This window comes from Mytilus edulis, chromosome 3 (assembly GCF_963676685.1).
Source record: "Mytilus edulis chromosome 3, xbMytEdul2.2, whole genome shotgun sequence".
NCBI classification, from domain to species: Eukaryota; Metazoa; Mollusca; class Bivalvia; order Mytilida; family Mytilidae; genus Mytilus; species Mytilus edulis.
This window is the reverse complement of record NC_092346.1, coordinates 52,267,068-52,374,521: the sequence shown is the minus strand read 5'-3', so window position 1 is coordinate 52,374,521 and position 107,454 is coordinate 52,267,068. Positions and strand designations below refer to the sequence as shown.

The 107,454-nt window shown below is 32.1% G+C and overlaps 7 protein-coding genes across 9 annotated transcripts; 5 read left to right on the top strand and 2 right to left on the bottom strand.

The window, feature by feature from the left end:
* Window positions 1–6,475: 6,475 nt before the first annotated feature.
* Window positions 6,476–16,504, bottom strand: LOC139516789 (nuclear protein AMMECR1-like). The gene is made up of 5 exons (XM_071307096.1): window positions 16,259–16,504; window positions 13,930–14,040; window positions 13,095–13,209; window positions 9,557–9,647; window positions 6,476–7,983 (listed from the first exon to the last, which is right to left on the bottom strand). The coding sequence occupies exons 1-5, from the start codon at window positions 16,468–16,470 to the stop codon at window positions 7,817–7,819; spliced, it is 696 nt and encodes a 231-aa protein (XP_071163197.1). The 5' UTR covers window positions 16,471–16,504; the 3' UTR covers window positions 6,476–7,816.
* Window positions 16,505–16,637: 133 nt separating this feature from the next.
* Window positions 16,638–26,784, top strand: LOC139516788 (WD repeat-containing protein 53-like). 2 transcript variants are annotated; one of them, XM_071307094.1, is made up of 2 exons: window positions 16,638–16,757; window positions 25,038–26,784. In XM_071307094.1, exon 2 carries the CDS (start codon window positions 25,039–25,041, stop codon window positions 26,080–26,082), a length of 1,044 nt encoding a protein of 347 aa, XP_071163195.1. In that variant the 5' UTR covers window positions 16,638–16,757; window position 25,038; the 3' UTR covers window positions 26,083–26,784. The 2 variants fall into 2 exon arrangements, with proteins under 2 accessions (XP_071163195.1, XP_071163196.1); XM_071307095.1 differs by lacking the exon at window positions 16,638–16,757 and adding an exon at window positions 19,581–19,604.
* A 2,004-nt stretch (window positions 26,785–28,788) lies between these two features.
* LOC139516787 (eukaryotic translation initiation factor 4E type 2-like) lies at window positions 28,789–42,819 on the bottom strand. Of its 2 annotated transcripts, none has more exons than XM_071307092.1 (7): window positions 42,670–42,819; window positions 40,105–40,198; window positions 39,573–39,695; window positions 35,770–35,874; window positions 35,027–35,179; window positions 32,728–32,864; window positions 28,789–30,146 (listed from the first exon to the last, which is right to left on the bottom strand). In XM_071307092.1, the coding sequence occupies exons 1-7, from the start codon at window positions 42,687–42,689 to the stop codon at window positions 30,104–30,106; spliced, it is 675 nt and encodes a 224-aa protein (XP_071163193.1). In that variant the 5' UTR covers window positions 42,690–42,819; the 3' UTR covers window positions 28,789–30,103. The 2 variants fall into 2 exon arrangements, with proteins under 2 accessions (XP_071163193.1, XP_071163194.1); XM_071307093.1 differs by lacking the exon at window positions 42,670–42,819 and adding an exon at window positions 42,472–42,601.
* Window positions 42,716–69,124, top strand: LOC139516786 (mediator of RNA polymerase II transcription subunit 4-like). Its single transcript, XM_071307091.1, has 6 exons — window positions 42,716–42,884; window positions 49,289–49,410; window positions 51,278–51,393; window positions 55,552–55,696; window positions 59,806–59,961; window positions 67,222–69,124. The coding sequence occupies exons 1-6, from the start codon at window positions 42,817–42,819 to the stop codon at window positions 67,392–67,394; spliced, it is 780 nt and encodes a 259-aa protein (XP_071163192.1). The 5' UTR covers window positions 42,716–42,816; the 3' UTR covers window positions 67,395–69,124.
* A 3,003-nt stretch (window positions 69,125–72,127) lies between these two features.
* LOC139514887 (ctenidin-3-like) lies at window positions 72,128–75,275 on the top strand. The gene is made up of 4 exons (XM_071304478.1): window positions 72,128–72,232; window positions 72,401–72,473; window positions 74,361–74,835; window positions 75,156–75,275. Exons 2-4 carry the CDS (start codon window positions 72,413–72,415, stop codon window positions 75,184–75,186), a joined length of 567 nt encoding a protein of 188 aa, XP_071160579.1. The 5' UTR covers window positions 72,128–72,232; window positions 72,401–72,412; the 3' UTR covers window positions 75,187–75,275.
* A 5,850-nt stretch (window positions 75,276–81,125) lies between these two features.
* On the top strand, window positions 81,126–84,666 carry LOC139514886 (uncharacterized). Its single transcript, XM_071304476.1, has 4 exons — window positions 81,126–81,274; window positions 81,421–81,523; window positions 82,502–82,698; window positions 84,542–84,666. The coding sequence occupies exons 2-4, from the start codon at window positions 81,421–81,423 to the stop codon at window positions 84,554–84,556; spliced, it is 315 nt and encodes a 104-aa protein (XP_071160577.1). The 5' UTR covers window positions 81,126–81,274; the 3' UTR covers window positions 84,557–84,666.
* A 7,546-nt stretch (window positions 84,667–92,212) lies between these two features.
* LOC139514885 (uncharacterized) lies at window positions 92,213–95,120 on the top strand. Its single transcript, XM_071304475.1, has 4 exons — window positions 92,213–92,319; window positions 92,542–92,614; window positions 94,032–94,436; window positions 94,909–95,120. Exons 2-4 carry the CDS (start codon window positions 92,554–92,556, stop codon window positions 94,917–94,919), a joined length of 477 nt encoding a protein of 158 aa, XP_071160576.1. The 5' UTR covers window positions 92,213–92,319; window positions 92,542–92,553; the 3' UTR covers window positions 94,920–95,120.
* Window positions 95,121–107,454: the final 12,334 nt, after the last annotated feature.

Below are 107,454 nucleotides of genomic sequence, written 5' to 3'. Positions count from 1 at the left end.
GGTGCTCCAACTATGGAGAAACTTGTATACATATAGAAGCACAATTAATAAGGAAAGACAACTGGAATTTCACATCGAAATAAATAAACTATGACCAATTTTTGTTACACATGTAACCAAGTATATATGTCGTTGGTATTCGTTTGTTGTTTTTATCTCAAATCAGGCTTCTTCTTCTTCTTCTTCTTTAGGTTTCTAGCGATCCTTCAATTATTGAAGATTATTCGCCGGGCGTCGACTATAAAATTTATAATTTACTTTTTAGCAGGAAAAAATCAAGAATAACAATATCAAGAAAAAACAAAATAACGTATGTACATTCAAAAAAATAGATTTTGATAAAACTATATACATTTGATAACAGAATAGTTAGGGATAGAATATGGGGATGAGAGCAGATTCTGTGATCATACTCTTAAATCCCTCTACTGTACTGCATGATACTATTTGTTGTGGCAGATAGTTCCAATTTATAATTGTTCGTGGATAAAAAGAATATTTATAACTGTCTTTAGATGTTTGTATTTGCCTAAATGAGTGCGGATTGCTATGTCTGGTTCTATTGTCTAGTGGTATCAAAAGGTTATGTGTAGGGACTGCAACAATTTCATGAATAATTTTGTAGAAGAAAACAAGTCTGTAACGTAAGCGCCTAATTTCGAGTGGGTACCAATTTAGGTCTGTCATCATTTCAGGCTGTTGTTTTTTCTTTTTCGATTTGTTTCGTGGTTTGCCATACTGGTGCTTTTATAGCTATCTACAAGATATAGGTGTCGCTTGTTGTTGTAGGCCGTTCTAACTGTTCAGGTTGGCTCTGGTGAATATATAGTTGGGTCTTTGGCAATCGTACTATACTTTTCTTTATTGTAACATAAAACAAATCTCAAGGTAAAAGAACATTTTGAAGATGAAAGGCTTTCGATGCATTTTGCAATCACATTTGCATTATTCAACCAGAATATGAATAAGAAGAAACCTTGGGTATACGTATGAGACAATACCACAGAACCAAGAGACAGCAAAATAAATAAGAAAGATACGAAAGGGACATTGAAAACTCATAAGCCGAAAATAAACTGACAGCGCCATGGTTGAAAAAAACCAACAGACAAACATTAGTAAACAAAACACAACATAGAAATTAAAAACTGAAAACAACAAGAACCCCACCAAAAACTGTGACTCATAAACGAACGAACGAACGAACGAATCAATCAATGAAAATTTTCATATCAAAGTGCACCTTAAATTGTAACGAACAACTATATTCAAATATACAAGGGACTTTACTGATTTTCAGCCAGCTATTCTAAATAGATTCATGATCTACTGTCATGATACATGTATGACACACATTATGTTTTCAATATTTAAAAAAAAAATGAGGACACCAACATACGAACAACATTATATTGCTGGATCTTTCCCCAAAATTCCAAATTCTATGCTTCCATTAATCAAAACCGGGCTTTGGAATTCGGGATGGTATTGATCAAATATGGATTTCACAAAAATGCAAAGATATATTATAGAAATTGCAGTTTTCCTCCTTTTGTACATTTAATTTCCCCTCAGTAGTCACAAGTATGGGTAAATGTTAACTGATACAGATAAAAAAAATAATAAAACTAGCCTACGTTTGATTCATAACAAGAGTGTACATGCTGAAATTTCCCCCTGCTTTACTAACCATGATTGATTTAATGTTTAAAGTATAAAAAAATAATGGTTTTACTACAAATATCACAAAACTCAACATTATCAATGATTGATGACAATAAGGTCAAGGTCAGATAAACCCTGGTAGACATACTGAGACATGTACACCTAACACTCATTCCATACATCAAATCAGGGACTTTCTATACTAACTATACGAGTATAGAAAGTCCCTGATCAAATATACACAAAGAAACAAACCAAACTGTGAAACTTATCTGTGACCTTAGAACCATGAAAATGAGACCAAGGTCAAACCCGATGCTCCGCAGTGCGCAGCTTTATACGACCGCATAGGTTGAACTTGAACAGTTGGGGCAAGTATGGACACAACATTCAAGCTGGATTCAGCTCTAAATTTGGATTGTGATTAAATAGTTGACACAGCATAGGTTTCGGACACAGAATGAATGTGGTCTAATGAACTTAAATTAATTTTTGTCTTTGAACAATTCACTATGCTGTTGAATATTAATCCTCTCAAAAAAATGTTTGAAGAAATTCTTTTTATTTATGAAATCTGAAATGAGAAAAATTGAGGAAAAAAAAACAATAAAAATATTCCTCTTGATACTATCTTTTCAATGTTAGAAGCTTCTGTTCAAGTTTGGTAAAAATTCAGGAAGTTTATGAATCTAATAAATGTTTTAAAAACCTTCACTACAAACTGTATGCAATGTTAACTGAAAAGCTAAGTCCATTTATCATGTTTATAAGTAAAATACAGCTATACAAGTACAAAATGTAAACAAAATTTTCTTCTAGATACCTGCTTTTGATCATAAACAAACTTCTGTCCAAGTTTGGTACAAATCCAAAATAGTATAAGAAAGTTATTAAAATATTAAAAACTTTAACCACAGAGTGAATGTGTTGTTTCCTGGCAGAAAATATAAGTCCATTTAAAAGTAAAATACAGAAAAAATGGATTTTTATTTTTACAAAATTTACTTCTGGATACTTTCTTATGATCATAAACAAGCTTCTGTTCAAGTTTGGTAAAAATCCAGGGTAGTTTAAGAAAGTTATTTAAATTTCCAAAACTTTAACCACAGAGTGAATATTTGTGGACGCCGCTGCCGCGGACGACGATGGAATGTAGGATTGCTATGTCTCGCTTTTTCAACTAAAGTGGAAGGCTCAACAAAAATCAGCAATTTTTCCATTTGTAAAGGGGCATAACTCTAGAATGGTAAAAATGACACCACCAAAATTCAAACTTGATCTGTGTTTTGTTGAAATAAACATTCTGGATAAGTTTCATAACATTTTGTTGAGGCACACTAAAGAAAGAGAACAGAAACTTAACATTCAGCAATATTTCCAGTTGTAAAGGGGGCATAACTCTTGAATGGTAAAAGTGATGTCACCAAAATTAAAACTCAAATTGTGTTTTGTGGTAATAAGCATTGTTGACAAGTTTCAAAACATCTGGTTGAAGCAAACTAAAGTTAGAGAAGGGAAACCAATTTTGGGATATAGACGGATGTGGTTATGTACAGAAGAACAAAGGTAAAACTTAATGCCCCCTCCGTTATGAGGGGGGCATAGATAATCAAATTCCATCCAATCAGTAAATAAAATAGCTACTAGGTTTGTTGATGAATTATAGTTTTTGCAAATAACACAAAAATATTGAAAATCTTTCAAGGGCAATAACTCTTCAATGGGTTCAATTGACAATCTTAAATTCAGGAAGATTTTTGTTATACATATTGTTGCAATATATATTTAGAGGTTTCTGCATAAAATGAAGAAAAATAGGTGAGAACCATCTTTCAAAAGCAATAAAACCTATAAGGGGTCAATTTATTAGTTTTGCCAACGTTAAATCCTTTGTAACAACTATTTTGTTGAACATTTTTGCTATTTAGTTTCATTTTCACTTCAAAATTCTTTCTCACAATTAAAGATTTTAAGACAATAACCAAAAAATTCACTTTACCTCTAGGTTCTACTTTTCAAACTTCAGCCATGATTTTTTATGAACCTCTGGATACATTTTTAAAAATAAATACCCATAAGGATGTAAAGTAATGTCAATAGCTTACATGAGTCTTTGGCTGAGTTGTCCAAGAAAATGTATAACAAATTTTTCTTTTCAATTTTTATTTTATTTTGACACTCATTCATATATAATCAGTCCTTCATACATCATAACCCTAAAATATCATTTAGAAGCTTAATTTGTGTGACCATTGCCACAATTCATACAATATACTGACAATATAAAAACTTATATACCATTCACAACTTTATAAAACATAAGAAAAACGAGAGAGATCTTTCAAGACCAACTCTTCAAACAGTATGAGAATGTCTAATTATTTATTAATCAGTAATATAAAACAAAAATCAACATTTGTTCATGATTTAAAATAATGTTTGCTCACTTGTACCAATGTTTCATGAATTTAAACACCTATCACAACCTGCTTTAGAAATTGTGGATGTGAGAGTAACATTAAAGATTCCTTTTTACATATCCCTATATCGTGTATTATTTATTTTCTGCTGACTGCTATAGGGTTTGGTAGATTTAAATACAAAGCATAGAGATACTTTTGTATAAATTGAATTTAAATTAATTTCACTATAAGTATAGATTTGTTGGTAGAATACTTGTGTTTATGATTTTTATGATGCAGTGTAAGCATAAGGTTGAGATATTTGTGATACACCTATAATCCATTTACATAATAAGTAGTTATGGCAAACAGAATAAAACATTTCTTTTAGAATTTAGAGATATAAAAATAACTGTATCCGAATCAAAATTAAAACATCAAAAAGTAATCAGAGTATTTAAAAGCTATTTACTATAAAAGTTTGCATGCTGGGACACCATAGCTTTCAATAAAATATGGCCATCTTTACGATTTTTTTTCTCATTAAATAAACATTAGGTAATTTTTTTCTAATTAAAAGTTTAAGATACATTTTTCACTGTCTTTAAAAATATCTTTTGTTTTAAACTCTGTTAATTTTTGTAGAAAAATAGAAATAAATGAAGTCCAGTTACATTTTGAAACTTCAAGGAATAATTTTGATTCATACAAAACATTTCATCTCTTTCAAAATTACATAATCAAAGTAATCATTTCTTCATTTTTAACCAAATAAAGAAGCGAACAAAAATAACTGAAATTTGAACTTATTTTTTAAAATAAAATTGTAAACCACCATATTAGTGAATGTGGTCTACCCAATTAAAACAGAGGATTGCTAGTGCAAATATAAAATAAGGTGTTCAGTTTAGGTTTTTTTAATATCTATGTTAAATCAATCACTGTCATTGTACCATAATCTTTAAATTCAGCAGTACAGCATGCTATAATTTATAATCTGAAATCCTGAGAAGTAGCATTTGTAAAATAAAAAGAATCAAAATAAGTCGGCATAAAATCATTCCATCTTGGAACACACTTAACAGACAGAATGTACCAACAACACATAAAATTGAAACACACTAAAACATGCACACATAAAATATGAATTAAGTATAAAATTCAAACATTTAACCAACTCTAGATATATACTAATGTTTAACAATATTTTGAATATATAAATGACAAATATATTGAAATATCCTAATATTATTTGTACAGCCAAGGACCTTTAGCTCTAATAACAATGATAACTCATGGAAATTACAAACATCACAATTTCAAACAACAATCTAACTAAGACAAAAAATGCAAAAGGACTTTTATAGCATTTAGTCCATGAAACTACATCAAAGGTAAAAAGAAAAATAAACAAGAATTTCTCTCTTTTTAAAAGTTACATAGTCTTGTAAAAGTTAATATGAATTCCTAACCCATAACTGGCGATTAAATATTCTCAGATTTTTTTTTATATTTTTGGTTTTCTAATAGAGCTCATTCTTACTTCTACATTGACAACTACATGACTGCCACACAACTGTTGTACTATTTTATCCATTGTGTGAGTGCCACATAGTCTTACCTCTTGCTTGACAGACCACTGATTCAGATCTAGATGAGTTAAAGAATTAGAATTTAATGGGCCCTCAGGTAAGTATCAAGAAATTTGGTTTAAAGAGGGTGCTGCCCCTCATTGACCTACAAGTACATGAAGGGATACCTTATGTGGCGAATTTGAAATTTTTTGAATGAAAAAATATAACTTTAAAAATTATTTTGCTGATTAAAAAGTGTGCATACAAACACAAAATAAACCCTTAGTATTAAAGATGTTATTGGTTTTCACTTGCAACTGATTGTCAAAGAAGAGCATCCTTGTCACTTTGGAAGTATAAATGAGCCAGGAAAATAAGATAAATTGGACATATTATACTTAAGGTTGGTGGTTTGAAAATATTATTGCTTGCATGTTTTTGTGGTAAAGTCTGTACACAATAAATGTTAAACATGTAAATAAGTGATCCCTGAGACTGCATTAATAAATGCAAAAATGTTGGTCAAAAATAAACAATTCTATTGGTTGAATTAAATTTGAGATATTAATTAAGTTATAAGACAAGATTTTGCTCTTTTGATTTCATAAATTAAATCTGATAGAAATTTGAATTTTCAAATATTTATTCAGTTGACTATTTGAAAGAAAAAATAATTGTTGATCAAATGATTAATTTTCTAATTAACTAATTAGACTTTGTAAAAAATAATTTCATGTGTAGACAGACTAGTTGAAAAACTATCTACTATGCGTTAATGCAATAACTTTTTCTACTATATTTGATGCTGGTTTTGTTTTGCAAACAAAACACAAGGTTTTGTTTTGCAAACAAAACACAATTCTGTCATTAGATCTTCATGATGGAAACATGTTTCATTTCGATAAAAATAATACCAAATTGACAATTGCATATCAATGCTGCTCAGTACAGGTATTATGAATTACAAGCCTACCATATATTTTATCATCTCAGTTAGGAATAAATGTTGTCTTTTTGGGTCAGCACATGACTTTCTTCATTGTTTATATAGTCATGAAGCAATACAATTATTTTCTAAAAGATCAAAATACAAGTAAGACAATTTCATTCTCCTGTAACAAAAAATTTATAGCCAAACAAATTCATTTTAAGAAATAGTTGATATAACAAGAGCATATACATATATGTAGAGCAAATGAGATTCTTTGCATGATAACTAACTTAAAACAGTACACAGTTTAAAAAGGCCTCTTAAGGATGATGACTTAGAGATACACTGCTAAAAGATGTTCTTTGTCAAATTGAAAGCAGACGTAATGCTCACAAAATGTCTGATTCTACTTTCAAAGACAAGAATGAGATCATTATGAGAATGAAACAGAAATGGTGTATGAAACTGTTTAACATATTTACCTACATGACTTGAATATTCCATGATCATTCAAACATGAAAAGTGTTACCAAACACTATACCCTGATATGCAGCTGATTGTGTTAATAGGTTTGTATTTTGATTGATAAGTATCTTTTAAGTTACATTCAAGACATGGTAAACAATGAAATCATACTTACATACCGTACATGTTAATTGTTTTTGCAGTGACAAAGCCTATGTGTGCTTATGAGATGAAAACCACAATCAATTTTTTTTATCAATCAGTAATATAAGTTTATCAAGAGTTTCTGTGGAAAAATCCTTACAAAATTTCTTAGAGCCACTTTTCTCATGTGAAAAAAAAAAAAAAAAATTTTGTGAAGTAAAAAATGTACAAGCTATATATTTCCTAAAAGGTTGGTTTCATATTTGACTAAAAACTATTTAAGATTAGAAAACAGATCTCAAATGTCATTGTTAATTTTTAAAATATTTTACATTTTGCTAAAAAGAGTATTACTGATCGTACATATGATGGGTGTATAATATTTTCAAGGATAAATCTACACATAAAACTTAAGCGTACTTGACAAACTTTTCAATAAATCAATGTATTATGTATGTCAATGGTTTTGTTTTCAGATGAACCAACATCACTTAACATATTTATTAACTGATGAGAAAGTCATAATCAGATTTGAAATCATGCATACAAGATCTGGTTCCCTGTATAATGGTTTCTTCAGTGGTCCTTGTGAGAATGAGTTGAGCTACTGGATCCCTGCTGTACAAAGCTATCATCATGCATGTCCATTTTGTCTGTGACCTAAATAGTCGTTATAACTTATTGTTATTTTCTCGCTTCGATAACGAGTCAATTTTATATTTCTACGGACTTCATTGTTAATTGGTCCCCTCAAACCTCCTTTGCGAAGAAGAGAGTCTATTGTTTGTACTGCATCCCAGCCTGGAAAGTCAACAAAATTGTGTTTTAAGTTTTAACCTAGAAAAGACTTATAACAATTAATAATGTTCAAATGTACATCAGAGCAAATACTTTTCGATTGTGAACACTTAATTTAATCACTTTTTTAAATTCTACAAAATAGTATCAAATAGATTTTTTTCAAATTTTCTTTCATTTTCTACCTTGGGCTCAGAGGTTGTTTATAGAATAATATTAGTAAATAACACTTTAAAAAAAAATCTTCACGTTTTTTTTTAAAACCTTCATCATTTATTTTATTTTTAAGGTCTTTCCTTTTACTAAAGGGAAAGACCTTACTGTATTTCTTCCGTTTATTATTATTCTTTTTGTTCCGCCAAACTTTGACAAAATTTCCCTCCGTAACCGTAAGACGTGTCGCTTTCATATTCACACTTTGTATCGGTGTCATGAATACCTATCCGGAACTCACCCTGTGAGTCGAAATATTTTGTCGGTTCGGAGTAATCCCTCCGAAACCCAAAAACCTTGTTATCGTTCCAACACCGTAACCGTAATAGGTAGAAAAAAAACGAAGGGTGAAATTTGTTCAGGACCAGACCCCGGTTCTTCGTTACCTTTGGATCGAAAAGATTCAACGACTCATTGGTAGGGTTATGCCCCTATGAAAATTAACCGGTGTCGGTTGGCCACCAAAACTCAGAAACTGTAAGTCGTAGACACCTAGGATCTTCACCAATCATCATCAATTCATGTATCTTTGAAAAATACCTCAAGGTCAAATTTGTATGTTGACCTTGACCTTTGACCTAACACCTTGTTATGGGATAATCTCAGAAACCATTATACTTACAGAAATTTTAAATGGTGGAAAATGTTTGGGTCGTTACAGCGCAACTTTGTTACATTTTGACCGCAGAGATTTGACCTTTTTTTAAGGGGCATAAAGCCTCTTTTACGTTTCTGAAAAGACAAAATCAGCTTTTACTATATAACCGTAGGTCCTAGACCCATGGGGTCTTCAGCAATGACATTGGGGACTAATGACCTTGACAAAGGTCAAAAGGTCAAAGGTCAAGGTCATGTCCAAGATAGCGAATTTAGTGTTTTTAACCTTATTTAAAGGATTTTCAGTGTGTTTTAAAGCTTTTCAATACATTCTACGTCTATTTGAACATGTATTTTACATTGCAAAAGGAAAGACCTCTCAATTGTTCAAGAACAATTGACAGTTTAATCTTTGTCTTTATTTCATTACTCCTCAACAAATACTAGATTTTCATTCCATTGACATGTTTAATGTATCCTGGTATAAAAGGATTAAACATACATGTAGAAGGAGGATATTTTTGTGGGGTTTAAATTTTTTCTTATTTTCAGGGATAGAACAAAATCGCCAAAATAAATTCCATCTAAAATAATTTAAAGGCTCACATGCAAAGTTATTGATATAAGTTTGAATCCGCCAAAATAAAAACCGCCAAAATAATTTGTATACCTTAGTCAATGAAAGTTTTAAAATTTTATACTGCGAAAAATAACCCGCTAAACAGTGATTAATTTTGATCTTGAATCTAATATAATCATTATTTACCTTGTTCTATAGCTACCTCAGGTAAATATGTAGCAGTTTTCTTGTGACCTTTTTCATTCAAAAATTCTATTCTGATCCCATGTTTACCAACCTAAAATATCAACAAACATTAATATTTAACAAAACATTTTAAAAATTGACAAACTTCAGAAAAAAAATTGGCTGATTTGTCACATGCATAAAGTTTTTGAATCAAAGTAATGACATACTGCTTAATCATGATCAGATGATCACAAGATCATCACACTGAAAAAATTAAGATAGATTTGCATTTTAACTTGTGCTTAACCTGAATAATTCAGTCCCTCCCTGCAATCTATCTCTCCTACTTGCGAGGGCCTGAATTCCTAACACGATAAAAACTCTTCACGAATCCTGGATATTGATTGGTGCCCTGTAGAAGAGGTGACCAATCAGCAATCAGCTCAATTTTATCAAGATAGGTAAATCCCGAGCTAATTCCTAATGGTTAATTGAAGATTTTTCATTGTCTATGCATTCAGGCAATAATGTAGTATTCATAGATCAGCGGAATATAACAACTGAATTATTTTGGTGAACTTATGTCTAGTGGGAAATATTCCTGCATATTATACACAACAAAACATTAAAAATACATGTAAATAAAAATGGTAGTTCTACAAAGCAGGTAGAAATTTTGTGTCTGTCACTGGAAAAAGAAGGCATGTTGGATAGGGGAAGAAATTTTGTGTTGGATCATGCCACCAACAGACCATTCTTAGAGCTTAGCACTAACCTAAATAAGGCATTCAAGTGCATTTAACATCTCCAATCCAGTTGAACAGGAATTAAGGAATCAAAACAGTTTTATGCAGTGACTAGAATAAAAGACAGGTAAACATCTATCAAAATATTGAGGTTAAGAATTGTGTATTAGTTGTGTAATGAAGTGTTTAATTATGTAAGAAAAAAGTTAGGCAATTGAGCAATTAAGATTCGCATTAGAGAGGAGGGGTTCCAATTAAAAAACAAGAATGTGTCCACAGTACACGGATGCCCCACTCGCACTATCATTTTCTATGTTTAGTGGACCGTGAAATTGGAATAAATTCTCTAATTTGGCATTAAAATTAGAATGATGTTATCAAAGGGAACATGTACACTAAGTTTCAAGTTGATTGGACTTCTACTTTATCAAAAACTACCTTGACCAAAAACTTTAACCTGAAATTTGCACTATCATTTTCTATGTTCAGTGAACCGTAAAATTGGGGTCAAAACTCTAATTTGGCATTTAAATTAGAAAGATCATATCATAGGGCACATGTATACTAAGTTTCAAGTTGATTGGACTTCAACTTCATCAAAAACTACCTTGACCAAAAACTTTAACCTGAAATTTGCACTATCATTTTCTATGTTCAGTGAACCGTAAAATTGGGATCAAAACTCTAATTTGACATTTAAATTAGAAAGATCATATCATAGGGCACATGTATACTAAGTTTCAAGTTGATTGGACTTCAACTTCATCAAAAACTATCTTGACCAAAAACTTTAACTTGAAGCGGGACAGACGGACGGACGCACAGACGGACGGACGAACGGAGGCACAGACCAGAAAACATAATGCCCCTCTACTATCGTAGGTGGGGCATAAAAACGTAATTCTCTAACTCACATTGACTAGAAGTGTATTGGGAACAATATTTCAATGTGTATAATTTCATTGGCTAGCATGATTGCTAGGATCTTGAGGCTGATGACTTTGGAAAGAATTGGAACAATAGTTCCAATGTTTAATAACAGCCAACACACAGTGACAGATGTCCTACTCCCCTCTCATAATGGACCATTGCAGTCAACTTCACAGTATTTTTATACTTCAGTTACCCTTGCTGATGTTTATAGTATGCGGTGGTTCTCTAATTACCTTCGCTTACCATTAACTATTTCCTTTTCCCCTTAAAAGTCCATAGCGTAGGTCTTTCATATTTTCAAAACGGACTTGTTTGGTAGTTTGCTTAGTTCTTAATATTTCTCAATTCAAGGCAAGACCTCATCTTCTTTCTTAATCTTACCATTCTCTCATCATACAATTATAAATTCATTCATTTTATACAATTTTATAATAACAATTGCCCAAGTTGTCTAAATAAATTGATTTTACTGAATGCCCTACAAAATGCCACCAGTGCTGGGATTCTTGAATGTTTCAAAACTTACCTACAGGCCTTGTGGTCATAAAACTTATGAGCATGCTTATCGTACCATACACCAACAAAGAAATCAACCAATCAAAATTATGGATTTGGTCTTTTGAGCAGAACTCTTGTACTCCATGTTTTTAATTTTTCTGTATAAATGTGTAAAGAAAAATCCTCTCTTTTTCCTTATATATTATCTGCATGAGCATCCAAAACTGGCAGAATAGTGAGTTTATTAATTGTGGATGCATAATAGTGAAATAAGGTAATTGGGTAAGTGGCATTGCTCTTGTAGTCTAAATAAGTTATTCTAACTTAGAGATATTTCATAGTAGTGTTTTTCAATTACTTAGCCTTAAATCAGAAACACTCTGAAAACTAGTGAAATTAAAGAGTTGTCACGAAATATTGTAAGAGGGGACAAATCCAATCTTATTTCAACAGTTTTTGTGCAAATTAAGAGCCATCTGAAGATTCAAGTGGTTCCAAATTCCTTGCCTTTTATTTTGAATATTGTCTTTGTAATTTCTAATGCCAAAAACATGTGTTAACACTGATTTCATTTTGAAATCATGGTGTGCCACTGCCAGTATAAAAGTACATTGCTTATTCAATATACCCTGATATTTAGTACATTTGTTATTCTCTATTATTGAATAATTGTGGAAATAATTAAGGCAAAGTGAGCTTAAAAAATTAATATTTAAAAAAATGCTCACTGCAAAAATTGATGAAACAATAATTACTTATTTTATATCTGGACAAAATTGATGCATTCTTTGTACAATTGAAATGTTTATGATGGCAGTTTTGTTTAATAAAAAATATGAGCTATGCATCAAATATGACAGTTAAAGGTTATTGAATAATGTTCACACCACAAGCTCTTGATTATAATGATGCTTGATCAATCAACAAGTAATAGCATGCACACTGCAGGTGTGTGTTTGTTTATTCCCTTAATATGCATTCATGTTATCTTATAAATGATTATTTTTGTATTCATGCAATGCATATGTGATTTAGCCTCTAGCAGAAATGTGTATAATCAACCAATATATAGCAATTTGTCTCGCATAACAAATGAGACATCATAAAAGCAAGGAAATGATTCAAGCAAGATATGTTTTCCCTGATGTTTTTTTCTTTCAGCAAAGCAAGTCAAATTTTGGTTGTTAAATTTAACTCACTCTCTTTTCTTTAACACTATCGATTTCTTATGTTATTTTAGTGAACTTGGCTTGCATACTTAACAAAATAAAGCAGCAATATCTGTAACAAGTTTCCATCCTATTCCATTTGAAATGATCCCACAGTGTTAATTCTCAATTCTACTGGAACATTGTACTCATATTGTATTAGATAATTACCTCCCAGTCTAAATAGTCCCTGGCTTCCTCAAAGTTTGTGAGTATTGATACAGAACAGTGCAATTTGTTGAACTCTTCTTTAGTAATGGGACTGAATCGACTGTCTTTCATTGCACTGGAATGCAAAAAAGTCAGACAATGTTGTAAAATACAATAAAAAAAATCATAAAAGATTCAGCAATTATTCAACAGAAATAATGCAATACAGAATTTAATGCATGAACTAGTTAACTGTGAATTTCCATTTTCTTTAACCTCAGTATTTTCTCTAACCTTATTCAATTGCTGCTTTTGTTTCAAGAGATATTCAGCCTATTCAATACATGACAATAATAAGAGGCAATTGCACGAGGCCATATTTTTTTTTTAATTACTCTTGATATTTATGTTCCAACTTAAAATTATCATATGGATATAAAGAACTGAAATATTGGTCACAGAAATAAAGAGCATTTCAACTACCTTTCACATTTAAGGTCATAAATATTTATTAAATTGTGTATTCTAATTTGGAGGTACCAGTATGTTTTTCTTGTCCTACTCTTAAAAAATTCTGTGATAATCACTGGACATGCTTGATTCAGACTAAATATTCTATTAAATTCAGTGGTCTTTCATGGAAGGTTAAAAGATAGAATGATAAATCTGCTGATGTACATGATGTAGAGTCATTGCAATTATATTTTAAATGTATACAGAAAATTCATTATAATTATAAACAAAGTTTACAATCAAAGTAACTTATAATAAACATGATAAATACATACATGTTGTGATTATTTTTGTGTGTGAGCTACTTGAATAAGTCAATTCATTGTCAAATTTTGAACAGTACCTTGTAACTGCATATTCCCTGAGACCACCATGTAGGTTAGTAGCTGTGAATGTTCCAATACAACCACGGAGACGACGACTGCTGCCTATTTTCCAGGTTACAAAGAGTGGACTAAAATGTAATACAAAAACTTCTTACATCGGACATCATGAGTTTAATTTTGATGAAATTTTTTACATGCATTTAAAACAAAATCTATTTCTTTTCAACTCTTTTTTATAAGCTTCTTATATATAAAAAAGAAGATGTGGTATGATTGCCAATGAGACAACTATCCACAAAAGACAAAATGACCCAGACATTAACAACTATAGTTCATCGTACTGCCTTCAACAATGAGCAAAGCCAATACCACAAGTAACAAGAGACCACAGGGTTCTCACTAAGACGAGTCCATGAGTCCTGGACTCATCAAAATCTGTCTGGACTCACCATTTTCAAAACTGGTGAGTCCACAGATGCATCAAGATTGAAATATTTTGTATAAACTGATCACAGTTAAACACAAATATCATCATTTTATAGCAAAAGTTTAAAAAAGTGATCTGAATTTAATGTCATTTCATTGCCCTGTTAGGAAATGGAGACTAAAATATTACATTATATTGCAATAAAATATTTTTTTCTTGCTGTTGGACTCATCATGGCTAAAAATGACAAGTCCCTGGACTCGCCTTCAAAAATCTTTAGCGAGAACCCTGGACCACCATGTAGATTAGAAGCTGTGAATGTATACATGTTATACAAAATCAAGTCTGTTATCCACACTTAAATATCAAGGAGCTGCTGTTTGTGTTACGATCAGAAAATTTATGAGCTTCAAATTTACATGTACATTTTCGTGAGCCTGAAAATGTACAGTACAAATAAGGTTTCTGATTTTAAACTCTAAAACTGTGAAAAATCTTGGTGTCATACTGAAATAATACAGCAAATTTCCAAAACATCTTGGAAACAATTGAAAGAAACTTTCATCATTAAAACAGAAAATTGTATATAGCAAACCTTTCTTAAGGTTGACCTGTGATAACACAATGATCTGTCGTACCGTCCATACAATCAGGCAATGTTCATCTATATTACTTTTGCCTGAAATCAACAAGCCATAAAAAACACCAACTGGTTTATAGGAGTTTTTACTTGGATTTTTTTTCAGATTAATCTGTGAATTGCAGTGTGACAATGAGAAACACCAGAATCAGTGTTGTATTTGGAGAATAAAAATCAGTTGTCTCTACACAAACTAGAGTATAGTAACTGTCTACATGTAGCTTATCAGGATGAAACTTGATGGACAGGGGGACACACATATGAACAAATCAAAAAGGTACATGTATATTCTTCTTACTCATAGTTGGAAAGGAGTGGAGAACTCCTACCAGCAAAGCCAAAAGATATTTTGACTACAAATCTTTTACTAAACTCAGAAAAGAACCTACATGTACATTGTACATTTAACTCAATTTTATAGCTTGAAATCATATCGGGTTGTACATGTACCATGAACCTTGGTCTCCTAGGTTATAATAATTATGATTTCCTGTAGGTCTGCATAGAAAAGAAACCCAAGTACATAGTTCTGATAGTACATTGTACATTGTGCTTTCCAATGTTTAGATTGTCTCTCAATAAAATAAGATTCAGTTGCACATATCTTTAATTGAGACACATACATGTACATTGTATTGTACATGTACATGCAGTTTAAGTTCCATATTAATTCATGCATATTTAAATATTGAACTTCTTAACATAAGAAAAATCAATATTAAAATATATACAAAAATCATCTACATCATACTGTACTACTATATTTAAGAGTGTTGGTCAGTTTAGAACATGACCATATTTCTTCAGATGACAGGTAAATGACTATATATAGCTAAAACATGATTATGCAAATACAAGATTTAACTGACCCATGGGTGAAAAGGTGTTGACCTGATTACTGCAGGTACATACATGTAGAGTAAAAGGACATAAACTATGAGTCACCAGTTTGTAAACAAAGGATATTTTCTTTTACACAAACTTCAATTCATTTACATTTTATATACATCTTTATTCAAACTTCACTCTTTATAATTTTCTGATCAGCTGATTATAAATATGAATGTAATGTACTATTAACAAATATGATATTAAAATGTATTGTTGGTTAAAAATCAATTTAACAAAAATATTGAAAACAACAAATTGAAATTATGTCATATTTTCTCCCTCTCAGAACAAGATTATTCCCATTTCTATCTTTCAACATAACTTTTCTATATTTCCTTATTTCCATAAAAATCAATAACTTCTATGTTATGGTTTCCACTTTACTCACTATGCTTCATTGGTGAAAGACGGAGTCTTGGGCGGATCATAATTATACAGGTGACTATGAAGAACGTCAAAACAAAAATTACACATATCTACACATGACACAGTATAGCCATTTTTATAATGATTGGGATGTATGGCTGATCCATTGCAGCAAACTGCAGGCATTGAATTGTTCAGCTTTTGTTTCTTCACTCCACAACAGCTGGCAGCCATATTATCCCAAAAACTCAAACAAAACCTTCGGAACAAAAATCTTTGAGTCGGTTTTTCCTATGAGATATAGGAAAAATCCGATTTTTTTTTATTTGACTGGTTTAAACTATATTTTTACTTATTTCCGTCAACTCTTTGGTAAAGGCAAACACAAGCTTAATCAGTCGATCCAGTTTTCATTCGGATTATCTGAAAAACTAAGTGTTTTTCTCAAAATGTAATGTAAAGTATAGAAAACCCACGAAAAGCATACGAAAGGGATGACATGAGGCACCAACATTTTTAAAGTATGCAAAAATATGTTCTGTATCAGCACATATTCATATATGACCCACCCCTCAGTAATTGTAAATTGACTTTGAATTTTTTGCATAATTTACATTTTAAAGTTTATGTTATGAATAGGTCAGTTAAAACTTTTAGGAGACCACTAAAAAATTATAAATCATGGTACTAAGCACAGGCACTTGTTTCTATCCATACGAAGGTCGACTATCCATATAAATATATCTCCATACGAAGGTCGACTATCCATATAAATATATAGTCGACCTTCGTATGGATAGAAACAAGTGCCTGTGGTACTAAACCACTATGGAAGGTCAATCATATATGTCAATTTTGTTTACAGCTGATTTCATAATGCTTGCAAAGTAAAACTTTGTTTGGCTTGCTTGCTTTGTTTGTATAATTGTTAATACAAGCTTTGTAAATAAAAGATTGACATCTTTAAACAATATATATATATAGGCATATTTTAACAGGGGTCAGACCTATAATCCGACAGTCCCATAATCCGACAGTCCGATAGTCGGACAGTCCTTTAAGGTTCATCATAACCTTTTGGCTAAAATGGCCGTATTTACACCCCGAATTTTACTCTGAGTACAGACTAACCTATACACCTGCAACAGTTTTAAGGGATGGCAGGAACTAGATATGTAAATTTTAAACGCATTTTATGTTTCAGAAAATTATAAACTTTTCTAGATTTTGCTATCCATTTTTTTTCGTTCCTGCAGAAGGTGCAAAAATTAACTAAGTAGTGAAAACGATTGAGAAGCTCCCCTCATATAATCAATGTTGTGAGTAGTATTGATTTAAATGGACAATAGATGGACAATAGACACCTGTAAACAATAGGTGATTTAACAGGTTTAAACTGTGTAACTGAGTGGACCGTATCAAATGAAACTCGGGTGTTTGTTTATTTTGCTATCTTCTGCAGACTGGAAAAAAATGAACATCAAAATCCAGGTAAGTTTTTAATTTTCTGAAACGTAGACTTCATATAACTTTTATATATCTAGTTCCTGCCATGCCTTAAAACTTTCCTGGATGTACCAGTTTGTCTGTACTCATAGTAATTTTGGAGGTGTAAACACGGCCATATTTTTCAATTCCTTATGATGAACCTTAATCCGACAGCCCAATAGTCCGACAGTCCTATAATCCCACAGCCCGACGCACGGTCACTTGTCTCTGAAAAGTATTCCTATATAAACATGGAACGGTTGTAAATTGGTATATTTTTTCACACAGAAAATTAACAAATCAGTCAGTATTGTTATTTCACTATTTGACTTTCATTATTGATTGAACAGAAAAAAATCAAACTTTAGATTTTTTATATATCTTGTAGCTAGTGCCCCTTAAAGTGCCTTTCTTATTTCGTGCTGTCATTTTTAAAACTTCAGCACTGCAGTCATAGGTCTTAACCGCTATCTGCTTTGTCTGCGTACTGTCTTCATGTCATTGCCTATCTTCATTCCAATCTTTTTCACATAATTGGTGTCATGTCGTGATGATTCTATGACTAGGGATGCTCAGGTCCTTATAATAATTTACATATAAGTGTTATCCTTTATCAGCAAAGAGTTCAGGTTTTGGCAATCAGTAAACCAAAAAAATACTAGATAGTAAAGCGGTTTATATTGCCATACAAGCTAGAGCAATGATAAGGTATTATAAATAGAGGCAATTTAAGTTAAGATTTCATTCCAAATCATTAACTATGAAACCGTTCTGAAAGTGGTTTTGCATCTTGACTGAAATTTGAGATAATGACACTATTCTTATTTTATCAAATCTAATTGCTCTTTTTAGAAAACTAAAGAAAAGATAAAAAAAATATTGATACTTCTATGTTTATATTCTATCCGAAGTAGTCGTTTCATATCTTCGGGGCGAAACCCCTGAGATATAAAAGCATACATCTAATACTTGTGACATATCACATTCAACCAGATTATACGTGTCGTTACATCTTGGAACAGTATATTTAACAATATATGTGCTCCTGGTTACATGCATGCGCTTGCGCATGTACAAAATGTATGTAAACAGACATTCTTGTTATCAACATCGACATGATGATATAAGGAATCTAATATTAATTGTTCAAACAAGAAGAGGGGGCAATACCTTTTTGTGTTAACCTATTATGGCCTTTTTCAAGGTGTTGTTAACTGTTATCTGAGATCAATTTAAGCTGTTAACTGTTTTCAACCCACTTTGTTAACTGTTATCAGCATTTCTGCATTTTTTGTTAACTGTTTTTGCCAAAATCGAGGTGTTGTTAACATGTTAACGGACCCACTATTGCCCTCCCTCAAGAAGGGATTTAATTTATATCCCATTTCAATGCATTCCACTTTTTAAATTTTAAACACTGCTCGCATTTCAGCAGAATGCTAATACGCTTTTAAGAAGACAATCATCCTTTGCAGCAGCACGGCTTCGTGTTGGACCATCGGATTGTCGGATTAACGGACTATTGGACTGTCGGACTATCGGACTGTTGGACTACTGGACTGTCGGAATATCGGGGTGTCAGATTACAGCTACGCTCCCGTTTAACCTGTATATATTGTATTTGAATTTAATTTGGTGTTATTCTAATGATTGTACAATATAAAAACCAAGCAAGCAAGCTAACCAAATTTTTGTTCTACATGCATTAGGAAATTAGCTGTAATAGTTTTTATTGAACTCTTATTAGAAATTAAGAAGGGTCACATTATTTTATATTGATGTGTTCCATTGGAAATTGGTCAAAACTTTACTGTGATTGTTAATTATCCTTATCCTGATTCATCTGAGGTCTCAAATAATGATCGTTACAGTCATTTTAGGTAAAAGTTTATTGTGATGCGTCAACATGGTCAAAGTCAAGCATTTTTGTTGTTGTCTAAAGTGTAACATTTATCGTGATGCACCAAAAAAGTAATGTTAACATCATTTGCCAAGAAATTTTACTGTTATTCATCATGAAGGTACATACCCCAATTGACCTCTAATAGCACCTAGTCTTTTGATGCCTGCATCAAAGCAAACATGTAAAGTAGCCTTACAAGACATCATAATTATTTGGACTAAATATATAAAGCACCAAGAAACAAGACACTTTGTCAACACTGTCTGCACCTTTTTGGACATTTTGGCCTCCAGTAACATTGTGACCAAGACATATTGACATGTTTTTTTGTTGTTGATATTTTTCAGTTATCATTTAAAAATCTATAATACTAAAATTACGAGGTCCAATTTGTCAGCCGTCATCACGTAAAAACGACGAATCAAAGAAATCAACTTTATATACAACTAATATAGTACAAAGGTGTAGATTAAAAATTACACCACTCCAGGCCCTTTTGTTTTCCACGTAATTAATATTGCCAATAATTAGGAAGTTCCGGGTCGAGTCCAATACCGATACCAATAGTATAATCACCTGTTACCTATTACCTTATCTGTACGTTCCGCATCTGACAGGCGCACCACCAAACGGTGTATTCAGAATTAATATGCTTAGGTATGTACACGGGTCATAATCACAGGGTTGTCACTACTAAATTGTCAAATTGTTACCTATTGTAGTATTTTAATCCGTAAGACTTTCTAAGATAACAATACGAATACTAAAAATCTGGACTAAAAATAAGTTTCAATTTGTTAGTGGGCATGACGTAAAACAGCAAATCAAAGAATTCAACTTTATTTATAACTAATATAGGACAATGCTGTTGATTAAAAAATACTCCATTCCAGGACCTTTGTTTTCCAAATAATTAATATTACCAATAATTGATAATTTCCAGTTCGACGGGTTCAAACAGAAAGATTTGAAAGCAGAAAAATTGTGTATCTTATAATCGGCATGACTTTATCAGATATGACAGTACTAATACTGAGATAAGGCTTGCGCATAGTTATATACTTTAATTCAGTCACGGACCCGCGATATCACGGGTGTGTTCTAGTTAAGATAAAAAATGGGGAAATATATGCAATAATAAAATTAGAAAATATTATCTGATTAAAAGAGTTCACTACATAAAAAAACCAATTATATATATAGCATTCAGAAAATTAGTTTATACAGAATAAACCAGATGCTCCGCAGGGCGCAGCTTTATACAACCGCAGATGTCGACCCTGAACGGTTGGGGCTAGTATGGACACAACATTCAAACTGGATACAGCTATAATTTGGATTGTGATTAAATAGTTGACACAGCATAGGTTTCTGACACAGAATGAATGTGGTCTATTGAACTTTAAATGTTTTTTTTGCTTTTGAGCAATTCAGTATGCTGTTGAATATTTATCCTTTGATATTTGAAGAAATTTTCTTTTTCATTTCTGAAATCTGAAATAAGAAAAATTGAACCCCACCAATTTTTTTCACCTCCCCCTTTCCCTTATTCCAAAAATGATCTCAATTCAAATTTCTTATGGAGTTTTCAACAATAACTACTCATTTGAATACATCATAAAATATAAAATGTCATACAATCATGATTTAAATTAATTTAACTACTATTCTGGACAAAGAAAGATAACTCCAATGCAACATTTTATTTTGACAAATTTCCAATGGAATTTATTAATAATAAAGTTTTTGGAAAATTTCCAATATATACATAATTTAAGAGCAGTTTAGGTGAGATATTAAAATGAGTTTCAATTACCAACCTTACACTGCTTTTAAATTATGTTTTGTACTTAAGTAATTGTCTATTAACCTGGAAACCCTTTTCCCCCCTTTTTTGCACCTTATTCCTTAACAGTTTGAGCCATAACTCCCAAAGACAATTCTTACCATCCCTTTGTGGTATTCCAATATCCAAAATCTAAATAATGGTTAGATTCATCATATCAAAGAACCCCAAGAATTCAATTTTTGATGAAATCAAATAAAGTTCAATTTTGGACCCTTTAGACCTCAATGTGAACCAATTTGATAACCGGTCCTAAATATTAAAAATCTAAATGCATTTTTCCATTCAGCATGTTGAAGAACCCCATATTCAGTGTTCTAGGATTCCCATTACCCGTTACCCGGGGTAAGTGGATTAGGACAACGGGTAAGTCATTTTTTAGCCTTTGTCACCCGGTGGTAAGTCAATTTTCAAGTTCGGGGAAGCCGAAAAACTCTTGAAATTTCCCGGTCCTCTTCAATTTTCCCATATCTGCTTTTTATTTTTATTAAATCACGAGAAAAAACTTTGATAAAAGATCGAAGATTTTGTCGATGTCTATCGGCGCTTTTATTCAAGCACTCGTTTACTAGGTGTAATCAAGCGCAAAAGAGACCACATTCTTCTCCTATCATTCTAAAAGTCGGTCACGGTGTCGGTAAAATCGGAAAATCCGGATTGATAACTGGTGCTTAAATCGGGACATAAACGTTGGCGGATTTAACTTTTAGATGTGGGTAAGTAATTTTTTTATTGATCTTACCCGTGGTAAGTCAAGGTGCCAAAAAAATCCTAGAACACTGTCATATATTGAATTTTTGTTGAAATCAAACAAAGTTTAATTTTGGACCCCAATTTGGACCAACTTGAAAACTAGGCCCATAATAAAAAACCTCATCTTCGCTAGCCAAGGGTTACGATCCACTCCCGCTCTCTTCACCCTTGGCAGATTGAGCCAACATTTGGGATATCAATGTTGTGCCATCTATCGGAAGATTAAAGTCACGCCCATTCCAAATACATTATTCTTGACCAATGGTAGCACTTGCATTCTTCAATTTGGAGGTAAAAACACGGTAGCGTCTAGATTCTACACACTTGGTAAAGCCGGAAACAAAAATATACGTCAACATTCACGCATTTGTGCATGAAACATACACTGGAACTTCTATTAGTTGATTAAAAACATTCAAGTTGTCACTAAATATAGTCGTATGTTTAGTGATGTAAAGACTTGTTGCACAATAAAAACGTGGCAATTGTTTACAAACACTTTCTACATTTACACGTGATCATGTTATAGGCGCTTTTTGATTGGATGCAGCGAGTTTCTACTGCAACCAATAAAAATCCTTACCTTATGTCTCCGAAATATTATCTCAATCCGCCAAGGGTGAAGAGAGCGGGAGTGGATCGTAACCCTTGGCTAGCGAAGATGAAAAAAACTAAGTACATGTTTAGATTGAGCATATCAAAGAACCCCAAGAATTCAATTTTTGTTAAAATCAAACTAAGTTTAATTTTGGACCCTTTGGACCTTAATGTAGACAAATTTGAAAACTGGACCAAAAATTAAGAATCAAAATACACGGTTAGATTCAGCATATCAAAGAACCCCAAGGATTCAATTTTTGATGAAATCAAACAAAGTTTAATTTTGGCCCCTTTTGGCCCCTAATTCGTTGGGACCAAAACTTTCGAAATCAATCCCAACCTTCCTTTTATGGTTATAAACCTTGTGTTTAAATTTCATAGATTTCTATTGACTTATACTAAAGTTACAGTGCGAAAACCAAAAGTATTTGGCCGCCGCCGCCGATGACGACGCCAACGTGATACCAATATACGACCAAAAAATTTTTAATTTTTGCGGTCGTATAAAAACAAACCAGCCACAAAATTCTCCAAAAAGTTTACCGAAGAAAAGAAAAAGAAAATCCAAAATGTCATTTATCAGAAATACAATGAATTATTTTGCTTTGTACAGATATATATATATATAGTCCAGTCAATCTAGCATACATTTGACCCTAACCGGAAAGTAATTGCAACAGAAGATTTTAAAGTTTTAATCTTTAGCATTATACCCCAAATATACACAGAAAAAAGTCCCATTAAATCTAACTTGAGAATGATTGAAAAAATAACCATTTAAAATTCCTATGGAGATTTGCATTGAAAAGGGAGATAACTCTTGCAAAAAGGGCAGAAATATCAATAAAAATTGATACAAAATTATAACTTTACCACTTTTATTCATCAGAATGTATTTTCTAGCGGTCTTAAATCAAACAACTCTAAAGGTGTTTTCATATATTTTATCAAGCTATAATCTAGATTTCGCAATTCATTAGTCCACCATTTATTGAATTTTTCAACATGTCAAGGTAAAAAATCTCAAATTTAATAAAAATAATTAAGCATGTATTCTTCTTTTTTGTGGTTTAAATTTCCTTTAGATAAGTAAGTTGCTGAAAAAAATATAATATGCAGATATAAACAATACCAAATTTTCACATTATTTTTTCAAAATGGTTACAAAGCTTCAAATTTGCAATTTCTTTCATGAAAAATGAATGAAAATAATAAAACTACCCATAACACTTCGGTTTTGTACATTTCATGAGCAGAAGATTATATAATTCAGTCAAATACAAACTTATAACCCCATCAAAGTATCATACTTTACATAAATTTCAAAAAAACAACAAAAAAATGACCAAAAAAGACTTATTTTTGCAAGCATTATCTCCCCTTCCAAGTTAATTTCCATAGGAAAATGAAAATGCTGATTTTGAGTTTTCCTCAAGTTAGATTTTATGGGACTTTTTTCTGTGTATATAAATGGCCTAATGCTATCGATTAGAACTAAAACAGTTTGTGTTGCAATTAGTTTGAGGTTAAATCTTAGTTTGACTGGACTAATATTATAAAATAGAGAAAGGAAATAGGGAATGTGTCAAAGCGACAACAACCCGACCATAGAGCAGACAACAATATATATATATGGATTAATTCATCAAAAAATGAATTCTTGGGAAAGGGCTATATAACTGAACAACAACAAAAGCTGAAATTGTGAAAATTGAACTTTACTTTCATTTTGTCACAGGAAACAGCATATCTAAATCAGAAAAATTTCTTCCAAGTGTTTTCATGTAAATGAACAGAGACTGTTTGGCAGCTGAATGCCCACCCACTGGTCTGAACCTAATGTTACTTAGAAAATCCAGTTAAAAATCTGAAATTCTGAGAGTAATGATACATTTGTATGCATGTATATATGATTATGTCATGCAAGTCTGTCTTTTGAGTTCAAACTTGAATTAGAAATACATTTATAAGACAATTTATATATACATGTATAACTGATTTCTTGAAAAATTTTCATTTGAAAATTTTCAACTTAAATATGAAATATTTTTAATTTAATAACAATGTAAATCTAGATAATATCATGATTTAACTATATAAGAACAAGAATATGTGGTATGGTTGCCAATGAGACAACTTTCTATTCAAGATCAAATGACTTAGAAGCAATGTAATCAACTTCACATCTTTGCTATATTTTTCTATTTTCAGAATGACAGCAACATTAACAGGAGGTCATACTGCATCTGTTCTTTGTGTTGACATTGATAAGACAGCATCCTTTCTTGCAAGTGGAAGTGAAAATGGTGAACTTTGTATTTGGAAATTAGATGGATCACTTCTTAAAAAGATAGAAAATACTGACACTGGTTGTACATCTGTTTGTTTCTCTAAAGAGAAAGAAAATATCTTATATGTTTCCTTTGATGAAAAAATTAAAATCTATGACATTAAGAACTTGGACGAGCCAGTTGATTGTTTTGAATTTAATCAGGAAGAGATCAATCAGATTGTATTGGATGAGAAAGAAAAATATTTAGCAGCATGTGATGATTCAGGGGAGATAAAAATAGTTGATTTATATGACAAAAAAGTATTCAAGACACTGCGATCAAAGCATACAAACATTTGTTCTACTGCTTGTTTCCGACCACGTAAACCATGGGAGATAATCACTGGTGGCCTAGACTCGAAATTAATCCACTGGGATTTTTCTCGCCCAAAATGTGTGGATCAGTTTAACATGCAAGAATTGCAGAGCGTCAATGCTGAAGGTGATGCTTATATGTTTAATCCTCCCCTTGTTCATAACCTTGCAGCATCATTAGATGGTCATTACTTAGCAGCAGCCTTAGAAAATGGACATGTAGCAGTTTTTGACATTTCAAGAAAAAATATTAGAGAACTGTATAGTCTTCATGCTCATTCACAAGGAACATCTCAAGTACACTTTCTGTCAAATAAAAAGTTAATTTCTGGTGGTAATGATTGTAGCATTTGTATATGGGATTTAGAAAAGGCAGACCAGGTAGAAACAGAGTCAGCTACAAATGGAGACGCAACTTCAAATGGACATACAAATGGGGAGGACGTTAGAAATGAATCTGTGTCTGAAGCAGCTAAAATAGCTGAGATTCAACATGTTGGAAAAATTAACTGGATGAAACCATTTGTTTTGGATGGTTCTCAGAAAATTGCCATAGCTGATCAATCTCCAAATGTTACTATTTTGAATTTTGAACTAGAGGAAATTTAATCAAGATTCTGGCAAAACTGTTTAAATTATAAATTTTGCTTTTGATTTAAAGTTGTAAGTCAGTTCTTGGAAAATAAAAAGGTTATTTATCATGTTTATGTAGTTCCTAGATAATATTAAATATTCCTCTGATTCATCAACTAAAATTTATAAGAAAGTTGAATAGCTCCTGACAAAATAAATTTTAGTTGTATTGTGCATGAAATGAACATGATTTGATAGTCTATTTCCTGAAACCATGCAAGTTAAAATCATATATTAACATAACTATTGTCAAATTCAAAATTAATGCATGAATTTATTATTGCAAATCTTTGACCATTTGTAAAAATGTGAAGTCTTATTAAACCATTTTTTTTTAAATTATGGAGGAAAATCACAAATGAAAATGTGATATGTAATTATTACAAACTAGCTGATTATGTAGTATTTATTTGCATTAAAAAACATCTTAATATTATTATAATGTTTGAATCAACAGTATACATGTATGTCAGGTCTGGCAATATTACCAGTAAGACTTCTAGTTTTATCCTTATCTAGAGGAATTTAAAAAAAAAAAAAAAACTTTTTTGTTTCATGTTCTTCTGTAAACTAATCTTTTTTATTCATCAAGTGTACATGAAAATGTTTTATGTATGCACAATGTATATATAATTTAAAGATTTATTTATGGAGATTTTGCTGAGTATATACTTATCTTAACAAGCTGATAGAAATTGACTAATTATACCCCCGCTTTGGGGGGGTATACTGTTTTACCTCTGTCTGTCAGTCCGTCCGTCAGTCCGTCCGTCCATCAGTCCGTCAGTCCGTCAGTCAGTCCGTCCCATGAAACTTTCGTCACATTTTTCTCAGGAACTACACATCCACCCTTTCTGTAATTTGGTATCAACATTTATATATGTCAGCCATACCGTGTGATGCGTTTTCAGATTCATCACTTGACAACTTCCTGTTTACCGAACACTTGTCTGATTTTACACATGATAGCCAAGTTGAAAATTTTCGTCACATTTTTCTCAGGAACTACAATACAAGGATTTCTGAAATTTAGTTTCAGGATTTATATAAGTCAGCTATACCGTGTGATGCGTTTTCAGATTCATCACTCGACAACTTCCTGTTTACCGAACACTTGTATGATTTTACACATGATAGCCAAGTTGAAAATTTTCGTCACATTTTTCTCAGGAACTACAATACAAGGATTTCTGAAATTTGGTTTCAGGATTTATATAAGTCAGCTATACCGTGTGATGCGTTTTCAGATTCATCACTCGACAACTTCCTGTTTTTCTCAGGAACTACAATACAAGGATTTCTGAAATTTGGTTTCAGGATTTATATAAGTCAGCTATACTGTGTGATGCGTTTTCAGATTCATCACTCGACAACTTCCTGTTTACCGAACACTTGTATGATTTTACACATGATAGCCAAGTTGAAAATTTTCGTCACATTTTTCTCAGGAACTACAATACAAGGATTTCTGAAATTTGGTTTCAGGATTTATATAAGTCAGCTATACCGTGTGATGCGTTTTCAGATTCATCACTCGACAACTTCCTGTTTACCGAACACTTGTATGATTTTACACATGATAACCAAGTAAAAAATTATTAAATGCAATGGAACAGTAAAAAATAATGCTTTGCATCAAGTTTCCCCTTGGAATATGTACAAAATGGCCTATCTCTATTATTCATAATATCTGTAGTTTTGATACAATTGAAGTTTGAAAAGTTCGTACAAAAATGGCTACAGAAGGGTACATAAACCTTAAATTCCCTTCTATACAAAAAGTTTAAAATGTGAAGAAATAAACCAAAATACCCACCACCTGAACAATTGAGATTCCACACAACAACTGGGCATGGCTTGACTAGTGTCATATTGACATCACTACCAGTTCAATGAACAAGGGGCCCACAAGTGCCAGACTCTATCACATTCAAATCATCATGTTTTGGTGTCATATCATGTTAATTATTTCAATGTATTTAGTTTATACCAATCTGTTCAAGTTTTCAAGATATTTTAATATTGTGTGGCATTATTGGGTATTGGTACGTACAATTACATAAATATCAAGTGTTTTAGCAAAGAATTCCTCTCAAGTAGGTGCTGGGAGCTGTCTTAAACTTGCAATAAGGTGATAATTTTTTTGGTTCCATATTGAAGACCTCATTGTGACTGAAATGAAGAGCAGCAATTAAGTGTTGTTCTTTTGCTTAATGCAGGTACTGATTTTGTCTCATGGAAGGATACCCCATATTCTTTTGTTTTTCTATTATAAAAGCCATTTTTTTTTATTCAAGAAGACAGTTCATCTCCAAAGAATTTAAATACCGTTACTGGGTTGACCCTCGTGAATGTTTTTCCTTTCACAATATAACATATGAGGAATTGTCTCAGCTTTGGAACAAGCCATTATGCATATCTTAGTTTAAGCTAAAAACAAGGGATTTGAAGAAAAATATAATCATTACCACCTTCCAGAAATGAACGAAATCATTACTAATATAGAATATCTTGAGCTTTTACCTTACTTATGACTGAGCAGCCATATTAAGTAGTAGCTGTAAAAAAGAAGAGTTGTGGGACAGAAATCTATTTTGCTGTTCTTGTTTGAAGGTAAGACATGTGTATTGTATTTAATGACAGCCCAATCAGTTTTATTCTAACTGAATAATAAATAAAATAAAAAGTGTTATCCTTTTATTTAAAATAGACTATGTAAAATATCACATTTTTTATGATAATTCATAAATGTAGTCATGTTGATTGTTATCGCATTTTCATGGTTTGAATTATGCAAATAATCAGCTGTCAAGAATTCACAATATGCCACTTTTAAAAGCATACAGCTAGAACAACAAATCTCAGAATATTAAAATAATGAAAAGGGAGGAGGATTTACATGATGTTAGGTTTTACAAAATTTCATAAAATGACATTTAAGAAAAACCTTATTCTCTGCTAAAGATGGCACCAAAAATAATATGTATTATGACAAATAAAGTCCCACATCTCTTGGAGAAAATTCAGAAAAATTTAGAAAGCCAGTTAGGAAATTGTACATGCAAAAATCCAATATTAAAAACAAACCAACTTTTTATGCGAAGAGCTATTTTGAAAGATTTAAGTCTGCAAACTATGCTTCAAACCTAAGTATCGTTTAAATTGAAATGGACCTTGTCTTCATGGAACCAAACATTTCTTAAATTCTTGGAGCTTGAATTATTTAGATACAAGCCTGAACTAGTTGATTTTAAAATTCCTATAAATCTTGAATAACAAATCTGAAAAAACATACATTCAGAAGGGCTCTTTTTTTTTAATAAATTATGTGTAAACAATTTACAATGATCTATTAATTGAGACAACTATACGAGTAACAATTGTGTCAATATCCACCTGCATGTCTGCAACAATTTCCCATAACCTTATACCATGGCATATATAAAGTGTAAAGACTTGAAGCGTCATAAACTACAATTAAATTATACATGTATGCCTGAGTTCAGATCTCATACAAGTGAGATAAGATCACATACTTTTGTGCAAGGATGCAATTTTGTTTCATAGTAAGAGACCTACAATCATATATCTCGGTTGAAAGACTAAAATAAGTCACTGATATTTTCAATCTATTTAGCAAACAATTTTACATAATTACACAGTATACCAAATCTTCTCATCACACATGGATGTAAAAATACTTTACTGATAATTAATACAACATAGAGTATTCTCTCAAAGTTATTTTATATAAATATAAATGAACACTTCTGCCTTTTTACTGTACAACTATTAGTCACAATTAACAGCTAATGCATGTATGATGAGTATTTCTCAACATTTACATTATTTTATATTGTCCAAAATCCATTCTTTAACGTTAACAGCATAAAATTTGTATCACAAAACTGCCTATGTGCCATTCTTAAAACATTTGTCACTATTCTGTTAAAATGTCTAAAATCTGTTCGTTAATTTTTTGTTTAAAAATTCACTGTCACCTCATGAAGATATCTGTATTTCTAAAACTGGAGTTGTCTCTGAAAAATACAAATTAAAATGCAATTTTAGATGAGGAAACGTTAAGGAATATGAGTTAAAGATGTATTGAACAGTATACAGACCCTGCGAGTCATAACACACTATAATGTTATTATACGACCGCAAATTTTGAAAAAATTTTCGTCGTATATTGCTATCACGTTGGCGTCTGCGTCGTCGTCCGTCGTCCGAATACTTTTAGTTTTCGCACTCTAACTTTAGTAAAAGTGAATGGAAATCTATGAAATTTTAACACAAGGTTTATGACCACAAAAGGAAGGTTGGTATTGATTTTGGGAGTTTTGGTCCCAACATTTTAGGAATTAGGGGCCAAAAAGGGCCCAAATAAGCATTTTCTTGGTTTTCGCACTATAACTTTAGTTTAAGTTAATAGAAATCTATGAAATTTTGACACAAGGTTTATGACCACAAAAGAACGGTTGGGATTGATTTTGGGAGTTTTGGTCTCAACAGTTTAGGAATTAGGGGCCAAAAAAGGGCCCAAATAAGCATTATTCTTGGTTTTCGCACAATAACATTAGTTTAAGTAAATAGAAATCAATGAAATTTAAACACAATGTTAATGACTACAAAAGGAAGATTGGTATTGATTTTGGGAGTTTAGGTCCCAACAGTTTAGGAATTAGGGGCCAAAAAGGGACCCAAATAAGCATTTTTCTTGGTTTTCGCACCATAACGTTAGTATAAGTAAATAGAAATCTATGAAATTTAAACACAAGGTTTATGACCATAAAAGAAAGGTTGGGTTTGATTTTGGGAGTTTTGGTCCCAACATAATAAGGGGCCCAAAGGGTCCAAAATTAAACTTTTGTTTGATTTCATCAAAATTGAATAATTGGGGTTCTTTGATATGCTGAATCTAACTGTCATGACTGTGTATGTAGATTCTTAACTTTTGGTCCCGTTTTCAAATTGGTCTACATTAAGGTCCAAAGGGTCCAAAATTAAACTTAGTTTGATTTTGACAAAAAATGAATCAGTTAGGTTCTTTGATATGCTGAATCAAAAAATGTACTTAGATTCTTGATTATTGGCCCAATTTTCAAGTTGGTCCAAATCGGGGTCCAAAATTAAACTTTGTTTGATTTCATCAAAAATTGAATAAATGGGGTTCTTTGATATACCAAATCTAACTGTGTATGTAGATTCTTCATTTTTGGTCCTGTTTTCAAATTGGTCTACACTAAAGTCCAAAGGGTCCAAAATTAAACTTAGTCTGATTTTATAAAAAATTGAAATCTTGAAGTTCTTTGATATGCTGAATCCAAAAATGTACTTAGATTTTTTATTATGGGCCCAGTTTTCAAGTTGGTCCAAATCAGGATCTAAAATTATTATATTAAGTATTGTGCAATAGCAAGTCTTTTCAATTGCACAGTATTGCGCAATGGCAAGAAATATCTAATTGCACAATATTGTGAAATATCAATTTTTTTTTAATTAGAGTTATCTTTCTTTGTCCAGAATAGTAAGCAAGAAATATCTAATTGCAAAATATTGTGCAATAGCAAGATTTTTTTTTAATTGGAGTTATCTTTCTTTGTCCAGAATCAACTTAAATCTTTGTTATATACAATATACAATGTATATTCACTTTTTACTACCAACTGATAAATTAAAATAATCTTTACCATTCAGTGATAACAAGCAGTTTTTTTACATCTTAATATTTTATGATGTATTTAAATAAGTAGTTATTGTTGCAAACTCCATTAGAAATTTTAAATGAGATTAGTTTTGGAATAAGGGAAAGGGGGATGTGATTAAAAAAATTGGGTTCAATTTTTCTCATTTGAAATTTCATAAATAAAAAAGAAAATTTCTTCAAACATTTTTTTGAAAGGATTAATATTCAACAGCATAGTGAATTGCTCTAAGAGAAACAAAAATTTTAAGTTCATTAGAACACATTCATTCTGTGTCAGAAACCTATGCTGTGTCAACTATTTAATCACAATCCAAATTTAGAGCTGAATCCAGCTTGAATGTTGTGTCCATACTTGCCCTAACCGTTCAGGGTTCAACCTCTGCGGTTGTATAAAGCTACGCCCTGCGGAGCATCTGGTTAATAATAAAGTAGAATGTTGCATATCAAACAAGATTACAAAGACAAATATCTTTGATTGAACTTAATATATAAGATAAAAGAATCGACTTCAATTATCCAGTGGACAGGTTGACAAATACACCAGATATATCTAGAGAATACAGAGTAAACTGTGTGGTCATACAAGCATATATATTTACAACTTTCCATCTTTGTTCAGTGCAATGACAAAAATTTCACTACCTGAATATTTTTGGGGTTCTTATAAAATTGTTGAAAATTCAACAAGTAATGTTTACAAGAAGGACAATCAATGCAATTTTCCATATCATTTATATTATAAGGGGAATAACTCTGGTAAAAACAATTGATCCCAATGATTATTAATTGCTTCTAAAAATTGCTGAAAATTTTGTATATTTTTATGTATTTGTAATACAAATTTGGTCTGAAAGGCTTAACTAATAATCTTGCATGCAAAGATTCTACTTCATCCTCAGATGTCTACTTACTTTATGCTATCATTATGTGTTTTATATTCCATGATTGTGTTAGGAGGTAAATTAAGTATTCGTTTTAATGTGTCTCTGATTCTTGATGTAGTTACTTGGTCACAGGCAGTCCTATTCCATAATGCTAAAATATCTTCCTGCAAAAGATAGTCATCATAGATCATCATCAAATTAAACATAAATGCTTCAAAATGTGGTCTTTCTGCGCCTCAGGGTGTACTTGAATACTTTAGGGTGTTAAAATATCCATATCTACAGATATGAACGTAGATAACTTATAATACTACAATGGGTAACATAATTAACTCTAATTTATGAAGAAATTGATAATACAAAAATGTAATCAAGGTATGTAAATGACTAAAAACCCAAATAATTCCTGTCTCAATCTTTTTTAGGATTAAATCAGTATTGTAATGTCTTTTTTTTCATAATTCTTTTGAAATTATTTATCCAATAACCAACATACCAGTTAATAAAATTGTTATTTGTATATGACACTGAAATAACTTGTTCATTTATACAATCTTTACTCAAGAGTTATATAGAATTCACCACTGCATCTAGTATAATACAATACCTCTCATTTAGAGAAGTTGATTTTCAAACATTTTTAAAACTGTTGAGAGTTGCACCAGTGATCTGGAAGGTTTTTTTCACTATGGGCCCAGGGCCCCTCAAAAATAAATTCAATGGGCCATTTTAAAAAATAAAGGGCCATGTTGTCAAATGAGTGGGCCATTTGAATTGACTTCTGTAAAAAAATTAAAAAGTATCCTTATTTTTTGGCAAAGAGGTGTTGGTTATTACCTATATGATTTAAAATAATATCATGGATATTGTTCCTGTGATTCTGTATTTTCAATGAATATACCATAACTTCTTCAAAAACGGACAATATTAAAGATAACCTGTATTTACAATGTTTAAACTGGTACTGTTGCCTTGGCTTGTTCATGGTCATGGTTGGTTTTTTTTAACATTAAATTTGGGTCTTCGTCGATACCATACTTATTCCAGACGTTCCGTATTAGAGGACATTTCAGGCACTTCCTCTGCACTTCTTGTATTAGTATTATTACTTCATCACGATGACAAGATTAGCAGTAGAGAGTACCATTAATTGATAGAACAAAACAATAATTCGCTGAACAAAATGTCAAAACGAGCCAAAGACCAAAAAATGACAAGGACAGTTAAGCACCTTTTATGGAGACAAAAACTATATTCATAAAAAGGCTTCAGGGTTTTCAATCGAAATAATAGCAAGCTAAACTAAATTAAAAGATTATTATTAGAGTTAAATCTCATCTGTAATAGCCAAATTTCACAAATTTAAAATTGTTTATAAAAAATTATATCATGAATGATGGTTAATTACATTTTTTTGGTTATCAGTTAGACCGCATGGTTCTATTATTACAATAGGAAAACACCCGAGACGTTAAACCGCATGGTTCTATTACCATAGGAAAACATCCAAGACGTCCCAAAAATATATAGGTGCTCCTATGATTGGAGGAACATTATACAGTTGTGTACACACACATGGCGGCACCTACATGTAACACGATCAGAAATCCATTTGACAATATCTAAACGTTTCGAAATGATGTGAAAAATATCGTGCGCCACGTGGGTGCTTACATTTGTCACTCTATGCGCCATTTCTGGTCAATATGCGTTATAGGCGCAGGGCGCTCGTCCTTCCCGATCACTGTTGCACTATTGTATTGCACTAGATACAGTGGTGTGATCTGTTTCTCTAATGATTTTTATACAACATGTAAGCAAACTGATCTTTTTTTAAATGGTCTGTAAAAGAACAAGTTCTTCTTTATCTATGCTACTACATCATTTATGGTGGGTTTGTGAAATAATTTTTATAGCTTGCTGTTCTGAGTGAGCCAATGCTCGGTGTTGAAAGCCATAAAGGTACTTTGACCTACATGTATAATTGTTAACTTTTTATACATTGTGATTTGGTTTGGATTTGTTTTATTGGCATATTCGTATAACATCTTCTTATTTATAGAGATGTAGTTGGTAAATTTGTGTTTAAATCTATAATCACTTTTATCACTACTTTACAAATTATCATAGAAACTAAGGGCGTACATGCAGTTGTCAAGGAAATAAACAACGTTGTTATAGGTAAAATAGCAATAAACAGATTATCATTGGTCATCTCAACTTAATGCTTTTCCCACATTTACCGTACCAGCTCATGCCATAAAATCAATCTCTATGAGATGACCAATTATATTCTATAATTATCTATATTCTAATTGTAATTTACCTGATATCTAATTGAGATCACTGCACCACATATTTCTTCTCCAACCATAAATTGTTCTCCTAACATGGCAAGAATTAAATTCTCCCAACATCGGGATCCTAATCCTTTCTTTAATCTAACAATCCATTTTCCACCTTTATTATTTGCACTGTCCTAAAAAAAAATTGTATTCAAAATATGAGCTATCTAAATGAGAAGGGCTTATCAGCCTTGTAAACTAAAGAACTACAGACATGGTAATTTATGAATTTCTAATTTATTTTTTTTGAATTCACCAATATTTTTAATGGCTTTTACTACAAGCCTTTACTAAATTGTGTATTTTGACACATATTTGTGAGTAATATTAGATAAGTGTATAATCAAAACATGCAAGTACCAAATAAACATTCACATAAAAACAAACATCAAGGTATTTTTTTGGTACTTGCATGTGCTCTCTATGTGTAGGTCCTAAAACTAGTTGAACATTTACAAAAATCTATGTATTTTTTTTACTACTGGTATTTATTGCAGTTTTTATATAAGCACCAAAATCAGCATATAAATTTAATTAATCTAAACAAGGTTGACCTATGATTGATGTAAAATTCTAGCTGTATGAGAAAGGTATATGGCTATAACTAAAATTTTATACTAGTACATGTACATGTATTATATTATAATTTTTTTTTAAAACTTTCAAATGTCAGCATACCTTTTTTCTTTCTTTAGTCAAATTACCGGGTTATATAAATTCTTACCTCCCACATTGGTCTTATTCCTTCTTTAAAAAGATGAAAATCACAATGTCCTGTGAGATCACTGGGTCTGACGAGATGACTGTAAATACCCCAAAACTGTTCTACCTACAAACAAGAGACAAAAAGGTTTAAACAATTCAATTATATGCTCATTAACTTCCAAAGAACTTGAAGCTTTAAATACACTGCAGCAGTTTAAAGAAATGATAGTTATTATATCTGAAACACATTTTAGACATGGCTTATAAGGTATGATAATGCTTTATGTTATACTGAATCAGTCCTTTTTGAATCAGATGTCCTAAAACATGTTGAGCATTTGGTTTTCATTAACATAAGTGTATATAATCATGTACTGTAGACTGACAATAAACTCTTAGTTTTGATATTAATTTTCAGTGTGAGTGCTGGTGTCAATACCAAGTTTGACACAACTGGGGATATTATTAGTTACAGGGTGTGTTAGTGAACTGATACGATATGTATGGGGTCTAACAGTAAATTCCATATGGGGTGAAACGGAAGCTTGAATCACCATAAGGAAGTTACTGACTCCATATATATCGTATTAGGTCACAGGACACCTTAGAATGAATTTATCTTACAGACTGTCTGTCATGTGGTAAAGTTTAAACTAGCGGCCTATCAAAGTGATTAATTGTTTTAACATGTTTAAGAGCCTACTTCCATTTGTCCTTATTATCTGAAAAGGTTTCGTGAAATTCTGTTGTGTGGTTTGAGAGGAGTTGCGATGACAAACTGTTGCAGTAGTACATTTAAGTAAATAAGTTCAAAGGGGCGTAACTCCTAGAAAAAAAATTGAATCTCAATTTCCCGTCAATATGCACAACTACATAGTATGTCCTTATTATCTGAAAAGGTTTCGTGAAATTCTGTTGTGTGGTTTGAGAGGAGTTGCGATGACAAACTGTTGCAGTAGTACATTAAAGTAAATAAGTTCAAAGGGGCGTAACTCCTAGAAAAAAAATTGAATCGCAATTTCCTGTCGATATGCACAACTACATAGTATGTCCTTATTATCTGAAAAGGTTTCGTGAAATTCTGTTGTGTGGTTTGAGAGGAGTTGCGATGACAAGAAACAGGACTGACGGACTGACGGACGGACGGGTCAAAAACATTATACCCTCCTCAACTTCGTTGCATGGGGTATAATAACTCCTTACTAACCCAATATGGTTGCTTACTCTATATGGTAACTAACTATATATTTTTTTTATGACATCCTATGACAAATATATATAGTTGTTGTGTACATTTTATTATTTTGTACAGGTTATTACTCGTACAAAAACTTTGTACGAGTAATTACTTGTATGATGGGTATTACTTGTACAAATATGATTGTACCAGTAATGACTTGTACAATTTTTGTTGAGAAAAAGATAACAACTTGTACAACACATTATCTTTGAGTTATGTTTGTTGCTTCTTTTGACTTAAATGTTTTCTTAAAAAAACTCCTATCTTTGGGTTTGTAAGTCAAGGATTTTTTTCGTCAATTGTGAGGTATTCTTTTTTCTTTTACTATTTTCTCTTATTTATTTGTTTGTTTGTTAAGTTTTGCATAGTAGATATTATTCAGTGTATGTATTTTTAAAATGTAAACTCCATTTTTCTTTTCTTATTTTTAAGTGTGTATTAGTATTATTTTTCGTTTTTTAGAAGATTACAAAATAAAGACAGACGCAAAGTAATAACATAAGATAACATGACACCTTGAGCAATTTCAGCTAAACAGCTTGTTGCCACGAAATTACGGACTACTGGTTCATAATGACAAAGTCATTAAAAGCAAAAATAAAATAAAACCCTTCTACCATTTATTTTCAAACATAAATCATGATAAAAAGTTGCATATGCAATATTATATATTGGAGACAAAAGTAAAGCCTAATAGATCAAATAATAAGACAAGTAAGCAGGACATCTGAAATTACACAATAAGCTCAATATTTTGCTATTATATGTGCCTGTCTTACAGCCATCCCGATAACTGCAGTGAACAAGGCCTTGGTCACCACTTTTAGATAGCAGTTGTACTGATTTCATGACGTTAACCTCAGAGTTCTGTAGTATGTCCAACAATGTCAAATCCTCTATCTGAATTTTTTCTCTCTGTATCTTATGTGTGAGAATACAGAATTGTTAGAATATTTACTGTCATGCCACACGTTAATTATTTAATCATATTTTATTTTTCTCTTGCACTGTTTTGCATCTTTTCACCTTGGTTTGACTTTTTTGAAATTTTGCTCATATATTTGTTAAGCAAAAAGCACACATATGTTGAAAGTGCATACCTTTAGGTCTTACTCATAAGTTATTTGTATTATTTGTTTAAAGGGAAAGGATTTGTTGAGAACATCAAATAGGCCAAGGTAGAATAATGATTTGTACAAGTTATTATCTTTTTCTCAGTAAAAATTGTACGAGTAATTACTTGTACAATTTAATTTGTACAGGTAATAACTTGTATGATAGCCTCATACAAGTAATTACTTGTATAAAATGTTTGTACAAGTAATAACCTGTACAAAATAATAACATGTACATGACATAGTCATCACGTGTAGTCCATTAACCAATCATCTCCCCATAAATCTGTAGGAGGTAAGATAAATATATATATATGTGATCTGATGCTGCATACATGCATGTATATCCAGAACCCTATGTTTATTTATAAATAGAGTTCCAGAGGATCAAAATTAATTATTAGCTATTGTTGGATAGCCAAACTGTGAATTGGATGCTATTCAATGCAATGTTGATTTCACAACTATGTCATGCCAGGGCCTTTTTATAGCTTCCTACAGGATATGGTGACCTATAGTTATTTACAAACTCATCCTTTGTTCCCTGGTTGATTGTTGTCTCATAGGCAATTACCACATGTCCAGTGTTTTCCATTCGGCATTTAAGCAGGGTGTGCCAACCACCTTCTTTTGAAAGCCGACCACCTTTCAATTTTAGGAGGTGGTCGGCTTTTTTTTCAAAATCCGGATTTTTTTCGGTTCCGTACCGTTAAAATTTGAAAACTAATCCCGCCTTGTTTTCATTGACAAAGATGGCGTCCAATCGTCAAATTTCAATGTTTTCATTAATCAATCGGGGGGAAAAGAAAGGAAGATGACGATGATGATAAAGAAAATACTAGACCAAATAAGTTAAATAAAATTGATAGTAACGTTGAAGTTGTGGAAATTGAAAAAAAATCAACCAAACAACGGAAAAGACACGCAAGTGAAGACAAATATGAGCAAGACTTCAAATGACTTATAGTCACAGAGGAAGGATACTACTGTTCTTTGTGCCAAAAATACGGCACAAAAGCAAGAAACAGAACAGAAACCTGGATCGAAAGGCCTTAAATCCATGCTGATGCATAAAATTGTAAATGAAAGAAGAGATAAAAGAGATAAATTTTTGAAAAAATAAAATCAAAGAATATTGGACATTTATATGACTACCTCTATTTATGTTTGTTCAACTCCATAAAATGTGAATATTATACTAATCTTTATTTCTGTGACCCCCACGTGCACCCACAGTAAATTAAAAAAGGTTGGACATTTAAAAAAAAACCCACCCGGTTGCAAGTTATTTTTTTAAAACACCCACCTTACCTTAGTGAAAAAAGGAAAACACTGATGTCCTTATTTTCATACTGCTGAAAATAAATCTAGGTATTTCTATTAATATGGTAATGATTATTTTATACGCCAATACCTACAATAATAGCAGTAAAATAGTGCTGCATTGTTTTAAAGATGTTAACTTACTGATGCAAATGTCCCAACTAACTTTAAATTCTGATCATAACTTGCAGAAGATTTTCCTTGCGATTTCCGAGAAAACCATATTGCGTAGTTAAACTGTAATGGGTGTTCTCCAGGCCCTGGTCTCTGAAAGAAAATCCATCATTCATAGATATATATACATGTATGCTGTTATTTTGATTAAACCAGTCTGACAGAGTTTCCCATTCAAATTCAAATTATAAATATCACAACTATTCATCTTACATCAACTATGCATACATATACTTAATAAAATGTACTGAAACTGGATAAAAAAAAAATTATGACACAAATCATTTAAAAAAAAAAGTCAAAAAATTTCTTTCTGTTCAATTGAGTTTTTGTTTGTTTGTTTAAAACAATTTACTAATGTTGTTTAGCTGGACATTTTTTTTTAAGAAGAGACCATAATCTGATTTGTCTCTCTTTATAAAATATAAATTTTATCAAATTGTCAAAATGTAACCATGGTAACATTCCAATCGTTGTCATAAACTATCTTTTGAAGACTTACTGGTGAAGGTCGAACTTTAAATGGAGAATCTGTTTCTTCTTGTTCATTTTTCTGTTCTGTTTGATCATCCTCACCGCTATCCTCTTGTTTTAATCTACAATAAACAAATTAAGTCAAAATGGAAAGCCACCACTCATGTATCATACTTTTACTATGTATTTCAAAATCAGTTTCTAAACACAAATATGGCATAACTACAATACATCTCAACAAAAGACTGTAACAAAATTGACAAAAGTGCATTCAGAAATAAATAAGCCTGCTGTTGATATATATATCTACACTCATCCTTTATACATTTGTACTTGACATGCTCAGCCTCTTTATAATGATACATGTAGTAAGTTGGAGTTGAAATTGTTAGTGTAATTATACACCTTATCGCTATTTGTCCGCCATTACTGGATATCACACAGGTTCCCGTAAATTTTTGACGTCACAAAAACAAAATATCTGACGCCACAATGGAAAAGTGATTGTTGTATGCGTCAAAAGTTCAAGCGGCCGGGTCAGCCGGGATAAGCGATAAGGTGTATTCACCCACTGACAAAAATGTAAGATCCATTAACTGGTGTTATTCCAAAAAATACAAGATTGACTCACCACATATCAATGTTAAAGCCCATAATTGAGAATGTGATTGTCCTATGTAAAATATTTGTGTTTTTTTTCTTAGTAGATATAGGAAGATGTACATGTGGTGTGAGTGCCAATGAGACAACTCTCCATCCAAATAACAATTAAAAAAAAGTAAACCATTATAAGTCTCGTATATATTATAACAATTTGTTTTGATGGCATATCTTTGATAGTTTCTTTTTATAAATTTATTCACAGCTTAAAAAATAAAAACTTGGCATTGGGCTATTAATGCTATGGTTGATCACTGTACAGAGATCTCTAGGTGTTGATTATTTTTGTCGCTAGGTTGCGGTCTAATTGCTATCTACTCCGCATCTCTAAATTATTTAGATAAGTTAAATTTATTTCATTAACACTTTTGCTGCACTAGGGAAATATGTTATCTATAGATGTCCTTTGTCGACAGACCATTCTACATGTTCTAAAGACATATAGAGTGGGGTGCTCATTTTCGCCACATCTTTCCATGTTTTCTACAGTTTATGTTCAGGTCTAAATGTTTTTGAAGTATACTGATATTTCTATATGCAGATAACTTCAAATGCAAAATAAACTTAAGCTTGAACATGTTGAAAACCGGTTTGTTTTTAAAAAATCATCTGAAAAGTTAGATTAAAGGGTGTTTGAAATTTCCGGATGTTTTGTCAATGGGGGACACATATTCGCCGTTTTTACACATCTATTTAAAACCAAATAACCGCAGCTTTTAACAATTTTTATCAAATCAATTGCATTATAGATGAACAGCAGACATTTCAAAGGTATAAAGAATTCAAAATTAGGGCATTCAGTCAAATATTTACTTAGAAATACTTCTTTGAAATCGTGTTTTATTCAGGAAATATAAATTGTCCGAAAATCGTTGTCCGTTTTTCGGTCATTTTCGGTAGGAGCCGCAATTTTGTCTCAGTTTAAAAAAATATTATATTTGTTATAAAAATATAATTTACGGGTACATTTCTTCCATTTCAGCCATCCTTTGAAGTTTTTACACCTCAAAATCATTAAACGGCGAAATTGTGTCCCCGGCGAAAACGAGCACCCCACTCTATGTATGCTTCATTTGTATATACATGTATGACAAAGAAAGTTTTCAAGCTATAAACAAAAGAATTATTTCAAACTTGTACTACTTGAATAATTATACTTATAGCATATTATATATGTATAATTCATCTGAAATTGAATACAAACGATGTGTTGTCATACAATGTCATAGTGACAGATATGACATCTCAAAATTTTTAAAATGTTTTCTAAAATATTCATCGCGACATGAAACACACAACATTAATTCTGAAATGCACTTTATGGTGACACAGGCATAATTAATGACACAATGTATCATGCAAAACTTTAGTCCAAATAATTATGACGTCTTGAAAGGCTATTATATTATTTTTATTTGACGCCTTACTTCGACAAACTTGGGCTTGTTGTACATTGTACATGTCTGACAAAGCACTGGATTTATCTCAGCTTGAAAGGCTGTCCTACAATTTCATTCATTGTAACAGTAATGTAAATGTACAGTGCTAGCTTATCAGGATACTGTAAAGTCTAGGTCTGGTCTAAACAGCTGTTGACACATATTTTTGATTCAAAGTTGACTTTTTTTTTTTAAATTATACACACGAAGAAACAAAAGTACCATGGTCGGATTTTATGATACCTTAAAGAAAAATAATAATTGCAGTTTTCATTAGTTTCGCTAATAAATGTAACCTGTTCATCTTGGACTTGGTGACTATTCATAAGTTGCACGTGTTTGGGCAAATTGATGACGTCAAAATTATGCCTTTTGCCGAACAAAAATTGACCCTACGGAAAAATGTGTCAATGGATTGGCTAGGTGTCATGCGATTTACTTAAAGATCTTTAAATATAATTGGTCAATTATGAATGTATGCATGTTTTACGTACGCATCAAATTTGTTGTTCATGATGAGTTTGTTTTGATTTTATTGACATTCACTTCCGGTTTCCTTTTCTTGTATGTGAAAGTGTATTCGATTGGTTCATAAATGTTTCCTACTCTATCAGCATAATTTATTGGTCGAATAATTCAGCATGGCTTCCTCCATCAGCACCAAACAAAAACTTTTACAACAAATTGATGATGTTGAGTTGATATCTAAGTAATTTCACTAATAGTATTACTGTCATTTCACATATTTGAAACACCAAATGAAATGCATGGTCTAGACCATATAAAAATGACAACTTTAGTTTTTTTTCCTACCCAACTTGTGAAACCTGGAAAACTGCCATGACTGTTATTGTCTTTTCTGTCTGCACTAATTATATTAAAACAATAAAAGTGGAGGGGAAAAAGTGAAAGGGTTACCAATTTTAACAAGGATATTGCTGATCTTTATTATATAAATCCTTGATTTTACCACATACTGTAGACATTTAATTATTTTATTTACTAATCAGATGTTGTGAAGGATGCAGGTCGTTTTGTAGTCCTAATAATTATGACGTCTTGAAAGGCTATTATATTTTTTTTCTTTGACGGTTTCGTAACTAGTCGATTCCTAACTTACTAGGTTGTTTAGTACCTGTGATGTTTTGTAACCTAAGAAAACTGTTATATCAATATGTAGGACTCTAAAGTGCGATGGGGACGCTTAAGTGCGATGGTCACGCTAAAGTACGATGGTGTACGCTAAAGTGCGATGCCATGACACGATAAAGTGCATTTTTCCATGAATGCGTGTTTGTTCGCGAAAGTGTGAATGTTTGCATTATGACGCTTGAAGCCAATTTGAACATACAAAAATTGACATGCCGGTAAACAAGAATATTTGTGGCTCCCTATGAAGGTTTTTTACAAGACAAAAAAAAAGAGATATAAATGAAACAAAACACTTTTAGTAGGTGATATAGAAGACTGTATGCAGAGGATTTTTTTCCAACAAAATCACCCACCGTACAAAACCTTTCAACTCGCTGTGTTTTCCCATCAACATAGAAAACTGATGACAGTAAGGGGAAGGTGCTTACCGTAAAAGAGAGAAAAAGTCAAAATACACCAAGTGTCAAAGTATTTCAATTCGTTCAAATTTAATTTAGAAACTCCTTCTATGTTTATAATCGAACTTGCTTGGAATAAAAGCTACTTTTTAAATTTCTAATTGAGTTATTCTATAACCTGAATATTTTTGTACAATATGTATTGTCATGTCTGTGAAAGAGATGGATATTCATCAACAAGATAGTGACATACCAAGCAGTTATGAAGTATCATCATATGATTGCCGATGACACAAGTCTAGATCTAAACTGGAATCGTATGGCTAACCCAGCAGATAAATAGTAGATTTATGACTAAAGGTTTTCAGAACGACCATTGCAAAATAATTGATATGAGAAAAATAACGGACTGATTTATACAGAAAAAAATCAATTAACAAACAAAAAAACAAATAAGAAGATGCCAATGAAACAATTATTCACCAAACACAAAATGTTGCAGATGTGCGCACTTAATAACTTATGATCCAAGGCGTGGAGTATCGGCTCTAGTCGAATAGCTAGTTATATAAACCACACAATAACTCGTGTACAACAATTCAAAAGAGAAAAACAACGGCATAATTTATAAACAATATACAAAAACTAATATTAACACCGCAAAAAACAAAAGACATTGCCTGAACACCATTCCAGTTACACCATCGCACTTTAGCGTGGCATACCATCGCACTTTAGCATGTCATCTGATCTCATTTAAAAACAAACAACCATTGCACTTTAGCGTCTGACACCAATGCACTTTAGCGTAGACCATCGCACTTTAGCGTGACCATCGTACTTTAGAGTACCATCGCACTTTAGAGTCCTACAAATATATAATAATATGAGTCGTAGGTTACTAAAAAAATAATGAAAAGACCTATTGATGTACATATATATCTATATTTATTTATTAAATAATTGATTGCACATAATTTTACACTTTACAATTACAGTTTTGCACACATGCGATAGAACAGAAGAATTTAAATTGTCCATCATTTAGATGTACCCCGTCTTTGTCAAAGTATTTAGTCTTCTGCCACGTGCTTTGATGTCTCCAATACTTACACCACTCATCTTTATGTTGCCGACTTTCTTATATTAATATTTTTTTTTCTATCATAAGTTGTTTCTTTCATGTTTCTTGTTTTTTGTATATGGACCAACTGCTGCTGCTGCTCTGGTCAACTAAGACTTGTTTCATGTTTATACCAGGGTTTTTCAGATGAAAAATAAGGCTTTATGCCAGTATAACATGCAATCAAAGAACAACATAGTGATGTCTCTGAGAGAAAGTAAAAGGAATAGAGTAAAATAAGAGTTATAAAAAAATCAAATAAAAACTTTAACTCCGTCAACGCCGGTCCCAAGTCTGGGTGAAAAAGGAGGAGGGTTATGCATTGGCATGTTAAAGTGAGAAAAAAGTAGAAAATAATTATTTTTAGGTCGTGTGCCATAGGTCATGTGTCATTAATCAACTTAATCACTTTACACGTACCATAATTACTTTTTATTAACTGTCATTAGTTGTCATAAAAACATTAAAGCTGTCACTGAGCGTACCAATTAACCAATAATTTAAAAGATTTAAGAAAGTTTTAAATTAAAAACATTACAATATTGTTATTATTGGATGAACAATTTGATCATTTATAAATAATAACTTTAACTGTTTCATTTAAGGAGGTACCTAACACTTTAACTAAAATTAATTTGGCTCGTTTAATTTTCTTTAAATTTTGACAAAGTGTTTACTTTGACCCTTTGACAAAAATATAAGAAATTCAAAAAATTTGAACCAACCGTTTAATCAGAAAAATTACACTGGTTATATAGCAGTTTGACAAACACTTATTTTGATCAATGAGAAGCTTAATATTCCCATATGAACGCAACGTCATTAAAACGTTCTGCTGATTTTACAGAGTTATCTCCCTTTAGTGTTAGGTACCACCTTAAATTAATTAATTTAAACTAACACTTTATAACCACACCAGGTACAAAACATCTCAGTTACAAATCAACGTAGTTACGAATCGACCAGGTACGAAACGACCAGGTTATAGAACGACATGCATTTGTTGTGAACTTCCTTATTTATAAATCAATTGGGTCCGAGCGGGTAAAATCTTACATGGGGTTCACAACAAGTATTTGTCTCATTAAACAATTACCACAACTTTACACGGCAGTTACGTTTTTATGCAAACAACATGTAACAATACAATACTTTATTATCAATACATAATAAATATACAACACAGTTTATTCACACAATAATACGTGAATAAATAATAACCAATGAACAACCAACGTGTATGTGTTTGAATTGCCGATTGCGCTATATTTGAAATGGGAAACTACGATCTATAAATAGGGCAAAGTATATATTTAGAACCTGATGCGGAGATCAGTAAAATAGTGTGTAAAATATATGCTGTTTACCTTTTATAAAATACTAGAACACACCCGCGAAATCGCGGGGAAATAGAGCGTATGTAAACTGTAAAAAAAATATACTGACTGGAGAATTTCAGGAGAGGTATCAAAATTCAAATGTACTTAGGGACTGGGCACATTTTTTTGCCCTCCTCCTATTTTCCAAATACCGATTTTTATACCTTCTGTTTTTCTGTACTCTATGAACATGCATATATATATACTTTAATTACTCAATACAGAGAATTTCAGGAGAGGTATCAAAAGTCAAAGGTACTTATATACATCAGTGAACGCCATGAATAGTAAAGAGTCCCCCCCCCACAAGATAACCATTGGAATTTATAGTAAATTATAACAAATACAGTAATTTATAGTAAATGTATGTAAGTATATAGAAATATATCCGCAGTGACCGCCGTTGATAGTAAACCATAGGCGGATCCCAGGGGGAGGGGGGATGGGGGGCCCTGCCCCCCTTTCGTTGGAAAAAAATTGTTAATTATATGGGGAAGCATGAGAGTAACGCCCCCCCCTTTTATGTCAGTCAGCGCCCCCTCCCTTATGAAAAGTTCTGGATCCGCCACTGTAAACTAATTGATAGTAAATAGCAAATATTATTCATTTTCGTTTTCCTCCCAATATAACCCAAACCGAAACACGTTAAGCAAGGATGATACATGCTAGTACTCAAAATGATAGCAGAAAGCAAATACATATACTTTATTTCATAGTCTTTGTATGTTCGAAGTACAGAAAAACACAAAACGGAAGTCTAATCTGACTTAAAGATTTGTTCAATGACGGGAAAATATCCGGACGCATTCTTTTTCGTTTTTTATCCCAAATAACCCAAACTTAATGATCATAACAATGGATGACAAATGCGACTATACATGTTACCTATAGGACACAGAGGCATGATGATTAATTTATTGTGAAAGGAGGAGAAGCGACACCAAAAATGAGGTCTTCTCGTTTAATAGTATAGATGAAACAAATTAACCTATTAATCTTCTTATTCTGCAACGTGTACATGAAACAGCTTCCCACTTCAAAACTATAAAAACAATTGCTGGGCGGAAGTTGACGTCAACAATTAGAAAGTGAAAGAACAGGAATAAATATAACGTTACGTTGTGTAAATTGTACTTTTAAAACAATAGACATAGTGACATAGTCATAGGCTTTTGTTCTGTTGTTTGGCAAGATACATAAACACATATATATTTATAAATTGACAGGATTTGACACTACCTTATTAAAGCTGATTATACAGTCTTGTCTTAGTTAACAAATGACGTGTATGGAAATGGACGTGTGATATACATGTACATACTCACAAACTATCATCTTGATCTTAATTATTTTTGATACTATCAAAAAATGTCATTCAAACTTAGAAATCAGTGAATACAGTTTATTGAATTTGTGATCTTTCAATTCAAATTTGTCATAATTGCATTCATTCCATCACAGAAGGGTTCAAAATGCAAACAGGATGATACAAAAATGGCGCTGATGCCATTCCGAGTTACAATAACTTTCACAAACCATTATTAAACAGTTCACATCATATAAATCATGCTTGATGGCCATTTTATATGACAAAATATATCTACTTACTACTACTAAAGCTTCAAATAATGTGCTGAATTTATTGCGCAGTTCTGATAATTTTTCAGTCAGACCCTTCCAATACCCAGATATTTCCAATAGTTTGGTAAAGTTCAGGATTATATCAACTTTATACTGAAAGCCTGTCAGATGCATTTCCTGTTAAATAAACTGTACTTGGTTTTTTTCAGAAAACAGCATTTATATACGCTATCAAAATAAGTGTTAGATTTATATTCTGGCTCTGGAGAATGTTTAAGTAGTAAATATTTATTTCTAGATTATGGTGTACATAGCCCTTTCCAGAATCATTAATTTTATTCCAGACTATATTTTCAAGAAGGTTCTTTCCCTTGTTTTTAATCCATGTTGATTTAAAGATAATATTTGCCTTAAGTTGGTTTGTTATGAATACTGGTATATCAATTATTAATGGTAAGTCTTTCAGTATTCTTGAAACTAAATTATAAAGCTAGTTTTGTTTGTAAATTAAAGTAAGAAAATGTTTTCTATTAACTTCCTACCACTAGTACTGCTCTTCACTGCAGTGAACTAATTTAAGTTTAAAATCAGATACAGGCTTTCAGAAGGCAGCTTCCAGGAAGTCCTGTAGTCCTTGCTATGCCATGATTTTGGATGATAAGTTGCTTTGAAATGTATATATTTATGTGTGTGGCTAATTTTACAAAAATAAACTTCTCTAACTGTCAGAATATATAAATGTACAAAGATAACACACCATTCCTTTCTAAATCCCTTTTTTCAGTATCCTTAAATAATGTGTCAAGAATAAAACTGATCAAGTACAGAAAGGGTGTAATCATCTATCAGGGTTCTCAATAAAAGATAAATTCATGAGTCATGGACACAGTGAAAAGTAGTCTGGAATTCATAATAGTAATTTGTTTTGATGAGGAATTTAATTTAACTTTTTACAGTAAATACTTCTTTTGTCACCTTTATATATATATGATGTAAAAGAGTTCCCATTTTAGGAGAATAGACTAGCAAATAAGATTCCTAAACTTAAAATCTTATGAAATATTCTGCATTCTCTAGTTCAATGATATTCTATCCTGACTAGAAATAATCAAGTTCTCCAAGTTATATGATATAATATGACTACATGTATTTTAAAAACCCTGGTTAATGGCACATGTTAAATATGTGAAAACTTAAACCATGTGAGTTATGTAAGCCTTTGCAAAAGTTTAGTTTTATACTATATTGTAAAGTTCATTAACATGATTAATGCATTTATCTTTAAAACATATCTGGGACCATCCTGTGTTTTTCATTGGGTATACTGAATATTGCTTTTCTTTAAAAAAAAAACCAACCAAAAAGTATTGTGTTGAAAGTTTCTGGTAAAGACAAGTTTTTTTCCAGATTTGAAACTCCAAACTTGACTTTATTTGCAACTTTCATTGAAATGTAATGAATGATTTTATTTATTTGACAGGGAATTATTTGAGATAATTAGCACGCCCAAAGGACAGCAAAGACCTGATGCCCCAGATACAATGAATCTAATGGACCTACTAGTCCATAAGGATAAAGAAATTAAAGAATCATTAAAAACAGGTAGGTGAGAAAAATTGTGTAGGTATGCAAAAAGTTATTTTATTAATTCTCAGCTGATTTATACTCTCCCTAAAGAGATATTATTATTTCATTAATTAACAAGGGGTGGTTACCGTGGTATAATGGTATGCATGATCTCAGTTTTATCTTTTATCAAACAACAATTACCTGTATGATGTAAAATTTTAGCTAACCTGACCTCAAGCAGAAAGGGGCAACTATGCCTGATGAGGTCTCACTGAAAGAAATCACCACTACTTTCTGAAGATCATTGTAAAAGAAGAAATTACTTTTTCTAGATAATCCTCCAAAATAATCAGGGAAACAGATTCCATCATATCAGAAAAAATTACTTTCTCTAAATATCCTCCAAAATAATAGGGGAAACAGATTCCATCATATCAGAAGAAATTACTTTCTCCAGATATCCTCTAAAATAATAAGGGAAACAGATTCCATCATTTCCTGTTGAATAGGATCTTACTCTTCTTTCAAGAGTTCAATTTGAAATATATTTAATGTTAAAACCTGCAGCAAAACTCAAGTTTTACAATTTTTGAAAGTTAAGTCTCAGATGCGAAATATCTTATCACACCGTATGTATTGGTAGAATCTCTATATATTGACTGAGAACCACTCAAGTCCATTCCATTAAAGTAAAAAATAGATGATATTAGGAATGGCATTTAAATTTTTGTTTATCGCTGAAACTAAAACAATTATATTTATTATACTTCACTTTAAGGAGGCTCGAGGGTATAAAAATTTCAGAAAAAAATCAAACATTTGTTTTTCATTACAAATTTTATTTATTTCCTTTTGTAGTTGTTACTTTATCATATGGTAACAAAATCATTCAAAACAATCAATTCGTGTTGGCCCCAGATGACTTTCAAAATGTATACATCATTGAAAAAGTTCCAAATTATCTCCCTTTGGTGGAAAAATGCCATTTTTTGGCTCTAAAACTGAAATATCTTTTTCAAATCATCGGTGACCTATCTTTTTTAATATAATTTCCATATAAGCTGTACTTAAACTAAATTATTGTAAAATTTTAGCGATTTCTGTAATAAATTTCTTTTTTTTATTTCGATATTACCTTTATTTCTCCTATTACTTCAACAGAAAAAAACCACCTTTACAAAAATGTATGCTTCTTTCGAAGGCAGATTGTGAGCGCAAATGAACGGTGACCCCACTTTTTTATTTTATTTTTCTATTAACTATAAGATAAAGTTCATTTATAGAAAAATATAGAGAAATCCTATATAAATGATTTAGACCCGCGAACCCCCTTAAAATGCCATATTTTGATTGGTTACTAAGAGGGTGTTAATTTAATCTATCACATTGCTGAGTGGGTGACAATTTTTTTGAATGTTACCCAATTAGAAATCGACAATTTAAATGACAATGAATTGAATTTACATCAAGTAATTAAATACAATGCTTAAATTCTATGTTTTGGCTCAGATTTTATTATATGACTGTCAAAATACAAATATTAACATCTTGCCTAACTTTTTTTTTCTTTCTTTTCTAATACCAGTAACCTTTTTATATACCTGACGTCATAGAAAATACTTTAAAAATAAAATTAATCTGTAAAAGACTAATGATAGGACATTCAGTATAATAAATTAAATAACACATAGCTCAGAGGGTGTTAGAGCAGATTGGTACCCCTCAAAAAAGCATTGTCAACCTTGACTTTGCAGCGGTTCACAATGTTTTCTCAGGGTAACAATCTGCTCTATAACCCTCTCAGCTATGTGTTATTTATATAATATCAATGCAAGTTGATTAGAATAGTATATACATTTGAGACAGATATTTAACACAGACTGTGATTTTAATATTACAGCGGCAGAACAAGCAGAGATACAGAAAACAATAGATGAATTAAAAACAGAGGTAGATAAAAGAGATGCCAATATAAAACAGTTACAGACCAGTCTAAAGGAAGCTGAAACAATCCTGGTATGACAACAGTTCTAGTGTTTACAGAAAAAAATTGAATATACACCTGAATATAATATTCAACAAGTAAAATGCTTTTTCAAAAATCTTATAGTCGCCGTCACTTAAAATTGGCACATTGTTTTTTGTCCAAAAAAAATTAAATATCAGCCTTTACTTAAGATGATGTTTTTCATTTAGCTGAAGTAAAATCCTGTCCAAATATCCACTACTGTCTTACCTTTTATTGTGTTTGCACTGTATAATCCTGAACTTCACATTTTTCAAGATTATTTACATTGTATAACCGCCATCTTGGTTTCTATGAGGGTCCCTTATTCCATAACATTCGTTACTCTTCGGTAATATGTCATTGATGATACAATTTCCCGCGCTTTTTACGTAAAGATGACGAAAAGCTCAGAGGGACACAAGAAAATGGAGAGCACGTGGAACTCCACGGCAACACTTTCGGTAATAACAATGTCGGATTCCACCATACAAAATAATCTTTGATTATGTGAAGGTCAGGATTATACAGTGCAAAACACAATAAAAGGTAGGACAGTAGTTAATTTTTGGAATGATATTTGATTCCGCTTATTATTATTTAGTAAACACGGTTGATATTTAACAAAATTTTGACAAAAAACATGGTGCCAATTTTACGTGACGACGACTATAAATAGATTTGGATTTCATCAAATAAAAGCAACTAATTTACTGGATTATATAAAAGTCATTTTAATTAACTAAAAGATGCTTATAATTATAGACTTGTATATAAAATAAAATTTGTAACATATCTGGCAGTGGCGTAGCTTGCATGTATGCTCAGATGCTCAAGCATCCACATCATTTTGACAAAAAAAATTTTTTGAAATAAAAATATATATATATAATTGCATATGTTGTGTCTGAATGTAAGGGTGAGGATATGTGAACATGGTCCAATCATTTACAAAGCAGTATACGTGGTCTTTCCTTTAAGATCATTTATAGTTTATGTAAACAAGATGGATAAATTGCAGAAAAGTGCTGTCAACTTTTTCGTAAAAAGTCTACGTCTTAGCGCATCGTCGGCAACGGCAAGCGCAGAGGATGATAATACCTAGACCTGCAAACATGTTTGGTCTGAGATTGAACCAAGCGGAGCGATGACAAAGCAACGTTACTAGTTAACAACGAACGCATCGTTTCCTGTGACATTAAATACGACTAGTATTTATTATGGAGTGTGGAAAAGGGGGGGGGGGGGGGGGGGGGGGGGGCTGGGGGCGGAGCTTATCTTTAATTTGCATAAGGACAGTCTATTTGAAAATGTGTGTGCTAAGGTTGATTGCCATTATAATTGATATTGAATTCTAATCACCTGTCAGTGTCATCAAACACATATACAAAAGAACTGAGTGTATAATATGGGATGAATAACTAGACACTTCACTGATGAGTTTATCCCAATACTCCTGTCTATAGTGGGACTGGTCTTAAATAAGTGAACTTCTTAACCCCGCCCAGTCAAGTGAAATAAATCCAGTAATACAAGTCATTTTAATTTAGGGCTTTCCAGAAAAAAATGTATGGGGGGGTTGGAAGGCAGTTTTTGTCAGCACCCGCCACCCAGACAATTGTAATTGAGTATTATAGTGCATTATAGTGTGAAAAGTTGCTCTGATTCCCATCACCCATGTATTATTAATATAATGTTCCTTCCAACCCCTATACATTTTTTTCTGGAATAGCCCTTACTAGAAGATGCTTATAATTATAGACTTGTATTACCAATGTTATTTCAACTGATCGGGTGGAGCTTGCGTTTTAATTTGCATACGGACAGTCTATTTGAAGATGTGTGTGATAAGGATGAGAGGCATTATAGTTATTGCTGATTTCTAATCACCTATCAGTGTCAACAAAGGAATTTATAAAAGAATGACAGGACACTTCATTAATGGGTTTATCCTAAAACACCTTTCTATAGATGGGCTGGTTTATTATGATTGAACCGGTTAAACTCCGCCCAGTCAAGTGAAATAAATCGAGTAATATATAAATAAAATTTGTAACATTTCTATTTTCTTTTAAAAGTTTGAATAATCTCCCATTAACAGGTCGAGAACTCTAGATTTTCTGATGTCAGAATATATTTGCATATATATATATAGTAATTTCCAAAACACAAGGCCAAGATGGCCTTGAAAAACTGACCAATCGACTCAATGAACTACAATGCATTGTGGGCTACTACGAGTAAACTACTACTTAAAACACGTGGAATTATTGGGAAAACAGTCAATTAATATATTGTCTGGGACTCTCATTACCAAAGTTTTTATTCTGCAAATATATTTAATGTAAAATATATAACGTAATCTTCAATTTGCATGCTCAGATTAAAAAAATATTGTTAATTGGCTTCATGATTCGACTTTCTTTTTCGCCTTGCAAAAGTAGTTGAACCGGTTTTGTGCATTGGTATGAATTGAACCTGCATTAATTTCACGACATGACACAGTGAAATATCCAATGAAGTGACCACTGTCCAGTAAGAAAATCATTTGAGCTCTTTTAAACCTGTATAATGTCATTGCAAAATCATGTTTGCCTAGAAAAACACGAAACTTTCATTGAAACACTTCTTTCTGTACTGAATGTGTATTTTTTTTATCAGGACCTGAACTAATAGTAAGAACATCATAATATTCAGTATGCTAAAAAGAAGTGTTATGAAAGCGGCAGGGGCGGGTCCAGCCATTTTAAAAAGGGGGGTCCTAACCCTGGACAAAAGGGGAGGGGTTTCCAACTACATGTCCCCATCCAAATGCACTGATCATCCAAAAAAAGGGAGTCCATCCCCAGGAAACCCCGCCCCCCTCCCCCTGGATCCGCCACTGAGCGGGTACGGTATATAGCTCAATACATTTTTTATAGTTTCATCCATCAATAATATCCGTTTTTTGCTAATTTAATCACAAAATATTAATACCTCAGAGGTTTTTTTATCGTTCGGCTGCTGTCCTGTTGACATATGTAAAATATCTCCAAATTAAAAGTCTCTGGATCATAGTGGGAGCCATATTACCTATTATTTTTTTTCTAAAACGTGCTTTGTATATAGAAATAAGAAGATGAGGTATGAGTGCCAAATGAGACATCTTTCCAACAAAGACATAATTTAGTAAAGTAAGCAGTCATAGGTCCAATGCTGAAAAGTAAGCTATTAATGACCCAAAAATTACTTGTGTAAAACAATCCAAACAACAAAAAAAAACAAAACAAAAAACGGCCCAATTAAATTTATAAAAGGATAAGAAATCTATCCCATCAAAACAAATATATTGTATAGGAGCCTGTATTTCAGTGGTTGTCGTTTGTTTATGTGTTACATATTTGTTGAACACAAAATTCAAGGATCCTACATTTGCCTTTAATTATCTATACGAACATTGCTGTACTCTTGAATATCAGCACCGGCTGTTATCGACGGCTTACTTTACAACAGTAAGTTTGTCTCATGGGTAATTGTGTTTTTTCGCTGTTGTTTCGTTGCTTCTGGTGGACAAATACATGAAATCTCTGTGCCATCATCAAACATGTTAATGGCTATATATCGGGTAATTCAAACCCTTTTTTCTTCGCATAGAAACAACTCTTCGTTAATCTGAGCATGGAAGTAATACTTTATATCACGAACTATAAATGAGGATACACAAAATGAAAAACTAAGCGAAATGTTGAATCCTGCATTGCACGAAAAAATGTGTTGTATTTCAGTAAATAACACGTGTTCTTCGTTGATTGTAAACACTAGTAGTCCATCATGCATTGTGACTCATTTAGTGGATTGGTCAAAAACCTAGGTAAAAATAAATTGCGTGACATGTAAATAAACAATTACATGTGCGAGAACATAAGTATGCTAATTTATGCATTTCCATATAAGGTAGTGGTCCCGACCTGATTAATCTTCTCGAAAAATGTACTTATACTAGCTATTTAATTTTCAACCTCTAAACAAATATCAGTTAATAAAATATACTGGTATGAGTATTACCCCTAACTGTCAATGACAGTGGTATGGATGAAAATAAAGTAAGAAATAAAATTAGGTGTCTGGGATTCATTTGGATGTCCTAATTTCTAAATACAATATATTGAAGAATTTGGTTTTTATTGTAGTCAACAGCCATATATCAAGCCAAGAAAAAACTGAATGCTATACAGCAGGCAAACAAGAAAAAGGTGTCATCTGAAGAGCTTATAAAGTTTGCTCATAGGATCAGTGCCAGTAATGCAGTTGCTTCACCTCCTACATGGGCCCCAGGTGAGAAAATCGTCATCAGATTGTAAACTGGTGTTAAAGTGATCTATTTTGTAGTATTAGAAAATTGTTTTTGAGGTTAGATATTGATTTATTACCCCTTTTTGTTCACATTGAAGTGACTTTTAATTTAATTGAAGTTTCAGCCTGTGAGTGTGTAACGTTTTTCACCTGTATTTAGATTTAAAGACTTATCGATATGTGCATTGATTAGTTTTCAAAACTTTCAACATCCATTTAAACTAGTCATCTTCTGGACAAATTGTTTGAAGACATTGATTGAATACACCCTTGTAGCACTATTCCTTATGATAATTCAATACCTTTCTTTTAGTATTTTTGGAAAATGACGCAGTCATTGTTCCATAACTGCCGACCTGATTTCTCTGCCTACCGCGCTTGGTTTCGTATTTACTAATTTCAATACAAACTGGAATGTGCTTGTGTTCCTTATCATTATGCATGAGCATTGTGTAGTAATCAGCCAGGAACCAGTTTACAAACTAACTGGTTTCTGTTTGTATTCCACTACAGTCGAACAAAGTGTTGTAGTTTGACAGGAACCAGTCCAGAATTTTGTAAACTACAAAACGTAATCGGTTATTATCATTCCGTTTTGGTGTTTCATACCGACTTATATGGTTTGAATAAGCTTAAGACCCTTCAAACATTAATGTGATAGGTATGTTAAAGACTGTTTTACAAAAGGATGAAACTGTTTTGCTTTAAAAGTCGTACTATAGTGATATATGTTATGTACGGATTTCCACTCTCACCGGTTAATTTCTTCTTTTACACGTGCTTTTGAAACTTCCTGTTTAAACAGAATACAGAATTAAACATCGCAAGTTTTAAAAATTTTTTTTGAGTGAATTAAACTTATTTTAACAATCACGAAGCGTTCGGGAATCATTTCAAGCAGTTTCTTCTTCTCTTTGATGATGGAAAATAGGTTTTCTCAAGAAAATACCGCAAACGATCGCAGAGGAATTGAAACGTACAATTCAAGTCGGCACCTGGTTAAATTGGCATCTAGTCAAATCGGCACCTATTTGACGTCAATTCGGCTTCCAATAATATTTATTATAATATTTTCTATTCAATTAATTAATAACTGTTACCAAGTACATAGTGAATATTAGGTAAACAACGAAACCAAAGTGAATATGTTGTTGTGTATAAAAGTAAACAACGAAGCTATTGTTTTAACCATTAGACAATTATGAAAATTAAATGTAAAACTATGAGTCCCTTTCAATAAATCAAACTTTCATGCCAAATAATTAGCAAATTTAAGGTGGGTTTTTTTTCAGTAATATTTAAACAGCATTAAACAAACAATCCTGTAAAAGACTCAACTGGTTAAATAATGCATAAAAATATCCAATATCTCATGTATTAGTCCAAATAATAATGACGTCTGACAAGGCTATTTTATTTTTTCTGGGACGCCTTCCTAAGACGTTCGTAGGAAGGCTTCCTAAGAAGGCGTCCCAGAAAAAAATTAACATAGCCTTGTGGTCATAGGAAGGTGTCCCAGAATAAAATTTAAAAAGCCTTGCCAGACGTAATAATTATTTTGACTACTCATATATATCATTAAAAATACACCAAAAAATTCATGTAGTTGAGAAAAATAAATACATACAAAATGTACATGAACATCCAAAAAAGTGAAAGTTAGTATTAACTCTTTTTGCTTTAAAAATTTACAACTGCATTTAAGTATTGAATGCTTTTTTTTTGTAAATTCATTGAGGTGTAAAAGCGTTGACCGAAGTACTTTTTGTATGAAGCGCGTAAGCGTAAGCGCTTCATTCTAAAAATGTGCAAACGGTCAATGCTTTTGCAACCCTATGAGGTTACAAAAAGAAACATTCAATACTTATAATTACTTTTTTTAGCTAGGATCATGAAAACACGAATTTTATAACTTTTTTATTCAATTCATCTGTGCACTTTATTGTGGGACCATGTGTTATCATGAATGAAAAGTTTTATTGAGTGATGCAATTGCTTGAGGAATAACATGTGATGTGCAGTTAGCCAATCAGAATAAAGTATTATAATGAAACATAATGACATATATCAAATGTAATTATAACAAAATACATTACGTTGTAAGAGTTATCTCCCCAAACACTGTTTTTCTTGTGGCCACCTCTCCTTCGTAACCGTAAAAGATTTTATTTTACCAAATTGCTCGTTACATATTAAGGATAAGAATATTCGTTTGAACCATAGCTCTATGGGGACTCCATATGAGAGTTATTCCCCCTTTTTCATTTGATTCAAGCGATATGCATTTTCAACTGGTAAACCATAACTGATAGAGACCTAGGGTCTTCATGAGGTCATTGGTACTTAAAATGAAAATGAGGTCAATGTCAAAGGTCAAGGTCATATTATAAATTTTGATTTTGGCTTATTTTCACTTCTTTTCAAATACCGTATGACATTTTGACAAATAATTTTACATGTCCTTACTTGTATATTTTGGTTGAAAGGCTGCGCATACAATAAAAGGGAGTTTTTGTCCATCTTACATTTAAAATTACGCGTCAAGTGGTAGTACTCATTAACCAAACATATTAAAGACCTAGGATATTTTGATTCAAGGTCCATGGTTTGTGACCTTGAAATTGAGGTCAAGGTCATAGGTTAATAGGACGTCATAAAGCCATAAGAAACTAACATTTTAAACTGATTTTTCATATTTCAATATAAAAATAGATCTTTTCTAGTGGAAAGACTTCAATTGTTCTCTGAACAATTTGTTTTTAATTTACTTCATATTTTGTGGGAGAAGGGGGTTCAGACTATGTGGTATCAGGTCTGTTTGCGCCCAATACACTTTCGCACCTCGCACGTTCACACCCAAGGTCCGTTCGCACTCTACTCATTCGCGCCCAATTTTAATTCAAATTCAAGTTGAATAATTGGAAAATCATGATTGTTGTTTTAAATTGCTTTGGTGTAAATACTGAATGTATTTATAGCTTGGTATGAGTAAAACATTGAAGATTTTAAAGGAAAACACAAAAGATAATTGTTTTTAAGCCCTTTGATCTGAAACAATAAAATATAGGAACCAACATATAGCAATCCACTATTATAACCAAAACATGATAAAATTAAACACACAGAAAAAAAATTAGTCGGAATCTCACTTCATTATGAAAGAGGTCAATGAAACAAAGTATAGCAATACACTGACCAAAACATGATTAAGAGTTATTCAACGCTAAATAAAACGTTGACAAAATACCACTTTATTTAGAAAGGATTATTATTATCTTTAACAATACGCTATCCAAAACATGATTAAGATTTATTCAACACAAAAAAAAAATGCTGTCTCACTTTATTTTGAGACAATGACAACAATTATACTTATAAGAAAACACTTGCTTACAGAGTTATTAAACACAAAACCAATTAAGATTAGTTACGAACATGTAGGGTGTGAAAGTGAAAGGGGGCGAAAATGAGTTGGCGCAAACGTGAATGGGCGCGAACGGACCCGGATTAAGCCTATGTACCAGTGAGAAATATAGAAGCCTTTCTACGGTATTTATTTGTACAATTCAGGTAGTCTTGACCTATTCATTTGTCTTAAAAAAAAACCCAGCCAGTTGGCACCTTCACTTCACACACACACATATACGAATATCAATTATATGCTTACGAGACATGTTGCATTGTTAAACTAATTACGGTATGTGAAAATCAAGACTTGCATAAAAACTATTCCAATATTAGAGACAGTGGCGTCATTTTTCTTCAGAGCTTTCAGCTCTTTGATTCTTATTAAAACATTGGTTCTGTCATTCTTGTAAATGACTTATTTTTTGTGTATAGTTAAGTTTTTTATTGACATAAAATTGTCAGATTCTTGTTCACTTGTGTTAAAGCAGGTTGGAATAATTATGTTTCAACATTTGTCAGATATAGTGGTTTCCTTCAAAACTTTTTTGCTAATATTTGCCTTTGTAAAGAAATGTTAATTATTCTCAATGAATTTGCATTGTCAGGCTCTGTACCTTTTCAGTAAGTGTAGCAAATTGTGCATCACATACATTTACTTTAACAATATATATATTAATTTGCAGGTGATCCTAGAAGACCATATCCTACAGATTTTGAAATGCGATTAGGATTTTTAGGAAAGGGAAGTGATATCCCCGCTGGAACCCATATGTTGCAGTCACAGGGTTCATATGGAGAACCAATGTCTAGTAATAGATCATCAGCTAATACATCAATGGGTAGGTCATCTTAACAGTTACAGGGGTCATATGGGGAACCAATGTCTAGTAATAGATCATCAGCTAATACATCAATGAGTAGGTCATCTTAACAGTCACAGGGTTCATATGGGGAACCAATGTCTAGTAATAGATCATCAGCTAATACATCAATGGGTAGGTCATCTTAACAGTCACAGGGTTCATATGGGGAACCAATGTCTAGTAATAGATCATCAGCTAATACATCAATGGGTAGGTCATCTTAACAGTTACAGGGGTCATATGGGGAACCAATGTCTAGTAATAGATCATCAGCTAATACATCAATGAGTAGGTCATCTTAACAGTCACAGGGTTCATATGGGGAACCAATGTCTAGTAATAGATCATCAGCTAATACATCCATGGGTAGGTCATCTTAACAGTTACAAGGGTCATATGGAGAACCAATGTCTAGTAATAGATCATCAGCTAATACATCAATGGGTAGGTCATCTTAACAGTTACAGGGGTCATATGGAGAACTAATGTCTAGTAATAGATCATCAGCTAATACATCAATGGGTAGGTCATCTTAACAGTTACAGAGGTCATATGGGGAACCAATGTCTAGTAATAGATCATCAGCTAATACATCAATGGGTAGGTCATCTTAACAGTTACAGGGGTCATATGGGGAACCAATGTCTAGTAATAGATCATCAGCTAATACATCAATGGGTAGGTCATCTTAACAGTTACAGGGGTCATATGGGGAACCAATGTCTAGTAATAGATCATCAGCTAATACATCAATGGGTAGGTCATCTTAACAGTTACAGAGGTCATATGGAGAACCAATGTCTAGTAATAGATCATCAGCTAATACATCAATGGGTAGGTCATCTTAACAGTCACAGGGTTCATATGGGGAACCAATGTCTAGTAATAGATCATCAGCTAATACATCAATGGGTAGGTCATCTTAACAGTCACAGGGTTCATATGGAGAACCAATGTCTAGTAATAGATCATCAGCTAATACATCAATGGGTAGGTCATCTTAACAGTCACAGGGTTCATATGGAGAACCAATGTCTAGTAATAGATCATCAGCTAATACATCAATGGGTAGGTCATCTTAACAGTTACAGCGGTCATATGGAGAACCAATGTCTAGTAATAGATCATCAGCTAATACATCAATGGGTAGGTCATCTTAACAGTTACAGAGGTCATATGGGGAACCAATGTCTAGTAATAGATCATCAGCTAATACATCAATGGGTAGGTCATCTTAACAGTTACAGCGGTCATATGGAGAACCAATGTCTAGTAATAGATCATCAGCTAATACATCAATGGGTAGGTCATCTTAACAGTTACAGAGGTCATATGGGGAACCAATGTCTAGTAATAGATCATCAGCTAATACATCAATGGGTAGGTCATCTTAACAGTTACAGAGGTCATATGGGGAACCAATGTCTAGTAATAGATCATCAGCTAATACATCAATGAGTAGGTCATCTTAACAGTTACAGCGGTCATATGGGGAACCAATGTCTAGTAATAGATCATCAGCTAATACATCAATGGGTAGGTCATCTTAACAGTTACAGGGGTCATATGGGGAACCAATGTCTAGTAATAGATCATCAGCTAATACATCAATGGGTAGGTCATCTTAACAGTTACAGGGGTCATATGGGGAACCAATGTCTAGTAAAAGATCATCAGCTAATACATCAATGGGTAGGTCATCTTAACAGTTACAGGGGTCATATGGGGAACCAATGTCTAGTAATAGATCATCAGCTAATACATCAATGGGTAGGTCATCTTAACAGTTACAGGGGTCATATGGCAAACCAATGTCTAGTAAATTATATACATGTATATAATAGGTCATCAGCTTATATATCAATAGGGATCATATATAACAGTCATAGGGGTCAAATTAAGACCTAGTGTTTAGTAATAACATAAAGTGTACCACTTTTGCTGCATAAGGTAGACAATTTGACAATCAATGTTCCTTCGGTGTACTAGAGGCCAAACTATTTGAAAATTCAAAGCTTATTCAAAGGACAAAGAGCTATAAACAAAAAGGTACAAAAAAGTATAGCCAAAGCTGGGCAAGGAATAAGATTTTGCATGAGGGAGATATATTTCTTAATTTAAAATTTAATTGGTCATCAGCTAATACCCCAATAGGTAGGTAATGTGTTTATATCATATTGTTAAATGTGTTCAATCTGGAAAAAGATAATCAGATAAAACATCATTGTATTCCTGCCATAAAGATGAATTTTATATAAACATTGATACTAGCTATTCTAAGCCATTATCAAGAATGATTTATTAGTCTTTATGCTGCAATTGGGTGTTCTACTATACAGACACAGCCCTACAGATATTGCAGGGGCGGATGCAGGAATTTTCGAAAGGGGGGGTGCCAAACCAGGGCAAAGGGGGGGTGCAAAGGGGTGCAAAATATATGTCCCGATACAAATGCATTGATCGGCAAAAATAAAGGGGGGGTGCGCACCCCCAGAACCCCCCCCCCCCTGGATCCGCCACTGTATTGCTATGCTGTATCTGTATACTATACAGATTTCGATTTAAAGCTCTGCCCACTGTCAGACTGAGTATTGTATGAACCCGCGTGACCTCAGATGGTGTATTGCAATTGCATTTTAACGACGTATCAAATGAGAATTAACGATTTCTTTTATACGTTCTGTTTCTTTTCCAACGTTTCTTTAGAGCAATAAGAATCACACCAATTTTCTGATAAAATACACAAATAAACAGCAGTGTTTTCTATGATAACAATTATCGATATCAAAATTTGAATGTGTATGATTGTGTAACAAAACCAACCATGTCAATTTCAGCATGCATGTTTAGTGAATGTAGAATCTGAAGTGTAGGACAGCTCGTACACTCCTGTTTCAAATTGAACAGTGTTTTGTTATTTGTTTTTACTGCTGAAATTAGTTGTTATGTTAAAATAGATAATTATTAACTTTGAGCGATATATTATTTTGACCATTCAAGATTCTTTTTTTGCGAACCCGTCTTCAGCTGAATGTGTGATTACTGTACATGGTATTACTACATGACCTCAAGGGATTTCAAATCAAAAATAAATGCGAAACATGTGTTTTTGTGTCTTTCAAAACACAAATAATATACAGAATTAATTGCAGGATAAAGACAATAACTGTTTAGTGTCTTTAAATATCAGCTGTATTTGTACTCGGCTCGAAACAGGTGTAATAGCTCGCTAAAAGCTCGCATACACCTTGTTTCCTAGCTTCGTACAAATACAGCTGATATTTAAAGACACTAAACAGTTATTGTCTATGTAACACTTTGGTATTGGCCATTACCAGTACTTTTTTGGAAAATGACGCAGTCATTGTTCCATAACTGCCGACCTGATTTCTCTGCCTACCGCGCTTGGTTTCGTATTTACTAATTTCAATACAAACTGGAATGTGCTTGTGTTATCATTATGCATGAGCATTGTGTAGTAATCAGCCAGGAACCAGTTTACAAACTAACTGGTTTCTTTTTGTATTCCACTACAGTCGAACAAAGTGTTGTAGTTTGACAGGAACCAGTCCAGAATTTTGTAAACTACAAAACGTAATCGGTTATTATCATTCCGTTTTGGTGTTTCATACCGACTTATATGGTTTGAATAAGCTTAAGACCCTTCAAACATTAATGTGATAGGTATATTAAAGACTGTTTTACAAAAGGATGAAACTGTTTTGCTTTAAAAGTCGTACTATAGTGATATATGTTATGTACGGATTTCCACTCTCACCGGTTAATTTCTTCTTTTACACGTGCTTTTGAAACTTCCTGTTTAAACATCGCAAGTTTTAAAATTGTTTTTTGAGTGAATTAAACTTATTTTAACAATCACGAAGCGTTCGGGAATCATTTCAAGCAGTTTCTTCTTCTCTTTGATGATGGAAAATAGGTTTTCTCAAGAAAATACCGCAAACGATCGCAGAGGAATTGAAACGTACAAGTCAAGTCGGCACCTGGTTAAATTGGCATCTAGTCAAATCGGCACCTATTTGACGTCAATTCGGCTTCCAATAATATTTATTATAATATTTTCTATTCAATTAATTAATAACTGTTACCAAGTACATAGTGAATATTAGGTAAACAACGAAACCAAAGTGAATATGTTGTTGTGTATTAAAGTAAACAACGAAGCTATTGTTTTAACCAAGATTAAAATTAAATGGAAAACTATGAGTCCCTTTCAATAAATCAAACTTTCATGCCAAATAATTAGCAAATTTAAGGTGGGTTTCTTTTCAGTAATGTTTAAACAGCATTAAACAAACAATCCTGTAAAAGACTCAACTGGTTAAATAATGCATAAAAATATCCAATATCTCATGTATTAGTCCAAATAATAATGACGTCTGACAAGGCTATTTTATTTTTTTCTGGGACGCCTTCCTAAGACGTTCGTAAGGAAGGCTTCCTAAGAAGGCGTCCCAGAAAAAAATTAACATAGCCTTGTGCATGTTGTGGTCATAGGAAGGTGTCCCAGAATAAAATTTAAAAAGCCTTGCCAGACGTAATAATTATTTGGACTACTCATATATATCATTAAAAATACACCAAAAAATTCATGTAGTTGAGAAAAATAAATACATACAAAATGTACATGAACATCCAAAAAAGTGAAAGTTAGTATTAACTCTTTTTGCTTTAAAAATTTACAACTGCATTTAAGTATTGAATGCTTTTTTTTTGTAAATTCATTGAGGTGTAAAAGCGTTGACCAAAGTACTTTTTGTATGAAGCGCGTAAGCGTAAGCGCTTCATTCTAAAAATGTGCACACGGTCAACGCTTTTGCAACCCTATGAGGTTACAAAAAGAAACATTCAATACTTATAATTACTTTTTTTAGCTAGGATCATGAAAACACGAATTTTATAACTTTTTTATTCAATTCATCTGTGCACTTTATTGTGGGACCACGTGTTATCATGAATGAAAAGTTTTATTGAGTGATGCAATTGCTTGAGGAATAACATGTGATGTGCAGTTAGCCAATCAGAATAAAGTATTATAATGAAACATATATCAAATGTAATTATAACAAAATACATTACGTTGTAAGAGTTATCTCCCCAAACACTGTTTTTCTTGTGGCCACCTCTCCTTCGTAACCGTAAAAGATTTTATTTTACCAAATTGCTCGTCACATATTTAGGATAAGAATATTCGTTTGAACCATAGCTCTATGGGAACTCCATATGAGAGTTATTCCCCCTTTTTCATTTGATTCAAGCGATATGCATTCTCAACTGGTAAACCATAACTGATAGAGACATAGGGTCTTCATGAGGTCATTGGTACTAAAAATGAAAATGAGGTCAATGTCAAAGGTCAAGGTCATATTATAAATTTTGATTTTGGCTTATTTTCACTTCTTTTCAAATACTGTATGACATTTTGACAAATAATTTTTCATAAATTATTAGTTGCGACATGTCCTTACTTGTATATTTTGGTTGAAAGGCTGCGCATACAATAAAAGGGAGTTTTTGTCCATCTTACATTTAAAATTACGCGTCAAGTGGTAGTACTCATTAACCAAACATATTAAAGACCTAGGATATTTTGATTCAAGGTCCATGGTTTGTGACCTTGAAATTGAGGTCAAGGTCATAGGTTAATAGGACGTCATAAAGCCATAGGAACTAACATTTTAAACTGATTTTTCATATTTCAATATAAAAATAGATCTTTTCTAGTGGAAAGACTTCAATTGTTCTCTGAACAATTTGTTTTTAATTTACTTCATATTTTGTGGGAGAAGGGGGTTCAGACTATGTGGTATCAGGTCTGTTTGCGCCCAATACACTTTCGCACCTCGCACGTTCACACCCAAGGTCCGTTCGCACTCTACTCATTCGCGCCCAATTTTAATTCAAATTCAAGTTGAATAATTGGAAAATCATGATTGTTGTTTTAAATTGCTTTGGTGTAAATACTGAATGTATTTATAGCTTGGTATGAGTAAAACATTGAAGATTTTAAAGGAAAAACACAAAAGATAATTGTTTTTAAGCCCTTTGATCTGAAACAACGAAACAATAACATATAGGAACCAAAATATAGCAATCCACTATTATAACCAAAACATGATAAAATTTATTCAACACACAGAAAAAAAAATAGTCAGAATCTCACTTCATTATGAAAGAGGTCAATGAAACAAAGTATAGCAATACACTAACCAAAACATGATTAAGAGTTATTCAACGCTAAATAAAACGTTGACAAAATACCACTTTATTTAGAAAGGATTATTATTATCTTTAACAATACGCTATCCAAAACATGATTAAGATTTATTCAACACCAAAAAAAAATGCTGTCTCACTTTATTTTGAGACAATGACAACAATTATACTTATAAGAAAACACTTGCTTACAGAGTTATTAAACACAAAACCAATTAAGATTAGTTGCGAACATGTAGGGTGTGAAAGTGAAAGGGGGCGAACATGAGTTTGCGCAAACGTGAATGGGCGCGAACGGACCCGCTTTCAGCCTATGTACCAGTGAGAAATATAGAAGCCTTTCTACGGTATTTATTTGTACAATTCAGGTAGTCTTGACCTATTCATTTGTCTTTAAAAAAAAAACCCAGCCAGTTGGCACCTTCACTTCACACACACACATATACGAATATCAATTATATGCTTACGAGACATGTTGCATTGTTAAACTAATTACGGTATGTGAAAATCAAGACTTGCATAAAAACTATCCCAATATTAGAGACAGTGGCTTCATTTTTCTTCAGAGCTTTCAGCTCTTTGATTATGTTCAGGAAAGAGAATTAAATTTTATTTTTTAACATGAACATGCTTTGAAAATATTTTTTAATAAGGGTTCATCAAATAAAGTATGAACCTGTTGTCATCCATTTTATTTTGACTTGTATTAGATTAAATCAAATCTAAAGTGTAACAGCAAAATGCATTGAGTGTTTAATAAAGGTAGGAGTAGTCTAGTCGTACAGACAGATTGATTTGGTTATTTGTTGGAGAAATCTACTCTGAAAGGAGGGGTAGTATACCTAACCTAATAATAACTTCACAGTTCAGCTAACAAGCAGGCTAACCAAAGATTCTACCTTTTACCTACACACTCAATGCATTTTGCTGTAATGATAGGTTTCATCGCCTGGTGTTACAACTACTGACATTTATGTTGGTTTTTTTTTTTATTTCTAACAGACCATGGTCCAGGATCACAATCAACAACAACATGGCAGAACACATCAGAATTACATCACTCATTAAGTTCTACATCAGGAATCTTATCAGAAATCAAGGGACATAACAAAGAAAATGAAGATGTTGGATTTATGTCAAGTGACTCGTCTAGTAGTAGTTCTAGTGATGAATGATATTGGTAGAACTTAAATGTATTAAATATTAAGCCTTACAATGTACAGTGTCAGAGTTCTGTGTAATTGTGCTTACTTTAATGTTGTAGAGAGTACTGCCTTTTGAAAGCACTAATTATGCTCATTTTGATGTTGTAGAGAGAACTGCCTTTTGGAAAGCACTTTTATCCTTTCAGTATGAGCAAGTCTAGGCTTTGTAACGGTACTTGAAAAGGTCAGATAAGTGTGTGGAGGTGAAAAGTAAATAGAAATGCATCTGAATTTGACAAGTATGAAAAATGAATGTATCACTGTTACTAAATGCAGCTTTTGTTGTTTGAGTGTGATATTGGATAAAACAGTGAAAGAGCTATGTGCATTGTACGGTTTAAACATGTTGTATGTGAGAATACAGTCATGTGAGAATGAAAGAATCATTTTTATATGACAGCAAAAATTGAAAATTTTTTGGTCGTATATTGGTAAGTTGGCATTGTCGTCGTAGTCTGAAGACATTTGGTTTTCGCACTCTAACTTAAGTATAAGTAAATAGAAATCTATGAAATTTTAAAACACAAGGTTAATGACCATGAAAGGAAGGTTGGGATTGACTTTGGGAGTTTTGATCCCAACAGTTTAGGAATTAGGGGCCAAAAGGGTCCAAAATTAAACTTGGTTTGATTTTAACAAAAATTGAATTCTTGGTGTTCTTTGATAGGCTGAATCTAAACATGTACTTAGATTTTTGATAATGGGCCCAGTTTTCAAGTTGGTCCAATCGGGGTCCAAAATTAAACTTTGTTTGATTTCAACAAAAATTGAATATATGGGGTTCTTTAATATGCTAAATCTAACCATGTATTTAGATTTTTAATATTTGGGCCAGGTTACCAATTTGGTCCACATTGAGGTCTTAAGGGTCTAAAATTGAACATTATTTGATTTCATCAAAAATTGAATTCTTGGGGTTTTATGATATGCTGAATCTAACCATGTATTTAGATTTTGGATATTGGACCATAATAGGTAAATGTCCAATTTAAAATTTTTAAAATTTTAAGTTTAAGTTCTTATACCACATTCATTCTTTGTCAGAAACCTATGTTGTGTCAACTATTTAATCACAATCCAAATTCAGAGCTGTATTAAGCTTAAATGTTGTGTCCATACTTGTCCCAACTGTTCAGGGTTCAACCTCTGCGGTCCTATAAAGCTGCACCCTGCAGAGCATCTGGTTGTATTACTAAAAAGAAACGGCAATGAATGTAATAATTTTTTCATGAAAATTTGATAAGAAATTGCAAAAACAAGTCCAGAAAAAAATATGATTAGTAATTTCAAGTTTAAAAAAAAATATTACAGTAATACTTATAGGTATCAACATTTATACCCGTTTTGATGTTGAAGCCTTATTTTTATGGATTTTCCTTCAAAGTGCTTGTTTACATCGCTCACTACCTGTATGTATGCAGTCAATTTTATATAAAAAACAGATTTCATTATTGAACAATTCATACCATAGGAGATGCATTAAAACAGTGTTTTAGAATATATTTTGGAGATGACTGTAAAAAAGGGGTAAATAGATATAGGAAGATGTGGTGTGAGTGCCAAAGAGACAACTCTCATGTATAATAAATTAATGATGTGCTTATGAAATCAATAGCTTCGGGCATACAATCCATGATGCAATGTTACTACGTAAATTCAAGTAGTTAGAACTAGATAATTAATAAATATATTAAAACCTGTTTAAATGTTTTGATATTTCGTTTTTTTGAAGTTAATAATTCATTGCATATAAGGTATAAATAAATGAGTTTGTTTTCCCCTGAGAAATCTAGAAAATTATGAAACACTGAAATTATGACGATAGACTTTGACTTTAAACAACTACAGAACTGCAGTAAACCTGTTATATTATAATTGTTTATCTTCATATTTTGTTTAGAAACAAATTTTAGGCAGATTTGTTTGTTTTTATAGTGATTAAAATTATAAGATTATGTTGGCCCCTGTAAGTGAGAGGTTTAGCTAGCTACAAAACCAGGTTGAAACCACAATTTTCTACATAAAGATATGCCTGTACCATGTCAGGAATATGACAGTTGTTTTCCATTTGTTTGATGTTTTTGAGCTTTTAATATTACCATTTGATAAGTGTCCCATTTGAGTTTTCCCTGAAGTTATGTATTTTTGCTATTATTAAAAATAGTCTTGTTTGTCTTAGATTCTGGTACTGAGATGAGCGCTGATGTCAAATTCAAGATATAAGTCTAAAAATGAGGCGGAGGAAGCTGTGTCTATTGTTTCTTCAATTTCTAGTTCTGAAGGATATATTAAATAAACCCAACCAGAAAAGTTGGAATTGTTAATGGATGGACAGCATCAATATATCTTAAAGTGAAATTAGGTGATCTGGCTTCTTTGGTCTTGTATTTGACAAGTGTCTGAACAAACTCTGACTCATAAGAAAATGAGAAGAGGACGGCAAATAGAGGCACACAAATCATTCCCAAAGAAATGCCAACAATTTGTAGTAAAGTCTAAACTTCCAAATTCAAAAAATATGTGCAAGAAATTCCAGAATACTGATCACTTGTTCCTGTGTTGCATGTTTTACCTTTTTGTTCACTATTAACAAAATATGCTGTTTGGTACCCAAAGAAATAGATTTATAGCGTATGCTACTATTTTATATTGAAAACCATTATGGATAATTTCTTTTTGATAATTTTTCTATTTCACATGGGGAAATGTAGTATACAGGGTTAAATATCCGAGGAATATCGAGTTTCAAATTATCCAAAAGTTTTTAAAGAGTTTTTCAGAATACACATATGGTTAATAACAATACGACAGTTTCACAGTATTTCTGTAGACCCTCTTTCGCTGCAGTAAGATCCAATGGATAATTCGTAGAATATACAGATGAGCCAGCAATGTACTGTTGTTTGTACGGAATTTTGTGAAGCTGAGGTTTCAAATACAAACAAAGTAAGTCCTCAGAATTGCTCTTCAATGTAATGTTCATTGAAACCATGAAGGACTTGTGTCACCATAAAAGGGGACGAAAGATACCAGAGGGACAGCAAAACTCATAAATCGAAAATAAACTGACAACGCCATGGCTAAAAATGAATAGGACAAACAGACAAACAATAGTACAATTGACACAAAATATAAAACTAAAGAATAAACAACACGAACCCCACCAAAAACTAGGGGTGATTTCAGGTGCTCCGGAAGGGTGAACAGATCTTGCTCCACATGGGGCACCCGTCATAAACTTCTCCTTGTCAAATGATGTTTTTGTGGGATAATTTGAGTGCTCATTTATTCCGATTTTTTTTACAAGGCACTGCTATTAGTAAGATTAACATACAAAGGCTTTGTCAACATGAACAACAACATTTATCGCAAAGAGTTGATGGACATTTTACAGCTTCCTTGTCCTTTCTCGTTTAGCCCATGCTCTGTAGTAGTTCCCAATGGATTTTTTTAAAGTTATGGTTCCAATTCATTTGTTGGGGTTCACTAAATTTAGGACCATGATATATCACCTTTCAGAGATATTTGTGTTGAATTATGTTTAGATCTATCATTACATAGCCAAAGGGGCTATAATTATAAGGTGAGTGGCAACAGTAACAGGTCAAAGTGTTTTTAGGTTTTAGATATTGATCTAAATCAGGTCCTGCAATGCTTGTTTATACTTGAGGTGTAACGATACAATAGGCATTGATATTTTGAATCAAGTTGCATGTCGTTTGATTTTTTGTTGAGCTTCAGTGTTTCTGTTGTTTCGTTGTTTTCCTCTTTAAGTTGATGTGTTTCCCTCAGTTTTAGTGTTTAACCAGGATTAATGACTTTAGAAATAGCGGTATACTACTGTTGCCTTTATGTTTTTTTTTAAAAATCTGTGGCATAGCCATTTACGGTTTCCTGGATTTAAACATCATTATTTCATGATTAAAAAAAAGATTCAGATTAAATTTTTCTATCTCAGAACATCAGCAATGAGTCAATCAAATAATTCACATATCTGGCTATGTCTAATACGGTATGAATATGACGGGATATCACTACAGGCACTTGTTAAAATGTTTTTCCTAAATACCTTTTTTTCTGAGACAAAACCATCCTGTTAATATCACTCCAAGTAGATGGGACTTTTCTGACCAATATATTTTTAACACATTCAAGATTGATTTCGATTTATTACCGGTTTATATCATCATAGAGAAAAAAATCACATTCAATCAACATAACCATACACGACCCCCCCCCCCCCCCCCCCCCCCCCCCCCCTTCCTCATACATAAAACTTAAAATAGTATTTGTTTGATTTTCGTATATTTTTGATATCTTGACATGTTGAATTGCATGTCCAGTATTTCAGAAGAGACATATTGTATTATATGTCTCTGAAGAAAATGTGCATGAATAGTTGTGCAAATGTAATTGTTTAAATGAATTATAAAGATCTCTCCGTATACATGTAAAAATGTATTTCCATAAATGACCAAATTCACCGTTAAGACATTTATTGTGTAATGAAACACATTAGGTGTCAATGTCAATGTTACCAGTTACAATGCAAAGGTTTTATTAGTCGTAGCTTCCGTTCGACATATATTTAACCGCAAGATTTCATAGCGTTTTGGTTCGTGATACTACAACAAAGGAGACTTAAGTACTGCATCCTTATTGCTTTCTGACTACTGTGTTTAATATAGACAATGGGTGCTAATTCATATCTTTTTCAACCACGATTAACTTTGTATAAAAGGAACGAGATGCTAAAACACAAACCACAAGCTAATCCATACCCATCTTGAATTGCCAAATATCTAGCGGTAAGTTATTTATATACAAGTTTTCATGATATTAATAAAATATTTTTTTTTGTCTCAATTTTTTAAAAAATATTTAAAAAGAGAACTCAATTAATTCTTTATGAAACATATGCCCAACATTTTTTTTTTAATTTACATCTTAAAATATAAGAAATGATTCTTATTCAGATTCCCACGAAAATGATGAGTTTGATTGTTGTCGCTGCCCTCTTGGCTTGTACTTCTGCTACATTCTACAAAGGTTAGATAACAAGAATGCGTTGTCAAAATTGTGATTAGTTTTATTTCAAGGGAAATATAAATATATCGGTGAATTATTTTGTAGTACAAATACATGCATTGAGTTGAAAAAAATGCCTCTATGACAATTTGATTTAACTATAATTCTATTAGGAGGAAAAAAACAGACAATACAATGAACACAAATGAAACAATTAATTTTACATCAAATTTAATTATATCTGTACAATTGTATTTCAATGAAAGGTTTTCTTTATTTGAGACCAATTTGCCATTAATATAAAGAATCTAAAAGTATACATTTTTAAATAAAGACAACAGTAGTATACCGCTATTCAGTGGTCATAAATCGATTGAGAGATAACAAATCCGGATTACTTAACTAATAAAATTAACGGTACCAATTTTCTTGCACCAGATGCGAATTTCGACAGTACATGTCTCTTCAGTGATGCTCGTGGCCAAATAATTTGAAATCCAAAGCTTATATAAAAGACGAAGAGCTATAATCCAAAAGGTCCAAAAAGTATAGCCAAATCCGTGAAAGGAATCAGAGCTTTGCATGAGGGAGATACATTCCTTAATTTATAATAATTTCTATCATTTTGTAACAGCAAATTTCAATAACACAAACAAATCCGTATTTTCATGCTAGTACCGAAGTACTGGGTACTGGGCTGGTGATACCCTCGGGGACTAATAGTCCACCAGCAGAGGCATCGACCCAGTGGTAGTAATAAAATTAACGGTACCAATTTTCTTGCACCAGATGCGAATTTCGACAATACATGTCTCTTCAGTGATGCTCGTGGCCAAATAATTTGAAATCCAAAGCTTATATAAAAGATGAAGAGGTACAATCCAAAAGGTCCAAAAAGTATAGCCAAATCCGTGAAAGGAATCAGAGCTTTGCATGAGGGAGATACATTCCTTAATTTATAATAATTTCTATCATTTTGTAACAGCAAATTTTAATAACACAAAAAAATCCGTATTTTCATGCCTAAAACCGAGGCAAACGGATCATATTTGAGCGTCACTGATGAGTCTTTTGTAGACGAAACGCGCGTCTGGCGTATATACTAAATTTAGTCCTGGTAGCTATGATTAGTTTATATACACAAGAGGAAAACAAGGAAACAACAAAAACAATGGAAAATTTGATAACAACTTTACACATTCCCAGAAAACCAAATGTGATTTTGCAAAACCTTCTGCTGTTTAAGACATCTTTATACTATGTTTATATTGGAATTTTTACATATTCTGTAAAATTCAGCGTTAAGAGTTATTTTAAGGTATTCACAATTTGTTCATATTTAAGAATAAGCCCCTGTACTATATTTAAGAACCTCACAATTCATACAGGAAGCTGTGAAGCCGTGAGCTGAAGTGAAAATCACGATACTTTTTAAAAGTGACCTTGGTGTGAAATAGATCGATTCATAGACATTTTTCTATTTTTAATTCGAAACTTTGATTTATCTCAAAATTATTGTAACACGCACAGCTGATGTTTATATGATTTTTGTTGTTGTGTGAAATCAGTAACTATAAACGTTCGCCCTTTTTGTTTAAGCTTGTTTCATGTACCATGATACTGTGGATTCATTATTATTCGTTAGATACGAATTTTCGTGGATTTCGTTGGGGCAGATGAACCACGAAATTAAATATTCAACAAATACCCAATTTTTTACAGGCTTGTATGCAGATTTCGCCAAAGCTACGAGATTAAATACCCACGAACATGTAAGTTTTCCTCAATCCACAAAAATTGGTACTCAGGAAAATAAATAAATCCACAGTACCCAAAATTGTTTTATAATTTGTTTCGACATGTGTTGCAATATATATGTAAATTTATAACGTATACTTCAAATTGTAGGAAATTTCGGACCTCAGTCTGGATATCAGAGATTCGAAGGATATGAACCAATGAACTCCAACTTTGGCATGATGAGATATGGAAATCAGTACGACATGTTCAAAGGTGGATATCTAAATAATGACGGAGTTGGTGGATTCCAGAACCGCGGGTTAAATAGTGGATATAAGAAAGGTGGAACCGGAGGATATTTCAAAGATGGGAATGTTGGATATCAAAAAGGTGGAATGAGAGGACAATTTAATGGCGGAAATATTGGATATCAAAAAGGTGGAATGGGCGGACAAATCAATGGCGGAACTGGTGGATATATGAAAGACATGATGGATTCTGGGTTATATCCATCGGGATTTGAAGGATGGAACCGTTTTGGTTCTGGTTTAGGAATGCAAGGTTTAGGAGGATATCCAAAATTTGGAAACAATGGATTCGGAAAAAATGGGAGGTTTTCTTGGTACCAATGGACTAAAAAAAGGTTTGTAATTATTCATCATTAACTTTCTATTTATTACCTTATACTAGTAGTTCAAAATTGAAATAAAACAAAATTTTTTTGTTCTTCATGATTCATATAAGATATTGTGTGTGATTAGAACAATCATTTAGTCTTTTAATTTCCAAAAATGGTAAGATTCTTCTTCCTGGAAAAATATGTTAGTTCTTTTCCTAAAAATATTGAATAATATAATCGAGATATTTATGTCCCAATAATTGAATTATATTTTACTGATGTATACTCATAATAGTTACATAGAGTTCATAGACGATACATTATGATTTTTTCTTATTTTGTAGGAGGTTATTAGATGAAACCAAGAATGAATGAAGGCACATCAAAGTTAAAGAAAACCAATTGTACGATACCATACTAATTTATGCGTGTTTATTTTTTTTTATAATAAATGTTCCAATCTGTTTTTAAATTTTACTTTGAAAATGATTTACAAAAAGGGAAATATTTGACAATTTTATGATATAAGATACCCATCATTATTGTTAGTTCTCATGCTACTAAATATTGTTGCTGAATACATCACACACACAGAAAAAGTGCTAACAAAAACTAAACAAACTATGCAAAGGATAATTTCAGACTTCAGCATGGTCTTTATTTAGAAAACATATGATTTTCTATTAAGAAATGTGGTTGTATACGTAAACGAGACAGTGACACAACGAAATACCAAAAAAAAAAAAAAATCAAACATAGATACGGTCATCAACAATAGAGTCTATAAATGTCTAGCTCTAAATTGTTAACCTTGAAAATTGGAAAAAAAATAATAGAAAAATCTGTCATTAACATCGTTGATTCAATAAAAGACCTAATTAATAACAAAATATAACTAAAATAATTACTATGTTCACATAAAAGCTGGAGATTTTGCTAGCCACAAAACCAGGTTCAATCCACCATCTTCTTAAAATGTCCTGAACCAAGTCAGGATAATGGCATTTGTTATCTTATAGTTCGTTTCTGTGTTTGTTGCATTGTCTTTTGTTTTTGTTGCACTTCAGTGTTTCTGTTGTTTTGCTGTTTTTCTCTTATAGTTGATGTGTTTCCTTCCGTTTTAGTTTGTAACCCGGATTTGTTTTCTCTCAATTGATTTATGTCTTTCAAACAGTGGTATACTACTGTTGCCTTTATTTATATACTACTGTTGATTATTCTTCCTTTAGAGCGAGTATCATGTGATTGTCTTTAGGTCTCAATTTGAAAGTTTAAAGTGTTGCTTGTTAATCTTTGCACTTTTTACATTGTTTAGAATGAAATGATTTTTATTTTCAATAAGTGATTGCCATCCAATTGTATTGCATTAAATATTTAAGGTTAGTCTTGGACCATAACAAAATTTATACTATAGGCATTATTTTGTAAATCTAGTGCCAAAAATATAATATACACACACATATAATTGGTTACTTAAATTATACATAATGCTGTTTTTAGATTGCACATTTTGCATCCTATACTTATTTTCGTACTATAAAACAGCAATGCTTAATTCTGTTATTTACGTACAAATGGTGTTTTGCCTAAAACAAAAAGCGTGAAAACCAAACGCAATAAGAAAGATAATATATATTGTTAGTAATAATTTCAAAGCTTTTCTTAATTAGACTTTCCCTGAGAATAGGCATATAACGAAAACTTCTAAATTGAACACTCAATCTATTTTTTAAAAATGATGCAAAAAATGATTAAAACCTTGATGTATAATTCACAAATGTTAAAGGATTGTGTCAAGTTGTTTATTAAATTTAAAGTATGCTTCATTACATATAATACAACACTATCAAATATCAGCTAATTGCTCAATTTCATCCTATTCATTGGTGAACTTCCATTCTACAGCAGTTGTAAGGACCCAATTCTCTGGAGAACACGAAGCAAGATTTATATGAAAAATGATAATGTAATGGGACACTACGCATTCTCAAAATGTATTGCATAAAATAAAGGTTACTGATGAAAAATTCATAGAAACAATATCATTTGACACCTACATGTATATAAAAAAAAGTAAAATCACAACAAAAAAATGAACGCCTACGAAAATTCAACACGGAAATTCCCCAATCAAATGGCAAAATCAAAAGCTCAAACACATCAAACGTCGAATGGATACCAACTGTCATATTCGAAAATGTATTATTCGATAGTTCTTGATTTATTATTTTAATTTTTTTTTCTTCAGTAAATGACATTTTCATTTTCTTGTATCCCACCCACCTCTTAAGCCATTACAAACATGGGTTGAGACTGGATATAAGTCAAATAAGATACTCTGGTGTTTCTTCTTGTGGTAAAATTGAAAACACACAATACCTTTTTGAAGGGTTTAAGCTAATATCAAAGATCAGACACTATAAGTCTTCTACTAAATCTAATATTTAAAAAATAAAGTACCTATAATGCCAATAATGTTGATATCCTAAATATAGAACGAAATTCATAACAGTGTGGTCGACAGTAAAACGTTTATTAGTAATTGTACTGAAAAGTTTACCTTTCACTTGTTTGTCGTGGGCGATGATTTTATGCTCACTCAGTCTATCGGAGGCCTTCAAGTGGGGATTTAAATAATCATTTGTTACACATTTTGATACATAAAATGAAACTTTCTTTTCACATATCATTTAAGGAATTTATTTTAAATAATTGTTATACCATCACTTACAACAGTTTCACTTTTAAGAATATTAATGTCCAGAGCTGATATCAATAAATAATAATAAAAAAAAAGTTTATTCATGGTAAAAAAAAAAACGCGTTATTTCAGAAAATATCTTATTGATTAAGAGAACAAAAACTTCTACGTTGTGATCATTTAAGAGTGGCCTTCTATTTATTCAATGCTAACCATGTGGGCTATGTTTTTTTTTATATACCATAAATCGATTCGTTCATTCAGATATTTGTCAGTTTGTCTTGGCTCTTCAAGTCCAACACACAACTTCTCACGAAATTGGTATTTTTCTTACAAAAATTACATCCATGTGATGTATTCTTTTCATGGAGAATGAATGTTGCACCTTATTTTATTTGTTATCGGTTTTTTTGTGTGTATCATTGACGTATAAGACAACCTGAATCTTCTTTATTCAAATTTAAAACATACGAGATGGCAATTATGACACAAAATAACTAAATTAAACTTACAGCAGAAGAAAGATAATGAACATCGCTTTTATAGTCTTCTAAATATCGAAGACGCGTGGTCTTTTTAAAAATGATGTAAATTTATAAAGGAAACAACAAACAAAATAGTTCGAATATTTATATTGGAAAAAGTAACGGTGTGTAAATCATAACAATTATTTTATTTCAATGAAAATCAAACTGTTGAATTTTTTCCGCTGCGAGCAAATTTTTAATTTTGGTCGCATTTTGAAAATCAATAAATCTTGTATTCTTGTTGGAAGCTGCACTGTGTAGTTTATACCCGTTTTTTTCAATGCCACACAAATCCAACACAGACAAAAAAAATGGTAGGTTCAAGAAATAATTGATGCAAACTATACTTTATTGTAGTTTTAACATGGGTAAACATTATATTCGTGATTATTTTTGCCCGAGCGATATCGAAAAACTATTATAAAAAGTGTCCTAGTTCAGTGAAAATGTACGTCATACTTATTTCCTAAACAAATAAATAAACAAACATTAATTAACATACAACACTACCAAAGGCCAGAGACTCCTTACTTGTATGATTTTGTAAAAAAATGCATCTTTTTAAAACAGTCGAAAACAAAATTGTCTGTCCAATGGAAAAGTCGAAGCCCAAAAAAGATGAACAGTGCATTATAGAAACATAGAAGCTGGTAGCAAAAGTTGACGACAAGATCTATTTTATAACTTGAGTATGGCCTAATACTATTAACCTGAAATAAATATATTTATAGCAATTCCCTTGATACGAAAGATCTACATGTTGCCTTGGGCTTTTTTTTTTCTTTTTTTTTTTGCTCTTTGGTTGGGTTTTTGTCTCAATGACAATTCAATTTTCATTCTTATCATAGATATAACTGCATGTTAAAATAAGAATATGAAGTGTGATAGGCAATCAGACACATTCTTTCCAGGGACCAACAGGCGTTATCAAGCTATAGGTCCCCGTATGGCCTTCGACCATTAGCAAAATACACACTTTATAGAATGAAAGCTCCAAGAGGTCTTGGGATGAAAAAAAAACAAACATAAAAGATGAGTGAGAAAAAAAAATAGGGATACCGCATGGAAATTGGAAAATGGTCCGCAACATTAATTTAGTCAACTCACTTAGTTGAAATTAAAGACCTGGCGAATTTTAGCCTTTTGCAATGGATGTGATGTATGCTTAAAAAAAATCATTGTTTGTTAGGACATTTTTATAAATCAAGTCTTGTTTTTAAATTATTTGCAAGTAAGTTTTAAGTCATGAACAAATAATCACTCACAGAAAGACGTCAAATCCATCAACAAAAGAAAAAAATTTAATAGACGACCGACAACGCACAGAATATCATCTATGTGTTCCGGACCATATGAGTATTTGGACCATACGCATATATCATGACCATAAGGGTATACTAATATGGTCCAACCATACACGTATGGTCCAAATACTCATAAGGTCCGGAACATATTTTATTTGCGATCACAAATGCACGAAGACGTCCATTTCTATGTAAATTGGGTCGATTTTTTTATAAAGACAAGATGAATGCGTTTCTGCATGTTGCCAAGTGTTTTTCACAAGTATAGTAGCAGTATAGCAGAACGGTTTAAGTTTCCTATATACACCAAATGATACATTTTGCTAATACAATAACGTAAATGCATGCAAATTTCACAAGGTTTAATCCAAATAGCTTTCTTACTATCCAATAACTTTCAAGTACGAAAAGGACAGCCTGAGGGCAGAAGTATATTTTGTCTTTATGTTTCGTATTTGCACAACTTTTGAAAGTGGATTATGCATTCGTTCTAAAATAAAATTAGACCAGATAAAAGTTAAAAGATTACATAACTCGACAATCGCAATTGTTAAATCCGAAAAAGATAATCAATCAATACATGCATTCAGTAAGTCATTCTTTTTTCTGAAAGAACATGGCTTTGCGATATCTTATTATGAAAATTGATTGTCGAAACATAACAAAAACACAAGTAAAGGACGTTTAATTAATCAATATAAATCAAAACACAAATTCCTGATTAGTATTTCGAATTTTTTTTATATAGGCGTTGAGAACCTTTGGTGACCCCACGGTTTAAATGTTTATATTAAGGACGTCGTGAGCAATGGGCGTTATAGACGAACGTTCACCTAATCTGTCCCAGTCAATGGGATATTAAAGTGCGCCAATCAATGTCCATAGCCACACTGTTATGAATTCGATACTATGTTGTTAATCAGATAAGCTGAAGTAACACTGCAAGTCTTCAGAAATGTTGTAAAACTTATGAGATGCACAAGTATCGTTACGATGTAACAATATTGAGCCCGATGTTTATGGTTAGAGAACATTTCCAAAACTGAAAATAAACTATTTTTTAATTAGTATATAAAACAGAATAATAAAGAAATAAATGTAAGTACGGATTAAGCAATTATTTTCGAATGTTAAGATAATCTGCTAAAGTCCATTATCGGATATAGTAGAAACATATATTTTTAACAAAAAGATAATTGTGTGGGAATATTTGAGCTAATAATGCCAATTAAAACATATGATAATACAAAGTTAGAAAAATGAGACAGTAACCCAACGACATACAAAAAACACATCTTCAGGGCAATTTACATTATTTATCAATGCAAAGAGTCAAGCTCAAAATAGTTTCGAATACATTTTATAGTAACACGCACTGATCTGCCATCAACACTCTAAGTAATCCTAAACATTAAGATATGGTGTTCGTATGCCTATGTTCCTCACGTGGAACAGGTACCTGACAATAGAGCAGGTTTGAAAACTACAAGTTTTTTATCTCGTGTTTATTTTTTAGACCTATAACGCTAATCTCTTGTTAGTCAATGAGTACTATGATTCATATTATATAATTTTGTGTTTTCATGCTACTGAAAATTGTTTATTACTATGATTTGATAATTCAGAAGCCAAGCTTATAAGTTATTAAAATGTTTTAATAATTCAGAAGCCAAACTTATAAATTATCAAAACATTTTAATAATTACGATATCAGTCGTAGTTAGCTAATTAGAAAAAAAAGTAAAATCACAAAATATTGAACTCCGAGGAAAATTCAAAACGGAAAGACCCTAATCAAATGGCAACATCAAAAGCTGAAACACATCAAATAGAATGCGCAATTGTTTTGCTGTTTATTGTCTGACTATAAAAAGGATTTATTCTGTAGTTTCCACAAAGTTATTCCTGCACTGTGTACTTGAAGCGTAAAGGTTTGAATCTGTTTATAAAGATAATGATAAATTTGTGTATCTACTTCATTTTGTAGTAGTTTCAGTAGCAAATTTTTTAATTCATCTAATTGAGTAACTTTTTTTAATTATTATTTTGCAAACAACTGTATCATTTTCTTTTTCAGATGCAATTATTCGGGCGGCAGAAAATAATTGTGTATTTATTGGGACTTTTGTGTGCATGTGTGTATGGATTAAAAATGGACTGGACCAGATTTCCAGATTATGGTGAGTCGCATACAATTTCTAGCCTGATCTTTTAGGCACAATGGGTCGGGTATAGTTTGGTGTGGTTTAAAAAAAAAACATAATTGTATGACACATTGTTTTTATACAGGTCACTACAAAAAAAGTAAATTACTTACTTTCTTATACCTACGTGAATGGGAATAGTAATTTAAAAAAAAATCTTGTTGAACCGAACACATCCGATATATTTTGAAAATTAATTCTTTTTTCTTCTGGTTTAAAAACAAAAATTGGATTTTCTGTATATTCTTGGTGTATGGACTCTTACTTATTGCGTGAAATTCTGTTTGTTCATCAAAATATTATTTCAATAACTTCAATGACTTTTTTCTTATTCGTTTCCCTAGTACACCATTATCATATACTAGTATTTGACACTTTCTTAACTACTTTTTGGAATTTTGGATCCTCAATGGTCTTCAACTTTGTACTTGTTTGGCTTTATAACTATTTTGATATGAGCGTGACTGATGTAGACGAAACGCGCGTCTGACGTACTTAAATATAATCCTGGTACTTTTGATAACTATTCATAACATTTTAACAGTAGTAAGATTCTCACTGCCTCGAGTAAAATTAGTTTCGTATTGTATTTTCCTTCTTTTTATGGCTGTCATCATAAAAATTTTGCTCACCATGATTGATTTTTCTTTGTTTCCCTTAAGCATTCTAATGTATGTTCCTCAAGAAAACCCCGTTCGAAAGCAGTACGTTTGGCATATTTTATTATAACCTACAAACATTTTTTTTTTACAAATTTGATTTTTCGTCATAAAAAGGAGATTTTTTTTTAAATATGAACGAGCTTTTATTCTTCACAAAACACAGATTTATATAGAAATGTTACCAGCGGAAAGTTAATTGATAGAAAAAAAAAGATAATGTATTTTAGCATGATAAAAAGTAATATTATGACAATAAAGCACATTTTAACACAAGATATCATTTTTCAATTAGAAAATTGGAGTAAAAATGGCAAAAGGGGAATGAGTGGACAATTCAATGACGGAAATGGTGGATATCTTAAAGAAATGATGGATCCTGGATTTTATCCATCTGGATTTGAAGGATGGGACAATCCCGGCACAGGTTTAGGAATGGGGATGCAAGGTTTAGGAGGTTATCCAAAATTTGGAAACAACGGATTTAAAAAGGTTTGTTATATTTCATCATTATTTACATGTTAATCATTAACTAAAAAAAATACTATTAGTCAAATAGATAGTACATAAATCAGGGGGGAATCCAGGATTTTTGAAAGGGGGCGAAGTTTTCAAAATTTTAGCGAGCGTAGCGAGGCGAAAATTTTTGGGACCTTTTTTAGACTTAAAAAAACATAAAATAAGTGTAAAATGCACTTTTTAAACGGTTACTGACGTGGGGCATGTATTTTTTTTATAGTTGCTGTTAAGTGTAAGGGTAGGACATTTTTTATGCTTTATTCTCCCTATTAATCATAAAACGATAGTATGGATTCAAAGCTATGTACTGATATATTTGATGTGAGCCTTTTCAGTGAAAAATAGACAGGGAAAATTCTCGTTTGTTGTATGTTAAGTGAGCATAACCTCGTTAGATTTCTTGTTATAAAAAAGATATACGCCGGGCTATTCAAAGAACTTTACAATACGACCGACACGAGTTAAAACAGACGAACACGCAATTTTATTTAAATGTTTGGTTGTTATGTTTCACCAAACAAGATGAAGGGAAGTGAGGGTTTTTAAATCAACAAAAGGCTACGAATGGGTCTGAAGTGACAACGAATTTATGAACGACGGTCGATAAATGGAGACAGAAAGACCACACCCAGCAGTCAGGTTGCAGTCTGGTCTTGAGGAAAAAAAAACAATATATCAGTTCGGCGAAACAGCAGAACTGCAAACTTCCCCCCTCCCCCCCCAAAAAAAAAATACGCCAGTTTTTTATTCATCATGTTCATTTAATGCTAAATTATTCTGTTGGAAATTTTCAGTTCTTATAGCAAAAAAGTGAATAGGAGTATTGTTTTTAATCAAGATACGGCCAGAATTTTTGTTCAAGGCAAAAATCAGAGTCAGATTTTTTTCACTCATATATCTCATACTTCCCCCTCAAATCAAATGGTCGTACCTTAGACTTAAAATATATCTAGAGCTTATACTGAGTGGGGATCATTATTCAGCTACATGTATGTTATTTTAGACCATGTGAAAACTTTCAACCGAGTAAGATACAACGAGAGTTAATTAACTTATGTTCTTTAGAATAGAATGGGGTGTTTGGGGTTAAACATGCTCAATCCTGTGTTGCTTTGAAGGTGTCATGATTGTCAGTCTCAGCGTAAGCAATGTGTTACTGTATTTTGAATTTCAAAATGACTGAGTGACATTTTTTCGACGCACTCGTCAACTCCAGCACGGCTAAACACATGACTTTGACATGATAAGTAAATACCAGCGAAAAATATCTTAATAAGTAAAGATTTGTCGCATTAAAATTAAAGACACGGGAAATGGCAAAGTTCACGAAGTCTAGTCTGATTAATCATTTTACAAAAAAAAGGGGGGGGGGCGGCGTCATCATTTAGGGTTAGTCTGTGGTTTGATTGTTTTTTTTTAGATATCAATACTTTTGTCAACTTTCCTTTAATTAAACGTGAACAGATGGTTTTTTTTATGTTCAAAAGACCGCATCTATGCAGAGCATAATTAGTTGTGTTTTTTCTCTTATTTCTTAATGAAAATCTATTCCATGTTTTTTTGCAGTTATCATCTAGATTCAATATCGGATTAACATTTAAAGCTTGTTCAAAACTTTATGGAATTCTATGAAGTTTAATAAAAAATAATTATTTATGAAATAGCATTTCGTCTGAATAAAAATTTTAAAGTATATTTTTATTGTTTTGGATTAATTTTTAAAACAATGGATTATGATGAAAATAGTGCATAGAATTCTTACAATAGTTCTACAGAGTCCATCTTATTTTTATATTCTCCTTTTGGTAAATTGTAGAAAGCTGTTAAATGAAACACGAGAAAGGATGAAGAGACAACGGGCTGACGACAACATAGGATTCTGGAAAAAAATCAATTATTTATGTTTATTCTATATAATAAATATTTTGCTCTCATTTCAAACATTAGTTAGTAAATAATTGTAAACAAAGTAAATGGTTTCACAATTTTTGCAGATCCCCATGAATGACTAAATGCCATGACGCCATTATAAAGTAGAAAAACGAGAATAAAATTACATCCTGCTTATAAATAGGGAAATATTCAATGCTTTCCTGCATTACCACCCATCCCCCTTTTCCGCTTAATTCAAATAAAAAAAAACATTACAATGACATTAGAATGAAATTCAAAACAGTGTGGCTGTGGCCATTGATTGACACATTAAATTCATCCATTGACTGGGACAATTTACGTGAACGTTTGTCTGTAACGACCACTGTTTACGACGTACCTACGATAGACATTTAAACAGTGGGGTCACCAAAGGTTTCTTAACGCCTTTAATTAGAAAATAATTCGAAAAATTAATCAGGAATAACCTTTATGTTTTGATTTATATAATTGATATAAATCAAAACATCGTGTTATTTCTGATTAATTTTTCGAATTACTTTATTAAGGTGTTGAGAACCTTTGGTGACTCCATAGTTTAAGTGTCTTTAACAAGTACATAATGAGCAGTGATCGTTACATACAAACGTTCACCTAAATTGTCCCAGTCAATGGATGAATTTAATATGTCAATCAATGGCCACAGCCACACTGTTTTGAATTTCATTCTATATAAATAAAAAAGATCTAAGTAAGTAAGTTCCATAGTAAGATAATGGTTTAAAAGATGTCTTCTCTTTTTATAAAAATAGCAAAGTCTATGTTTTGCTAGGGGTAATCCAAACATTTCTTTTCATCAAAATATAATTAGAGGTGCAAAATGCTATACGATACTGATGATGTTTAAAAGTTCAAACATAAATGAAACACAGTCTCAATGTAAGGAAGAGTTGCAAGCACAACGTTCGACGAACGAACGATAGAAGGAACAAACACACTGACTTTAAAACACAACGCCCACTGGACACAATCTCTTCAGTAAGCAGAGTATTATACGAAAGTTGAAAAGGGTGCATATATTTTATTAGTGGCCGCTGTTGATAAACTATCAATTAATAGCACACATGTTATTTTTACAATATTGCATGATAGATGTTGCTTTTGTATTTACAAATATTAGATTTGTTGATTAATAATACTGACACATGACATAATTTGTAGAACTGTTAATAGTCTCACGGTAAATAAAGGCAACAGTAGTATACCCGCAGTTCGAAAGTCATAAATCGATTGAGAGAAAACAATTTAGGGTTACAAATTAAAACCAAAGGAAACACATCAACAGCATAAACAAGGATATGCCATCTTAATTCTTATAATTTGATCGTGTGTTAAAGAAAAAACGAAAAACAAAACAAAACAAAACAAAAAAGGCTGCAAATGATATGTTCAGAACCGATAGAAATTAGTTGAAGGTAGAAACCAGGTTGTGATTTAACATCTTGGCCCAGAGGCAAAATAAAATAAAGGGCCATTGTTATGAGGTCACTTGAAAAGACAACGTAAACAAAGTCATACTTTAAAATCAAATGCCAAGACATAAAGTTTGTGATAACTACAATTTGTAGAATATAGATTAGGTATACATGTATATTGATATTGTCAGATTTATAAATTCATTGTTTACAAAACTTTTGAATTTTTGAAATACTAAGGTTTTTCTGCCTCAGGAATTGATTACCTTAGCTGTATTTGGTTTTTTTTGGAGGGGGGGGGGGGGAGGAATTTGGGTTCTCAATGGTCTTCAACTTCGTACTTTTTTTTTTGTTTTAAGCGTCACTGTTGAGTCTTTTGTAGAAGAAATGTGCGTCCGGCGTAAATACAAAATTCAATCCTGGTATCTATACTGAGTTTATTTACAACCACTGGGTCGATGCCACTGCTGGTGGAGTTTTACTTCCCTGAGGGTATCACCAGCTCAGTAGTCAGCACTTCTGTGCTCACATGTATTATCATTGATATGGTCATATTTATAAATTAAGTGTTTACAAAATATTTAACCTTTTTAACTTTTTTGGTTTCGAGCGTCACTTGTGAATCTTTTGTAGACGAAACGCGCGTCTGGTGTCAACTCAAAATTTAATCCTGGTATCTTTGATGTGTTTATCTAAGCAATGACTGCACGTTTCGATATATGCGGGAAAGAAATTTATTAACACATTATGGCCTTTGTCCCTTTAGCACCCCATTTGGAAATGCTTTACAATCAAAATATTATATTTTGGGACATGGATTCATTTATAATAGAACAGTGAAACAGTAGTATACCGCTGTTCGATAGTCATTAATTGATATAGACAAAACAAATCCGGGTTACAAACTAAAACTGATGGAAATACATTAAACATAACAGGAAAACAATGAAACAACAGAAACACTGAAGTGCAACAAAAAACCAAACGACAATACAACGCACACAGAAACGATCTATGAGAAAACAACATTTTCTTTGCTACAGGACATTGTAAGAAAAATGGTGGGTTGATCCTGGCTTTTTGCCTTGCCAAACCTCGCACTTTTATGGCAATGTTAAACATAACACTAACGTGACAACATTACATGACAGGACTACAAATAAATGGAAGAACATTTAGGACAGAAATACACAAATAAATAAAACAATAGAACATTTCGACATGCTAATATTTATCAGGTACCAGGCTTATAATTTAATACGCCAGACGCGTATTTCGTTTACATAAGATTCATAAGTGACGCTCATGTATCTTTGAAGAAAGCCAAACAAAGTTGATGTCCAAAAATTAATGACCAAGAAGTAATAAATGAAGAAAGCCAAACAAAGTTGATGACCAAGAAGTAATAAATGAAGAAAGCCAAACAAAGTTGATGACCAAAAAAGTTGTGGCAAATAAAGCTAAGGTTATCTGTCTAATATAAGAAAATCCTTAGTATTTAGACACATTTATACTTTTACAAACAGCAAACTTATAAAAATGAACGTATAATAGATATACATGTCAATACCAAAGACCGTACCTAACCACAGAATAAAAACGAACACGTAAAACAATCTAGGTCAGCACACAAAAACAGTACAAAAGAACCACGCATTGTCTTTCATTCGTCTTTCTATTGAACACCATACTAAGTGTAACACAGAAAAACAAGAAAATAAGTGTAATCATTCGAAAACCAAACACAAACATTACGGATTTTAGAATTAAGGGAGGGGACTTCAACAAAAAAAATTATTCTTTCCCAAATATTCAGTGTACAAAATAAGTGCTCAAAACACAAAATTCAAATTTGTGGTAAAAAAGCATTAGAGTACTAAATGCTTGATTTTGTGCACACATTCTATACTCCAAGTACTGAGTAAAGTGTAATAACCGTAGGTCTAGTAAATTGCTGCTTCTGATCCTGAGTAGGATAAATAGTGTGTAAGTCTGACACAGAAAAATACGAAAATAAGTGCTATTATAATAGAACAAAAAAAATGTGTTGTTTTGAAAAATAGGGGAGGACCAACAAAAACTGTTTAGTCCCAAGTACCTGTGGAAATGATTGCATCGGCTTACACCAAGATCCATTAACTTTTTAAATCCTGTACATATAATGTGCATGGCCTGGCAGAATTAATCCTTTTGTTTTGTTTTCTTTTATATTCAACCTACATGTACATGCATTCAGATAAAGACATGTGAAAGAAACTGATCAATAAATTTGGTTGGTATAGACAACTAAATACATGGCAGGTCTATTTGTACACTATTTATACACTGATAGGTATCTACTTCTAATACATGGCAGGTCTATTTGTACACTATTTATACACTGATAGGCATCCACTTCTAATACATGGCAGGTCTATTTATACACTATTTATACACTGACAGGCATCCACTTCTAATACATGGCAGGTCTATTTGTACACTATTTATACACTGACAGACATCCACTTCTAATACATGGCAGGTCTATTTGTACACTATTTATACACTGACAGGCATCCACTTCTAATACATGGCAGGTCTATTTGTACACTATTTATACACTGACAGGCATCCACTTCTAACACATGGCAGGTCTATCTGTACACTATTTATACACTGACAGGCATTCACTTTTATGGTTAGTATAGACAACTAAATACATGGCATGTCTATTTGTACACTATTTATACACTGACAGGCATCCACTTTTAATACATGACAGGTCTATTTGTACACTATTTATACACTGACAGACATCCACTTTTAATACATGACAGGTCTATTTGTACACTATTTATACACTGACAGGTCTATTTATACACTATTTATACACTGACAGGCATCCACTTTTAATACATGACAGGTCTATTTATACACTATTTATACACTGACAGGCATCCACTTTTAATACATGACAGATCTATTTGTACACTATTTATACACTGACAGGTCTATTTATACACTATTTATACACTGACAGGCATCCACTTTTAATACATGACAGGTCTATTTGTACACTATTTATACACTGACAGACATCCACTTTTAATACATGACAGGTCTATTTATACACTATTTATACACTGACAGGCATCCACTTCTAATACATGGCAGGTCTATTTGTACACTATTTACACAGTATTTGTACACTATTTATACACTGACAGACATCCACTTTTACTTCTCTTTTCATCAGAAATATTTGTGTACTTGATCTTCTTTTGAAAATTATTCCTAAAAATATACTGTATAGGGTTGGTTATTTTTGTCGTTATTTGCTGTCTTATTGAAGTATACTCATTTTTGTTCGAAAACCAAATGCAGTAATTTGCTTGGTTAATTATTGAGTCAAAGTACGATAAATCGTACTCAATATTTTGATGGAAGAACGATTATCTGCCTTATTGAAAATGATTTGTATTCTACTGTCTCCTAATATTATGATGGGAATGGTCTGGAAGATGTGGACCAAAAGGACTTTTTTTAAATTTATTCATACAAACTGGCAAATATAAACGTAAAACCTTTCAAAATAGTTTTAAGTGAAGGTCATAAACCAACAAAGATATGTAGACGATGATTTCTGATTCTCTGTTTGAAGTTTCTATGGTTTATTTTTTCTGCATCCAACGCTTCTTTAATTCGTTACTAAAATGTAGTAATAGGATTATATTCAAATGTTCCCTGCGTATTTGTCATTAACTTACTGGAATATGTTGAAAACTTACCATTTGGACTTTTGGAAATTTTCATTTGCCGACTCCCTTCTTGATTAAATAATGTGTCCACTTATCACAAACACATCAACGAAACATCTCGTCTTCCAAATCGGAAGATATTGACATGTCGATTTTACATATACATGTATACCTATCATGATGATACGATACAGCATAAACATAAGACTTTATTTATTTAAAAAGGCGACATTTGTAAAGCGTCAGTTAGTGGCCGCAATTTAAGGGTGAGTTAAAAAAACTGAGTAACACTTGTAGACAAATCTCTGTTTCGGCTTTCAATGCTATTTGACGAACGTTAAGTTTTTTACTTTTTTGTCCTTTTCCAAGATTAAAAACAAAACTATATATTTGGCCTATTTTATCATTGTTCATTTGCCTTTGAGTAGTATGATTTATTGATTTATTGATCAGCAAGTGTTTATGCAAAGAAATATTTCGAATTCAGTTGATATAGACAAAGCATCAATTGTATTTGATCTGTTTATTCATGTTTTGTATTATATGTCTCAAGGCGTCGTCTTACTTAAGTTTCATTTTTGTAACTTATCAACCAGCAATAAGTGCTAAAGCTTGTTTCAATATTGCAGATACTGACACTTACAAGTTAACTGTATTTTATCTAGAATTACTATAATTGGTTATCAAAGGAACCAGGATTATAATTTTATACGCCAGACTTGCGTTTCGTTTTCATTAGACTCATCAGTGACTGTCATTTCAAAATAGTTATAAAGCCAAATAAGTACAACGTAGAAGAGCATTAGGGACACAACACCCCAAAAAAGATGTGCCAAATACGGCTAAGGTAAAAGAGGGACGAAAGATACCAAAGGGACAGTCAAACTCATAAATCGAAAATAAACTGACAACGCCATGGCTAAAAATGAAAAAGACAAACAATAGTACACATGACCCAACATAGAAAACTAAAGAATAAACAACACGAACCCCACCAAAAACTAGGGGTGATCTCAGGTGCTCCGGAAGGGTAAGCAGATCCTGCTCCACATGTGGCACCCGTCGTGTTGCTTATGTGATAACAAATCCAGTAAATAGTTTAATTCGATAGGTCACATTCATGAAAGAGAAGGGGATTGTAATTTTTAGTGTAATTCGGCCAGTTTCCACTCATTTCATTTCATAGTATCATCAAGTAACTACTTTTGGTCTACATAATCGTAATATTTAGTACATCGCTGACCAACAAAGAACGATTGACCTTCATTTTAATTTCTTGTTTCACTAATTCACATAAAGTTTCGACACTGATTTTTTTTAAGGAAGTCCGAATTTATAAGATCAGTTGTTAATTGAAGAGAGCCATTGTTAGTTTGATACATTTAATTTGACTTTTATATTTTTACACATATACGTATCATTCGCCCAGATCAGAATTGTTTTGTTTGTTTGTCCAAATTTGTAAATGTATGATACAAATGTGACAATCAAAATTAACATGTTGAAAAAAAAAACCAAAGGAAAAATACGAAAAGGCGGACAATAGTCATAAACAGATGGAACATTTTTATGCGCCACCTACGATAGTAGAGGGGCATAATGTTTTCTGGTCTGTGCTTCCGTCCGTTCGTCCGTTCGTCCGTCCGTGCGTCCGTTCGCTTCAGGTTAAAGTTTTTGGTCAAGGTAGTTTTTGATGAAGTTAAAGTTACATCAACTTGAAACTTAGTACACATGTTCCCTATGATATGATCTTTCTAATTGTAATTCCAAGTTAAAGTTTTGACCCCAATTTCACGGTCCACTGAACATAGAAAATGATTGTGCGATTGGGGCATCCGTGTACTATGAACACATTCTTGTTAGTTATGTTTTGCTTAAAACAAAGAAAAATTTGCAGGTTCACATTTTTATGTTTGTTATCCATTCAGTGCTGGTATATATTAACACAGTAGGAGGGATATATTCACTCAATATAACCAACATAAATGTTAATAGTAACGATAGTGTTGAGAAGTATAGTAATTTGCGTTGACAACATTTCCGATTGATATCTTTGATAACTACTTTTTTAAACTAAGAACAAGAGCAAAGATAATTGTCAAAATGCAATTGTTTAAATGAAAATAAAGAACTGTCCGTTTTAAAAGGTTTCCCTCCATATATGACCAAGTCATTGTATAAAATGTTTTAGAGACATTTATGTTGTAATTAAACACGTAAGGTGTCAATGTCACAAGAAACAATTCGTAGGGTTTATTACGTTTTACGTTTCCGACCACCATATACGTAACCACAATTTCCCGTACCTTTATAGTTTAAGACTACTAGAACAAAAGACCATATTTAATTGCTGCATCCTTATAATTTGTTTTCTGACAACCGAATTATAAATGATGGGTTCTAATGCATTAATACATCGGCTGTGATTGAACGTATATAAAAGAAGAAAGATTCTACCGGACAAATCACAAGTGAATCCAGACCCCTCTTGAATTGCCAAATATCTTAAGGTAAGTAATTTCCTATGTTTTCAATATATATGATGAAACATTTATTTTATCTATTTTTCCTTCTTTTATTGCTTGAAACCATTTTTCAAATCTTTTGTCAGGCTATAGATTTATTTTCAATAATCTGCATTTTTTAAAATTTAGAAGTGCATTTTTTTTTTAAAGTTATGCTTAAACCGAATATATGACCATCCTATATAGCTATTCATTTTCGAATTTTAGATACAGACGAAAATGTTGAGTTCGGTTGTAGTCGCTATCCTCTTTGCCTGTGTCTCTGCTACATTCTACAAAGGTAAATTAAAAACTACATGGTTTGTCAAAATCATAATTTCATGAAAAATATTAATTTGTGGGTTAAAATATTTCATATTTGAAGTACATACAGTAAATATTCCCCAAACGAGAATGATATAACTGTTTGCTTTATATCTAGATGGAGTATTACACTTTATCAGGAGTACAAAATGATCAGAAAATGGCAATCAGTTGTTATATTTTTGTTTTGTTAAAATCTGAGACAATTTTAGCAGTAAAAAGAGGTTGTGCCTATTTCTTCTACCTCTGTGTCAATCACATTTAAATGCAAAAACTTGTAGAAACATAATGAAAATTTGAATGTTAAAAAGTTTATAAAAGGAGTAGGTTCAGTAAGACCCCTTTTTAGCCCCAAAATATAGCAGTATTACAAAATTGTTAAAATGTTAACTTTTAGTTATTTATTGGAAAGTAGAATGCCTCTGCTACATAAATATGGGCTGTTTTTTTACAATACAATGTTCATATATCGGGTACAAGCATCATTAAGTCATGCTAAATAACTGAATTCTTCAAAATGTTAGATTTTTAGTTAAATTTTAGACGGTTACCGTCTTAAATGAAAGTGGCCGCATTTGTGTTCATTCTTAATATTGAAATGCATTTCATGATAATACATAACATATATAAAGGTTGAGGATGAACACGGATGCGGCCACTTTCACTTTTGACCAAAACCATCCGAAAAGTGACAATTTTTGGCATATTTGATAGATTTTTCATATCTAGTTAAAATCTTTCACATAAACTAATTGAATCAACTGAAATAAACACTTAAGTGTTTGAAAAGTGTCTAAAATCTCTCGTCAGATGAAATTGAAATTTGAGGCCAAAATCGGCCGTTACCGGACCTACTCCTTTACTTATTTTTTACTAAATCCTTTTTTCGCATTTCTAAAAAGAAAAAAATATCATCAGCGCTACATATTGCTATGTAAGACAATCATGAAACAACTTTGAATCATACAAATTCACATGTTTTCTTTATAAGTTGTACACCATAGTTTTGACAGGACTTTATATGATTTTCATAGTTAAACACTCCAATGTGCCAATATCTATTACAGTTGAAAGTAATAACTTGTGTTTGAAACCCTGTAATGAATGATACTGTGATTTTGTTTTTGGTAGAAAAAGAAAGAATTTTTTGAAATGATGTGAACAAAATTCTGGGAAAATTTAACATACCAACCTTCATGCTTCATGCAGACCGGATGTTCATATGATTTGTGTTTGAGGTTTCGATGCTTTCACCTACCCTCTCCCTTAACGAATGTCCTGTTTCTACATTTTTTTCGTGCAACCTAGTTCTCCATAATATAACACAAATTAGTTTTAAATATATGTAAATATACACACTTTAAAACATTTATAACGATTACTTAAAATTGTAGGAAATTTTGGACCTCAGTCTGGATATCAGAGATTTGGAGGATATGGACCAATGAACTCCAACTTTGGCATGATAGGATATGAAAATCAGTATGACATGTTCAATGGTGGATATCTAAATGACGGAGCTGGTGGCTTCCAGAACCATGGGTTAATGGGTGGATATCTGAAAGTTGGAATCGGAGGATATTTCAAAGGTGGAATGGGAGGACAATTTAATGATGGAAATGGTGGATATCTTAAAGGAATGATGGATTCTGGGGCGTATCCATCTGAATTTGAAGGATGGAACAATCATGGCGCTGGTTTAGGAATGGGGATTCAAGATTTCGGAAGTTATCCAATATTTCGAAACAACGGATTTGGAAATATGGGCGGTGCATATGGTATTAAAGGATTTAAGAAAGGTTTGTTATTGTTAAAAATTTACATGTTTTAAATTCTTGAAAAAACATTAGACAAATAGACTGTACATGATATTAATTAGTTATTTTTATCTGGCAAGTAGAACGAAACATAGATATACTAAATTCCGTCGGCGTCTTTATCATTTAGGGTAAGTAAATGGTATAATTGTTTTTAAGACATCAATACATCCTTTTATGAAACTTGAACAGAAGCCTTTTCATCATTAAAACACCGTTCTAGCATAATGAGAATTTTTAGGAATTATTCTTATTTTCTGATGATATTTTTTAGTTATTTTTTTCCTGTTATCATCTAGATACAATATGGAGTTAAAGGTTTTTAAATTATATTTTTTTATCGTTTTTGAGTAATTTTTAAAGTAATTGACTATGATGAAAACAGTGTATCAAATTCTTAAAACAGTTATATAGAATTCATCTTATTGTTTATTCTTCTTTTTTTAAATTGTAGGAAGCTATTAGGTGAAACACTTATAAGGCGGAAGACACAACGAGGCTGAAGACAACAGAAGATTCTAGAAAAAACTCATATTTATGTTTATTTTTTTATAATAAAATATTTTGATCCCCAAAAATATAATTATAAACTAAGTCTCATGTTCTGCAGATCCGCGTGAAAGACTCAATGTTACTATTTTACTTTAAATAAAGGCAACAGTAGTATACCGTTGTTCAAAAATCATAAAAAGAACTATAATATAACAATGGCCATATTCCTGACTTGGTACAGGACATTTTTAAAGGAAAACATGGTGGGTTGAACCTGGTTTTGTGGCATGCCAAACCTCCCTCTTTTATGGCCATGTGAAATATAACTTTAAAATGACAACACAACATTACAGGACTACAGTATAAATAAATAGGAGAACACAATTGACAGCTAACAAAAGGCAACAAGTTAACAATTTTAATACGCCAGAAGTGCATTTTGTCCACACAAGACTTACTAGTGACGCCCAGATACAAAAGATAAAATAGACAATGATCAGAGATATTTGTTTATTCAAAATCCCGCTTCGAAACATGAGAATATACTAGTTATTAAGTGCGGACGAAGGAACACACGCGCTGATTATTAAATACAATGATTCCTTGACACAATCCAGAAAGCAGAGAAGTAAACAGTCAAGGAGGGCGAAAGATACCAGAGGGATAGTCAAACTCATAGATCGAAAAGAAACTGACAACGCCATGGATAAAAACAAAAAATACAAACAGACTAATAATAGGACACAAGACACAACCTAGAAAACTAAAGACTAAGCAACAGGAACCCCAACAAAATTTGGGGGTGATCTCAGCAGCTCCGGAAGGTTAAGCAAATTCTGCTCCACATGTGGCACCCGAATTATACGAAGGTTGAAAGGGTTCATCTATATTATCAGTGGCCGCTGTTGATAAACAAACAATTGCTAGCAAACAAGTAAGACATACTATTGTTTGTATATTTGTGTAAGTTTAAGTACAGAAATAACACCAAAAAAAAAAAAAAAAAGAACTTATTCTCTCCCAAATATTTGGAGTTCAAAACTTTTGCTTGAAACACAAAATATTGGAGAACGATAGTCGTACTCGGACTCAAAATTCATAACAAATCAAAATGCTAGATTTTGAGTTTCGAGCACACATTTGTATTGAGTAAAGTTTTATATCTGTAGTCCCTGTATATTAATTGGTTAATTGCCGCGTCCTAGTACGATAAATAGTATACTTGTGTAAGAAGAACTTATCTCTGTCTGTAAGTCTAATACAGAAATGTATGAAAATAATTATAAATTGGAGAAACTGACAGAACAAAAGTATATATAGATTTTGGAAAAAATTGGGGCGGGCCAACAAAAACTGCCCTGTCTCAAATACCTGTCGAAATGATTACATCGGCTTACATTAATATCTATTAAATGTAGAAAATCGTTTAGATAAATCATGTGTATGGCATGTCAGAATTAATTTTGTTTTCTTTTACATTCAACCCACATTTACTTGCATTCAGATAACGACAGATGAAAGAAACTGATCAATAATTTTGGTTGGTAAAGACAACTAAATACATTGCAGTCTGATTTTTCATCATACACCTTTTTATCTGGTATATGTTCATTTTGTTGGTTACATGTATATATGTACATGTCTTGGTTGTCTGATTCTCCTAACTAACGTTATATTGACGGTGAAAAAATAGCTTTTGTTATATTCATTGATAAGATTTTCATCGAATTGCCCATATTTAATTATAATTGATATAATGTATAGTGTATTATTGTACACAGATTCGTTGATAAAGTATATAACTTTTTCAAATAAAATTGAGAAAGGAAATGGTGAATATGTCAAAGCGACAACCACCCGACCATAGAGCAAACAACAGCCGAAGGCAACCAATGGGTCTTCAATGTAGCGAGAATTCCCGCACCCGTAGGTGTCCTTCAGCTGGCCCCTAAAATATGCATAATAGTACAGTGATAATGGACGTCATACTAAACTCCGAATTATACACAAGAAACTAAAATTTAAAATCATACAAGACTAACAAAGGCCAGAGGCTCCTGACTTGGGACAGGCGCAAAATTGCGGCGGGGTTAAACATGTTTATGAGATCTCAACCCTCCCCCTATACCTCTAGCCAATGTAGAAAAGTAAAACAATAACAATACGCACATTAAAATTCAGTTCAAGAGAAGTCCGAGTCTGATGTCAAAAGATGTAACAAAATAAAATAAATAAAATGACAATAATACATAAATAACAACAGACTACTAGCAGTTAACTGACATGCCAGCTCCAGACCTCAATTAAACTGATTGAAAGATTATGTCTTCATCATATGAAGTTTATCTCAGAGGTGTTTACGATTGCTGTAATAATGGTAGTTCATAACCATTAGACTCTTACTTGTCAGACCACAGTTCATCCGCAGTGCATCATTGTAGACTTTTTATTAAATATAAACTTTTTAGCTTTGTGAACTTTTCTATGGTGTATATTAACAACAAACTACAAAACAAGAGCTAAGAGAATATAACTTTAGATTCAAATTACAATAAAAATGAGAATGGAAATGGGGAATGTGCCAAAGAGACAACAACCCGACCATAGAAAAAAACAACAGCAGAAGGTCACCAACAGGTAATTTCCGCACCCGGAGGCGTCCTTCAACTGGCCCCTAAACAAATATATACTAGTTCAGTGATAATGAACGCCATACTTATTTCCAAATTGTACACAAGAAACTAAAATTAAAATAATACAAGACTAACAAAGGCCAGAGGCTCCTGACTTGGGACAGGCGCAAAAATGCGGCGGGGTTAAACATGTTTGTGAGATCTCAACCCTCCCCCTATACCTCTAGCCAATGTAGAAAAGACAACTTCATTTTCGTACGGGGCATAACTAGAATAGAAATGTTATGTTTCAGCAAAAAGTTGATCAAGTGTGAAACTAAACAAAGAATGAACTTCCAATTGATAAACAAACAATACGATTAAAATGGTTTTAACATATCAATATATTTAAACTGTTGCTTAGTGCATTGCTTTTCTACCTCAGGAATAGATTACCTTAGCTGTATTTGGCAAAACTTTTAGGAATTTTTGGTCTTCAATGTTCTTCAACTTTGTACTTTATTTGACCTTTTATACCATTTTTGATTCCAGTGTCACTGGTGAGTCTTTTGTAGACGAAACGCGCGTCTGGCATAAATATTAAATTGTATTCCCTGTATCTATGATGAGTTTATTTAAACTAGCCCTGACCTTAACTGATTTACCCGAATATTCCTGTGTAGTATTTTGACGAGATGTTTTTTTTAGTATGCTTATTTTAAATTATACACCATGTGTGTATTAATATTCCATGTTTTTGAAAGCCGTTACTTCTATTTAAATGTTACAGAAGCTTTCAAAGACGGTTATCTGTCAAAATTGGTTAGATGACACACGAAACATTTTGATTGGTTAGATGGCACACGAAACATTTTGATTGGTTAGATGACACACGAAACATTTTGGTAACATGGTAATACATTTTAATATATTTTCGGTATCTTGTTCTTCTAATTTAGATAAACCTGATATACACCCACCTAAGCGTGTCACTTAGACAAGAATCCATTAGATTGACAAAAAATATGTCCGAAGTGAAAGAGGGTCTTCAAGAATACTGTGAACCTTTTAACTCGCGTAATGGTATTTAGCATATGATGATTCTAAAAATTCTCAAGAATTTTTGCATAGTTTAATAAAATTGAGAATGGAAATGGGGAATGTGCCAAAGAGACAACAACCCGACCATAGAAAAAAACAACAGAAGGTCACCAACAGGTCTTCAATGTAGCGAGAAATTCCCGCACCCGGAGGCGTCCTTCAACTGGCCCCTAAACAAATATATACTAGTTCAGTGATAATGAACGCCATACTAATTTCCAAATTGTACACAAGAAACTAAAATTAAAATAATATAAGACTAACAAAGGCCAGAGGCTCCTAACTTGGGACAGGCGCAAAAATGCGGCGGGGTTAAACATGTTTGTGAGATCTCAACCCTCCACCTATACCTCTAGCCAATGTAGAAAAGTAAACGCATAACAATACGCACATAAAAATTCAGTTCAAGAGAAGTCCGAGTCTGATGTCAGAAGATGTAACCAAAGAAAATAAACAAAATGACAATAATACATAAATAACAACAGACTACTAGCAGTTAACTGACATGCCAGCTCCAGACTTCAATTAAACTGACTGAAAGATTATGATTTCATCATATGAACATCAGGCACAATCCTTCCCGTTAGGGGTTTAGTATCATACCATCATAACATTATGAGAAGAACATAACCCGTGTCATGCCAACAACTGGTTTTTGAATAAATGTGTTTAGTTCCGACAGAGACATATAAATACATACATGTCTCTGGTTCCGATGCAAAGACCCTATAAGTGAATCAATATTAACGCCAAAATATGCAATCTTTAATGACCTGACAACAGTATCGTAACTATATCCCTTCTTAATAAGTCTATTCAAAGGTTTTGTTAGTTTTTGAGGTGAATACTGCCACCTTTGTGATTTATAAAGAATATTTCCATAAAAAATTGGATGTGAAATACCTGAACGTATAAGAAGTCTGGATGTTGAGCTATATTTACGAATGATGTCCTTATACCGATGATAGAATTTAGTAAATGTTTTGACTAGTTTGTGATATCGAAAACCCTGGTGTAATAATTTTTCAGTAATACATAAATTTTTCTCGTTAAAATCTAAAACATTGTTACATACACGAGCGAATCGTACAAGTTGAGATATATAAACACCGTAAGATGGTGACAAGGGAACGATAATCTGATGATATACGGAATCTCCAAAGCGAACAAAAATGTTATCTAGTAAAAATTCAAGGGCATATATAGTATCAAAGCATGTCCAATTGACAAGTTTTTTTGTTTATTGCTACTAAAAATGACCTAAAAGAGTTTGAACATATATATTCACATTCTGACTTTCTGATTCATAAACATGTATGTGCCAGAATCTATGACAATTCTGATGATTCGGAAAATTCTTAAGAACTTCTGGATAGTTTTAAACCTTGATCTTTCTCTGTAATAAGTTCTATCAAAACTTTTGTTTTTTTTCAACTCTGTATATCACTATTTCTATGTGATGTTGAAAAAACGTTGAAAAACATTGATCCACAATGCTTTTCAACAAATAAAAGGTACCATACGCTATAAATTTAACTCTTTGGGATACCATGCAGCATATTTGCTTAATTGTGAACAAAAAGGTGAAACATGCCACACAGAGGAACGAGTGGTCAGTTTGGAAGAGTTTCTTTTTGACAATATATTTGTTGAATTTAAAAGTAGACTTTTTCAACCAATTTTCGGCATTCCGTTGGAAACGAACTGTGTGCCTCTCTTTGCCGACCTATTCATATTTTTGTATGGGTCAGAGTTCATTCAGTCACTTTCCAAACTTAGTTGGTTGGGTTTTCATTGATATGACCTCCAGATAAAAAAAAAGACAGGCATTGAAATAACTTAGGCATTTACAAGACAACAAATATAACATGTGGAACGTGTATTAAAATCTATACAAGAACACATAACAAAGTTACTAAGGATGTGACGTTACATATGGAACACCAAAGTATAGCGTTACGTTACGCGCGGTTAAAGTCATTACATTTCTCCATTTCTTCAAAAGTTCTGATCTTCATTTCAAATAAAGTGGTATTAAATAAATTAATGTTCAAAAATAAAAGTTTAAATTTAACAGTCCATATTTCACTTATGATATCTATTTTTGATAATTACAGTCCATATTTCACTTATGATATCATATTCGATAATTACAGTCCATATTTAAAATCAGACCACAAAGTCTCTAAATCTAGCAGGTGCTCTCTTGGTTCGGTTCGGCATCTCTCTTCTTCCTGATGCAATCATGTGTTTGTCTCCATTCAGTTTAGTGTGCATCAAAATTCTATCTCGCCACTTACCATTTGAGTGCGGAATTTCAATGTTATTTACAAGTTTGAAGTGTGATGAGTCACGAAACACTTTTCTTCCATCTGACTTTCGCTGAGCTTCTATGCTTGATCCGGATAAAATTTTGTATATGATATACGGTTCAAGTTCATATGCAGTTGACCATTTATTCCGTTTCTCTTGCTTGAATAAGACACGGTCACTGATTTTAAAAGAATGTTCTCTGTACCTCCTTTTCTGTGAATGCTTATTTGAAACATTTTGTTTGTATTCTTTGTCTCCTTGTGCTTTTGTGTTCTTGTCTCTTTGTGTTATCTTCTTGATCATGTTTTCGGTTTGATTGTTGTTCCTTACGTGGTTTGATTTAGTCCTTGCTGCTTTGTTTCTTATATCTGGTATTTTATGTTCAAATTTTACAATTCCACCCTGAATTCCTAATCCATTTGGCTCTTTTAATGTTCCATCTTCTTGTATTTGTAACATGCCTAATTGAATAAGTGTTTTCTTTCCAATAAGTGGTGGTGAATTAGTTTTTCCTTTAATCACAATTACTTTTGTTTTTATTCCTCTAGTTGCATTTCTCACTGTTGTAATGAATTCTCCTTTTACTTTTAAACTGCTTTGCAAAGTACTCAATTTTGTTTTGCTTTCTAATAATTCAGATCCCTCTCTAGTTCTGTTTTTGTACGCTCTGTACTGGTACTCGTCCATTACGTTGACGTCAGCTCCACTATCTGGTTCTATTTTCACTTGTACATCATTCATCATAACTAGTACTGTTCTTGCTTCGTTTCCAATTTTATGTACATTTATTTTCTTAACTGCACCCAAATGATTCACTGTCCTTCCAAAAAACTCATCATCTGAATATTCTTCTTCGCTTGTCTCTTCCATTGTTCTTCTAACGTTCCTACCTTGATTTCGTTCAGTGTATCGTTGATTCCTATATTGGTCATTGTCCTGGTATACAGATTGCATACTTGATTTGCAAACTTCAGCAAAATGATTCCATTTATGACATTTATTACACTGTTTTCCGTAAGCCGCACAATCTTCACGTTGTTCAAACGAATGTATTTTTCCACAAAAGTTACACTTATTCCTCCTTTCATTTCTCATTGTGTATGTTTCCTCTCTATTTTGCATGCCGTAATGTCTTTGTTTTCCTCCATAATTCGTCACTTTTGCAATTTCTCCGGTTCTTGATGCTGTGTATATATCTCTCATGTCATGTATCTGCAATGTCGTATCTTCTAGCTGATGTACTTCCTGTAACATTTGATCAAGTGTCCACTTTCTGTTAATTGTCTTTTTGATTAGCGATTCATTATCTGTGGTTTGAATAATGTGTTCTAAAATTCTGTCATCTTGATTTTCAAATTCACAATCAGCAGCTCTCTCTCGTAGTCGTGTCGCGTATGCCACTGTTGATTCTCCATTAATCGGTCTCATTTTCAGAAATACTTATCTTGCATAATGTTTATTTTTCTTTGGAGCAAAATAATCATTTAGTTTCTTTTTTAACTTTTCATAAACATCCATGCGTCTATCTACGGGGTCGGGTGTACTTTTCTCTAATCTAGAAATTTCCTTACCTCCATAAATAATCATTGCGTCCTTTTTATCCTCAGGTTCTGTAATTCGAAAATATCGGAATTCTCTTTCTATTCCTTCTAACCATTCCTCCCACTGACTTCCCGTGGTGAGATGATCCTCCGAGGGTGTGAACTGTAAAGTACGTAAATTTCTGTTTTCTGTCACAACTGTAATTCTTTCAGCCATTTTTCTTTATCTTTTCTTATGTTATGCCTTTAAATATCTTCTCTCAGTTACTTTTCATCTCTTTTATCCTCGTCGCCAATGAAATAACTTAGGCATTTACAAGACAACAAATATAACATGTGGAACGTGTATTAAAATCTATACAAGAACACATAACAAAGTTACTAAGGATGTGACGTTACATATGGAACACCAAAGTATAGCGTTACGTTACGCGCGGTTAAAGTCATTACAGGCATGGCCTAATCCTCTGCCTCTTTTTTTAGACTTTTACCTCGAATTTGACATTAGCCGTTTTCTTTGTGCCAGAATCTATGACAAACGAGACGATTCTAATTTTGAAATGACCAAATCCCCTACCTTAGTAGCAATGCACCCATTTCACTTGCAATTGGGATATACATTTCCCAACTCATTTGGTATTGAAGAGCTTACAGATGCTACCAAAAACTGTGTAAAACGTCACCAATGTATGCACAAACAGTTAATGAACCAGGGTTGTGCCAATGAACGTCTAGTTGTTTTTTCTAAAAAAAAAAAAAAACGTTCATCAAAAGATACCAAGATATGGTTGAAAAATATTCCGTGTGATCGTAACAAATAGTACATTATTCTTGAAGAATACATTCTAGGTTCTGACGTTGTTTATCATCTTACTTACATGTTATTAGTTGTTGTTTTGTCTTTGCTTATTGTTAACTGTTGATACATGGGTTTTTGATTTTGCCATTTGATAAGAACATTCCGTTGTAAATTTCCTTGGAGTTCGGTATTTTTGTTATTTTATTTTTCACAACTGATACCATCTTAATGCTGAGTTCAAACGTTATTCGAATTAAATGTACGTGTGAACAAGGCATGAATATATCAAATTGGTAATTGTTATCAAACAAGGTACAGAGGTAAATAGTTGAATATTGTATAAGCCTAACAAAGGTATTCACTTCTGGAGAAGCTACTCGTATTATTCCTATAGATTATCTCATTTTTAATTAACATAAATCTTCTCGATCACAAAAAAAAATTAAAGTTGGGAAACATAAAGTGTAACTACATATCATGATGAACTTTAAAACATGCCGATATAGTACCAACCACTTTGTGTGTAAGCAAAATAAAACAAATTTTCATCTTTATATATATTGAATTTATGCAAAATTGAAAATAGGATATAGAGTTGGTGACATACCCAACACTATTCCAAGTTCATACAAGCATTAAAAGAACCAATAACATGCACTTTAACAAAAGCAGAAGATATAATAAAGCCATTTATATTGGCCAATTAAATAAGAAGAAAAAAATGCATTAGTAATCCATCAAATGTCATCCGAAGTAAACAAGACACCAATCTGTTTGGCTAAGCATTTATATTTTTATCTTTGTTTTTCATTTGATTTTGTCTTGCATATTTGCTTTATACTTTAAAATGTATTGCATCAAAGGAAAATATCAAAAGAATTAAAACAAAAACCAACAACAACAACAAACTCATGCTAAGATATGTGCAACAATCTTATATTTTGATATTTTACTACATGATGGTGTATGAAATATGCCGATCTATTCTTTGGTCAGTACCATAAACTGTTTCTTTATTTTCATACTCATCGGACGGAACAACGCGACTCGATGCATACAATTTGCGAGCAAAAAAAAAAGGAATGAAAAAAACTTCCCTATCCGTAAAACAATAAACGGTTTTAGTAACAACACCAGAATACCGGTTCACCTTCAGACCATTGCTATGAAGTCAGCTTATTCATTTATTGCTGTTTTTTCTTACTTCTATCAACGCTTCTAAAATTCGTCCCTGAATAAGTCATAACAGTATATTCAAATGTTCACTGTGCATACTAAATGCCATCAATTTCTTTTCACAACAGGAATATGTTTGAAAACTTACCAGTTTGGACTTTTGGAAATTTTCGTATGCCGTGATTGCATGGTGGTCGAACTCCCTTCTTGATTAAATAATGTGTAATTATTCATGAACACATCAACGAATTCTCTCGCCTACCAAATCGGATAATATTGACATGTTCTTTATCTACATATACATATCATGATATTACGATACAGCATAACAGATGTCTTTATAAATTAAGGAAAAAAGACGTTTGTAAGAGATAGTATGTAGCCGCAATGTTAGGAAGATTTGTAGAATCGACATTGAGACTGAGCTACACTTGTAGACATAGTTCAAGTCTCTGTTTCGGCTTTTCATTTTCCCTAATTCTTTTGTGTTATAATTGATTTGCACCCCCTTTTCCCCTAATGTGACCTGCCGAATCAGACTTATCACTGGATTTGTACTATCACGAGCACATGACGGGTGCCACATGTGGAGCAGGATCTGCTTGAATTTCTGGAGCACATGAGATATCCCCATGTCTTGATTGGGTTCGTGTTGCTGTCTTTAGTTTCCGGAGCACATGAGATATCCCCATGTCTTGATTGGGTTCGTGTTGCTGTCTTTAGTTTCCGGAGCACATGAGATATCCCCATGTCTTGATTGGGTTCGTGTTGCTGTTTTTAGTGTTCCATGTAGTGGTTTGTGTACTGTTGTTTGTCTGTTGGTAATTTCTTTAGTCAGTTTATTTTCGACGTATGAGTTTAAATGTTCCTTTGGTATCTTTCGCCACTTTTTTAGCAATAAGACAAGATCTCAATCTGGTTGATTATTTTATCACTTTTAACCATTTCATAAATTTATAGGAAAATTAGAAATTTGTTAGTTTGATGTGTTTTAACATAGATATAAAAATTGTAACTAGAGAAGTAGATTTAAATGATCATTCTTTTATTATCGTTATGTTTTAATGGGAAATTATTTTGATAATGATTTATTTTGTCAATAATGGACAAATTACTCGATCGTTTATCGTCCGTGTACATTTACGCCAAACATTTATCATTTTAAAATGAAAAATAAATTTTCAAATTGCTCTGCAAGTTTTAAATGTAGTTGGTTTGAAAAATGTAACAAAAATCTATTGAAATCACTTTCGAAAAAACATTTTCTCTGTGAGATTTGAAATTTGTTATTTTCATGGAATTGTATTTTTGATTTTACGAAGATATTGAAACAAATAACAATAAGTTTGTGTTAAAAATGATTTTATTTTGTCAAAAGTTTAAATATATTTAAACATTTGGATTTGTTTGCTTTACAAAACAAAACAGATTTCAATTTCATTCTTAAAAGCAAATATTGAAAATACTAACCTTTAGCATTTTTCAATTTAGTTTACAATATTGAAAAATGAAAAATGCTCTAAGGTGGAGCATTTTTCAATTTGACTTACAATATTGAAAAATGAAAAATGCTCAAGCATGGAGCATTTTTCAATTTGACTTCAAATATTGAAAAATGAAAAATACTCCAACGTGGAGCATTTTTCAATTTGACGTTTGATATGGAAAAATGAAAAATGCTCCAATTTTTCATTTTTCATTTTACTGTGCAATATTCAAATTTGAAAAATGTGCATTATTTAAATGTGTAATAATGAAAACGAAAATGTAATTTGTATCAAAAAAGGCGTTTTAAATGTTTAAATTGTTGACACTTTTTATTAAATGTTTTACTATTTTCGTTTTCTTTTTTCTAGTTTTAAGCGCAATATATCTTATAGATCTTTTTAAGGTGTGTGTGTATGTCTGTGAACTATGTGTGATATCAACAAATACCGAACAAGAATGGTACAATGACAAGTACGATAATGACCACCAAAAAAAATCATTCTTTCTTTTTATCTATATATCTAGCGTTCTTTGTTGCTACATGTTTTCATCTATCTTTCGATCTATCAATCTGTCATTCATTGTATATGTCTTGTACAGGTTGCGATTTTGTACAGGTTATAAAATGTACAAAAATATTGTACATGTTATAACTTGTATAATACAAAAATACAAGTTATAACATGAAATTTGGTTTTCATTTTCGTAATAAAAGGGAAAAAAATAGAATAAGAAATACCTTTCTTTTACAAATGTTAATTCTATTTTCGTTTAGCTTGAGAGGGGGCAAAATATTGTCCCATTCTATTTTATACTTAAAGAGTGACATCAATTCATCAAAATTCATTTTAATCTCACAATACCATATAAATTTTTAATGTCTGTAGAAAGGCTTTATATATACTTGTCATGCATTAAAATAATTTGTAAAAATGGCTTTATCATCCTTATTTACAGCCTGGTATATATCAAAAGTGACCGTAAGTGTTTATTGAGTATGTATTATGTATTATATAGTTAATGAGCGAACATAAATATATGTTGTTAATCAGATAAGCTGAAGAAACATTGCTAGTCTTTAGAAATGTTGTAAAAATTATGAGATGCACAAGTATCGTTACTATGTAACAATATTGAGCCCGATGTTTATGGTTAGAGAACATTTCCAAAACTGAAAATAAACTATTATTGTCGAATGTTAAGATAATCTGCTAAAGTCCATTATGGGATATAGTAGAAACATATATTTTTAACAAAAAGATAATTGTGTGGGAATATTTGAGCTAATAATGCCAATTAAAACATATGATAATAAAAAGTTAGAAAATGAGACAGTAACCCAACGACATACAAAAAACACATCTTCAGGGCAATTTACATTATTTATCAATGCAAAGAGTCAAGCTCAAAATAGTTTCGAATACATTTTATAGTAACACGCACTGATCTACCATCAACACTCTAAGTAATCCTAAACA

Bases quoted from the DNA above. Each gene is read 5' to 3' on its own strand.
- LOC139514887 (XM_071304478.1), top strand. From the start codon at position 72,413: ATGATGAGTTTGATTGTTGTCGCTGCCCTCTTGGCTTGTACTTCTGCT. The intron at 72,474-74,360 runs GTTAGATAACAA...TTCAAATTGTAG, and splicing joins TTCTGCTACATTCTACAAAG to GAAATTTCGGACCTCAGTCT. The intron at 74,836-75,155 runs GTTTGTAATTAT...CTTATTTTGTAG, and splicing joins TACCAATGGACTAAAAAAAG to GAGGTTATTAGATGAAACCA.
- LOC139516789 (XM_071307096.1), bottom strand. From the start codon at position 16,470: ATGGCTGCCAGCTGTTGTGGAGTGAAGAAACAAAAGCTGAACAATTCA. The intron at 9,648-13,094 runs GTAATTATCTAA...TTGATATTTTAG, and splicing joins GGGACTATTTAGACTGGGAG to GTTGGTAAACATGGGATCAG. The intron at 7,984-9,556 runs GTAAATAATGAT...TTGACTTTCCAG, and splicing joins TGAGGTAGCTATAGAACAAG to GCTGGGATGCAGTACAAACA.
- LOC139516786 (XM_071307091.1), top strand. From the start codon at position 42,817: ATGGCTTCCTCCATCAGCACCAAACAAAAACTTTTACAACAAATTGAT. The intron at 49,411-51,277 runs GTAGGTGAGAAA...TTAATATTACAG, and splicing joins TAAAGAATCATTAAAAACAG to CGGCAGAACAAGCAGAGATA. The intron at 59,962-67,221 runs GTAGGTCATCTT...TATTTCTAACAG, and splicing joins ATCAGCTAATACATCAATGG to ACCATGGTCCAGGATCACAA.
- LOC139514886 (XM_071304476.1), top strand. From the start codon at position 81,421: ATGCAATTATTCGGGCGGCAGAAAATAATTGTGTATTTATTGGGACTT. The intron at 81,524-82,501 runs GTGAGTCGCATA...TTTTTCAATTAG, and splicing joins GACCAGATTTCCAGATTATG to AAAATTGGAGTAAAAATGGC.
- LOC139516787 (XM_071307092.1), bottom strand. From the start codon at position 42,689: ATGAACAACAAATTTGATGC. The intron at 40,199-42,669 runs GTACGTAAAACA...TGTTTATTGTAG, and splicing joins ATGAACAACAAATTTGATGC to ATTAAAACAAGAGGATAGCG. The intron at 35,180-35,769 runs GTAAGAATTTAT...ATTTTTTTTTAG, and splicing joins GAATAAGACCAATGTGGGAG to GACAGTGCAAATAATAAAGG.
- LOC139516788 (XM_071307094.1), top strand. From the start codon at position 25,039: ATGACAGCAACATTAACAGGAGGTCATACTGCATCTGTTCTTTGTGTT.
- LOC139514885 (XM_071304475.1), top strand. From the start codon at position 92,554: ATGTTGAGTTCGGTTGTAGTCGCTATCCTCTTTGCCTGTGTCTCTGCT. The intron at 92,615-94,031 runs GTAAATTAAAAA...TTAAAATTGTAG, and splicing joins CTCTGCTACATTCTACAAAG to GAAATTTTGGACCTCAGTCT.